Raw genomic sequence first — 121,896 nt, 5'->3', positions numbered from 1 at the left:
CATTCCGGACTGGTCGGCCACCTGTGAAGAGCTCCTGTCTTTTGATAATAAAAGCCTTGGTTTGGATCAACAAGTCTTTGGTTCTTTCGACGAGCTCTACACAGTGTACTTATTGTTGAGGGGAATGGCCATAGGGTACTCAAGCACTGTGTCTGCCCCTTCCCTCTCCAAACAGTCACTCATCTACCTGCCTCCTGACATTTGGGGGTGACTATCACCCCAAAGCTCTTCCCTATGCCTCCCGAATGATCTGGAGTTCATCCAGTTCGCTAACTTAGTCTTCCAGGAGCTGCAGCTGGATGCACCTCTTACAGGTGTAGTCATTAGGGACATTGTGCTGTCACATGCTGCATTTGGAGCATTCCACTGCCCGAGCAGTTGTCTCTATTAATTATTCCTCATTTAAATACAAAGATCTTACCTTGCAGGAAATATATTTTATAATAATCCCTATTTAAATTATTTTGTTTACCTGTGCAGTAAAATGACTTTGTATTTATCACATTATAAAGCCAGCCTTCACCTGGATAAATGACTTTTCCTGTCTACAATAAAACACCAAATCTGTGTTTTAGGGTAAATCTGTTCACTATTAGAAAACCCTTTTGGTTCCTTTTCTACTCACTGGATGGTCTTTGATTCAGTCATTTCGTCAAGCTTGTTCAATGGGAATTCCAAATGTGTTAGATTAATGGAAATAACATGTATGTTAGAGAAATCTGCTGGTATGACATCACAAGTCCTGAACATGCTGGTTTAAGGTTTACTGCACTTCGTGATGCTTTTGAAATAAAACTTTCTATAAAATATGAAAATATGTGTATTGCTGAAGATGTCATTCCAAGATCTGACAGCAAGAGCAGTGCTTTTATATGATGAATGGCTCAAAGATGCAGGTGACATTTCAAATGAGAAACCAAGCTTGTACATTGTGTTAAATATTGCAATATTTTTATAAAGTGTCCGTCATTCCTTAAAATTATAAAAGATCAAAAGTTATCTTGAATTGAAGATTTTTCATTTTGTTATAATTTGCTCCGATTAGTTATTATTTTAACAAATTAACAGAGGGTACATTTCAAAAGGGAGTGAAGTTTGACAATTTTTCTTAGATACAATTTTATGAAGCAGAATTTACAAAGCTTTTGGAACCTTTTTTTGGTGCCGCACTGTAGTGCCAGTTGATGAAGTAGTCAAAGACGATGTGGTCAAACAATATTCATGACTTTTATATGCAGAAACTTATGGCATAATAATGAAAAACAATGGGTGCATACACAGTTATACCCAAGGGTAGTGTCTTTAACAGTAGAGATAATGCACAGCCAATGTTAGTACAGCAAGGCTTGCCAGAGGGGAAGACGGGCAGCTTAGCAGAGATTCACCACATGCACCCACTTATTAATCTTGGTGTGAGGCATTAATTGGGGAGATAGAACATCTGATCAAACTGATCTTCCTATTTTCAGATATGACTGAGTTTTTCTGTTCCATTAATTTAACAACCAGAAAATCAGGAATGCCAACAATAGAAAGACTGAACCTTGGATCAAATTCTCCAAACTAAACGAGACCATTCTGATGCCAGGAGAAATGCCCAAGCCCTCCACTCGGTCCTGGCCCTCCACTCGGTCCTGGCCCTCCACTCGGTCCTGGCCCTCCACTCGGTCCTGGCCCTCCACTCGGTCCTGGCCCTCCACTCGGTCCTGGCCCTCCACTCGGTCCTGGCCCTCCACTCGGTCCTGGCCCCCCACTCGGTCCTGGCCCTCCACTCGGTCCTGGCCCCCCCTGCTCGCTCCTGGCCCCCCCTGCTCGCTCCTGGCCCCCCCTGCTCGCTCCTGGCCCCCCCTGCTCGCTCCTGGCCCCCCCTGCTCGCTCCTGGCCCCCCCTGCTCGCTCCTGGCCCCCCCTGCTCGCTCCTGGCCCCCCCTGCTCGCTCCTGGCCCCCCCTGCTCGCTCCTGGCCCCCCCTGCTCGCTCCTGGCCCCCCCTGCTCGCTCCTGGCCCCCCCTGCTCGCTCCTGGCCCCCCCTGCTCGCTCCTGGCCCCCCCTGCTCGCTCCTGGCCCCCCCTGCTCGCTCCTGGCCCCCCCTGCTCGCTCCTGGCCCCCCCTGCTCGCTCCTGGCCCCCCCTGCTCGCTCCTGGCCCCCCCTGCTCGCTCCTGGCCCCCCCTGCTCGCTCCTGGCCCCCCCTGCTCGCTCCTGGCCCCCCCTGCTCGCTCCTGGCCCCCCCTGCTCGCTCCTGGCCCCCCCTGCTCGCTCCTGGCCCCCCCTGCTCGCTCCTGGCCCCCCCTGCTCGCTCCTGGCCCCCCCTGCTCGCTCCTGGCCCCCCCTGCTCGCTCCTGGCCCCCCCTGCTCGCTCCTGGCCCCCCCTGCTCGCTCCTGGCCCCCCCTGCTCGCTCCTGGCCCCCCCTGCTCGCTCCTGGCCCCCCCTGCTCGCTCCTGGCCCCCCCTGCTCGCTCCTGGCCCCCCCTGCTCGCTCCTGGCCCCCCCTGCTCGCTCCTGGCCCCCCCTGCTCGCTCCTGGCCCCCCCTGCTCGCTCCTGGCCCCCCCTGCTCGCTCCTGGCCCCCCCTGCTCGCTCCTGGCCCCCCCTGCTCGCTCCTGGCCCCCCCTGCTCGCTCCTGGCCCCCCCTGCTCGCTCCTGGCCCCCCCTGCTCGCTCCTGGCCCCCCCTGCTCGCTCCTGGCCCCCCCTGCTCGCTCCTGGCCCCCCCTGCTCGCTCCTGGCCCCCCCTGCTCGCTCCTGGCCCCCCCTGCTCGCTCCTGGCCCCCCCTGCTCGCTCCTGGCCCCCCCTGCTCGCTCCTGGCCCCCCCTGCTCGCTCCTGGCCCCCCCTGCTCGCTCCTGGCCCCCCCTGCTCGCTCCTGGCCCCCCCTGCTCGCTCCTGGCCCCCCCTGCTCGCTCCTGGCCCCCCCTGCTCGCTCCTGGCCCCCCCTGCTCGCTCCTGGCCCCCCCTGCTCGCTCCTGGCCCCCCCTGCTCGCTCCTGGCCCCCCCCTGCTCGCTCCTGGCCCCCCCTGCTCGCTCCTGGCCCCCCCTGCTCGCTCCTGGCCCCCCCTGCTCGCTCCTGGCCCCCCCTGCTCGCTCCTGGCCCCCCCTGCTCGCTCCTGGCCCCCCCTGCTCGCTCCTGGCCCCCCCTGCCCGCTCCTGGCCCCCCCTGCCCGCTCCTGGCCCCCCCTGCCCGCTCCTGGCCCCCCCTGCCCGCTCCTGGCCCCCCCTGCCCGCTCCTGGCCCCCCCTGCCCGCTCCTGGCCCCCCCTGCCCGCTCCTGGCCCCCCCTGCCCGCTCCTGGCCCCCCCTGCCCGCTCCTGGCCCCCCCTGCCCGCTCCTGGCCCCCCCTGCCCGCTCCTGGCCCCCCCTGCCCGCTCCTGGCCCCCCCTGCCCGCTCCTGGCCCCCCCTGCCCGCTCCTGGCCCCCCCTGCCCGCTCCTGGCCCCCCCTGCCCGCTCCTGGCCCCCCCTGCCCGCTCCTGGCCCCCCCTGCCCGCTCCTGGCCCCCCCTGCCCGCTCCTGGCCCCCCCTGCCCGCTCCTGGCCCCCCCTGCCCGCTCCTGGCCCCCCCTGCCCGCTCCTGGCCCCCCCTGCCCGCTCCTGGCCCCCCCTGCCCGCTCCTGGCCCCCCCTGCCCGCTCCTGGCCCCCCCTGCCCGCTCCTGGCCCCCCCTGCCCGCTCCTGGCCCCCCCTGCCCGCTCCTGGCCCCCCCTGCCCGCTCCTGGCCCCCCCTGCCCGCTCCTGGCCCCCCCTGCCCGCTCCTGGCCCCCCCTGCCCGCTCCTGGCCCCCCCTGCCCGCTCCTGGCCCCCCCTGCCCGCTCCTGGCCCCCCCTGCCCGCTCCTGGCCCCCCCTGCCCGCTCCTGGCCCCCCCTGCCCGCTCCTGGCCCCCCCTGCCCGCTCCTGGCCCCCCCTGCCCGCTCCTGGCCCCCCCTGCCCGCTCCTGGCCCCCCCTGCCCGCTCCTGGCCCCCCCTGCCCGCTCCTGGCCCCCCCTGCCCGCTCCTGGCCCCCCCTGCCCGCTCCTGGCCCCCCCTGCCCGCTCCTGGCCCCCCCTGCCCGCTCCTGGCCCCCCCTGCCCGCTCCTGGCCCCCCCTGCCCGCTCCTGGCCCCCCCTGCCCGCTCCTGGCCCCCCCTGCCCGCTCCTGGCCCCCCCTGCCCGCTCCTGGCCCCCCCTGCCCGCTCCTGGCCCCCCCTGCCCGCTCCTGGCCCCCCCTGCCCGCTCCTGGCCCCCCCTGCCCGCTCCTGGCCCCCCCTGCCCGCTCCTGGCCCCCCCTGCCCGCTCCTGGCCCCCCCTGCCCGCTCCTGGCCCCCCCTGCCCGCTCCTGGCCCCCCCTGCCCGCTCCTGGCCCCCCCTGCCCGCTCCTGGCCCCCCCTGCCCGCTCCTGGCCCCCCCTGCCCGCTCCTGGCCCCCCCTGCCCGCTCCTGGCCCCCCCTGCCCGCTCCTGGCCCCCCCTGCCCGCTCCTGGCCCCCCCTGCCCGCTCCTGGCCCCCCCTGCCCGCTCCTGGCCCCCCCTGCCCGCTCCTGGCCCCCCCTGCCCGCTCCTGGCCCCCCCTGCCCGCTCCTGGCCCCCCCTGCCCGCTCCTGGCCCCCCCTGCCCGCTCCTGGCCCCCCCTGCCCGCTCCTGGCCCCCCCTGCCCGCTCCTGGCCCCCCCTGCCCGCTCCTGGCCCCCCCTGCCCGCTCCTGGCCCCCCCTGCCCGCTCCTGGCCCCCCCTGCCCGCTCCTGGCCCCCCCTGCCCGCTCCTGGCCCCCCCTGCCCGCTCCTGGCCCCCCCTGCCCGCTCCTGGCCCCCCCTGCCCGCTCCTGGCCCCCCCTGCCCGCTCCTGGCCCCCCCTGCCCGCTCCTGGCCCCCCCTGCCCGCTCCTGGCCCCCCCTGCCCGCTCCTGGCCCCCCCTGCCCGCTCCTGGCCCCCCCTGCCCGCTCCTGGCCCCCCCTGCCCGCTCCTGGCCCCCCCTGCCCGCTCCTGGCCCCCCCTGCCCGCTCCTGGCCCCCCCTGCCCGCTCCTGGCCCCCCCTGCCCGCTCCTGGCCCCCCCTGCCCGCTCCTGGCCCCCCCTGCCCGCTCCTGGCCCCCCCTGCCCGCTCCTGGCCCCCCCTGCCCGCTCCTGGCCCCCCCTGCCCGCTCCTGGCCCCCCCTGCCCGCTCCTGGCCCCCCCTGCCCGCTCCTGGCCCCCCCTGCCCGCTCCTGGCCCCCCCTGCCCGCTCCTGGCCCCCCCTGCCCGCTCCTGGCCCCCCCTGCCCGCTCCTGGCCCCCCCTGCCCGCTCCTGGCCCCCCCTGCCCGCTCCTGGCCCCCCCTGCCCGCTCCTGGCCCCCCCTGCCCGCTCCTGGCCCCCCCTGCCCGCTCCTGGCCCCCCCTGCCCGCTCCTGGCCCCCCCTGCCCGCTCCTGGCCCCCCCCCGCTCGCTCCTGGCCCCCCCCCGCTCGCTCCTGGCCCCCCCCCGCTCGCTCCTGGCCCCCCCCCGCTCGCTCCTGGCCCCCCCCCGCTCGCTCCTGGCCCCCCCCCGCTCGCTCCTGGCCCCCCCCCCGCTCGCTCCTGGCCCCCCCCCGCTCGCTCCTGGCCCCCCCCCGCTCGCTCCTGGCCCCCCCCCGCTCGCTCCTGGCCCCCCCCCGCTCGCTCCTGGCCCCCCCCCGCTCGCTCCTGGCCCCCCCCCCGCTCGCTCCTGGCCCCCCCCCGCTCGCTCCTGGCCCCCCCCCGCTCGCTCCTGGTCCTCCCCCGCTCGCTCCTGGCCCCCCCCCGCTCGCTCCTGGCCCCCCCCCGCTCGCTCCTGGCCCCCCCCCGCTCGCTCCTGGCCCCCCCCGCTCGCTCCTGGCCCCCCCCCGCTCGCTCCTGGCCCCCCCCCGCTCGCTCCTGGCCCCCCCCCGCTCGCTCCTGGCCCCCCCCCGCTCGCTCCTGGCCCCCCCCCCGCTCGCTCCTGGCCCCCCCCCGCTCGCTCCTGGCCCCCCCCCGCTCGCTCCTGGCCCCCCCCCCGCTCGCACCTGGCCCCCCCCCACTCGCTCCTGGCATTATTGTCTGAAGTCTGTGTTAGTCCTTCAACTGCTGGTGATACCTTGGCATTCAGCAAGATCTTACTTTGGAGGCTGGTGGATAAACTGGGACTCTATACCCCTCTCTACAACTGGATTCTGGACTTCTTGATGGAAAGTCCACAGTCTGGTTTGGTTGTAAAACAAAGCCCCATCATGCGGCATACTGGTGCATCTCAGGTGTATGCACAGGCCTCTGCTGTTCTTGTTGCTGATTCTCGACTGCATCGCCAGATTCAGTTCTAACAAAATCATCTAACATGTGGATGATGGAACAGTAGGTGGCCTCCTCAATAACAATGAACGTGGTTGTTGGGAGGCTGTAAAATGGTGGAAGAACAACAACCCGAGTCTCAATGTAGACGAGATAAAGGAGATGATTGTGCACTTGAGGAAAATGAAGATGTACCATTCTCCACTAGACATCAATGGTTCCATCATGGAGAGTGTAAATTTCCTTGGCATGCACCTATTCTGGACCTACAATACTTCCTCATTCATCAGGAAGGTACAGCAGCTTCGTATGGAGCCTGAGGAGAGCAAGGAAACAAGCTCCCACCTTGACAGACTTTTATAGGAGCACAATAGAGTGTCCTTCGTGGCTGCATCATTATGTGTTATGATAGCTGTAAGACCAGAAGTCCCGACAGAGGTTCATTAAAAGACCTGAGAGGATCACTGTGCTTTCCCTTTCCTCTATCGATGATATTTACTGGAGTTCATCCAGTGCACAGTATTGTCAACCTATTATCATATGTTTTTGTGTCTGCACCTTGGTCCAGAGAAGTGCTGTTGGGTTGTGTGTGTGTACAATCAGATGATAATAAACTTAAATTGGCAGGTTCAATAGGATCAATTGGTAGAAATGGTTGGTCAATGTTTAGGGTCTGAACCCTTTATCAGGTCTAAGATTCTGAAATTGTATGTATAAAGGAGGAATGAAGCTAAGTGAGGGGATCAGATGTGGTAGAGTGCAGGTCCAAAGGAGTAAGGAGGGAAGAGGGAGAAGCTATTGAGTGGGGATGGGGGAGGGGTGGGTGGGTGGGTGGGGGCTGGTTGTTTGAAGCAAAGTTAGAGGGTGAAAGAAAATAAGTACAGGCATAGATTGAATGAGATCTGGGTAGGGTTACCTAAAATTAGAAAAATCAATATTCATGCCATTGGGTTTCACGCTGTCCAGGAGAAATGTGGTGCACTGATTAAAATTGACATTTGGCCTCACCCAGGTAATGGATGAGGTCAAGGACAGACTTGTCATTGTGACAATAGTTGGAGAGAGTTAAAATGGTTGGCTGCAGAAAGCTCTAGTTTTGGAGGTGTCTGGGGAAGGTGCTGAAAGAGCCGATTTAATGCCCTGATCTGTATTGTCACACAACCTTTAGTCAATTTAGGAGCAGGTTATTGACTTTCTCGACTAAATTAGTTCCCTTTTATTTTGTAGATCCTAGAGTTGAAGACTGGCCATTAATGTCTTCACCCTTACCACAAACAATAATCCTTGGTGCTTATATCTACTTTGTTACATCATTTGGACCAAGGTTAATGGAGAACAGGAAGCCTTTGAACTTGAAGCAAGTAATGATTGTGTACAATTTTTCAATGGTGATCTTTTCCATGTATATGTGTTATGAAGTAAGTATTTTGACTGACTTTTTTTTTAAACATTGGAAGTAAATTGTACTCATTCACTTTTCATAACCTGTGGAATTGGGTTGCAAGTTGCTGTCCTTTTCCTCATTTGTTCCTCTCCAACTCCAATTAGAATTATGTGCATAACAGAACATATTTGCATTTCAGTAAATATGAAAGATTGAAGATTGGGCTGTTTGGTTTTGTCATCTGATGCCCCTCAATCCTGCTGCACTATTCAAAAATGCATGCAGGTTTGATCTTGGCTTCACTACCTTTCTAGAATTTTAATTAATGTAATTTTTCCCATCTTGGTTTCATTGTTTGATTTGCAAACTTGCTTAACACAGTCCCTACATTTGAATACAAACCTTTATTGTGCGTTGAATTAAGAAACTGCAACTGATGGGAGTTGTATACAGGCATTTGAAGAGTACCCAGGATTTAGGGTTCAAATTATAATGGGAGTTGGAGAAGACCTGTGAGAAAGGCATCATGGGGACTTCAATGTGCAGATAGACTGGGAAAATCAAGTTAGTGCTTTAACTCATGGAATTTGTACAGTGCTTTTTGGAGCAGCTTGTGGTTGAGCATAGTAGGGAAAAGGCAATGAACCAGATTTGATGAGGAAGTTTGAGGTAAAGGAACTCTTTGAAGGGAGTGATCACAATGTGATACAATTCACTCTGCAGTTTGATGGGGATAAATTCAAATCAGATGTCTTATATCTTGAGTAAAGATAACGAGGGGAGCATGAGAGGAGCTGGCCAGATTTGGTGCCTTGTCAGAAAATGATGTTCAAGCAGCAATGGCAGGAGTTGCTGACAATTTCTCAAAGAAAATTATACAAGGAGGATGAGGCAAATGTGGCTGACAAGTCAAAGATGGCATTAAAGCAACAGTACTGAAAAAAAAGCAGGAAGCTGGAGGATTGAGTTGCTTTTAAAATTCAAAAGAGCCACAAGGGGAGAAAACATAAAGTATGAAGGTAAACTAGCCAATAACAAGAGTTTACCAAAATTTTTCAGATGTATGAAGAGTGAAAGAGGCAAAAGTGGACATGGGACTAGAAAATGATGCAACAGAAATGGTAATGTGGAACAAAAAAATGGCAAATAAACTGAATTGAATAGGTATTTTGCATCATTCTTCACGCTGGAAGACCTGAGTGATGTGCCAGAAATTCAAGAGTCGGGGCAGAAGTGAGTGTGTGCCCATTACTAAGGTACAGGTGCTTGGGAAGCTTAAGGTGGATAAGTCACCAGGACCGGATGGACAACACCCCAGGGTCTGAAAGAGGAAGCTGAAGAGATACTCAGTGCAATAGAAGTGATCTTTTAGGAATCAGCAGAGAACAGGGAAAATTGCAAAAAATGTCTTTGTTCTTTGGAAGAGGCAAAAGCAAGGACATTGCAGTCCATTTCGCCTGACTTTAGTGGTTGGAAAGATTTGAAAATCTATTGTTCAGATAAAGTTTTGGGGTATTTGAAAATGTGATTTATAGAAGGCTGAAGTCAGCATGGTTTCCTTGAGGAGAGATCTTGCCTGACAAATCAGAAGTTCTTTGAAAAAGTAACAAATAGGATGAATGAAAGAGTGAGTGGATGTTTACTTGGATTTTCTGAAGGTCTTTAGCAAAGTGTCGCACATGTGTCTGCTGAACAAAGGGGGGCCCATTATATTACAGGAAAGACAGAAGATTGGCTAACTAGAAGGTAAAGAGTGGGATTAAAGGGGGCTTTTTTTCTGGATGGCTGTTGGTGACCAGTGTATTCTGCGGGTATTGTTTTGTCTGATATTTTTCACGTTGTATGTTATTGATCTGGATGAAGGAATTGATGGCTTTTCAGCCAAATTTGTGGATGAAACAAAGAGTGGCAGATAATGTTGAGGAAGCAGGGAGTTTGCAGAGGGACTTGGACAGGTTGGGTGAATATGCAAAGAAGTACCAAATGGACTGCAGTGTAGGGAAAGCTATGGTAGAAAGAATCCTAGCATCGATTCATTTATAAATGAATAAATAATTTTGAAAATGGAGGCCCAAAGGGAATTGGAAGTCCTAATACAAAATACCCTGAAGGTTGAGTTGTGAGTAAGGATGGCAAATACAATGTTGTAATTCATTTTGACAGGATGATAATCTATAAACAAGAATGTAATGCTGAGATTTCAGACCACATTTGGAGTATTGTTAGCAGTTTTGGCCCCCATATCCAAGGCAGGATGTGCTAGTGTTGGAGAGAGTCCAGAGGAATGATCCTGGGGAGAAGAGAGTTAACATGAGGATGGAAGGGGGATGTGGATATATGTGCAACATATTGAATACTGATAGGGCTGCGTGGAGTGGATGTGGAGAGGAAGTTTCCAGTAGAAGGCCATTTCACGTTGGGCCTCCACCTTGAGACCAGCTATGGAGCAGATGGAAAAATGGGAACTTACTTTTCAGACTCTAGCCCTAAAAGGCTGCTCCAGCATCCCATTCATATTCAGAGGCGCCTTGTAGCGCCCTCCAGATCCGAAGGAAGTGGGGTGACTGGTGCCATAGTGCCACCTGTCATAAATATGTGACTGAACAATGGCAGTCTTCCCTACGCATAATCCCCCACACAGTTGAAACCGCTCTATGGTTCCCAGAACAGTTCCAGCTGCGTGGAGGATTATGGATTAGGGAAGACTGTCATTGCTCTGCCACATTTTGGGCCACAGAGAGCGGCCCCGAAGGCTGAAGCGGCCCCATTTGGCTGTCCCAGCTCGCAACGGCCACACATGAGGGTACCCACTGCCCTGCCGCCCCTGACTCGGAGGGAGAGGGGTGAATGGGTCTATTTGGGGCTATTTTTCTATTTTCATTTTTTCTATTCTTTATAAAACCTGTTTGATCAATATGAATCAACTTTGGTAAAAATTTAGCCAATCTATTCACTAATACTTTAGCTATTATTTTATAATCTACATTTAACAACGAAATTGGTCTATATGAAGATATTTTCAAAGGATCTCTATCTTTTTTTAGGTATTACTGTAATTAAAGCACTAGAACAAAACTCAGGTAAATCATAATGTTCTCCAACTTGACGTAATACATCCCCAAACACTGTAGATAAATCATCATAAAAAATTTTATAAAATTCAACCGAAAATCCATCATCACCAGGCGATTTGGCATTTCCAGCATAGCCATTTTAATTTCCGAATCAGTAAATGGTTTTTCTAACTCCTGTGTATCTCCATCCTCTAATATTGGTAAATTCAACTGTGATTAAAAAAAAATCAATCGATCCAGTTTCCTGTTTTCCTTCAGATGTATATAACTTTTTATAAAATGAATAAAATTCATAATTAATCTCACGAGGTTTATAAGTAATAAGAAAATTCCATCTAACAGCATTAATAGTCCTCGATATCTGTTCTTTCTTTAATTGCCACCCCAATACCTTGTGCGCTTTCTCTCCTCATTCGTAATACCGTTGTTTAGTCCTATTAATCACACATTCAAATTGATAAGATTGCAAGGTATTATATTTCAGTTTCAACCTAGATAATTCTATTTTCTGATCTTCTATAGCATTTTTCTGAAATTCCTTTTCTAACTCATCGATCTGTTTCTCTAATTCAAGTCTCTGATTTAATCGATTATTTTTTATTTTAGAACTATAACTAATTATTTGTCCTCTCAAATAGGCTTTCATAGCATCCCATAAATACAAACTTACTTTGAACAGATTTAGAATTTTCTTTAAAAAAAAATTAATTTGTTTTTTCAAAAAATCAATAAATTCCATATTTTTTAACAACATTGTATTAAATCTCCAACGATAAGCTATTTGAATTTTCTCAGAAGTTTCATATGTAAAATATAACAGAGAATGATCTGAAATCACCTTACTTTTTAATTCCGGTTGTTGTATTTTCCCTTGTAAATGTGCCGATACTAAAAAGAAGTCAATCCTTTAAAACGATTCATGTCTAGATGAATAAAAGGAAAACTTTTTCTCTGTTGGATTAAGACATCTCCAAATATCTACTAAATTAAGATCTTTCATCAATGCTTGGACCTGGATTGCCATCTTGGATTTTTTAACTTTCTTTGGAGATTTATCTAATAAAGGTTTCAAAACACAATTAAAATCACCACCTACTTGGGGCTATTTTATCAGAACATTAACTTTTGGGGAGACAGGGTTGCGGGCTGATGGCATCATCTGCCCACTCCTAAACAGCCCCTTAGCGTGGCTGCGCTGCGGAGATTATCCCTCTCTGAGAGGGGTTGGAATATGCGGCTCGGATACAGCCTCCACACATTCAGAAAGGTAGGTTATTATGCGTTTTGGCGGAGTTTCTCTGCCTTTACATCTCCACTTTTGGGCAGTCTGAAATGGCCTATCGAGAGCCTTTGATTTGGGGATACAACTTTGAAATAAAAGGATGACCCTTTAGGACAGATGAGAAGTTTCTTCAGCTGTTAAATTTCAGAATTTGTTGCCACAAGCCAAGCCATTGGGTATATTCAAAGCAGAGTTTGATACTTTATTGATTAGTAAAGGTCTCGAGGGTTGTGGGGAGAAGGCAGGATTGGCCTGCAAGGGGGAAAAATAAAAAAGCCACGATTTAATGGCAGAGCAGGCTCAAAGGGATGAATGGCTTAATTCTGCTCCTAGTTTTGAAGTCTGAAAAATACTGAGATCCATCCCTATGTTACATGATTTAACACACACTTGGCTAAGACAATATCATTTTGTACAGGAAAGTTTCAACAAGTTCCGTCACTTTGAAATGGCAAACTTGGATGATGAAGCAATATTGAGTTTTTTTTATGAAAAATAAATGCTTGAAACAGCATGTTGTTCAAGCCTTGACTGTGGAAAGATAAATAAAGTTTATTTCAGATCCAAAATCCTTTGTCCAAAATTTGAATGGCTGTTGTACTAAAGGATTACATGAGCAAAACCTCCCCAATGGGTGCTGGCATAGCAGCTGTGTGCACCAGATAACACGTACTGCAGGTTTTCAAGGATGAATATTTTAAAGGTTCTTCACTTGTATGGTTTCTAAATTGAGATTGGAGGATGCCAGTATTTAATTTAAAACAACTTGCTCTTGATCATTATATCTGTTTGGCATGGGATGCTTTGTCTCATAGAATAAAGAAAAACCATCAGTTTTATTGTGCACGAGTTTAAAAACATTTGCATCACAAGGATATTTGGTGTAAAACTAAGTATAGACATTAAGCTAACCAATTTTAAAATAATAATTATTAACATTTAGATTGCTTTTCTAATCAACAGTTTCTGATGTCTGGCTGGGCCACAGGATACTCCTTTCGGTGTGACATTGTGGATTATTCTAGGTCACCCCAAGCCCTCAGGGTATGTACATGTTCAACTGCCCCTTTCTTCAAACTGAAGGTAATTTGAATAGCATTTTGTAGCTCATTTTGGTTTTTGGGCTGAGATTGGTGGAGGGAGATTTCCGATTTATTGTCAAGAGTACATTCATGACATCACATACAACCCTGAGATTCTTTTTTTTCCTCTGTGGGTGCAGCAGAATTACCACTAACTGGTAGGTGCAAATAAAAAACTCAACACAGTGTAAACATGTAAACAAAGAACTGTAAACAGATAATGAATGTAAATAAACTGCAATGCAGAGAGAACAAGAAGAAAATCAATAAAGTGCACAAGTAAGAGTCCTTAAATGAGTCTTTGATTGAGTTTGAGGAGTCTGATGGTGGAGGGGTTGCAGCTGTTCCTGAACTTGGTGATACGAGTCTTGTGGCACCTTCCCTGATGGCAGCAGCGAGAACAGTGTGTGTGCTGGGTGGTGTGGGTCTTGGATGATTGTTGCTGCCTTGATGGCAGCGTTCCCTGTAGGTGTATTCAGTATTTGGGAGGATTTTGCCTGGGATATATCCACTACCTTTGGATATCTTTATGCTCGGGGGTATTGGTGTTACCAGACCGTGATGCAGCTGGTCAGCACACTTTCCACACACCTCCAAACCTTCACAAACTCCTGAGGATAAATGAGGATTTTGGAGAATCTATTTCAGATAATTGGAGTTGTACTGTACCTTCCTGGTTGCCATGCCAAAAGTAAATGTTGGCATTGAAAAAGGTGGAGGGGAGATTCACCAGGGATGTTGTTTGGGGTGGAGCTTTCCATTGGGCCACCAGAAAAAGGAAGAGCCACTGTGCATTCCCACGTCCCCTGATGATTCTCTACTGTCAATATCAGAGGATGACGTGCGGCTGCCTTCAGGAGAGTGAATCCAAGGAAAGCATCTGGTGTGGACAGACTACCTGGCTGAGTACTGAAAAACATATACTGACCAATTTACCAATGTATTCACTGAAATCTTCAACCTGTTTCAAACAGGCCTCTATGTTACCTGCGCACAAGGAGAGTGAGGTAACCTGCCTAAATGACTATTGACCAGTGGCACTCACATCTACAATGATGAAATGTTTTGAGAGGCTGGTGTTAAAACATTATCAGCTCCTATCTGAGTGGATCCGTTACAATTTTCCTGCTACAGCAATGGGTCCAGAACAAATGGCATCTCACTTGTTCTACACAAAGCACGTGAACTCCAAGACTATAGCTGAAATAGGCTATTCAGCCCATTGAGTCTACCCCACAGTTTAAAAAAGAGCAGATCCTTTTTCCCACTCAGCCCCACTGCTTGGCCTTCTCCCTGTAATCTTGAATACCCTGGCTATTACAGCACAATTGACTCAGCTTTGAATTCGGTGCTGTTTGTATGTTCTCACCATTTAGGGTGGCACAGTTGGTGTAGCAGTTTGCACAATGCCTTGACAGCACCAGCAATTGGGACCAGGATTTGAATCTCATGCTGTCTGTAAGGAGTTTGTATGTTCTCCCCATGTCAAAACATACAAGGGGTGTAGGTAAATTGGGCAGAACAGAATCATGGGCTGAAATGGATTATTACCGTGCTGTCTAAGTTAAAAAAAAAAAATTATGTCTGCATGAGCTTTGTCTTGTTACTCCAGTTTCCTCCCATCCAAAATGTACAGGGTTGTCACTTAATTTGAGTGTAATTGGGCAGTACAGGTTTAAATGGCTGGAATTGGCTTCTACTGTGCCATTTATATAAAAAAAAAATGCCTTAAATATACCCAATGACCTGGCATCTGCCTGTGGCAACAAATTCAACATATTAACCACCTTCTGGTAAAAGAAATTCTTATGCATCTTCGCACCTCTGTTCTAAACAGACATCCTTCAATCCTAAAGTTGTGCCCTCTTGTCCTAGATTTGCTTACCTTTCTACATCTACTCTGTCCCTGCCTTTCAACATTTGAAATCTTTCTATGAGATTTGTCTTAATTCCAACTATTAAGGGCCAAGACCTGTTAAAAGCTCCTCGTATGAAAACCCTTTTATTTCCAGAATCAACCACCTTTGAACTCCCTCCAACATCAACACAAAACTGCTCACCACTCTTGTAAAGGGTCAAGTTCACATCCCTGCTTTGCTATTCTGTTCCTCTTGAAATGAATGCCAGCATTGCATTTGCTGCCTTTTCTACCAACACAACATGCAAATCTACCTTCAGACTGTCCTGAATGAGGACTCTCAGGACCCTTTACATCTGGGTATTTTCAATTTTCTTCCCATTTAGAAAATAGTCTGTCTATTTTTTCCACCAAAGTGTATGACTGTACCCTTCCTGACATTCCCTTCTCTGCCCATTTTCCTAATCTGTCTAAACCCTTCTTTAGCCTCCCTGTTTCCTCAACATTTCCTGCTCCTCTTCCTTCCTTCATATCATCTGCAAACCATCTCCAGTAGGCTTTTCAGCCAAGATATACCCTTGTTGATCTTGTTGTGTACCTCCAAGAATCCCATAACCTGATCCTATTCAATCAACTCCAACATCTTCCTGACGAAGCTAACTGGTCTATAATTTTTCTGCGGCCTCCTTGAATCGTGGGATGACATTTGTGATTTTTTTTTTCTTCCATCTTCTTCTGGGACCATGCCACAATCTTTTGATTCCTGAAAGATTATTACCAATGCCTTCACAATTTATACTACTACTTCTTTCAGGACCTAAGGGTGAAATCCATCTGGTCAAGGAGACGTGTCCACCTTTTGACCATTCAGCTTTCTGAACTGTCTCCTTTGGAATGGTAACTGTACTCACTTCCCTTCCCTGATGTCTTTTGACAACTGGCACACTGCTAATGTCTTCCACTGTGAAGATTGATGCAAAACACTCATTTAGTTCTACTGCCATCTCCTTGTCTCCCATTATTATTTCTCCAGCACCATTTTCTAGTGGTCCTATATCTATATTCACCTCTCTTTTACTTTTTATCTACTTGAAGCTTCTTTTAAAATTTTATTGAATTGTTTGCATTATTACAGGAAAAAATGAATAGAGCATTAATCAAATATCCATAGGCAAAGATACAAAAAATACTTTTATATATTTTCTCCCCAAGCCCCTCCCACCCAAATTTCCAAATACTATAAAAAATTTTCAACTCCATTCCTTAAACTATATGTAATTTTTTCCAAGGGTATACAATTTTGCATCTCATTAAACCATCTATTTAGTAACACTTCTCTATCATATTTCTATGATATTGCTATACGTTTATTTGCAGTTGCTGTTGCAATACTTTAAAAAAATTCTTGTTATTTATGAAAAAGATATAAAATTGAAATTGTACTTGAAGCTTTTTATATCCTTTTGATATTATTTATGAGCCAACTTTCATACTTAATTTTTTCCCTCTTGAGTTTTTTTAGTTCCATCTGTCAAATTTTAAACAAAACATTCAAATCCTTTATCATTCATCTAATTTTTTGCTTCCTTGTCTGACCTCTCTTTGGCTTTGGCGTTGGTTTTGATTTCCCTTGTCAACCATTGTTGTGACTTTTTTCATATTTTAATATTTCCTCCTTTGTGTTCTGTATTTATTCTGCACCTTTCTCATTTCTCACAGAAACTCCATCCATTTCTGCTCTGCTATCTTCTCTACTTGTGCCCCTTCCAATCTGGCCATTTCTGCTCTCCTGCCACTGTAATTCTCTTTACTCCACTGACAAACTGGCATTTTGGACTTCAGTTTCCCCTTGTTAAATCTCAAATGGAAATGACTACTGCCTCATTGTGGTTCCTTTACTCAAAACTCTCTAGTCATCGCCGGTGCATTTTCCAATCCCCAATCCAGAACAGTCAATCCCCTAGTAGGGTCATCTACATGCTGCTCTAAAAAGCTATTTCATGGGCATTCTACAAATTATTTCTCTGGCGATCTAAACGCAACCTGGTTTTCCCAATCTGCTTGCATGCTAAAATCCCCTTGACTGCAATTACATTGCCCTTCTGACACAACTTTTCTCCATCCTGGTTACTGTTTGGAAGTCTGTTTGCCATTTCTTAACCCACAATGAATTTGTATCTTCTGATCCTATTCCTCCTCTTTCTCATAATTTCATGTTATTCCTTACCAACAGAGCCATGCCAACCCCCCTTTGCTTAATTGCCTATCCTTTCAATCCACTTTGTGTCCTTGAACATTTGGCTTCCGATGACATGCATCTTTTTGCCATAACTCTGTGTTGGCCACAACACTGTTCCTGCCAATCTGCTGCTGTACTACAAGGTCAACCTCTTTATTTCTTGTCATGCATGGATTTAAATACAAAATGTTTAGCCCTGTATTTGTTGCTTTTTTTTAAATTCTGTGTCTCTGTTGCATTCCAACACATCCCCTTGGCTGCAATTTTGTCCTATTTACCTGTGCTTCAACAAAATTACTCTATCAGCTGTCTCTACTTGTGCAACAACCGCCACTTCATCTGCTTCTTCACCTTGTTTCCTACCCCTCTGCCAATATAGTTTAAACCCCCTCAACAGCATTGGAAAATCCCTGACGACAGTTCAACACCATCATCCACTCAAAACTGATCAGCAAATATCAAGAATAGGGCCTCAAAAAAAAAGTGACACACAACGTTACAGTGGCCACTTCGGCTCTTCAAAATGGTGAAATTCCCAACCCATTATGGACTGTCTACAATTGGGAAATACTCGGCAAACTAAGAAATACAAACATGACTTTGAAACTTATGAATCAGATTGGTAAGATACTGAGCAGTTTTAACCAACTGAAACATGGAACACAGACTGCAGCAAACCACAGAACAGATTCCTGGAGAAGTGTGGGAGGCCATTGGAAGCTCTGTTGGAGAAGGCAGAAGAGCAGACTGAGAGCTAACCCCTTCAGACCTGCACTCCCAATGATCTTAGTTGCAAATGTAAGATCGCTGAGAAGAAAATGGATTTTCTGAGGTTGCATCTGAATCAGAAAGAATTGCAGTTGCTGTGCTCTGGTGATTACAGAAACATGCCTTCAGGACTCCATTCCAGACTCGGTGATCCAACTTGATGGCCTTATCTCCTCCTGGGTAGATAGAGATGCTGCTGCTTCTGGCAAGACTCGAGGAGGTGGGGGTTGGGGAATCTGTGCATTTACATCAGTGAAAGTACCCCACTGTGTAATTGGATCCTGGATTTTGTCACCTCCAGACGAAAAAATCAATCAATTGCAAAGAACATTTCCTCCACAATCTCCATCAGTACTGAAGCTCCACAAGGTTGCATTCTTGGCCTCCTGCTCCACTTGCTTTACACCTATGACTGTGTGGCTTGGAACTACAACACAATCTACAAACTTGCTGATGATGCCACTGTAGTGGGTTGTACAAAAAAGGTGATAATTCAGCTCACAGAAGGGAGTCTGAAATCTTGGCTGAATGAACTCACACTCAATGTCACCAAAACCAAGGAGTTCATTGTGAACTTCAGGAGGTGAGAAAACCAGAAGTGTATGATCCATTGACCACTGGGGGATCAGAGGTGGAGGTGGTGAGCAAATTTTAATTCCTGGGACCCAACACATGAATGCATCATGAAGAAACTTTGTCGCACCTCTCCTTCCTCAGGAGTTTGTGGAGGTTTGGAATGACATCTTAAACTCATTTAAGACTCTAACTTTGTACATGATTTATTATTGAATATTTATTTTGTGTAATGACATTTTGTTTGCATTTCCACCTTTAACATTTTTTGTTTGTATACTTGTAGATTTTTTGCATTACCAATAAGTAGAAATTCTGCCTGTCCTGCTAGAAAAAGAATCTGTGTTGAATGTGGTTGTCATGTATATACTCTGACAATAAATCTGAATTTTGAACTTGTCATATTGAGGAGGAGAGACTGGAAAGACTGGGTCTGTTGTCATTAACGCAGAGGAGACTTGAAGTGATCCTGTTGGAGAAGTACAAAATTGAGGGTGGGTGTGAAGTGTCAAAACAGACATTGATTCAGCATTGAGGATAAAGGGTTTAGAAGAGATCTGAAGACGATTTGTTTGATGGAGGGTTTTGAATTCTGGAAGCTGATACCTGTAATTTTCAAGCATCTTGTTGAGCTCTTGAATTGCTAAAGACCAGGGGTGGCGGCAGTGCTGACTGGGGGTAGGGGGGTGTGTGGTTGGAGGTGGTAGCACTGATTGGGGGGGGGTTTGAGGCGGCGGCACTGACAAAGTTGGGGGAGAGTGGCGCTGTGTGAGGAGGGGTGGTGCAGACGAAACCACATGGTTCACTTTGGTGTCAGCCCCTCTGATGGTATCTTCTGGTGCGGTCCACACCCCCCACACCTGCCTAGTGATGCTGGTGAGTGCTGGTATGCAGTTTAGTAATATTACATGGTTTGGGGCCTTTCCAGCCTGTGAGCCCACATAGTCCAGATACACCCATGTGATTAATTAACTGTAGAGCTCGTCGAAAGAACCAAAGACTTGTTGATCCAAACCAAGGCTTTTATTAGCAAAAGACAGGAGCTCTTCACAGGTGGCTGACCAGTCCGGAATGATCCGACCTGGCTAGGGACAGTAGGCGTGGCTTAGCTCTCAGCCAATCGCTGTAAGCACAGTCTAGATACTGTTCTTTGGCTTGGCTTCACGGACGAAGATTTATGGAGGGGTAAATGTCCACGTCAGCTGCAGGCTCGTTTGTGGCTGACAAGTCCGATGCGGGACAGGCAGACACAGTTGCAGCGGTTGCAGGGGAAAATTTGTTGGTTGGTGTTGGGTTTTTCCTCCTTTGTCTTTTGTCAGTGAGGTGGGCTCTGCGGTCTTCTTCAAAGGAGGTTGCTGCCTGCCGAACTGTGAGGCGCCAAGATACACGGTTTGAGGCGATATCAGCCCACTGGCGGTGGGTACTGTAACTATATACACTATATACATTGATGATAGATCTGTACTATCACATTAACCCATATCTTGGAGGAAACTGGAGCACTTGGAGAAAACCCTTGCAGACATGGGGAGAACTTGCAGCCTCCTTACAGACAGTGGTGGATTGAACCTTGTCTGCTGTTGTTGGAGTAGCATTGCATGAACCACTATGCTAACCAAGCCTGTTTATATATGGAAATATAGATGGAGATTCTATGCTTGGCATGACTGTTAGGAGGGACATGTGTATGTACTTTGGCTTTGTAGTTGGAAAATGCCTTCATCTTTCTTGCATGTTCATTTTAACAGGCAAATTAGGAATTTTAAGAAGCCAATTGTAGGAAGTTGTGAATCAAATTATTACCATATTTGTGTGCACAAATTCACAACAAGGAGTAGCAACAGAAATTTAATGCATAAATTATGAAGATGTATTCAAATTAAACTAGAAATTGAAATAAATTCTTTATTTAATGTGCTGCTTCTTTTGTTTTAGATGGCCTGGACCTGCTGGCTTTTCTACCTCTCCAAGTTTATTGAATTGTTAGACACCGTAAGTATCAGGGGACATGGGAATTTTTTTTTGTGCATCCTAACATTTGAAACATCTATCTTGTGAAAATATTCACTGCATAGAATTGAGTTCAGGTTTAGGGTGCAGTCGTGCATAAAGTTAGGTTCAAGAATTTGAGGTACACTTTTACTTTTATATTTATGGTGTATCAATGTATTTTAACAAAGTAGGTTTTTAAACCTGTCAGATCTTGTGCCATTTTGGTGTTTGACAGCATTTAGCAATGTGGCTCTGTTCTGCATTTGGGTGCTAATTGTGTGGAATAAGTATGATTTCCCTGTAGTGACGTGGGCTTCATCCATGTGCTCCTCCTTCCTTCTGAGAGCTGGGTTGGTAGAGAAATTGTCAACTGGAAATTCTTTGTGTGTAGGTGAGACAAAGATGGCATTTATGTTAGATTAGTATAAATAAGTGGTTGGTAGGGCACAGAACCTGCTCATACCCTTTTCATGAAGGTATCTGAGGTTCTCGTACACATGTATTTTGTGCTTATTTTCTTTATGTCCTTCCCACCCCAGTTACAATAATACAACAAAGTCTCGCACTGAATTTTGCAATGTTCCTCAGTATTTTCAATTTGTGTTCCATGAACCTGCTCCAAAATGAAACCTTTATTAATCCCAACACTCAGGGGGACCGGGTAAAACAAATATTCATAGAATTGTCCAGAAAAGAAATGAGTCTCTTTAGCCCATTATGCTGAACATAACCTCCATCCCCGCAAATCCATTTTACCTGTGTTAAACCCCTCTTGGGACTTGGTGAGTTTCACTGAACAGGTAGCAGGAGTATAAAGGAGGTAGGTCTCAGGACTTGTTGGTGATTTTTCACTGAATAGGTCTGCAGAAGGGGCATATCTGTGAACTCTAAGTAAATCAATGGTTAGAACATAAAGCATTACAACATAATACAGGCCCTTTGGCCCACAGTGTTGTGCCAACCTATACCAAAAAATACTCAACCTTTCTTTCATTCATGTGCCTATCGTGTATATCTTAAATGTCCCTGTGTTCCAAACTCCACTACCACCCTTGTCAATGGATTCTAGGCACCCAGAACTCACAAACTTACCCCTGATGTCCTCTAAACTTTTCTCCCATCACTTGGTACAGAAAGTTAATTAGCTAATGGGCAGTAGCATAGAATGTAAGAGTAAAGCAGGGTGGCCATTGCTGTGATTGTAGTAAACACATCAAAATGCTGGAGGGACTCAGCTGGTCTATTCAGCATCTATAGGAGACAAAGATATGTTGCCCATGTTTCAGACTAGAGTCCATCTTCAAGGAAAAAAATCAGAAGAGGCAGAAGCAGGATATATCAGAAAGTCTCAGAATTCAAACAATGGGGGAGGAATCCAGACCAACAAAAGGTGTTAATTAGATGTGATAAGGGACTAGTAGAATTTATCATGACTGTAAGAAAGGAGACAGGGAATGGAGAGATGGTGGGGGAAACAAAGGGGTTGGGGGGTTTAAATTAAGTCTATATTAATGGCATCCAGTTGGAAGATGAGGTGTTGTTCTTCCAATTTATGGGTGGTTTCAATGTGGCAGTACATGAAACCGTGGAAAGGGAATGGAATGGGATGGTGAATTGAAATGGGAGGTCCATGTTATTGTGGCGGACAGAGCCAAGGTGCACGACAAAGTGATCTCGCAGTTTGCGTCCAGTCTCTCAGATATAGAGGAGACCACAGCAGGATCACCAGATGCAGTAGATGACCCCTGCAGATTCACAAGTGAAATGTTGCTTCAGTTGGAAGGTCTGTTTGGGGCCCTGGATGGTGGTGAGGGAGGAGGTGTGGGCACAGGGTTAGATGCCAAGGGAAGCGATGAGTGGACAAAGGAGTCACGGAGGGAGTGGTCCCTGCAGAAGGACGAGAGGGGAATATGTGTATGGTGATGGGATCATGTAATAAGTGGCGGAAATGGGAGAGGAGGATGTGTTGGATGAGGAGGCTTGTGGGGTGTTAGGTGAGGACAAGAGGAATCTTGTCCTTGTTGCGTGTGGGGGAAGAGGGGGCCAGGGCAGATATGCAGGTAATGGAGGATAAGTGGGTGATTCCCAAGTTGATGGTGGTAGAGGGAAAGCTACATTGTTTGAAGAAGGAGGATATCTCTGATGATCTGGCATGCAAGTCCTCTTCCTGGGTGCAGATGAGCTGGAGGAATTGCAAGAGTGGAATGGAATCCTTACAAAGGACAGGGTGGGAAGAGGTCCAACATCAGGCATTTTGAAGGGACTGGACTCTCTAACTTTGTTCTCTCTTGCTGCACGGGGTGCCTGGAAATACTAAAAGCGAAAGTTAAAATGTGCTACTTATTAATGTATTATTGTGTGACAATAAAAGGAACCTTGAACCTTGTTCTAGGTTGTATTCCTCTGTGCTTTTCCTATCTTAGTGCCTGTCCAAATGCCTTTAAACATTGTACATGAACTTGAGCAATTTTGTTTAGGTCTCTGTAGTTATGGTGACGTGTAAGCTAAGCCTGTAGTATAATTTCGGAGCAGCTTTACTATTTCCTTGAAGGAAACTGCAGTACATGGAAAGTCCTGAGGTGGTAGTAGATCATATGCTATAAGAGAAACCGATAAGGGTTAGTAATCTTTGCTCCAAACAAAAGGCTGCTGAAACGGTTAAAAAGTTGTCTATTTTGAATGAAAAGTTTATGTGTTCTATAGCCTGTCAAACTCAGTCGGTGGAACATGAGACTCTTAATCTCAGGAACGTGGGTTGGAGACCCAAATTGGGTGCATCTTTAAAGATCGTGGTAGTTGTGACAGTGGTTAAGGCCATTGACAAGAAATCCATTTGGGTATCACGTGCAGGTTTGAACCCTTGCTACTGCGGGAGCAGCAGGTCCACATGGTGTATCCAGTGTGAGTGATTTCTGGGATATTTTTTGTCATCATTTTGTGCTGTCAGCCCCTGAGACACTGCTTTGCTAAAGCAGGAATGGTGCGATTGTATGCTCCCAGGCTGGATGTTAAAGATGTAAAACACTAAAGTCTGCAGACACTGTGATTGAAGTAAAAACACGATGCTTAAGAAACTCAGCATGTTAAGCAGTGTACTTTATGTAGCAAAGATAAAGAGACAAAACCAATTTTATTTGCTGAGATTCTCCAGCATTTAGTCTTTACTGCTTGTTTATTGCAAAGCCCGCTGTGCAGCTCAGACGGCAAAGTCCTCCTCAGCGACAAGATCTCCATCCTTAACCGATGGTCAGAACACTTCCAATCTCTTTTCAGTGCCAACCACTCAGTCCAAGATTCCGCCCTGCTCCAGCTCCCTCAACGCCCCTAAGGCTAGAGCTGGATGAGGTCCTCACCTGGGAAGAGACATATAAGGCAATTGAACAACTGAAAAGTGGCAAAGCAGCAGGTATGGATGGAATCCCCCCCAGAGGTCTGGAAGGCTGGCGGCAAAACCCTGCATGTCAAACTGCATGAGTTTTTCAAGCTTTGCTGGTACCAAGGAAAACTGCCTCAGGACCTTCGTGATGCCATCATCATCACCCTGTACGAAAACAAAGGCGAGAAATCAGACTGCTCAAACTACTGGCGAATCACGCTGCTCTCCATTGCAGGCAAAATCTTCGCTAGGATTCTCCTAAATAGAATAATACCTAGTCTCACCGAGAATGTTCTCCCAGAATCACAGTGCGGCTTTCGCGCAAACAGAGGATCTACTGACATGGTCTTTGCCCTCAGACAGCTCCAAGAAAAGTGCAGAGAACAAAACAAAGGACTCTACATCACCTTTGTTGACCTCACCAAAGCCTTCGACACCGTGAGCAGGAAAGGGCTTTGGCAAATACTAGAGCGCATCGGATGCCCTCCAAAGTTCCTCAACATGGTTATCCAACTCACGAAAACCAACAAGGTCGGGTCAGATACAGCAATGAGCTCTCTGAACCCTTCTCCATTAACAATGGCGTGAAGCAAGGCTGCGTTCTCTCATCAACCTTCTTTTCAATCTTCTTCAGCATGATGCTGAACCAAGCCATGAAAAACCTCAACAATGAAGACGCTGCTTACATCCGGTACCGCACGGATGGCAGTCTCTTCAATCTGAGGCGCCTGCAAGCTCACACCAAGACACAAGAGCAACTTGTCCGTGAACTACTCTTTGCAGACGATGCTGCTTAGTTGCCCATTCAGAGCCAGCTCTTCAGCGCTTGACGTCCTGTTTTGCGGAAACTGCCAAAATGTTTGGCCTGGAAGTCTGCCTGAAGAAAACTGAGGTCCTCCATCAGCCAGCTCCCCACCATGACTACCAGCCCCCCCACATCTCCATCGGGCACACAAAACTCAAAACGGTCAACCAGTTTACCTATTTGAAATGGCTGCACCATTTCATCAGATGCAAGGATCGACAACGAGATAGACATCAGACTCGCCAAGGCAAATAGCGCCTTTGGAAGACTACACAAAAGAGTCTGGAAAAACAACCAACTGAAAAACCTCACAAAGATAAGCGTATACAGAGCCGTTGTCATACCCACACTCCTGTTTGGCTCCGAATCATGGGTCCTCTACCGACATCACCTATGGCTCCTAGAAGGCTTCCACCAGCGTTGTCTCTGCTCCATCCTCAACATTCATTGGAGCGACTTCATCCCTAACATCGAAGTACTCAAGATGGCAGAGGCCGACAGCATCGAGTCCACGCTGCTGAAGATCCAACTGCGCTGGGTAGGTCACGTCTCCAGAATGGAGGACCATCGCCTTCCCAAGATTGTGTTAAATGGCGAGCTCTCCACTGGCCACCGTGACAGAGGTGCACCAAAGAAGAGGTACAAGGACTGCCTAAAGAAATCTCTTGGTGCCTGCCACATTGACCACCGCCAGTGGGCTGATATCGCCTCAAACCGTGCATCTTGGCGCCTCACAGTTCGGGGGGCAGCAACCTCCTTTGAAGAAGACCGCAGAGCCCACCTCACTGACAAAAGACAAAGGAGGAAAAACCCAACACCCAACCCCAACCAACCAATTTTCCCCTGCAACCGCTGCAACCGTGTCTGCCTGTCCCGCATCGTACTTGTCAGCCACAAACGAGCCTGCAGCTGACGTGGACATTTACCCCCTCCATAAATCTTCGTCCGCGAAGCCAAGCCAAAGAAAGAAAGATTGTAGCACTGTATGCAGCATGTAAATAGGTGACTTCAACCCATTTCATCCCTGTTATGGTGACTATCTTCCTTTATAATTGCTTGGAAAGACTAGTGTGTCGTTGTTTATGGCTCATTCAAAGAAAAGTCTGTACTAAAATAGCAGTTAAGTTTTTCACGGTTTTAAGGCAAAGAGCCAAATCTCAAACCCCAGTGATGACTCCATTACACAGAGATGGAAGCCAAATACAGGCTCACGGTAATCTTAGCAGTTGCTACATTACTACTACTCCTTGAATGGTATATGAAAAAAACTATGATAAAACAATTAAGCAATGCTTAAAATGTTGATTAAAACAATTGTGATAACGATCCATAAAAGTATTCAGACCAACTCCATTCTTCTTCACAAAGGAAAATTCAAAACTAATTGTTTATCTTTAACACACAGAATGTTAGCCACAACCTTGAAGCTTTGCTCATTCAAAGAATGTCAACAATATCTGCTGGCTTCTTGCACAATACGCTGGCAAGTCATTTTAATGCTTACAATACAGGCCCCTAATTATTACAGCAAAAAAAAAATACCATTACAAAGAAAAAAATCAAACATAGTAATATGTTTGTTAAATATCCAAAAGAAAATGAAAGTCAATTATCAAAACTTTCTGCTTCTTGTAAAAGTTATTTGTAATTGGCCTGTTCAGAAAGCCAGTTTTAGTCTTAATCCAAACTTGACATAGAAATGATTTTTTTTTGTCCTTGATGGTATCAACACAGGCCATATCAAAAGTTTGCAATTGTTTTCCTTTGTCAATACCAAGGCTTTAGTACTGTTTTCACCTGCTTTTTTTCTTGTCCTTTCTTGGAAGATGTGTCGCATTTTGGGATGTTTTCGACTACATGTCACAGCTGAGTCACTTTTTGCAGTTTTTGCTAATGTGCCCTTTACATAGACAGCCAAAACATACTCCATTTTCCTTTTTAAAAAAAAGTGATTTTTTTTTCTATGCGTCTTTTCCATCTGTGCACACTTTTCCAAATCGTGCTTATCATTACAGAACAAATAATTCTTCACAACAGACAAACTTTCTTTTTCATTAATTTCTTTATCTGACTGTCAGTGAGGTGGCAAATGTACTTCTTTTAAAATTTTGGTTGAGAATATGATTTGGACTTCTTTACTTTTTTAATACCTTTGATTATTCCATACACTGGATGTGTAACAATGTCCACTTGCCCTTCAATGAACTCCACCCCCAAATCCTTAAGTAGTCGTTTCATTACATTTTTTCTGGCTTTCAACAACTTGGCTTCTCCATAGTTCTCTCACCTGCAAGGGATAATTTATTTATAATGATTCCCATATTATTAGGTATGTCAAGCTGTCAAAGATGGCTGATGTCCGTCATGATGTTGTAACAGTTCAGTTCAGTGTGCCCGATGGAGATGTGGGGGGGCTGGTAGTCATGGTGGGGAGCTGGCTGATGGAGGACCTCAGTTTTCTTCAGGCTGACTTCCAGGCCAAACATTTTGGCAGTTTCCGCAAAACAGGACATCAAGCGCTGAAGAGCTGGCTCTGAATGGGCAACTAAAGTGGCATCGTCTGCAAAGAGTAGTTCACGGACAAGTTGCTCTTGTGTCTTGGTGTGAGCTTGAAGGCGCCTCAGATTGAAGAGACTGCCATCCGTGCGGTACCGGATGTAAGCAGCGTCTTCATTGTTGGGGTCTTTCATGGCTTGGTTCAGCATCATGCTGAAGAAGATTGAAAAGAGGGTTGGTGCGAGAACACAGCCTTGCTTCACGCCATTGTTAATGGAGAAGGGTTCAGAGAGCTCATTGCTGTATCTGACCCGACCTTGTTTGTTTTCGTGAGTTGGATAACCATGTGGAGGAACTTTGGGGGGCATCCGAGGCTCTCCTCTTAAAAAAGGGCATAAGCTTGTAAATTCTTTGTGTCGTCTGGCCTTAGACCATAGAAGAGTCTTCTGTAAATACAATATTTTTATGCATATAATGCACATATTATATTCATATTTTACAATCCAGGAACAACCGCCCCCCCCCCCAGCACATTATATGCATGTTTGTGCTATAGAAGAATATTTTTACACGTTGAAAGAAGGTGCACAATAATAGCAGGCGTGGGAAAAACATGCTGTCAATTTATAATGTCCATGGGAATATAATAGCAGCATTGAAAGGACACACAATTAATAGCAACCTTGGAAATGATGTGCCGGCAATTTAGACCAAGTATGGGAATATTATAGCGAGTATGAGAATATAATTGCAGCAATGAAAGAATGGGCACAATTCATAGCAGCCATGGTTGGTAATTTCTCTTAATACTGAATGTCATGGTATTCCTATAACAAGGACATTGTGACTAGGGCACTGCACCATATCAATATTAATTGCCCAGACCCCATCCCTAAGGGAGGAGATTAACATATCAAGTGCTTCTGATTTGATCAACATTAGAATTATTTAACCCTGAAGCCTGTCTTCAATCTATTGATTCCTCTCCTAAGCATATTAATATGTTGCAGTAGGATCTCATTTATATAATGGGTGATTGACACCTCAGGGGGAAGTTGATTAGGTGTTAATTGCAGGAGATTAACTGGCAGATATGGGTATGTGCTTTGTCTCATTTAAATGCCAGATGCGCGTTATATGCGTGTGTGCGTTATATGGTAAGCTGTAGAAATTCTATACCTGTCGCCAAAATGCTTCTTCAGTAATAACGAAGCCTGTTTGAATCCTTCAGTTGGAGCCATATGTTGGCAACCCTTTTAAAGATCTTGTAGTGGTCCACTCGTGAACTACTGCAAATAATATAAACAATCCTCCAGGCTCTGACACTTAATTTCAAGACTACATTCAAAGCTTTTCATGTATGCTTGGAATTCAAGAGGATCACCATCAAAAACTGGTATCTCTCACATGGGCAAAGAGAGAGTCTGTAACTACATTAATGATGCAGCTATCTCATCTGGTCTTGTGCTTGGGCAAAAATTACTTTGTTCACCTAGATTTCTTATACCTGCTGAGAGTGAGCCTATATTTGGCTTCCATCTCTGTGTAATGGAGTCATCTTTGAGGTTTGAGATCTGGCTCTTTGCTTTTACCTGATTAGTTTGGGATCTTGCAGTTCTCATAACTGCGGCACTGGCTCAGCCAATAACCTTAAACTGTCTACTTCAGGACCAATTCCAGGACATATTGTGATTGTTGCACTGGCTCAGCCTTGGTATTGAATACTTTGTTTTTCTATTGTCCTTCCTCAAAGTGTGATGCTTCAGATGATTTAATTAGAGCACTGGATAATCACTGAGCCTCGGACCTGTCCTGTTTAACAGCAATTTCTGTTTCTGTCCAATAGTTCCTGTTGCCTCCGTAACAGCTCCTCCTGCTGTTCAAAAGCATATCTCTCATGAAGCAATTGCTGTTCCCTTTGCTTCTTTAACTGTCTCTTCCATTCTTTTGTCAAATTTAATGTGAAGGAATTATTTTTCTTGATTCAAGATCTGCCACATTAGCCTGAATCTTTACACATGTAGATGCTGTATTTGTAATAGAGGCTGATCTAGAACTCCTCTTACTTGCTTTCAGCATTTGACACACTATCCTTCAGTCCTATTGGGCCCTATACATCAGATCTTGCCTTAATATTTGACCTTGTCTTCATTTTATATTGTTTATCATCCTCAACCCCATCTTGTGGCACAGCTTCAACCATTCCCTTGTGGCTGATCTTAGTTTCTATTTTTTTTGTGTAATTCTCTGGATCTATATCCCCAGAAACTGTAACCTTATCTATATCCTCACTCAGTATTGCTTGAAGAGTTGCTTTGTTTCCACTTGTCTCTAATTGCTGACTTTGCAGTTCTTCTACAAGTTCTTTTTTCTTAATCTTCTCAACATCTAGCTCCATGGGTGCAGCAGCTGCCATCTTATCCATCCAGTTGACCATTGCACTCGGACAGATATCAAATCTGCACAATAATATTCCTCCTATGACAAGCAGCAGTTTCTCCAAACTGTTCTAACTTGCAATTAACACACAGAAGGAACCTTTAGTAAGGCTCACCGCTTCTTCAGTGGTGGTCTTAATGTTTGTGGCTCCTCCTTCAATATGCTCTAAAAGGAGCTCAATCGATCCAGCCTGAATTGCAAATCCATTTTCCAACTTCCTATGTCTTCAATTTTGTCTTTTATTGACTAATGAGTCAATAATCCATTTTATTGATTAAATATTGTGACTATCTTCCTTTATAATCGCTTGGAAATCGCTGGTGTTGTTTGACTCATTCAAAGAAAAGTCCGTACTAAAATTGCAGCTTAGATTTTCATGGCTTATTAAACCTTATCAGTTATGACATTACTACTAATTTCTTGAACAGTACATAAAACTATGATAAAACAATTAAACAATGGTTATAAATGATCAATAGAAGTATTCGGACCACCTCCATTCTTTCCATCTTCACAGAACAAAGGAAAATTCAAAACTGATTGTTTTTCTTAAACATGCAGAAAGTTAGCCACATCCTTGAAGATGGCTGTTTCTAGAAGACGCTCAGTGAATGTCAACAATATACACCTGTTAACCAGATTATATTCCCTGGTTCTGTGTCCAAATGTCTTTTGAGGGGCGTGGTTAGCGCAACACTGTTACATTGCTGGTGACCCAGGTTCGAATCTGGTCCTGTCTGTAAGGAGTTTGTATGTTCTATCCACGTCTGTGTGGGTTTCCTCTGGGTGCTCCAGTTTCTTACCACCCTGCAAAACATTGGTTGTAGGTTAATTGGGGAATTTGGGTGGCATGGGTTTGTGGGCATGCTGTATGTTTAAATTTGAATTCATATGCAACATCCATGGAAAACAATTTATCAGTGAATTAATTTGAAGGCTAGAGACTGGAAGGGTATGCTTTGAATGTAAATAGCTCATTGCCTAGATTGGTTTCCAAATCCAAGCACTCGCATGTACTGCTGAGTATCTCCAGCATTGTTTTTATACTCTCATCTAAACCTAGATTACAAAGACAAGGTCTTCCTTCAGTGTGCCTCAAATTAATATGATAACCTGAAGACTAACTTGCTAAATAATTTAAGGAAATTAGAAGATTTCTAGACATAAAAAGGCATCAAGGGGAAGTGGGGGTGGGGGGGGGGGTGGGTGGGGGAGAAGAAATGGGAACATGCTATTGAGAAATTGTGTGTGTAATGATTGCATTGAATGGCAGCGGTCTCTTGAGTAATTGACCCTCTCTCTGTCTCCAAAATAAATGCATACCATGGTGAAAGCAGTTTACAGCTGTCAATTTCTTTAACTAGTACATGTTAATTTTTAAATGCATTATTAGAAACTGCTTACCTTCAAAGTTTTTTGCATCAGAATCAATGAGTTTGGGTTACTATGACTTCAAATTCATGAGCAAAAAAAAATTACTTTTAAACTACTGAAGCAATATTTTGGATGGTTGGAAACATTGAATTTTGAGACATTTCTCCTGTCAATTCCCTCACCAACCCGCCCTCCCCGGCCCTCATACAGGTTTTCTTTGTGGTTCGAAAGAAGAATGGTCAAGTGACATTTCTTCATGTCTATCATCATACGATCATGTCTTTCACATGGTGGTTTGGAGTTAAATTTGCTCCAGGTAATGTTCACTGAATGTTCTTCGTATTGAGTTGGTTGCTCAATCGTTCACCAATTATAGCCATTGGATTTTAAGATTAGGTTTTAAATGATCTATTTAGCTGTGCATTTTGATTTGTGTAATCTTCTGATCACTACCTTGTTCAGTAAGAAAATATGCCTACTTGAGTTTTTAATTGTTATTTCAGTTCAAGTGCTCTTGATCCAGAAAATTGAAAATACAATGCACTTGGCAACATCCTTCAGGCTAAACGATGAAATATGAACAATAAACAAACTTGGTTAATAAGCAGATATACATATTCTGTCATATAATGTACTTTGATCCTTTCTTGTATATGTACATTCTTTTTTTAAAAACTTTATTTATTCGTTCAAAAAACAAATAATATATGACATACAGCAATTAAACATGAATGTGAACCCCCCTTCAGCCAATAAAAAAGAATATTAAAAAAAGTTAAATATACATATTAAAATCTAATCAATATAAATTGAAATGTAAATATTCTGAGTATAACAACCACTTATTAATAAAAAATTATAATTATCATGCGAAGCATGTGTAATTTTTTCCATTAGTAAACAATATTTCATCTCATTATGCCATCTATTAATATCAATCATATTTGTATTTTTCAATACTAGCAATACATTTTTTCACTACGGATAAAGCTAAATATACAAAAACAAGCTGAAACTTATCTAATCCCAAACCTTTAAGGTTGCAAACTAACCAATAAAAATACTGTTGGATCTAAAACTATTTTAATCTTATACAGATATTCTAAAAACGATTGAATTTTCTTCCAAAAAGATTGTATTCGTATACATGACCAAAGAGCATGAAAAAAAGTTCCAACTGTATTACCACATCTAAAACACAAATCTGATTCATTAAAACCATATTATTTTAATTTTTCAGGTGTCAAATATAATTAATGTAAAAAATTGTAATTAATCATTGCATAATGTGCATTTATCAATCTAGTTACTCTATTATAACAGATATCTAACCAATCCTCTTCAGAAAAAGTAAAACCAATATCCGCTTCCCATTTAATTTTTGATCTATCCCAACCCTTTTTATCCATACCATCCTGTAATATTTGATACATAAATGAAATATAACCCTTCTCTGGTACCTTCATAAGAGAAGTCTCAAATTTAGTCATTTTAGGTAAAATCATATCTCTACCAAACATACATTTTACCAAAGATCGAATTTGATAATAAAGAAATTAAGAATTCTTATCAATACCAAAATCTTCCCTCATCTGATTAAAAGATTAAAAACTTACCCTCTTTAAAACAATCTCCCAAATTTTTCACACCTTTAAATCTTCAATGCAATAAACTTTGATTATGTATTGAAAAAGAAATGTTGATTATTATACAATGGAGTCAAAGCCAATAATTTACCCCTAGAACCTATCATTTTATTTTTCTTTATCCACAACTTCATTAAATGTTTTAGTATAGGCACATTATATTGCTGTAACAAATTTATATTCCACCTAAACAAAAATTGATGTATTTCAAATTCAGAAATATTTGCCATCTCAATTTTAGCCCAACTTGGAGGCAGTACCAAATCCATCAATGAACTAATAAATTTAAGTAGGGCTGCCTCATAATAATTTTGAAAATGTGGTAAACGTAGTCCCTTAACTTATATTTCCAAGTTAATTTATTCAAAGTTACTCTCGAAAATTTACCCCTCCATAAAAACTCCCTAACCATTTTATTTAAATCTCTAAAAAAAATTTATCAAATAAATACGGAATAGATTGAAACAAATATTGTATACGCGGAAAGATATTCATCTTAATTGTATTTATCATTCCCATTAAATTAATAGGTAAATCTTTCTATTTAATCAAATCAGTTTTAATTTTTTTCATTAATGGAACATAATTTAATTTATATAATGATTGATAATTAACATTCAAAATTAAACCCAGATATTTAATTCGATCAGTCCACTTCAAATTAATAATATTCTTATAAACTGTATAAACTCCTTCACTTACCGGTAATATTTCACTTTTTTCCCAATTAACTTTATATTCAGAAAGACATCCATATTAAACATTCCTTCAAATGCAAAAGTGATTGAGCTGGATTTGTCAAGAACACCAATACATCATCAGCAAATAAATTAATTTTATACTCTTCATCTAAAACTTTCATACCTTGTATCTGTGTATTTTGTCTTATCAACTGTGCTAAAGCTTCAATTACTAATGCAAACAAATCTGGTGATAAAGGACAACCTTGACTAGTTGATCGAGTTAACTTAAAAGATTCTGAAATCAAACCATTCGTCAATACTCTAGCTACCGGTTTACTATATAGAACCCTAATTCAACCAAATTAAAGGACCAAACTTAAATTTCTCCAAAACTTTAAACAAAAAATTCCATTCAACTCTATCAAATGTTTTGTCTGCATCTAAGGATAACACCATCAGATGATCTAAAGATTGTCGAAATCTATTAATTAAACTAATCACATGCAAAATGTTATCTGAAGCATATCTATTCTTTATAAAACCTGTTTGATCAATGTGAATCAACTTTGGTAAAAATTTAGCCAATCTATTTGCTAATATTTTAGCTATTATTTTATAATCTACATTTAACAATGAAATTGGTCTATATGAAGATACTTTCAAAGGATCTCTCTTTAGGAATTTCTGTAATTAAAGCACTAGAACAAGACTCAGGTAAATCATAATGTTCTCCAACTTGATGTAATACATCCCCAAACACTGTAGATAAATCATCATAAAAACTTTTATAAAATTCAACCGAAAATCCATCATCACCAGGAGATTTACCGTTCGGCATTTCCAGCATAGCCATTTTAATTTCCGAATCCGTAAATGGTTCATCTAACTCCTGTGTATCTCCATCCTCTAATATTGGTAAATTCAACTGTGATTTTTAAAAAAATCAATCGATCCAGTTTCCTGTTTTCCTTCAGATGTATATAACTTTTTATAAAATGAATAAAATTCATCATTAATCTCACGAGGTTTATAAGTAATAAGAGAATTCCGTCTAACAGCATTAATAGTCCTCGATATCTGTTCTTTCTTTAATTGCCACGCCAATACCTTATGTGCTTTCTCTCCCTATTTGTAATATCGTTGTTTAGTCCTATTAATCACACATTCAAATTGATAAGATTGCAGCATATGTACATTCTAATATATTTTGCATTTGATATTTTTGGCCATTTGCACTCCTTTTTAGGGAACAAATGGTATGGCTGCATACAGTGTCCACCTAAGAATCAAGATACCTTGAGTATGGTGTGTATGTGTAGTCATGAACATTTTTGGGAACTGCAGGTTTATCATTGCTGACAACACTACTTCACATCCAGTGGCAGGTCTTTGTTACATATTCTATCCAATTCAAAATTTTAGAAACAGTTCTGCCCCAGTCAGACCTCCCTGCCATCTGTCAAAAGCATCACTGATGAGATGGGCAGGACATGTTACAGCATCTGATGGAACATTAAAGCAGCTACTTTGTTGAGAAATGACTGAGAGCAAACAGCCATATGATGGACAGAAGAAGAAATTTAAAAACTCTTAAGAACATCCCTGAAGAGCTACAAAAAAAAGACTTTCAAAACAAGCGTTGATCGATAAGTCCTGATTGGTGTACCTGTGAGATTAAGAGGTACTTGTTCATGTGGGGAGGCCAGAATGGAGACAGCAAAGAGAGTGTCAATCAGAACCTTTAATACTACAGGCTCCCCAAATCTATCCATATACTCTTGTCACTTGTATTGCAACTTTCTTCCTTTATAATTACTTGGACAGTCTTGAATATTGTTATTTATGATTCACTCAAACATGGTTTATTAAATCTTATATCAGTTACTACATTATTACAACTTTTATAGAAGGTAAAACAATAAATGATAAAAAGGGTCAATAAAAGTTCTCAGACCATGTCAAGTCTTTCCATCTTTGCAGAACATCGAAAAACTAAAACTGAACTGCTTTATCTTAAACATGCAGAGAGAGACCTTGGGTAAGAATACATTTCTCTGGAGATAGTCAAAGAATGTCAACAATGTCTTCACAGACTTCTTACAGAATCTGCATTTTTACCCTTACAATACTGGCCCCTTATTATTATCTAAATAAAAATTACTATTACAAAGAAAAAAAAATCAGACATAATAGTATATATCATTTACATTTCAAACTAAAGTGAATATCAATTATCAAATCTTTCGGCTTCTTGTAAAAAGACAGGTTTTGTTAATTGGTCTGTTCAGAAAGCCAGTTTTAGATTTAATTTGCTGGGCAAGTTTGCCCCAGCTCATTCCAGTACTTGAACACAATTTATTACCTTTTGCACATCTTCTTTATCCAACATTGGTTGGTCAAGTGTGACATCTGATACTCTTGATTCCAATGGACAAGCCTCTGAAACCTTCACAACGACAGACTTGTTCATCCTTTTCTTTCTCTGGGCCTTCATGGTACATTCTTGATTGTTTTCCATAGTCAGTTGTCTTGTGTAATTAAACAATGATGTTCTCTTTCAAAATGAATATCCTCGTCCAACTATGCATCTTGACAAGGCTAAATCCTTTTCTTCAATAACTGCATGCATTTCTTTAGCAGTTATTCTTCCACTTGGCTTTACACATTCTATTTGCAATTAACTCTCCATTCTTGTCAACTGCTCTCTGGTCTTTTCTCTTGGTCACTTTCAAAACTGAAGAATTATCAGATTCATTCCCATTTTTCTGAAAATCAGTTTTGTTTCCAAGTACAAAGTTAAAAAATCTTTTGGTCATTGTTTTCTGGAATATCCAATATTTCCAAGACCTTTTTCAACATTTTGCACTCTGAAGGCAGTTGCACCATATTGTCAATTAAATGCTCCTTTTATACCATCAGCACAATTTTCTGCATTCACTCATTTTAAAACATGCTGCAAGATTTCTTTATTGATCTTGTTTGCTGGTGCATCTGAGCTACAAAATCTACTTTCAAATTTGTTTCATTCCTGCCCCTGATTTAGCTTTGCAGGAATAATTACTAGCAGTATTTGCAGCATCTTCTCATACTTCATTTTCATCCATTTTTGATGAAAACAATTCCTTCAGTGCTGGTTTAGATATTCTTGATTTATTTTTGTCAGCAAGAACTGTTCATATTCTTTTTAGGGTTTTTGGTCAGTATCGAGGCATTCAGGAAATGTGTCTTGATTGGTTGTTTTAATGGCTCAATGTGTTTCACAATAGAGGAGTATCATTCTTTCTTTCTAATGGCCATTGATTGTCCATCCAAGCATAATTTTGATAGCATAAGGTCCATCTCTCTCACTCAGTTTTACTTCTATTGCTTCCAGACCTTTTGAGATTGAGATGCTGATTGATTTAGATGTATCAGAGATATCTTCTAGTATATAAATTTTCCTCAGATATGACCACCAATCCACATCATTTTGATGTGGGATGTTTCCTTTATACACAGGCATAGTCTTTGTTTTTATGCCTGGGAGATTACAAAAATTGCTGCAACCTCTAACCCTGAAACAATGTTAGTTTTAACAACCTTTTCTTGTCCCATGGTATTCAATAGAATCCTTGAACTTCTTCCTTCAAGATTAAGCTTATTCATAAGTTTCATTGTGCAAAATGATGCAGTACTACCTGGGTCAAGAATGTATGTGTACACACTGTTGTATTCCTTTTTTTGGCCTTAACTTGTATAAGCACTTTTTGTAAATATTATTTAAAAGTTTTCAATACATGTAATCATAGCCGAACATAAAATATAATAATCAAATATTAATGTCAAATCCATTACATGATATAAACCCCAGTCTTCCCCCCCCCACCCACACAACTAACCCCAAAGAGAAAGAAAAAGGAAAAGAAATGAATTGAATTAAGAAAAAGCATAGAAAAAAATAAAGAAAAGTAGGAAAGCAAGAATAGAAACTTGGTTACCGGAGGGTCCCCCTCACCTCAAGACGTTAGTCATTTGTATCTTTTAATACGTTCAAGGAGGTTAATTAGGTTTGAAGCTTCAGGAAAAGGTCTATAAATTAATTTCCTCAATTTTTAAATATGGTGCCAAGTTTTCAAAAATGCATCATACTATAAGTAATTTTCTCCAAAGGAGAAAATTTTGTGTTCCATTGCTCCATGCCCAGGTTTCCACATTACTGCTATATCATTTTCTTGCCACTGCTAAGGAAAACTTTAGAACTTCTTATTAATATATAAAGATAATTTCAATTTAGGTCCTATCCCTTCAATAATACCTAATAACATGGGATTTTGTGGAAATTTAATTCCTATAACCCATTCTAAATAAATGGCCAAGTTTGACCAAAAAGATTTCACATTGGGGCAAGGCCAAGCAGAATGTTTACATATATATAAAAAAAACAAGTGCCTATCTCCTGACCACATCTTAAAACACTGATCAGATAGATCTGACTTCAATTTAACTTTTGTGGTTTAAGGTATAATTGATGTTTTAAAAAAAAATTATATTGAACATATATAGTATTTGTCATACTATTTCGGCACAATTCTGACCAATTTATTTCATCAATATTTGTATTTTGATCTGTCTCCCAACGTTGTCTGGACCTTTGTGTCCCCTGTTTAAAAGTCCCCTTCTGGGGGAAAAAAAAGTATACATAGCTGAAATAAATTTATTGATATAGTTAGTACTTATCAACATCACATTTTGATAATAGCATTGTTGGATCCAATTTACTTCTTAAATAAGCCAATAATTAATAATAACAAAAAAGGGTATTATTTTGTATTCCATATTTATTTTTTAATTGTTCAAATGACATTAAATTTTTTCCTTCGTAACAATCTTCTATATATCTAATTCCTTTCCGAGATCAAATGTTTAAAAATTGATTGTCCATTGAGAATGAAATAAGTCGATTTTCTATCAAGGGCATTTTAGGCCAGACAACACTCCTCATTCCAATTTTGTCATTTACCTTATTCCAAATATTAATCAAATGTTTCAGCAAGGGTGCCTTCCCCCTCATCCCAGATAATAATCTCAATTCCCATTTATATATAAAATCTTCAGATTTCCTCTCTCCAATTTTATCAATTTCTATTTTAATCCATGCTGGTTTTGCTTCCTCAAAAAAAAAGTCAAAAATCTCAATTGAGCTGCCTTATAATGAGTTTTAAAATTTGGTAATTGTAAACCTCCTAACTCAAATTTCCATGTCAATTTGTCTAAAGAAACTCCCGACATCTTTCCCTTCCAAAGAAAAGTTCTAATGTATGTATTTAATTCCTCAAAAAACTTCTGTGGTATCAATATTGGTAATATTTGAAATAAATACTGTGCACTAGGAAATCATTAACACAATTAACCCTACCTAATCATGTTACTGCCAATATCTTCCATATTCAAATCCTCACCAATTTTCTTAAATAAAGCTACATAAATTTAATTTATATACATTCTCTATCTTATTATCGATTCATATGCCTAAATATTATTCCATTCACAGTCCATTTAAATTGGGTATCTTGTTGACGCTGAGTGTAATCCCCTATAGTGAGGGGCATAATTTCACTTTTATCTCAATTTATGTTATAACCTGATACCTTGCCGTACTCCTCCCATTTTTTTAATATGTTGGTCAAACAAGTATCCAGAATGAAAAGGAATAATTGATGCAAGTTATCCAAATTTCAAAACAACCCCATCCCTTCCTCCCCCCCCAACAAAAACCCCTTGATAAGAAAAGGAAAAGACAGAAAATGAGAGTGAATAAGAAAATAGAATGAAGAAGAAGAAAAAGAACGATAGAAGAAAGAGGAACTGTCAGGATCTGGAATCCAATTCAGAAAATCCAATTTTTTTTTTCCTTACCTGGATCTCAAATATGGAGGGGAAAAAAGATAGAAAATTCAAAAATAGAATAGGTGTCTTAAATATTCAACTCTGCATTGTGAAAATATGGCTGCCATACCTGCAAAAACATATTATACATCTTCCTTAAATTATAAGTAATTTTATCCAGGGGAACACAACAATGTATTTCTAATTTACATCGGGCTACGGCCAGAAGGAAATCAGACTTCCCTGTAACCGCAATATATTTCCTGGCCACTGCCAATGCAATTTTAAGAAATTCAAATTGGTACTTAGCTTCATTTTGGGTCTTATGTCCACAATATTTCCTAGGAGAAACAATTCTGGACTTGGTGGCAATTGCTGCCCAATAATCTGGTTTAATAAAATTCTTAAATTTTCCCAAAAGGGTTTCAGTTTAGAGCATGACCAAGTGGAATGTAAAAAGGAACCCGTTTCTTCCCCACATGTAAAACATGCATCAGGTATATTAGTATTTAATTGATGCAGCTTCTGCATGGTAAGATATAATTCATCTAATAAGTTATATTGCACCATTTTACATCTTATATTAATTGTATAAATCATACAATCATGACAAATTGGTCCAGGTCTCACCATTAGAACTAATATTCAATTCTGATTCCCCTCTCCGTTTTGATTTATATAACTCCAGCTTAGGAGTGCCTGATTAAAGTAAAAAAAAACATTATTGATGTAAAATTCTTTGTAATCTAGGACTAGTAGACAAGGATGTCCACTATCCCTGGCTCTCTTTGGCGGAAACTATTTGATGGGATCCAAATGTTAAGGGGTTCAGAGTTGTCTAAGCCGAACATAAGATTAGTCTTTTTGCAGATGATGTATGAATATACCTGAGAGAGCCTGTAACTTCTCTACAAAGACTGCACTTGTAATTGGATTATAGGAGGATCTCTGGGTACAAAATAAATTGGAATAAAAGTGAAATTATGTCTTTAATGGACAAGGATTATTCGGATTGTGAAAGAAATACACAATTTAGAAGGCTGATAAATGGGATCAAATATTTGGGGTTAAAGTAGATAATGATTTTAAAAAATTGTATAATTTGAACTACCTCCCCTTGCTTCAGAAAGTTGAAGAAGATTTAAATAAATGGGTATTTTTTTTCCAATAACATTGATCGGAAGAGTGACCTGTATCAAAATGAATATATTCCCACATTTACAATACCTTTTCCAGACTCTTCCAATCCATTTCTACAGGATTTTTTTCAAAACTTGAAAGTTCATTAGGAACTTTCTATGGAAAGGTAAGCCAGCCAGAATCTCCATGGAAAAATTAACTTGGAAATATCATATGGGAGGTTTATAACTTCCGAATTTTAAATATTACAGTTGGGTGGCCCAGATTAAATTTGTCACTTCCTTCTTTAACAGAGAGACCAGCCTTCATGAGTGGAAACTGAACTGCACAAAGTTGGAGAGAGAGTAGCAGAAGATTTTGTATACAAAATCTATTTCTGCTGGAAAGGAGGCACCATTAATGAAGGATATTCTGAATATTTGGCACAAATTGAATAATTTGGATAAAAAAATTCCAAAAATGCCCTTTATTGATACCTTTAACAACAGATAATTTAATTGTACATGCCTGGTCCTGCAAAGGGATTAGATATGTAGAAGATTGTTATGTACAAGGGCCATTAATGGCATTTCAACACTTAAAAAAATAAATAAATACAATATTCATAATAATACAAACTTCAACTTTCAATTAAGAGCTTTTTTCAGAGACTAATTAGGACCGACCATGATTCGACCAGAGTGAAGTGAAATGGAGATTCTGATTCAAAAGGGGATCACAAAGAAATATTCTCCTCTAATCTTAAATATAATTTGTGTAGAGAACCAATTGGTTCCATCAAATAGATCAAAACATCATCAGCATATAAATTAATGTTATATACTTCTTGATTAAACCCTTTAATGTTCGGAGCAGACCGTATCAATTCTGCAAGAAGTTGAATCGCTAAAATAAAAAAAGCAGGTGATAAAGGTCAACCTTGCCTACTAGATTCTAGTTAATGGAAACGATGTCAAAACTTGCCCATTTGTAACTACTTTAGCCTTAGGATTATTATATAAAGCTTTAACCCAATTTATAAATACCCGTCCCATCCCAAATATTTTATACACCTTAAACAAAAAAAATCCCATTCTAATCTATCAAATGCTTTTTCTGCATTCAAAGCCATTGCCGCACTTAAATCTCCCTTCTACTGCTAAATGTATTATACTAAATAATATAGTTACATTATCTACAGATTTTCTCTTTTTCACAAACATGGTCTGGTCCATATTTATCAACTTTGGTAAAAACTTAGTTAAGATTTTGACAATTTTGCTATTGTCTACATTTAACAAGGAAATTTGTCTAAAGGTCAATGGCTTTAAAAGGTCTCTTTAAATTTTTTTTGGATACTACCGTTATTATCGCAGTATAGAAAGTTTCCAGGAGTGTATGTGTAACCATCGCATGTCTTAATAGATCCATAAAAGGAGGAATCAATAAGTCTTTAAATTATTTATAAAATTTAGATGGGAAGCCATCCTCTCCCAGAGATTTATTACATTGAAATGAGCTCATTGCTTTCCCCACCTCTATTGATGTGAAAAGGGCATCCAACTCCATTTCCTCTTGTAAAGTTAAAATCAGTAACCTTATTTGTGATTTAAAAAAATATATATTTTATTATCAACTCTCTGCAACTTGGATTTATATAACTGAGAGTAAAATTGTTTAAAAGCTTCATTAATTTCATGAGGTTTATAAGTAATTGCATTTGACTTTGTTTTAATTGCATTGTTCTGTTTTCAGTTGTTATGCAAGAACCTTATGAGCCCTTTCACGTAACCCGTACTACCTCTGCTTAGTTCTCATTATTGCTTTCTATTCTGTGTTTGCAATGTATTCTACTGAAGTTTCTTATTTATAAGCCTTCTACATTTTTCCTCAGAGGCTTGTCTTTCCAATTGATCCAATTCAGTTTGAAGATGTGCTGATATTAAAAATAGATCTATCCTTGAATAAGAATCATGTCTATTTGAATAGAAAAAGTAATGTCTCTCTTGGGTGAATTCTTCTCCATACATCTATTAAATTCAAATTTTTCATTCCTGTTAAGGTGGCTTTTGCTGCCTTTTCTCTTGTTACTGTTCTAGATGATCTATCTAAAACTAGATCTAGACAAATTAAAATCCCCAGCTATTTGGCAATTGCCAAATTAAGAAATGTATAATTTTTTTGTTGTCCACAGTTGGCACTTATACATGACAATGTACAATAATACATCTTCCTACAGGATCAATCACTACATTTTGTATCATAACTGGAAGAGTCTTTATTAGAATTTTGACTCCCCTTTGAATTAAATGAAGAGGCTGTAACATATACCACCCAGTCTCTTTAATTTTTGATGTTCTGTTTTGGTTAAATGAGTCTATTAAAAAAAAAATTGAAGGTAGATGGAGCTTTTTTTAATGTGTGTCAAAATTTTCTTCCTCTTCACATGTCCATTCAGCCTATTAACATTAAAACTAAGAAAACAATATATAACATTTAGTTAACCCCCCCTTTAGTCCAAATCCAGTAACCGTGCCCCTTCACCTCTCTCCCTGCACCTCCTCAGTCATCTGAGTATTCATTGCATACTGTGTTAAGGGTCATCCTCCTCGACAATCCATGTGGAAAAAGAAAAAAAGAATTATACATAAGTAATTTAACTTTATATTTAAAGTTTTTTTTTTAAAAAGTAAAAACAAAAATCTCTCTTCTTCCCACCCCCCACCCCCCCCCCCAACCATTTAATGTTGTTTAAATAATATACAACATTACCGCCCTCCATTTTACGGGTTGCGGTCTCTGCTACATATGCTTATAAGTCAACAGTAGTCAGTCCATAAAACCTTCAAACACCCCTCGGGATGTTTACCATTATCAATCTCATCTATGCAGAAAGCAAAAGTTTTAAAAAAAGGCTTTGTACTTATCAAAACATTTTCAGACTTGCTCTTGCTGCCGAGCTGGAAGCATTTCAACAAATTCTTCTGCATGAACCTGATCTGTAAAGAACTTGTTCTGTTCTTTTTGCAGGAAAATCTTTAAAGTAGCAGGATGACGCAGAATAAACTAGTAATCCTTTTGCCATAAGGCATGTTTCACTGTGTTAAATGCTTTTCTTCAATTCAGCAACTCCAAACTTGTATCAGGGGAGAAAAATATCTTCCTTCCATGAAATCCAACAGACCTTGTCTCTCTTTAGCACCTTGTGCTGCTAGAGGCAATATTTTCTCTCTATCTTGATATCGCTGTAGGCGCACAACTCGCCTTGAGATGAGCTCTCAACTCACATCCCGGATCCAGGGAAATGGTAGGCCTTTTTTCTTGTCGTTGTACTGTCTGTGTTCACAACAGGCCAGTGACAGTCTTCCCTCTTTTGGGTTGTGATAGTACAGATCTATCACCAATGTACATAGTGTATATAGTTACTGTATCTAGACTGTGCTTACAGCGATTGGCTGAGAGCTAAGCCACACCTATTGTCTGGGCCTTAAAGGGTTTTGTCCCTAGCCAGGTCGGATCATTCCGGACTGGTCGGCCACCTGTGAAGAGCTCCGGTCTTTTGCTAATAAAAGCCTTGGTTTGGATCAACAAGTCTTTGGTTCTTTCGACGAACTCTACAATTTTATTAGCAAAAGAGGGTTCTGAAGCAGTTTTTAATAAATTTAGTTAACTGTACTTCATTTATTTAGCACTTTTTAAAACGAATTTCCAGGAGACTCGGATTTCCACGTCCTGACTCTACCACCTCACTTGATGTCCCCATACAGGCACTATTGAGAGTTTGCAATTATCTGCACTGGCTCACTTGTCAATACTGAGACTTCAGTACTCTTTTCATCTGCTTTTCTTGTCGCTTGTTTCTTTTTCTGGAAGATATGTAGCATTTTGGGATGTTTTTGATTACATATGTTGCAGCTGAGTCGCTTTTTGCTGATGTGTCCTTTACACAGATAGCCAACATACTCCACTTTCCTTTTTTTGTTAAAAAAGTGATTTTTCTCACTGTGTCTTCTATCTGTGCACACTTTTCTAAATGTTTATTATTACAGAACAAACATTTCTTCACACCAGGCAGATATTCCTTGCCTGCATTTAAGACATTGGTGGGAAAGGCATTTCCCTTTATCTTTAGTTGAGGCTGTGACTTGAACTTCTCAACTTTATTTACTGTTTGAGTACCTTTGATAATTCCATATACTGTGATGTGCTGTGGTGCAGCAAGCAAACACAAACACGAGAAGACTGTACCTGTTCTACAGGTTTTAATCAGCTCCAACTCTGTTCACACCAGTTTAATATCTTTGCTAGCTCTACATGTGCCTGACTGTCTTTTGCTGGTTCCATGTGTCCGACTGACTCTGGGAGGGGATGACTGAAGTCTATATACAGTGCAGGTGGGGCCAGCCTCCCAGGTTGCCTACCTGCAGGTACGTACAGTGATTTCCCCCTGCAGGAGTGCGGCCAATGTAGTGGTTTTATCACCACACCGTCAATCCACTAAAGTTGTTTTCAGCAACTTGACTTCTCCATTATTCTTACATCTGGTGGGTAATTTATTTACTACGATAAGCATATGAGCTCTTGAAGATGTCCAATGTCTGTCATGATGTTGTAACATCCTCTTAGAAAGAGGCCATGAGCTTGTAAACCCTTGTGTCATCCAGTGTTATTAATGACCATGAAAGAGCTTTCTGTACATAAGCTGTAGAAATGCTATACTTGTTGCCAAATGCTTCTTCAGTCACAACGTAGCCTGTTTAAATCCTTCATTCGAAGCCATATTTTGGCAACTCTTGACAAGATCTTGTGGTGTTCCACTTGTGAACTGCTGCAAATTAATATAAACAATCCTGAGTTTTGACACTTAATTTCAATGCTATGTTCAAAGCTTTTCATAAATGCTTGGTATTCAAGTGGATCACCATCAAAAACTGGAATCTTTCTCTTGGGCACAGAAGAGAGGGTCTGTAACTGTTGCAGCTATATCATGTCATGTCTGAGCTAAAGTTGCTTTATTCACCAAGATTTCTAATATTTGCTGGGAGCAGGTGGCATTCAGTTTCACGTGATGGCATGAGGGTCTCGTCTCTGTCCAATGCAGCCATTATTGGGGTTTGAAGTCTAGCGCCACTGTGCCCTAACCTGGTTAGGTCAGGACCAAGCATGTATTGTGGTTGTAGCACTGGCTCAGCTTTGGTATTCAAAACTTTCTTTTTCTGTTGTCCTTCCTCAAAGCGTGATGCTTTAGATCAGGGGTTCCCCACCTTTTTGTTCCTCTATACCCCTTGGGCATTTTTATAGGTTCCCATATACCCCTAAAAATTAAGGATTTAAAAAACACAACATGACATCGTGCAATCTAACTGCAGATTACGACACCATGTATTGTACAGTAGTGGTTATTCTCTCAGACCCAATGTACCCCCTGAAAAGTGCAAATGTACCACTGGGGGTACATGTACCCCAGGTTGGGAACCCCTGCTTTAGATAATTTACTTTGAACTCCAGATACCACTGAACCTCCTAGTGTTTTCGACCTGATCTAATTAACAGCAATTCCTGCTGCCTCTTTAATTGCTCCACCTGCTCTTCAAAGGCATATCTCTCTTGAAGCTGTTGTTCTTCCTGTTGCCTCGTTAACTGCCTCATTTGCCCTTCAAAGTTGAATTTATTTAGAGGGATTTTTTTTTGCTTCAAGAGCTGCCATTATCAGCCTGAATCTTTACACATGTAGATCCAGTACTTGAAATACTGGAGCCTGATCTATGACTCCTCTTACTTCTGCTTCCAGCATTTGACGCAGTATCTTTAGATCCAATTTGGTCCTGTATGTCAGATGTTGCCTTAATATCTCTCTGTTTTGGATTGCCCATCCTCCTCACCAACCTCAATGACTTAGCTTCAGCCATTTCCTTGTGGCTGATCTTTGTTTCTATTTTTTTTTTTGCAGTAAATCTGTGGGATCTGTGTACCCAGCAACTTTCTATTGACTTAAATCCATCCTTTCATTGACGTTCCTCTTTTTAAATATTGTAACTATCTTCCTTTTATAATCGTCTGGAGAGACTTGAATGTCATTGTTTATGAATCGTTCAAGCAATAGTCCATACTAAAGTTGAGTTTTTCATGGTTTATTAAACCTTATATCGTTATTACATTATTACAACTTTGTTATACCATTCTAAAACTATGATTTAAAAAAAACAATTAAACGATGATTTATGTGATGATTAAAATGGTCAATAAAAGTTTTCAGACCATCTCAAGTCTTTCCATCTTTGCAGAACAAAGGAAAAACTAAAACTCAACTGCTTTATCTTAAACATACAGAGAATGAGAGAGATCTTGGCTAAGAATAAATTTCTACGGAGACAGTCAAAGAATGTCAACAAAGTCTTCACAGTCTCGCAGAATCTACATTTTAAGCCTTACAATTTTCATGAAAGGAATTTGAGCCTTGATTGTTCTACTCAGTCACCTACATGTACTAAAAACAAAATATGTCTTACAACTGTATAATAGTAGCAAGTACAACTGCAATGCTGAAGAAACTCAGCAGGCCAAACAGTGTACATTACTTACGCAATGGATGTGTTGATAATATTTGAAGTTAACATGGAATTATATATCTTTAGCTTATGTAGTGGGCTTGGTTACAGGGGTACACATATCACAGCACATTTGACTGACACTAAGAGAAAACAATAGAAGATTTGATGGGCTGAATGACCTTCTTCTGTTCCTCTATCTTATGAAGATGTTAGTTTGGAAATGCTGAGTATGGCAGACAAGCCAATAATGGAATTAAAATAGATCACAATGGATGTCAGGACAATGTGTGCTTAAAGGGAACAGTATTAGATACATTCAGCCTTGTACTGGCAGTGCTACAAACCGCAGATCCATTTGAGTGACAGGTGCCACACTTTGCAAAATTAAATGTTGGAACAGAAGAGGTTTTGCAAGACAGACTGAAGCTGGTAAGGTCCAATCACATCAGAAGGGAGACATTGTTTTGAGCACATAGAGCTGAATAAAACCTGTCCCTTGTGAAATGGCAGGATAAAAAGCAGTGATATTTGAACCGACCTGAATAAAACCTGACCTTTGTAAAGAGCAGGGTGGAAGCAGCAATCTCTGAGAAGGAAGGGCTGCTGTTCTATCATGAAGAAAATCAGTTCTTTAACCCTGGAAAACGTGAATATACCAGCGAGAAGGATTCTCTCTAAAAGCCGACTCATCAAAAGACGAGTGAGTTTGTAAGAAAGCTGCTCTATAAAAACTTGCGGTACATCTTTTAAAGAAAAGATCCTGGAGTTAGACAAGAGATATGAAACGGGACTTTAAAATTGATGTTTCCAGAATCAAGCCCTTGTAATGTTGTGGACTCTGAAAGTGTGTGCACCCACACCCACACACTAGCATTAACTTTAGAGTTATTGAGACATGAGGAATAGTTTAATTAAAATACCAATTTATCATTGTCAGGTGACTCTTCCTTTGCTGTTCCTAGGTTAGAGCTAGTTCATAACATAGCAAAGACAAAGATACATAATCAGTGTTTCAAGCTTGAACCCTTCAAGGTATGAGCAAAATGGTGGTGGGGGGGGGGGCGGGGCAGGAGGAGGAGCAAAGTCCCACAGGCAGGAGGTAATAGGTGGATACGTGAGAGAGGGCACATTAGCAAATAGGAGGAGGGGTATGGCTCTGTGAATGAAGAGGGAAAGGGTTGAAGAGTTGGAAGAAAGGATACAGGGATGGGGAAGAGAGAGAATGTGAAGTAGGCTAGCAGAAACTGGAAAAATCAATGTTAACGTCATCCAGTTGGAGAGTGTCCTATGGATTATTAGTTGTTTCTCCTCCACTTTCCAGGTAGTCTTGGATTGTATTTTTATCTTTGCTCAATATTGTCTGTCCTGCTGAGTTTCTCCAGCATTGTGTTTTTACTTCAACCATAGTGTCTGCAAATTTTTGTGATTTACATGAATAATTGTAGCAATTATTCAATATTGAAACTCAATTCCAGGTTGCAACTATTAATAGATTTTTGGGTCTTGAGGGAATTTGTGATCTGAAATTTGGTGTTGAGACATGGTATTCAACCATGATTACATTTTGTGGCAAAGCAGGTACGAGGAGCTGGATAATTTTCAAATTTGTATGTTTTACAAGACATCTAACTGTTTTCAAATTCAAATAGTACCAGGCTGCCTTCTCCAAAACTTGTTGGTCCTCAGATGCTGATGCCCGTGTACTTCTGACCTGACCTGGCTTTAATGATACAATGACATCTGATGCATTTATAATCCAACATTTAGATAACCCATTCTCAACCTTTTTTTTTGGTAGGCCCCCTTAGGACTCAGCTCAGTTAATGGGCCCCTTTCCCTGTGAATCAGTCAAGTTTAGTTGATTTCTTCCATACTTCTCTCCTACTGACTACAGTAGAATCCCTATTATCCAGCACTGACGAATTGTGAATGCCGCATAGATGAATTTTGTAGTTCACTGAGACATCAAGACATCCTGCTACAATGCCTAACTAAAACCTGCACTAAAAATACACTTTTTAAAAGACAAAAGACAGTGCAAAATGTAAAATAATTTTAAAAACCCTGAATTTTCTAGTATTTAATTATGTAAAGTTTGCTTTAATTGGGTACTTCCTGTAATTTACAAAATTTAAGTTCAAACCCTGGTTGCTTGCACTGTAACAGCACTACACCAACCTTGCCGCCGTCATCCTTAACCCATCCTCTCCAAGTTTATAGATCAAGCCTTACTAATACACCTAATATGAATAAAGATAGATTCTTACTAGGCAGGGGTGGGGAGACATTTTGGGAGAGTCGCCCCAGCAGCAAGCACCATCAGATGACTCTTCAGCCTGGATGCCACCATTTTATTCAAACAGTTCGAGACACTACTGGGGTGGTCCACTGGCTGAATGCTTGCTCCCATTTTCATCAAGGGGTTGTGTTGCTTTGGAGAATATTTACTTTTACAATTTTAAACTTTTATTCAAAATGTTATTTATTTACTTGCTCACTTTTTTTTGCGGGTGGTTTGGGTTTCCAGTTGATTGAATTTATATAATGAGATTCCACTATTTGTATCAAACTTGTTTCATAAGGAGAAAAGAAAACAAGGCTTTTACTATTAGTATAACAACTGTGGCTTGTGATTCCAGAACAAACTGACAAATGGGAAATCGTTCTCAGTGAACATTTAGGAAAGAAGAAAACACAAATTAAAAGAAAATTCTTCGAGTGCAATGGTTTGTACTCAATAAGGGAACTTTGAGCATAAACGGATGTGAAAACAATAAAAAGAACTTTTTTAAAAATTCCTATAAAATGAAGAGATCCTCAAACTTGATGTTCCTGTTCAAGTTTTTTGATGTCAGGCTCCAAATTAGATAATAATAGTCAATGATCATCTCTTGTTTGTCAAGAAAACTACCTTGCTGAATCCACATCCAATGCATAATGTTGAGGGATAGGCAATGAAAAATATTTCAGCCTTTTTCCATAGTTTTGGAAATTCAGCAGATCACTCAACCCAAAAATTGTTTGAACTTGCAACGTGCAATTATATCACTCTGAGGATCAATCAAACTTGAATTTCTGCATCAACTTTGGTGCGTTGTTCCTCAAATGGATCTAATATCCAATACGTGATATTGATTGAGGTTTAACAGGTCATTAAATCTTTCCTTCAGATATATGTGTATTTGCTTTTGGTGGTTAACATAAACAATAATGCCATCGTCCTTCAGTGTGTTTGTGTTCAGATTTGGAAATTTTAATATTCCAGGCATTTGATATTGTTCCAATGGACTTCAAGCTTTTTAAGGGAAAAAAATTATGGCTTTGTTACTATTAATGAGGTTATTGTATTTAACCTGTATGGCCTTGTTCATAGATATCTGCCAGATAATACAGGTCTGTCTTTGCATAGAGTTTTTCTCCATGCTTGTTATGAGAAAGGAAACAATAGTGTCTCAGAGTGCATCAAAACAATGAAGACAACTTCCTTTGAACAGGTGCCTTACCTTGGTAAGCAGCAGCATCTGGAAGTGTTCATAATTTCTCATGGCTACTGGAATAGATGGTCTTGAAGGGGATGTGATTTTATAAAGTTTACAGTATTTATGATAATTGAAAGTGAAAGCATTTCACTACATGGCCCCATTTCAATGTGCTGTGCCCCACTAACTCAATACCTGACACTGCTTCACACTCTGTAGTGCTGAAACTATTGAGCACATTCTTCTGAGTAGTAAGATCCTTTTAACAGTTCCTTGCATTATTTGCTGTATTAACCCTATCCACTGTTATTTATCCCAAACCTGAAAAAACTACTGCTAAATCCAAAATGCTACTTTTCCCATCCTGCTACATTTTCAACTATTTGCCCTTGAATGGGGTACATGAATTGATAACGGTATGTAAAGTCATGGTTGGGTTTTGCAGCAAATTTTAAGGTGGTGTTGACTATATCGTCACCCTGAATCAAAGGTCCAATAACTCCATACATAAATGAAATTTATACTTGTCATAAGCTGCCTGTAGCAAATCCTTGAAGATTTCTAGTTGAATACCCGTTACATAAGCCAGTAAACTCTATTACAGATAAACTTTTGAATACGAGGCTTGATTACTGCTAAACAACCTCAGAACACAAATTGCCACAAATGGCTTTTTAACTCCTTTTGGATTTTAAATGATCTTTCAAGAACTTGTTTTGGAAACAATCAAGCTATTGCAGTTAATGGCAAGATTTGTTATCTTTAGTGACAAACAAATCCTTGAGAAAAGTCTAATTTTATTAGATAACATTGCCTTTAGTCATTGAAGGTAAATTCAATAGGTAAATGAAGAGGAAACAACAAAACTATTTCTGTTGTCCATTTTTTGATCAAGTTGCACATGCTGATTTGCAGTTTTTAAAGCAAAGATGTATTGTTTTACTGTGTATGAAAAATGTCTTTCTGCTTGTCTTGCTGTAAAATAGATATTTCTTTTAAGAAACTGGAGGGTTTTTTTTGTTACCTTTCATGAGATTTGTGTAATAATATAATCCCAGTCCAGTTTATTTCTAATTCTATGAATTTTTCTCTTTGCCCAACTCCATCCCTATGCAGGTGGTCTGGGAACATTTCACGCTCTTGTAAACTGCATTGTGCACATTTTCATGTATTCATATTATGGTTTATGTGCATTGGGACCAAATTACCAGAAGTATTTATGGTGGAAAAAGTACATGACTGCAATACAGTTGGTAAGTTTTTTAAAAATTTTTTTAATTTGTGAACGATATTGGAAAGGTTGATTTTTATTGGCCAACCTAATCTTCCCTGAGAACTGTGTTTTCAGGGATTAGTGGTTTAGAATGTTTCTAAAAGATGATAGATTTTTGAAAATTAACTTGTATCATTAATTATGAGGAATCTCTACTTGTAACTGCCAGGATGTAGTACTGAACTTGCATGGATCTTGTTTTCCTTTGGCAAAATGAAGTGCAGCATTTTCATCTGGTTTTAATTCCTTAATAAACAATATTTAGTACTTTTTGTTAATTATGGAAATAGCGAGTTGAGAATAACAACTGGAGGCACAGAATTTAAAATGAAGCGGCTTAATTTGAAATGCTCCAAGCTGTGTAGAAAATTGGATTTATTTTTACTAAGTTTTGAACTAAAAATACTTTGTATCAAATGGAATAAAATATTGTGTACACAGTGGTCAATGTAATGTGCAGTAAACTTTTTTAAAAAGACCATATTATTAATTAATTTGTCAGTGCAGTTATTTAATCTAATCGTTAAATTGAAAAATCATATTGGATCATTTTAAAACCAGGGAAGTTTTATTTTGAAGGAGCATAAATGATTACTAGTTGTTGGATTATGATCCCAAAATGGCTCAATTCTTTGCTTTTAAATCTATAGCAAGGTTGCTTAATTTAAGGAAAATTCCCTTTTGTCTTTCTTCTTTTCCAACCAGACCTCTCCCTTTCTGCTTGCTTCCCTCCCCGCAACCCCCCACCCCCCCAAAAGGTGGCAATTTATGACCACATTTTAAATTCTGTAATTTTACTTGATTTTAAAAATAGCATCAACTTTTAAAACAACAACCAAAAATGAAACTGACTATTTTTTAATTCCTCTTTCAGATCCAGTTTGTGGTCATTACAGTTCACATTGGGCAGTTCTTCTTAATGAAAAACTGCCAGTACCAGTATCCAATCTTCCTCTATGTAATATGGTCATATGGAGTTAGTTTCATGATATTATTTCTGAACTTTTGGTACTATGCATACACACGGGGTCAAAGATTGCCAAAGAACACAATAAATAAATCGAAGGAGGAGTAAAATCATCTGGAATAAAATTGTCATGTACTGTATTTGGTTTAAATGAAAATGTATTACAAGGCATACTTTTTTTTAAAAAGAAGAATTGGATAATATGCATTTTTGTTGTGATTTATGTCCATGAAATTGATTTGTCTCAATGCATGCTACCATGTAGCTGCAAATTTGTAATAAATCAAGCCTCCAATTAACAGGCTCCTTTGTATGTTAAACATTTATTTGTAGTGTGGATGTCCAGCTTGTTATATCCTTTCCTCATTTTACCTGATTATGTTTCAGTAAAATTATGCAAATAAATCTTGTAGGATGTTGAACTGCACTTTTGACCTTGAAGCTAAACCAGTGGTAACAAAACCATTTAGTCCAGGTTGTCTCATTTTGGCAACACTGGTGCAGTTACACAACTCTGATTTTTGTATTTATTTCTTTTGTATAATCACAATATAACTGATTTTACTACAATATTCTCTTTACTAACATTGGATGGAATTAGCAGACCAACTTTCTACAATTATCCACTTTTGGTCTAAATAGAGCAAGATCCTCAGAAGCTGTGACTTTCAGTCCCTCACACTTCATAGTTTTAAATGGGTTGAAAATTAATACTGTATTGTTCTTGTGTCCTTTGAAAATAACACGAAGCAGAGACACCTTTAGACTTTTTTTGGGAGTACTTTCTGGGAACACAGTATTCAACTTGCTGTCCATCTTTACACAACTGTCTTAGTTGATTGCAACTCTATGCCTTCAAGGAGCACATAGGCATGCTTTGCTTTTAAACAATTTTAATATCTTTCCCTCCTACCTCGCACCTCCCTCAGGGATAAACATTTTTGCTTGGCTACTCTTTTTATAAAGGGCAAGAGGTGGTCTTTGGGAATATTAAGGAGAGGATTAAGCCTACTTCAGGACTCATCTCGTCAATAGGATACTTTTTAAAAATAATGTATATTGGGTCACAGAATGAATGTTTCTGTTTCAACTTCTGGTTCAGATTTGGATCCTGGTGAAATTCTCTAATATGGTATTTCTATACTAAGTCAAATAACATCATCTCTGCTTTTTTTAATCATGTGCATAAAAACGAGATAGGCAATCAAAACATTCTACATGAGAAAGTGGATATTCCTCAGCACTTTGTTTGCCTAATATTTTTTTAAAAGTTTAATAAATTGTCAAAATTTTTATTTATAAATACCACTGGAGTGAATGTAACTAATTTCAAAGTATAATGATGAATGTAGTTTTTTGGATTTCAGAGTACTTAAATGTAAAATGATCCATCTCTGATCTAATCACTAAAGAACTGAACAGTTTCATTTAAGGGGAGCTATGGTATCACAAGCTGGATATTCATAATGCAAGGACTGAAATGGTTCATTAAAAAGTGAAACAGTAAACAGGAAATCATTAACATTCCAAAGAGGGTTGAATTTTGCCCGATTTATTTCAAATGTACTGTTATCTACAGTTAAAACTTGGAAAATTGAAGTTTTTGAATATGAAACCATAATTGGTGGAAGGACTGATGCATGTGCAAATATTGTGAAGAGAAAAAATGACAGGTTCATTAAGTTGAACCTTGAAGTTTCTTAGAATTTTTGCACAAGAACCATGTTTTCCAATTTTGGTATGTTTCTAAATTGTAATTTTATGAATGGCAATCCTTGCAATGTCTTCCCCTTGTGTACATAAAATATTTGCTATTAAAAATGTGATAATAATGACATCTGATGCTCGTGTTCATCTGAAATGTACAATTTGAACAATTTTACTCCCAAAGAACATGGAAAATGGATGTTCAGTCTTTGAAGTGGCTTTGGGAGAGAGGAAGTCAAGGAAGGGTGGGAATAGACAGAAAACCATAAGGTGCCTCTCCCTGCCTGCATTCAATTTGGAAGTCTTTCTTTCCATTATGATGCATATCCTGTCAACACTTCCTGCGATCATGGAAATAACTTCTGCTATAATTTGTCTCCCTGCAATAATTGGTGTTTGAATAATTCTACTTGTGATAGAAATTCCTAAGGTTCATGCGATTGCTTCCAATAGAATTTTCTTGAATAAAAATAATGGCACATATGAAGAAAATTAGATTTTAAAATGTGGATATTTCTGATTTTTTTTTAAAAGGTTTGTGTTGCTGCAAAGATCTTTATTGTCTCATGAATTTAATTGCACTTGGTTTTCATTTGTTATTAACAGTCAATAGAAAAATTGGTTCCTTGAACATTTGGTAACAAAACTAGCAATTCATAATATTTCCAATCTTTACATTTCTGATTCTTTTGGGAAAAGTGATTAATCAAATAATTTCATTGATATATGCTGGATTTGATCTTTTTTTATGTAAAGGTTTAACTGATCCTGTTAATGAACCCTTCAGTTACAGTTTCTGTGGGCATCATATGCAGATTTATCTCCACTAGTTCTTTCTTCTTGCACTCAACCTGCAGCTTTCTATGCTGTTTTCAAATACTTATCTGAATACAGTATTTGAGTAGCTGCCTTTACACTCCCTCAGGATTTGAAATCCTAAATACAGCCACTGTCTTGTTGGGATGTTCTACAAATCCCCTCTGAATCTCCTACCCCTTGAATGTCCTTGGGTTGCAGATATCTTTTCTGTTAAGTTGTTTTCCAATATCTATGCATTCTAGGTCCTTAGTAATTGTGTCTAGATCAAAGTTTTCCTCCAGGCACAGTGTATCAAGTGGTAAATACAGTCTACAAATGTTGGAAAACTGGAGCAACACAGTGCTTGAGGAGCTCAGCAGGTCAAGCAGCATCCATGGCGAGCAATAGACAGTTGATGTCTCAGGTGAGAAACCTGAAGAAGTTTTGCTTGAGTTCAATTCAAATGTACAAGATCTTCAATAAAGATTTAAATTCTTGGAATAAAATGGAAATCACCTTGACAAATACAAATGTTGACCCTTCTCCATCCTTGGTGAATTATAATCTCAAGTTTTCAGTGCAAGAATTAGTCATATGGGCAAGAGAGAAAGACTTTAAAAAAACTTATCCATTCCTGATGATGGTCTCTCCTAAAAGTCCCATGAATGTTTTAAGATGGAAGTGTGACCGAGTATTTGGAGGTGGTTTGGGAGGAATTGCTGGAGCAGCTTGCACACACACATTTCAAAACACAGAATTTTGCACAACTTTTGCAGAAAGCAACAAAGTTGCAGAATATAGCTTGCCTGGGAGAGAATGTGCTTTTTGAGGCAGAAGGAGAACAGTTTTGCTCTCAGAGAGAGGGAGGGTGTGAAAAGAGTGATAAAGAAGGAGTCATAGAAATCAATTCCAGAGAGACAAACTTTGGAAGGCTGCCTGGTCAAAGGAGAAGACTGGCAGCCTGAAAGATGACCTGGAAGAATGAGGATCAACTGGAGAACCCTGGGGTGGGGGGGAAAGTTTTGTCAGCAAGACTGATTGAGAAGGAATCTCTTTCTGAAAACCAGCAAGAACCCTCCTGAGTGGTAACCATTTGCTTTTTAAGCACCAAAGACTGGTGAACTTTGTTAATGCTAACTTGTGTGCACAGTACAAGAATTGCCTGCAACCAGTGACTGTGATCCAAAGAACTTTTCTAATCTTAAATATACATTACACACACTTGCGCTTAGTAATAGAGGGGGGGGGGGGATTAAGTAGGTTAAGTAATAATTAAAGTTTAATTCTGTTTTCTTGTTCAATTATCACTAAAAACTACTTTTGTTTAAGTAACCCTGTGTTGTGGTGCATATCTATTGCTGGTGGTTTTGGGGGTCCTCTGGACTCCGTAACAGTATATGTACATATCTTAGTAAAAAAATGTGCTATTTGATGCAGGCATTGAACCCTTGCTTATGTGCATCCCAGATGTAATGTAGAATATAATTAATCATTTGCAACTGTTGCCCAAGTAATCCATTGAATGGAAAGGAAAATATTCAGTGTAGTTTTGAACTCTGAATAGCACTGTTGCTGTGACCTGACCTAAATATCTATAAATGCATTTGATTATAGTTTTCTACTTTTAATTCTTAATGCAACAGACATGAAAAGTGAAGGCTCGGTGTGGATGATTGCTGCTTAAATTTCCACATACCAATATTGATCAGTTTCTTTTGCTCTCAGCAAGTCCAATTTATAATATCCTTTTGAGAGTGGGAATTGAATCTGAAGCATCAGCCTGCTGCTTATGGAAGAGGAAGTCATCATTCCTTTAGCTTTCCAACTTCATCGTATTTATGATTGCAACCAAACGTGGTCAAGCAGAATCGGAATTTATTGTTGTGACAGAATTACAGTGAAAATATTGCAATTACATTTAAAATAAATAGTGCAATAAAATAGGAGAAAGTGACGTAGTTTTCATTGTCCATTCAGAAATTTGATGGCAGAGGGGAATAAACTGTTTTGCACCAAGGGGTTGGCCTTGTGCAATCAGATGACAATAAACTTGACTTGAAGAAAGGAGTGGACGTTAACGAGAGTTTGAGAATCTTTAGAGATCAAACATGGCTTATATCAGCAGTTGCAGGCTGGAATAATCTTTTAAGAGTTGAGCATGATAGAAAGTTAACATTCTTTTCTTTCTTTGGCTTGGCTTCGCGGACGAAGATTTATGGAGGGGTATGTCCACGTCTGCTGCAGGCTCGTTGGTGACTGACAAGTTGGATGTGGGACAGGCAGGCACGGTTGCAGCGGTTGCCCATCTAGACTTGCCCCCTTTTCTGTCACTAGCTCCATGAGTAATGATGCCTTGCTGATTCACCTGCTCATCTTGATACTTTCACTATCCCCTCACTTTGTAAGGTGGTTGTTTATGTAGGCATTAATCTCTTGAGAATCATTGTAAAGAATGCAATTCCCAGAAATTCCTGGCTGGATGGTTTTTGGTTATGAGCTCTCCTATGTAACTGCTGCATAGTTCCCTTGGGAGCTTGGTGCAGGGGACTGTTTGAATAAAGTAATTTGTGACCACGTAGTGGGTCAGCAGCTCTAGATCATCTAGAAAACAGCAATTCATACATACGGCTGCTCTTGACTACAGCTCGGCCTTCAATATCATTATGCCCTCAGTGCTCAAAGCCTCTATACCCCACACTGCAATTGGATCCTTGACTTTATCATTGGAAGACCATAGTTGGTGCAAATTGGGAACATCGTCTCCTCCTCACTGATTATCAACACAAGTGCATCCCAAGGATGCATGCTTAACCCACTGCTCTACTCACGACTGTGGCCAGGCACAATTCCAATGCCATCTACAAGTTTACTGAAGACATTATAGCTGCCCACAGAATCACAAACAGCAATGAGGAAGTGTACAGGAGGGAGATAGATCAGCTCATTGAATGGTGTAATGACAAACTTGTGTTTGATGTCAGCAAACTAAGGAGATGATTGTAGACTTCAGGAGGAAGTCAGGGGAACATGACCCATTCCTTATTGAGGCTCAGTCGTGGAGAGGATCAAGAAGTTCACATTCCTGGGTGACCACATCTCTGAGAATCTGTCCTGGATCTGCCATGTTGATGCAATTACAAAGAAGGCTCGCCAGCAGCTATACTTTGAGGTGGTTTGGTATATCACTGAAGACTCATAAACTTCTATGGGTATACTGTGGAGAGTATTGTGGCTGGTTGCATCACTGCCTGGTACGTTGACGCCAAATTGCAGGACAAGAATAAACTGCAGAAGGTTGTTAACTTGGCCTGTGATATCACGGGCACCAGACTTCACTCCATCGAGGACATCTACATGAGGCGATGTCTTAAAAAGCATCCTCGATCCTCAAAGGCACCCCCCCCCCCCAACCCAGGCCATGCCCTCTTCACTCTGCTACCATAGGGAAAAGGGTACAGGAGCCTAAAGCCAAGCACTCAACGGCACAAGGACAGCTTCTGCCCTGCTGCCATCAGATTCCCGAGTAATCAATGAACCAGACAACGCCTTATCGTGTAAGATGGTTATAATATGAATGTTTGCAAAATACCGAATTTCATGACTTGTTAAACGCAATAAATTCTGATTCCTGTTTCATGTTGTTTGATTGTCTGATGCCTCTATACCCCACATTGCAATTGGATCCTTGACTTTATTATTGGAAGACCATAGTTGGTGCAAATTGGGAACATCGTCTCCTCCTCACTGATTATCAACACAAGTGCATCCCAAGGATGCATGCTTAACCCACTGCTCTACTCACGACTGTGGCCAGGCACAATTCCAATGCCATCTAAAAGTTTACTGAAGACATTATGTCCGGCTGAAGAACATGTTGAAAATCTTGTCGTGGGCGTTCTGTTTATTTTGGTATGATTTGGGCAAATTCTCCGATACCAACGCACCCGGAAATGTGCACAAGGTTACACCACGGTACTTTATTTTTGACAGAATTTCACGCTGGAAATCTCAACTTGAAATGCACAAGCAATTAATTTAATGCACAAAAGTGCTGGAGAAACTCAGCCGGTCCCCCAACGTACGAAGGAGGCCAAGAGAACAGGGTCTCCAGCACTTTTGCGCACCAATTGCCAGCCTTTCTTGTTTCCCTCTCCCTCAACTTCCGAATCAAACGGGTATCGAACTTACGCTGAAGTGTGGCTGAATTCCCTGATACTTCAAGAAAGTAGGCTTAAAAATCGCCAATAATTTCTTTTTGGTCTTGCAAGGAAGTGGCAAAGCTGTCCGTTTGCACTTAATCCTCCCGAGAGCCTTTGGGTGCACAGGCAGGTCTCCGCCCGCCCGCCAATCACTTCACCTGTTCTCCAAATGGACGAACCCTGAGCACGAGTCCCCGCACCAACCGGTTGCCCCGGTTACCACTTCCCTAGAAGGGCGTGTCACGGGACTGCTGTCCTCACCCAATCGGAGCGCGGCTTCCCTTTGTTCCTCTTGATTTAAACTGATTCGAGCTCAGTGCGCGAGGTGTCGAAACGGCATGGAGGACAACGTCAAAGGAGAGCGAGGCGCGCGGGATCGGGGACAGTGAGCCCCACCGCCCGGGGGTTCGGGGACCGGGGGGACGGTGAGCCCCACCGCCCGGGGGTTCGGGGACCGGGGGGACGGTGAGCCCCACCGCCCGGGGGTTCGGGGGACCGGGGGGGTCGGTGAGCCCCACCGCCCGGGGGTTCGGGGACCGCTGGAGCGGGGACGGTGAGCCTCCCGTCACCGAGGTCACTCCCTCCGTTGGAAGTTGGGGCACTGCGGACGTGAGGATCATGGAGAGTAGGATAACGCCGGGTCCCTATCGGGCGACCAAGTTGGTGAGTTCCTCTAAAAGCCTTGATGTCTGTGGAAAGGTGGAGTTGGAATATTGCAGGCAAGGTGCAAGGTTATATTTGCAAAGACAGCAATCCCACTTTTTCCTATCTAGTCACAGCAATTGAGTTTTTCATCAGTTTGAGTTGATTTCTACTGTCTTGTGATATTTGAGTAACAAATTCATTTTAGGAGAACTGGAAGGCAAAACAAATCTTTGCATTGAATGAAGTCTATGTACCGGAAAGGGGTCAAGACGAGGAAATGAAATAAACTGCATTTCAGAGTTTCATGCACACTTGCATTTGAAGTGGCTGTGAACTGTTACAAGACTAAATGATGAGCTCTTTTTGATCAGTTTGAAGAATCTTCAGCGAAAGTTCGAGCCACGGGTGAAGGAGAAGTTTACAAGGATCTTGTGATTTTTTTCTCTTTGCAATTTGGGAAATTTGAACACGTGGTGTTTTGGATCAAAGGTATCTGAAGGAGGAATTAGTCGAATCGGGATTGTTTGGATGAGAAGCAAAAGTGTTGGATTGATAAAACAAGAGAACTAATTACTGATAGTCTAGACTAGAGGGATGATGAGGAAGGGCAAATGTGAAAAGGCTGGCAACTAACCCAAGGTGTATGGCTAAATGAAAAAAAAACCTCATTCATGAAATAAAATGGCAAATATTAAAATTCAAAAATAATAAGCTTGGAGGTTATGAAAGTATTTCAGGAATGGTCTCCAGGAGGATCTTTCCTGGACCCAAAACACTAATGACATTGTGAAGAAAGCATGCCAGCACCTCCACTTCCTCAGGAGTTTGTGAAACCCTGGCAAATCCCTGCAGGTGTGTGGTGGGAAGTGTGCTGACCGGTTGCATCACGTACAGGAGGGAGATCAGTTTGTTGAATGGTGTAATGAAATAATCTTGCGCTCAACATCAACAAAACCAAGGAAATGATTGTGGACTTCAGGACGAAGTTAGGGGAACATGACCCAGTCCAGGATGTAGATGGTGTTACGAGCCCAGGTGACCCATAAACCCAGCAGCAATATTCACCAAGACATATGATTACTTCAACAAAACTTGCTTTTAATTATCTTTAAACATGAAAACTGGATCAAACTTTAACTTATTACTATTAACTTAACCCCTTTCTAATTCTAAGCACACGTGTATGTAATGGCTGTATCAGTTCAGAAATGTTCTTTGATTCACAGTCCAATCTCACTTCTCATTTCTCCAAGTTCACTGGTTGCAGGCAATTCTTATACTGTGCACAGAATTTAACATTTATAAAGTTCACCAGGTTTTGATGTTTGAAAGGTAATTGGTTACTGCTCAGGAAGGTTCTTGTTGGTTTTCAGAGAGTGATTTGTTGTACGATGGACATACACAACTGATTCCTTTTTTTAATCAGCCACTTTAGTGTCTTGCCAAAGAAACTTTCCCTCTCGGGGTTCTTTCAGGTCACCACAGAGTTCCTTTTTGTTTCACTTATTCCAAGTGAAACATTAGACAGCCAGTCCTCTCCTCTTGCATGAACTACAAGGGGTTTGACCAGGCTGTCTTTCAAATGGGATTTTCCACAAGCTTGCCAGCTTGTCCTGTTCTAGTCCCAGTTGCTGTTGCTAGCTGTAACACTATAGAAGTGATCTCTCTCTCTCTCTCTCTCTCTCTCTCTCTCTCTCTCTCTCTCTCTCACACAGATAGCCTGTTTGACCCTCTGCTTGCAAAACCACATGATGCTTTTTGTTCTCTTCCAAACAGAAGGCAGTTCTGACAAGATCTTTCATCTGTTGCCTTTTTGTAAACAACAATCCATTAGTGAAGTCTCTTGGGCACTCTCCAAAGCTCTTGCAAAGATTGTTGGCCCTGACATGTCTAGCATGGGGCAGAGCTCTAGTATTTTAAATAAAAACTGTTTTAAAGTGTTTGTATGTGACCTACTCTAAATAAACCTTTCTTAATTTATCTCCCAAAAACATATCTATACACTCTGTCATAATGGGAAGGGCAAGGGTAGGGGGAGGATACCAAGATGATCTCAAGATGTGAGGAAACCAGTTAAATGGGACAGGAGCAGCAGAAACAATGGTGTAAGAACACAAAAATGCTGGAGGAACTCCGCAGGTATTGCAGAGTCTATAGGAGGTAAAGATTTCTAACCAGTGTTTCAGGCCTGAGCCCTTTGTCAAGGTATGAACAAAAACTGGCAGGTTTTTTAATATAAAGGCTGAGGGAAGAGGAGCACAGATCAACTCGCAAAAGAAAAGGTAAGGATTGATCAGGGGAGTGGTGTGGCTCTGAATGCTGAGCTAGAGGAAAGGAGATGGGGAAAGAGAAACAGAAGGAAGAAGATATGGGAATAGGGAAAGAGCGATGGGAAACTGGAGAAGTCTTTGTTAATGCCATCTGGTTGGAGGGCGCCCTGATAGAATATGGGGTGTGGTTCCTCCTGGTCAGAGCTGTCAACATGGGATTGGGGCAAGAAATTGAAATGCGTTGCCACTAGGAGATTCCTGCTATTGTGTGCCAGAACAGTTCTGTCTGTGGATTTTGGCTAGGAGACTTGGGGTTGTAAAATTATCAGATTGAAGTGGAGGTGGAGAGATCCTCTGAAGAGATGATATCCTGCAGATCTTGGGCAAGGGGTAGATTTGATGATACAGAAAATACATGTGTGTATACTTGAAAAGTTATGATCTGCAAGGCGATGGAAAGTACTGGAAGGTGGTATTGGGCTGGCTTGTTTTCAGTGCCTAAAAACCTGTTCAAATATTTAACTAGGTTGCTGACTAAGCATTGTAGCCTTCAAGAGCTGTGAAATCCAAAAATGTTCATTTGTGAAGAAGTTTCTGCTCCAGGTCATAAAAGGCAGATTTATTCAAACTTGCTCCTAACACCATTCTGCTCCTTCTGGGGAACTGGCGATTCTGAAAGACTCCTATCAAGAGCTGGTGAAATCTTGAATATTAAAAATATTGAATAGTTGATGTCTTCAATTTTAAATGTCACTAGTATTCCAAGGAAGGAATTTGGGAGAAATTGTAGTAACTGGGAGCGAGTAAATTGTGGAGCTTGCTTTGTGATGCTTGGGGTGTTGGTATGATATTGCATTTGTATAAATTATGATGGATGACATTGAAATCTGTCTTGAGATTCATAGATTGAGGTGCAGTGTACTAAGCACATAGTTGTCTATTTGTGACTCTTAGCTGGGTAAATAATTGAGAGAAATGGTGCAAATGCACAGTAGGTCAGGAACCATGAGCCATGAGGAAAAAGTGAGTTTCAGGTCAATGATCTTTCCTTTGAAAAATTAATAATGCCAGTCAGTGAACTTTCATTTAACTGTTGCTACCTCCACCTTTGGTGTTGAGCTCAGCACTTTTAGCATCCATTGTACTTCAATTATGCAACTGAATTTCTCATTGTTTGTTCCTGTTTCAAAGTTGTTGAAGCTAGATTTGTTTTTTTTTAAATGTAACTTTAGACGTACAAAATGGTAACCGGCCCTTCCGGCCCATGAGCCTGTGCTGCCTTTAATAACATCCATAGACCTATAACCCCAGTAAATTTTGAAGTGTGGTGGGAGGAAACTTGAGCACCCAGAGCAAACCCATGCAAACACAGGGAGACCGTACGAACTCCTTACAGACAGTGGAGGTTTCAAAGCCCGGTCGCTGGTGCTGCAACAGCGTTGCACTAACTGTGCTGCTCATGATTGTGCTTGGGGAATGCAAGATTAAACATTTTTTTAAAATATTGAGTGGATTTTGGAGCTACAAATGATTGTGTGGAAGAAAGTTGAGATTTGTAGCTGAGGGGAGTGTCATATATTTGGAAGAAATGGGAGTACAGCCTGTTCAAGTCTGTTCTGCTTTTGAGATATGTAAATTACTTCACTTGTATTGGTAGATTTCTGTGGGGTAAATTGGTAGATTTCTGTGGGGTAAATTGGTAGATTTCTGTGGGGTAAATTGGTAGATTTCTGTGGGGTAAATTGGTAGATTTCTGTGGGGTAAATTTGTATAATCTATCACTTGTATTTTGAAGTATAAGGGGTAGGGGAAGGAACATTAAATCAGGAGAGCGTTTGTGTCTCACAGAAACACCAAGTTTGGTTGGCTTTCCCTGCAGCTAAATATTCTAGAACATTACAAATTTGTTGGTTAGTGACCCTGCCAATACTTTAACTCTTTTTTTAATGAAGAAAATATTGTATCAGGAGATTAAAGGGTAATTTTTGCTGAATCAACTGTCGAAGCCTGTGGTGGTAAGGTCAAGGTAAGCCAGAATAAAAACAGTTTTGGTTTTGGGCTTATTTTGGAAAAGTGAAAGAATTGTAGGATCAAGAGATGGGGTTGGGTGTGGGGGGAAGAAACATAGTAATTCCTGAAGATCGCTTTGTCTGTAAATTGTATTTTGAGAATGAGGTCAAGGACATTTGAGGTTAAAACTCACTTTTAATTTAAGATTTTCTATAGATATTGTAATTGGCTTGTAAGGAGACAAACAAGGGGATGGGAAAGTTATGATTGGGAAGAAAGTAAGCAAGTGAAGATGGTTTGTGGCAATGCGTAAAACATTTGGGAGATAGGGTGTGCTTTGGTGGCATATAACATTTTATCATGATCCAATTGCAACTTGATGCTTTCATCCTTTGTGGTTTTTAGACTGCAGGCATGCAATGGCACAATCAAGGAATTTTGCCACGAGATGGGGAGCCAAAAAGGGAAAGAGCAGGAATTTTGAGTCCATTCCTGCACCGTGATTTATCCTGCAGGACCCCTACAACTTTTTGGAGTAAGCCTACAGTGTAAATTGTACTGGAAAAATTAATTGACAGTCATGCACTCTGCTGCACGTCCAGCCACCAGGACTGATGCACTCAGGTGCTTGCAGTCTAAAAGGGCGCCCAGTGTGAATGACCACACAAGCAGTGATTGTTCATTTTTTTTCCCGAAACTGCAGTCTAAAAACCATACTTGCTTCCCTGTACAGGTTGACTGCAATCAATTAATTCATTTCAACCAGAACTGAAATGAGTGTCTTCCATCTGAGCAATTGGAATCAATTTCCTTTTTTTAAAAAAAAAATTGCTGGAGGAACTCAGCAGGTCAGACTGCATCCATGGGTAGAAATTGTCAGTCAATGTTTTGGGTCTTGAGCCTTTATCGAAACTAAAGAGAAAAAGGGGTGAAAATACAATACTAAATGGGGAAAGATTTTGGGAGATCGATTGAGGTGATGGTGAATATGACAGAAGGTGTGACAGGTGGAGAGACCCCTAGGAAGTGGGGGAGGGGGGGAGGTGGAGAGGAAACATTAGTGAGGGGTAAATAAGATGGAGAGAAGCAGTAGAGTCAGATGGGGGTGGGGTGGACAAAGTTGGAAAAATTGATGTTCATGACATTTGGTTTAAGGCTGTCCAGGAAGAATATGATGTTCCTCATTACATTTGGCTTGTGTATGAGAGTGCGAACAGACATCGTTGATTGGGGAATTTCAAAGTGCTGGCAACAGGAAACTTGATCTTGGACCCACAAATGGAACATAGATGTTTAATAAAGCAGTCACCCAAGGCTACAAGAAGGTTGAGTCGCAGTTATTTGAGTTTATCAAAACAGAAAGTGATGTTACTGTATTTTTTGCCCATTGTGCCATTCTAATGTGAATTTTCTCATTTTATCAGCTAATGTTCCTTGGATAAACCGCTTTAAATAATTTCTCTATACATTACTGACACTTGTTCAAAATTTCGTATTGAAATTTGCCCCATCGAAGATGTAAACAATTGAAATTTAAGGCTCAGGACAATATTTTATATGGAGCAAGAGTAGTGAGTAAAGTGGAGTTAGGTTTAGCTTGTCTGTTATCTAATTGAATGGGCTTGGAGAGTTCACCAGCCTTTTGTTGGAGATTATTCAAAATTTAATTAATTTTAGTTTTCAGTCTGCAATTTCCAGAGGAAGAAATATAGCAAAAGGGTTTGGGTAAGGTGCATTGTAAAAGGCATCAGCTGATCTCTGCTCTTAAACATTAGCAGAAGACTAGAAAAATAACATGCAGTTAATTTTTCAATCTTTCTTATTTCTGCCTCTCTCAGTGGAATGAAATTATTGAACTTTTTCGAGCTGGAATGCCTCTGAAGAAGCATCGTCTTCATTTCCGCACTCATGATCGCTGCTTCACTGCAACACAAGGAATTGATTGGTTACATGAATTACTTAGAAGTAATCAGAATTTTGGACCTGAAGTTACTCGTTACCAAACTGTACAGTTACTCAAAAAATTCTTAAAAAATCATGTGATTGAAGATGTAAAAGGAAGGTGGGGGAAAGAAGATTTTGAAGATAATAATCGATTGTACAGGTATGCAAAATTGTTTAGTGTAGTGATTTCACTCACTTTTTAAAAAATAATTTTTACTTTTGTTTCATCGTCTTACAGGAAGAAAGAAGATCTTTGACCCAAAGGTTCACATTGACCATCAAGAACTCGTATGCTAATCCCATTTTTATTTTCCTCTTGCTTCCCTATCAATTTCTCTATCCAGCTGCATGAGGGACAATTTAAAATAGTCAATTGACCTATCCATTAGCACATGTTGGTTTGTAGGAGAAAACTGGACCATTATGGCCACAAGAAGAATGTGCAAATTCACATGGGACCCTGGCCAGAATCAAACCACTTTGAAGTTCACAGTAGTGGAGCTCTGAGGCACCAGCAACAGCGAGCTACTGTGCCACAGTCCCACATCTTCATTTAGGCAATGGTCCTTTTTTTGTGTTGCTTCCTATGGCTATTTTATGGGAATGCTTTTTTTCCCAATTTTTTTTTTTCATTTTGCAAGATGACTTGATGAATCTCTTGGCAAATGAATATTCTGATCTCGTCTGTTGCATCAAATGTTACATTTAAACTTAAAATAAGAGGTACCTTCTCATGATTAATATCTTTCTGTTCTTAATGAAAGCCTTGTTTTTTCTGATCAGGACAGTGCGTTTATGTTACATGAAGCTGCACTTGTTTCTTTAAAGATGTTGATTTGTATTCTCACTCTTGTACTAAACATGGGCATTTCAAACATATTTTGATGCTATTTGCAGCACAAGGCATTCTGTGCAATTGCTACTGATAGGCTGAAGGTATTTTGCAAATTACACACCAGCAAGTTCCAGTTTCTAAAGGCTTCAATGGTAGGCAGAAGTAACAGCTCAGAAACCACATTCATGCTTTTGATTTTTCTTTCTCTTTTCCCACACTCTCTGATTGCACATCATTGTGTAATCAATAACCCCTTTCACACTTGCAAGTGATCCCAAGAATTAATTGCCCATTGGCCTTTAAAGTGCCTAGTGTGAAAGCAAAATCAACTCAACGCTGTCGTCTGATGACGTCAACTCATGCAGGGGATTGACGGCCTTGACTCCTAGTACAATCCCCAGCGTTTGCAGATGCTAGTGTTGCAATCGTGCAAGTGTGAAATGGGTCATTTCAATCCCAAATGAAATTACCTAAGTTTTTACGTGAGTGCTCGAACTTGCAAGAAAAGATTAAAATGAAGGTATAAACTGCTGTGGGAAAGTCGAAGTGAGGGGGTCGTGGGGAGAGAGGAAATAAATAGCAATAGCGGACAATTTTTAAACAGCGTGGGAAAGTTGGTAGCACTCTAGTGCACAATTTATAAAGACTGGGGTGGAGGGGGGGAAGCAATGGCAGACCTGACTTCCCAGAGTGTCATGTGGCAGAGAGCCCCCTCCATCAATGCTCTGGACATACAGCCCTTTCTCTGCCACATGGAATTCTGGGAAGGCAGGTCTGCCATTGCTTCTCCCCCTTCCCCCCCCCCCCCCACAGTATTTATAAATTGTACACTATAGTGCTACCAACTTTCCCACCCTGTTTCAAAGTTGTCCACCTTTGCTATTTATTGCTAGCACTTTCCTATGGTCCCTTATGAAGGTTTATATAGGTCAGCACAACAACTGAAGGGCTCAAATTGTGCTGTACATAAAGCTTATAATTGGGCATGATTAATTTTGTTCAAATATAAGATCATAATACCTTGATCAGGATTTACGGCAGGTCAACCATCACTTGATGCGTCATGATGTCACCAGTAGAAGGTAGAACAGCCCTAACCCCGGGGATGGCTTCTTGCAAGTGTTTGTGTTCAGTGTCCCAGTCAGGAGTGGTCAAGTGTGAAAAGCCAAACCCCCATTCCTATCCCAGAACACTGAATGGCCAATTTAGTGGGATGCAATTGTGAAAGGGGCTAATGTCTTGTTGCAATGACTTATCTGGATATGTCATGTTGCCCAGCTTTGTTTTGGATTGGATCTTTCCAGAACAATTTAATTCAAAGTTCTGTTTGTATCTTCTTATTTATGTAATATATGTAAGATGGGATACAATTTCACTTTGTTAATGTTCAATTCCAAGGTGAACTGGCATTATTTATATTTTGGCTGAAGACCTATGTATGTAAAATTTATTGGCCCAAGATTACTATAAAGCAGAGTAGTGCTAACTTTTTCAAGGTATGTTGATACTTCACTGTCAGATTAGATTGTTTCTGAATACAAAATGTTTGGGCAAATTAAAGCTTGGAACAATTTTATCAACTTTCACTCTGAACTCAAATTCACTTGGTTCATCTCTGGTGACACACTTTTCTTGATCTGTCTCTACCTCAGGAATCAAACCATCTACAGACATTTTCTATAAATCCACTAGCACCTACAATTACCTTGACTACACCTTTTGCTACTATGTCCTATGTAAGGATTCTATTCCTCTTTCAATTCTTCCGTTTCCACAGCATCTTCTCCCAGGATGAGGTCTTCCATTCTAGGAGATCTGAGATATCCTCCTTCAGAAAATGACTTTCCTTCTACTTCTGTTAACAGCCCTCATCTCATCTCTATTTTCCACATATCTGTCTTGGCTCCTTCCTGCCCCCCCCTTCCTCCACCAACCAGAATCAACAGGATGGGTTCCCATTCTCTTCACTTACCATCACAGGAGCCTCTGCATCCTGCATGTTTGCAATTTTTCACCACCTCCAATGGGATCTCTCCACCAGACACATCTTCTCTCCACCTTCCATTAGGACTGCTCCTTCCAAGATGTCCCACTTACTGTTGCCATAGCAGTCTGTTCAACACGTGTGAATCTATCTGTCATTTACTGGATTCAATGCCTCCTCTTTTGGAGAGACTGGATGCAGAATGGAAGTACCTTTGTTTGCTCTCTCTACTGTATTGGCAAGAACCTCCCAGTGGCCCACCATTTGAATTCCACACATAATTGTCACACTGACATGTCTGTCCTTGGTCTCATACTGCCAAACAAAGGCCAGCTGCAAATTAGAGGAACATCATCTTGTGTTCTGTCTTTGCAGTCTCCAACCAGACTGCATTAACATCAACAAGTCCTATTTCCATAACCCCCTCTCCCATGTCTCTCTTTACCTCTGCCTCCCTTCCTCCAAATCCCCACCCATTTCCCTTCCTTTGGCTATCAGGGCTACCCTTCTTAGCCATTTGCCCTCTACACCTATCACTTCTCAACCTCTTCTACTCTCCCTCCTGTATCCTGCAGGTAAGATGTCACACTGTTGGCCTGTGCTTTTCACCTTGCCCCTTCCTCCATCTTCTATCCTCTCATCTTTATTCAGACACCTGCTTGCTTTTCCGTATTCCTTACAAAGGGGTCGGGTCTGTAATGTTGGTTACTCTTTACTTCCTATAGATGCTACATGACTTTAGTGGTTTCTATGGGGCAAACTAATTTTTCTCAAGGTTTAGATTTGTAGTATAAATTCTGAGCAGATGATTTTAATTTCAATAGCTCACTGTTATGAATGCACAACTATTAATAGTGGCATAAGTAAACTAATTGTATGATTTTTATTTTGCAGATTTCCTGCATCATCTCCTCTTAAGCCATATCCAAAAAAGTCACGTCTTTTAAATTCTAATTTACCAAACTGGAGTGAATATGACACTTCAAGACCAGGTCCTGTCCTAGTAAGGCCTATAATTTTGGTAAGTATGTAGGAAATTTATTGCAGTTCACATTTGTCCTGCAACAGATTCTGTGCTTATTTATTTCAGCAACTTATTATTAAGTGCTGAAGCTGACAACCCAATGGTATGAACATACAATTTTCCAAATCTCCTTCATTTGGTTCCATCTACTCATCACTTACTGTTTTGTCATAGACCAGCAGCAATAGAAATTCACCAAGATGATGGTATCTTCAAAGCAATAATTATATTAATGACAATAGCATAACACCTCTTACTTAATTCTAACTTCACCCCACTATGTGCAAATATATGTATGGGGGTGTGGAAAACCAAAACCAATATAGCTCAGGCACGATTGTAAAAAGAATCAATTTTTAAAGTTCAGTCTGTTTTGTATTGAAACTCAGATTAAAGAATCATTGTTGCTCAAATGTAATTATGGAGTAGGTGTGAGGAATTAGACTTCTCAAAACTCACAAAATTCTTGTAGAGTTTTTCAGAGAATTCTTTCTTCATGTGAATGGTTTTCCTCTTGCATGGAGATTTCAGAACTTGTGTTTTCTTCCACATGACTTCACAAACTTGGGTATGAGATTGACGAAGTAATCCTCACATTGGTTATTGTCAGAAACACAAATTCTCACAAATGAGTCTCTTTAAGATCGGTGATACGACAAGCTTTATTCTCAAGTCTGCAGAGTTGGACTCAACCGGCTTCTTGCCAAGTCAAGCCCTGATACATACAGTGCATTGTTTTTTATACAATTTGCTTGTCCTTCGGCATCTCCACTACACTGCTTTAATTGGTTAGTTTTTGCAAAATCATCCTGATTACTGTTAGTCACGCACACCACGATCATTCATGACCTCTGCTCACACCCAATTCTGTTTTTCACTCTTTATCAATCTTTGGCTCCTGCATGTCTCTCTGTAGTTAAATCTGTTTTAGTCTGTTGTAACATTTTCCAGCTAAACTCTAGTGGTTAGCCCCCTTTTATGACTAATCATCACATTTTAACTTAAACCCTTTTTAACCCAAATTCTCTATCTATAACAGTTATGATCCAGAAACAAGAATGATCTTGCTTTCTTTCACCCAGAATTGGGTCAGTCACAAGTGGCTATTTAAAATGCCACCACAGCACTGGTCTCTCTCTTGAACAAGAGAGCCTGCAAAATGGCCATCCTTTCTGAATCCACTGCAATTCTGTGTTCCTCCCTTGACAAAGTGGTTCTTTCCTCACAGAATGTTATTGCATTTCTGACCTCTGATGACAACTAGCGTCTCCTTGAAGTGTCTTTAATGGCTGATTTTGTTTGAAGTTCTTCTCTTCCAAAAGCATTTTATGAGCTGATGCCTCCTGATCTGTCTGCACAGGTCATTGAAGCAAAAGCCTGTTCTGAGTAAACAGCATCGTCTTCAACATTTCAATAAAGGATCACTCCAGGTTTTATGGCTATTTACACAGCTTCAGCCAACAATGAACCAGTAGACATTTCATCTCTCCGAATGGTTTCTGTGTGTCCCTGTACACCCACAGTCTTAGAAATATATAATTTTCCTAAAGGTTAATAATAACATAATTTTGTCACATTTGTACACCGAGCACATTGAGTGGCTTCTTCCTTTGCTCGCCCTTCCAATTCTATCCCTCACTTGGATCCACCTAGAGCGACCAGCCCATGTCTCTGCCCTCCCTTTTGCCTCTTTATATTGGCTCTCTTTACACCATCCTGTTGCACAGTCTCAACCCGGAGTTCCTCCAGGTTTATTTTTACTTTAGATTCCAACAAATGTTCTTTCTAATCCCACCAATTCAATTGACTACTTTGTTTTGCATGGCTCTGCTCAAACATCTCTTCAGCTTTTTTTAATTCTGGAAAATAGACACTATTCCACAGCCTATCTGGTAGCAATTGAGAAGATTGGGAGGTCAGGTACACTCCTGAATTTCAGCTTTCACTTGCTATAGCACTCTATAGACCTGTTCCATTTAGTTTTTATTGTTGATGATGACCTTCCCTGTTAAGTAATTGACAGGATATGACTTTTTTTTAGTGAAACAGGAAGGTCTGCAGACACTGATTTTAGTCAATACACAAAAGTGCTAGAGAACCTCAGTAGGCCATGCAGCATCTGGGGTACATTGACCTCCAGTGGTACATTTGCACTTTTCAGGGGGTCCATTGGGTCTGAGAGAATAACCACTACTGTACAATACATGGTGTCGTAATCTGCAGGCAAATTGCGCAATGTCGTGTTTTTTTAAAATTTTTAATTTTTAGGGGTACACGGGAATCAATAAAAATGCCCAAGGGGTACAGAGGAACAAAAAGGTTGGGAACCCCTGACCTAAAAGAATTAAAGGGTGACCAACATCTTGAGCCCGAGCCATTTACTAATGGGAGTTCTAGTTCAGGGCTGAGTAGATTCCAGTAGAGAGGAAGCCACAATTTTTGAAGGAGAATATTTCATGTTCTGGAGTGCAAGACCTTATTCTTATGTGACAGGTAGGGGAATTGAGAGCAGGGAATAGAATCCTTGCAAGGGACAGGGTGTGAGGACTTGTAAATTTGCAGGGGTCATCTGCTGCTACCATTGTGGCCTCATCTATGTTGGAGAGACAGGACACAGATTGGGAGCACCTTTGCTCTATCTGCTGTAATAACAGTGATTTCCCAGTGGCCAACCATTTTAATTTCAAGCACCATCCCCACACCATCACTTTTATGTATTGCATGATTATTTTTGGATTCACTTACTCGACAGGTCAGCTCAAACCTGATTATTGTTAGTCTTGCTGTGTTCAAGCATCTCCTGCCTTAATATTTGAGAAATTGCAAATGGCACCATGATTACTAATGTCAATAACAAAAACCATGTCCTAGTAGGAAGTGAGAAGGTTTGGGGGTAGTGATGAAAGACATCTATTGATGAATTATCTGAAAATGATTTGGTCTCAAGCACCGACCGGTCAGGAACTTCTGAAGCAATTTTGTGGCAACAAAGACGTTGGTCTGCAGCAAGTGCATTGCAACCAGTGAAGAGTTTTCTTTGTCATACTCATTAATCTGGGGATTACTGGGGCTGTTCATGCAGAATCTGTGTACTTTCTATACATTTTTTTTGCTTTGGCCTTGGATTTGGTTAGTTGGAGAGTTGGTGGTGGACCTAATTTGGGGATTAGAATGTGGTACTGGTCAGCAGAATCGGCCAATGCCATCAGCAATTCTTTGTTAATTAGGTAATCTCTGACATTACTTCTTTTTACTCTATTTTGAAAACTGGGCAGTTGGGAAATTTGCCACTTTGTAGGTACTATGGTTATGATTCTAGTTATTTCTTCTGTATCAGATATAGTGAAAATGGATCCACTTCCTTTTTGTATTAGTTGTTTAAGACAATAGGTGCTGGAGTAGGTCATTTGGCTGATCTTCCATTATCAGTACCCTATCCCTGCCTTCTCCCATAACCCTTAATTCCCCTGTCCACAAAAATCATAGCTAATTCCCTCTTGAACTTATCCAGAGAACCTGCCTCTACCACCCTTTGTGGCAAAGCATTCCACAGACCAACAACCCTCTGGGTAAAATAAATAAATAAATTCTCATCTCTGTCCTAAAGGGCCTTCCCTGTATTCTTAAACTATGGCCTCTAGTCTCCCTCAACATTGCGAACATGTAATCAGTTTCTATCATGTCCAATCCCTTAATAATCTTGTGTACCTCAATCATATCTCCCCTTAATCTTCTGTTCTCCCAGCCAGGGTATCCTTCCATTGTATTTCAGTGATCTCCTCCCTCATGGTTCCCTAATCTCCTTTATTCAACTGTTATACTGATACTTCTGGCTTTGTTTCCTTCTCCCTTTCAAATGGCAAATTAAAACTTACCATATTATGGTAAGGTGAACAAAATGATATGAAAGTTGACATCATTGGTAATCTTGGGAGAAAGTGGAAAAAATAGATTATCCACACCTGACATAAGATAATTATTAACATTTTACTGGTGAAGTTGGCTCTTATCTTTGGGAACATTTTATTTGCTGCTGTGATGGTCTTCCCCTCATTTGTTGGTTCTGGCACAATGATAATGGTAGATTGAGAGAAAAATCTTGGCCTTGTCCATGTAGCGTGATGAAGATGGTCGATTTACCCTCGTATTGGGCATTGCTAGTAGAGTCTGGCAACTGTCTTTCAGGGTATCAGTGACAGTGATGTCAAAAGTGAAGCTGGAGTAGCACAAATGGTTAGTGTGTGGTACTTATTCAGTAGTACCCAGTGGAGGATTACAGAGGCTGTAAGTTTGATCCTCACCTAGAACACAGTTTTTTGTGCTAGCTCCAAGTACAACTGGTAATCTCGCTCTGGTCCACCTTGGAGCATTGCATGCAGTTTTAGTCGCCCAGGTATAGGAAAAATTCCATCAAACTGGAAAGGGTGCAGAAAATATTCACAAGATTGTTGCCTGGACTGGTGGCCTTGAATAACAGGGAGAGGCTGAAACTGTTCTCTCTATTTTAAAGGGGGAAATCCTTTGAGGCTTAAAAAATCATAAATAAGATGGAGGGTATAGATTTAAGGTGAGAGGAACCAGCTCGGCATGGATAAATTGGACAGAAGAACCTGTTTCTGTGCACTTGAGCTCTGACTCTAATGAATTGCTTGCGTCAGGAGAAATTCTTGTTCGCAGAATATATGCTGTCCTCTTGCTGCCCAAGGTGCTTTTTTTTCATGATGGTCTAGTTGTGTTATTGAAGTAGAGTAGAATGTGGTGATCAGGCCTTGGCCTTTTTATCTCATGATTTTTGTGTGGGTTCAGAGTTGATTTTAAAAAAAAATAAAAATAAAAAAAATTCATGCATTTCTGATCATAGATGACCACATTTACTGAGACTTTTGAAAAGATGCCCAGAAATGGGCATTGCCAATTTTCAAGTTGTTTAATTTTATGCTTTATTGAATCTTCAAGTTTTATTATTTAATCAATTATAACAGTTATAATTCAATCTTTTGCAGAATTCAGAATTATGGAACAAACGCCACAGCATTGCAATTGGGGAAGTATCAGAATGCAGAATTGTACATCGGAAAGAGGTTTCCCAGGGAACTGTAGAAGAAATCTGGAAATCAATGACATTAGCACAGTATGTATAATATCTCTTTCCTTAATATTGCGTTTCTTTTCTTAGCATCCCCTTCTACCTTTTCAAGCAATAGAAAATTGACACCGCCTCTCTTCAAAATGTTGTAAATCTTTGGTTCAGAATTTGTTGGGAAACATTGGTATTTCTATGCCAATTACTGGGTATTACACACTACAACTATTTCTAAGTTCAGGATTTTCCATAAATGAGGTAGTCCCAAATTGCTGTATGTTCCAACTACGCTCTTGGACTTATCAACTGCACTCCATTGGAGTACAGCAATGGAACATGAATTTCCAAAGCAATTGTTCTTGAGAAGTTTGCTGACTAAATACAGCACAGGTTGGACCTGACAGGAGCAATTAGCCATAAAATGAAAAATCGTGGCTTCAGGGGTTGTGGGTAAGTAAAGTCAATTCATTTTCTTTTTGATTAATTATGGTTCAAATGTTTTCAATTTGTCTGCTTTTTTAAGTGTTAATTAATTTTGTTATTTTTCATTTTGTTTTTGATTGTCCTTGCCATTCAATATCATAAATATTTTGAACATTTATGAAAGCTGTTAATGCCTGTGGTGAGGCTCGGCCATCACTGTCCTGTCCCTTGGTTGTTTTGTGACAATGCTTATTCTGGCATGCTGACACACCATTGCATCAAAATAAGACCCTGCGACAACTTTTGCGACAGTTGAATTTCAAACAGCAAGTTGTTATGGGGGGGAAAAAAAAGCTTGTTTGTTGGATGCAGACAACTCATTGCTGGCTGCAAATCTGGGTCTTGAATATTAAAACTTGCCCTGAACTGTTATTGAAAGATATTGTTGGATTGATGTATGCCTTTAAATCTCACATGCCTGGACAGCAAGCAGAGAGAGGCTTTGTTTAAAATATGGTTTTGGTGGTAGTCATGAGAATTAAGTTGGGAAAGTGACAAAATGTGATCCAGTTGAAATGATTGAGGAGAGAAATGATTAGGTTGAAGCAGGTCGTTTACACTCCAATAGAAGCTATTGTCAACCAAAGTATTAGAGTAAACTTTTAATACAATAAACACACAAATGCTGGAGAAACTCAGCAGGTCAAAGAGTGCCTTTATGTAGCAAAGGTAAAGATACATCACCAACGTGCCTAACCTTTTAACTAGAATTTCAAAAACCGGCACTTTTTCTGGTTGATGACATCTGCTCATCAAAGATGGAGTTTGGCACCAAACATGACCTGACGTGACGCTCACTCAATTCCCGTGTATCCCATCACATTCCGCTACTTTACAAATGCCACCAAATCGCCTATACTGACGTCTGTCCAGTGTCGTGGCGCCTTTAGTCAGTTCAGCAGCGGCTCAATGGCTATAGTCACTACCCATAATCCCCATGCAGCTGAAACCACTGTACCAGTATGGGAAATGAGAAGGGGGTGGTTCTCCTGGCACTGGTACAGCAGGAGGCGAGGGAGAGAGAGATGGCAGTGCGGCTCAGGCAGGTGAGGGGGGGGAGGGGAAGAGAGAGAGACGGCAGCACAGCTCAGGCGGGCAAGGGGGGGGAAGAGGCAGCAGCGCGGCTTGGGCACACTTAAAGGGATGGAAATGATTCCGAAATCTGGAAGATTCTGAACAGCGGCAGATGTCTGGTCCAGACGATCCCGGATAAAAGGTTAGGTACCTGTGATGTGAACTGTAATTTCTCTGAAGCAGGATAACTTGACCAAATTACCAAAACAACAAGATTTTTAAATGCTCTTTGATTGAATTCGCAAGCCATTTCATTATTTCAAGCTATTGGACTTCATTGGTTACAGGTAAACTATTCTGCCCCCTTGAAGTGGTCTCGAATGATGATCACATTCAGGATATCAATGTCTTGAGCTAGAATAGTTTTTTTTTTAAAAACTGGTGCACCAAGGAATAAATATGTTCTAAAAATTTTCCTGTTTAATGAAATTAATGTAGTAATTGTAAAATGCTTATGGTATTGATTTTAAGGTGTAAACAATAGTTGATATGATGCATCTCTAAGAGAAAAATAAATTTTGTATTTACCTGTTATCAAGTTTGCAGAAAATCCTTGGGCTAACTTCTCTGGAAGGAGTGCTGGATCCGAAACAACTGAATCCCAAATACATCATTTATAATGTTCAGCATGTTAATAAACAAGGAGTAGTAATTCTAGAAAATAAATTGGGTGTGTACTTTTAATATTTGAAACATTTACATTAAATTTTTTCAATCATTAGACATTTAATTGTTTTCATTTTTGGTTGAGTTACTCCCCCACCCCAAGTTTCTTGATTATTGTTTGTTTGGATTCTGCAACTGCTAGTTCCTGATTGCTTGCCCAAGTCTTGTTTTTGGTAAATCAGTTTAATTCAAGATGAATCCAAAAATTAAATTTCATACTTGAGTTTTCTTTGTGCTACTTTAGTTCAAATCCTAGAGGTCAGCACAGAAACAAGCCCTTCGGCCCCACACCCCTGCCAGTCAAGATGGTCCCATTTGCCTGCTTTTTGCCCATACCCTACAAAAACTTTCTATCCATGCACCTGTCTTCATTTCTTTTAAAGAACATAATTGATATGGTTATTGTAAGTGTTTATGGTATTGATTTTAAGGCATTAATGAAAGGGTGAATATCTAAATACCATTCCAACTCCCATCTTCAAATTTGTTGACAACACCATACTAGTGGGTCAGGTAACAGTGAACATTTGATCAGAATACAAGAAAGACATTGTCTTGTAGTTCAAAGATAACAACCTCTTTCTCAACAAGACTATCATTGACTTCAGTAGAGGGATAGAAAGAGGAGGTGGTTTCAAGTTGTTAGGAATAAATGTTACCTGACCTGGGACAACCATATCAATGCAATGATAAAGAAAGCACACCAATGTATATACTTTCTGAGAAAACTAGGGAAATTTGTCATCTTCCTCAATAACTTATACGGGTGCACCATTGACAGTATACTTACTGGGTGCATGACATTGTGCTTTGGGAGCTGCTCAGCTGAAGTTCATAAGAAACTAGAGAAGGTAATGAATGCAGCTCAGAACATTATGAAAACTTCCCTCCCCTACGTGGATTCCACCTACCTTTCCCACTGCCTAGAAAAAGTAGCCAGTATACTGAAAGATCCATCACCTCCTGGATACGCACTCTTTCCCCCCCCCCCCTCCCCCCTCCAATAGGAAGAAGACTGAAGAATAGGAAAGCACATACTGACAAACAAGCAAAAACACAAATGCTGCAAGATCTCAGTAGGTCTCACTGGGCCCATTGAAGGTAAAGACATATAATCAGATGCCTGACTGCTTTTTGCTCAAACCTTGAAAAAGGGCTCAGCCCTTTCTGTGGACACTGCCAAACCTGCTGAGTTCCTCCAGCATTTCTATTTTTACTTCAATCAGTGTGTTCAGACTTCATTGTTGCACACCCACAGATTTAAAGACAGTTTCTTCCCTGCACCCATCAGGCTCCTGAATTAACCTCATAACAGTATTAGGATACTGTCCTTGCTTGGTGATGATTGATCTTCCTTTACTTTGTAATCCCATACTCTGTAAATTCTGTTGTGTTCAGGGCTATATGTAATGCTAGAAATAACCTGTTATTATTTTTTCCCACAAAAGAACCCTTCTCTACTGGGTAATTTGTGACAAACAAATTATCCCAACTTCTACCGCTTCCTTTGGCAACTCGGTCCACAAAGCCGCCGCCCTCTGTGTGATACCCCTCATGGCCCTTTTGAATTCTTTCCCCTCTTGCCTTAAATCAATGCCCTCCGGTTTTAATTTCCTTACCATGGGAAAATGGGGATAATTATTGGCCTTATCATTGCATCACATGATTTTATAAACCTTAATGTGGCCTCCCAAGCTCCAGGGAGAAAGGTCTCAGACTATCCAGTCTCCTTGTAATTCTACTTAATGATGTAGATATCTCTGCCAGTATTTGTACAATTTCTTCCCTAGCTTCCCACAATGTCCCAAGAGAAAACTATTTTCAAAGGAACAGTAAAATTGTTTAAAAGGTGATGTTAAATGTTATGAAAATGTTCTTGGAATTGATAGAAATGTTGTAAACAGTGCTTAAAAATAACCTGAAAATATTTATTTCTTAAACAGAAGAGCTTCCGCATTGGGTTCTGTCAGCTATGAGGTGTCTGGCAAATTGTAAGTATAACTGTAGTTATCTATAGTATGCAACATGGTTCCTTTGGATGAATTTGACATGTAAATTACTTTTTATTGCAGAAACTTAAAACTCTTTTGTGCTTGCAACTATAATATGTACCTAGGCATAATTTGTTTGGTCCCATGTGACTTTCCATATTTTAAGTGGGCTTGCAAGTAATTATCATGGTTTACTTCCTACTGTGTAAATGATTCTCTCCTTTGGAGATGGGTGCTCATAAAAATATTTGAATAATAGCCCTTTTAGATACAGAATTTTGTAAATTGAACTGAAGCTCCAAATCCATACTTAAAATTCCTTTTTAAGTGCAAATTTATATAGTGCGAATGCTTTCCTTGATGTTCCTGCAACATTTAAAAATGCAGATTCCATTCACCTTTTCAGATGTGTTGTAAAGATTAACTGATTCTTTCAGATGTATGGAGAAACTACCTATCCCCTCATGCAAGTGAGCTCCTTTAAATGTGCGAAGGAAATTGAAGCAATTTAGTAACAGTGAAATTTGCAAATTGTACTCTATTGTGCTGGTTTGTGCCAGATTTTATTTGATGAAATAATTGGTTGGGAACTTGCCTTGGAGTCAGGTGCTGTGTATGCAGCATTTGCACATCCTTTTTGTAGTGTGTGTTTCCTCTCCCAAGAACATGGGAGTTGATCATTTGCTTGGCTGCTGTAAATTGACCTTTATCAGTGAGTGGTAGAATCTGAGGGCAGATGTTCAGGATGTGGGGAGAATAAAATGTGATTAATGCAAAGGGTAATTGGTGGGCTGAGGGACAGTTTCCAGGTGATGTGCATGACTTTGAAGGAGCATGAAGATTTTTTTTTTACATTGTTAATTCAATGGTTATTTTCATAATCTCAGGGGCATCCCTGCAGTCCTGGAATATGCCATGATCTAGTTTCAGGCAGAATGTGGTGTGCTTTTCACCAAGTTAATGATCTTCAAGTTGCAGTTGATGTTTGTCTCTGTATGTCTCCTTGGGACCAGCCTGTTAGTCAAATAATCCTCTGGTGCATCTGCTTGAGGTGAACTTTGACAAAGGTTATCACATTTTTTCAGGCTCTCTTTTCAAATTGACAATCCTCAGAAGTGAAATCGTCTCATCCTCATTGCTACTGTCCATTGCATTGTGGCAGCATTAATTAGGAATGAGACCAATCATGTTGGAAGTATCTGATGGGGAGGGCCTTGCTTTCCTTACTGCCAGCAAGGTGAAGTCTTGGTACTTGGGTTCTGGAAATGAGGCATTCCTCTGAATGGCTTTGACAGTCTGCTCTTAAACTTTCCCACAGGATCTGTTGTGTAGTTTTTCTCCTTTCTCTGAACTATAGTATGTGCTGCCCTAATGCAGGCAATGGTGGAAGGGTTAGGCTAATTGCCAAAGAGCATGGTCTCACTCTTCCTGCACTTTACTCTGGTGCCTGATGCCAATTCAAACTAGTCATGGATACTGATCAAACTGAATTGAGCAGAATATAAATATGTTGATACATTCAGTGAGGTTCTGATCTGTGTGCCTCCACTCCCTAGTAGCATTATCATCACTCTTGTGTCCAGGTCTTTTGAGTCCAGTGAAGTTGAGTTTATTGTCATCTGATCGTACAAGAACAACCCAATGAAAAAGCATTCTTTGGTCCTTGGTGCAAAACATGTAGATATAAAATCAGGGTCCCTTCTGTCATTTAAGAGAAGGTTGGATGTGTACATGGAGGTGAGGGAATTGGAGGGTTCTTGGCAGTGAGCGGGAGGTTTGAACTAGTGGAGTTGTTCTAGTGAACCGGTACGGACTCGAAAGGCTGACATGGCCTTTTTCCACTCCGTAAATGTTTATATGGTTTATATGGTTATACAATCAGATATAATGTGCATACAGTCAAATAATGCATATGGAGGACATAAATATATACACCCACAAATAAATATTGTTTTGTTAAAAGCAGAGCCTTAAATGATTATTGGGAGCAATTCCTTTGGTCATTCAGCATTCTCACTGCCTGTGGGAAGAAGCTGTTCCTCAGCTTAGTGGTGCTGGGTCTGATACTTCTCTCTTTTTCCTGACAAGAGCAGCTGAAAGACGCTGTGTGCATAGTGTAAAGGGTCCTCATTGATTTTGCATGCCCTTTTCCTGATGGATTCAGCAAAGTGTTCTATGCAATGTAGTCAGTGAGGTTTAGAGCATGGAAATAGGCCCTTTGGCTTGACCTGTCCATGTTCACCGTTATCTACCGAAGCATCCCACTTGACTGCTTTCAGCCTGGATCCCTCTAAATCTTTCCTCGACATGTACTTTTCTAAATGTCTTTTAAACAAGAAATTATACCTGGTTCTACCATTTCCTTTGGCAGTTTGTTTCCTCTGTGGTTTTTTAAAAAAAAAAACCCCTCTGGACCTTTTTTTAAATCTTATTGCTCTCACCTGAAATTTATGCCCTCCAGTCTTTGACTACTATGGAGGAAACAGCTGATGATTGTTCACCTTGCCAATTCCCCTCATGTTTTTATAAAAAAAAAAAAATACGATGACCTTCCCTGCCTCCTATGCTTGAGGAAGAGCAATCCCATCTTATAATTTAAACCTTCCACAAGATGGGAAACTGGCTGCACTGATGATTTTATGAGGAAGGTATCTATATTCTCGCAGGTCCTGATGTTGGAGAGCAGTTAAAGTTCTGATTTCCTCTACAAAATCCATTTTTGAGAGGACATCCATCATGTATGTGTGCAATATCACGTCAAATATAAGGCAAGCATCCAGCCTACCACCTCTCCCATGTCCCACAAGTTTTAAAAGTATAAATAGGGAGAGAACAAGTTTCCTGAAAGATGCTTGCATCATCTTTAATCACAGATGAGGTGCCTTAGAAAGTTGGAGGGTGGCTAATGAAACCTCTCTTAAATAAAAGGCACTACAAGTAAATGGCAGGGAATTACTGGCCAGTGAGACTATAACCTCTGGGATGGGATAGTTACTGGAGAGGATTCTGAGGGGTGGAATCTATTAGCATTTGTAAAGGAAATGATGAGGAACCATTGTACAGAAGAAATTCTCTCACAAATTTCGAGTATTTTGAAATATTTATTGTCATACACATTGTATATGCCTGAAATTCTTGGTGCAGTAGACCAGGTACTTGTAAAGAAAAGCTATATAGTAAACTAATTGAATTAAATTAGAGGCAATAAATATACAAGATAGATAATAAATATTCACACTAATCTGAGTGATTACTGTGATGCAACCAGTTAGTGGTGACTAAGAAGATTTGATGGATATAATAGATGTCATCTTTATTGCACTTTCACAAGATCTCCAAAGTCCTGCATGATTGGTTCAACTAGAACAGTGGTTTTCAAACTTTTTCTTTCCACTCACATACCATAAGTAATCCCTATGCTATAGGTGTTCCTGAAAGTAGTGCAACTGAGTCATCAATGGATCTGTCTTTGATATTGAGGAGGAAGTTAAGACGGCAGTCTTTTCTGGGAGAATCGCTGCTGTGCTCTACCCTGGAGACTGCAGAATTTTACATGTTTTCTATCAAGTTTCTGGAGGTGCTGTCTTGTCTACTGCCACATCAACCAGCTGTATCAATGATGTAGCTGAAATCTCCAGCCAGAGCAACTGTGTAGGACATTGTCAGTTACATTGGGAGCTGCTGAGGACAGCCAGCTTCTGCATCTGCAGGGGTGAGGTGTGAATATTGATGAGCCTGGGCAGAGTACATTACGTTCATGGCAAGAAGACAGCCAACAACCACTTTTTGACTTCAGTATTTGAGAGGTTGCCCCCATCAGGCTACCCAGGCTGTAAGTGTGACATGCTGTACAAGAAGTACTGCGGTGCAGTAGCTCATGGAAAGAAGGAAGATTTTTTTTCCCTGTAAAATCTTGTTGATGCACTTGGCAATGTTTAACTTTTGTGGGGGAGCTGGGGTTGTCAAGTTTCCTTCATTTGAGGCAATTAATCTGACATTCTCTTCCACATGTGACATATTTTGTGTGACTTTTTTTTCTTTCTCAGGGCCAAATGGAAGTGAATTGAACCGACCAATGTACCCAGGGTTTGAAAGAGATGTGTTCAAAACAATAGCAGACTATTTTCAAAAACCAAAGGAACCTTTGTTGACTTTTGAGTTCTATGAACTTTTTATTAACACTTTAGGTGGGTAGCTAATAATATACACAATCTAATAAAAGAACTACAACATTCTTATTTCATTTTGAGTAACATTATTTCCAAGTTAAGGTTCAAATAATTGAAGATACGAGGTCAAATTTTTTATGCGTTAATATTTTTTCCAACTTTAGATGACACCACCCCCATCTGGGTGCACTGTTTCTATCCCTTCTTTACTTGTATATTTTTCCCCTTCTCTAACTTCTTCCTTCCACCCCACCCCCCCCCCCTTGTTGGGTTCTCCCTTAATCTGTCTCTCCACCTCTTACACCTTTTGTATGCTATCACCAATGTGCTTCTCCCCATTTATGTAATTTTGCCTTTATAAAAAAAAAAATCTTAGTCTTGATAAAGGGTCCTGATCTTGAACATTAACTGGCCATTTCTACCTGTGAATGCTGTCTAGCATTTCCAATAACACTGAAACCTAATGCAGGGAAAAGCTTGTCATGAAACCTGTTTTGTAGTGGTAATCTGCACTTCTGCAACTTTTGTTAAAATTGAAAATATTCAGTACTGCATGCATGCCTCCCAGGAGTTGTCAACACCCTAAACCAGACAGAACTTCATCCTTTTATTCAAAAAGGTATCTTTTTTTTCTTCAATAGGTGGCTGTGTTGCTATGTAATGTTCATGCCCATAACATGTTCCATTCTAATTCAAAGATGATAAGCTGAGAAACATCTTGTATGAGCATGAATTCAATGAATTGCCTCCCATGTTAAATTGCTTAGCATGTGTTTAGAGACTATAAATTTGAGATCACCTGCACGCTAGGTTAACATCTTGGTTAATTGCCATTGAGTCATGTGCAACTTTAGGAAAGCGCTTTCAAAGATCCACTGCACAAAATTCATAATTCCTGCCCCTTGATTTGAAATGGTGAACCATACTGTTGTGAAAACTAAAAATTGTTGATGGCAAACATGTAAATGAAAACAAAGGACTTGAGGCTCATTTCCTTTTCTCCATTACAAGTTCTCCCAGCTCTCTCGAATGAACTAGTTTGTTCCTGCTCAGTTTTATCTGTTAATCAATTCTTAATTGAAGCTGGCATATCACCCCCAATTCCTGGTACTTTTTTTTCTCAACTGCCTCCATTTGAGGACTTGACCTGAGAATTCAAACATACTACATTGACTAACTCTACTTTTCATTCCTAATATACACCCTCAATTGATTGTATAATACCCTTTTCATAAAATCATATCAACTTGCTCACAAATATTTCTGTCTTGATATTGCATCCCTTTATAGATGCCAGCATTTTATTCATCTATTGCTGTCAGGTTTATGGATCAATCGATCTCCATTTTCTCTCTTGTATAAATGAGCAGAAGAACAAAGATAATACAGTCTAAACAGAAACCATAAGAAATGCTCAGCAGGAGAAATCATTGAAAGGATCTTGGACCTGGAATGTTAACTGTTTCTCTTTTCACAGATATGTTCTGACCTTTTGAATGCTGTCAGCATCCAAAGTTTTATTCATGAACAAGAATAATTGTGTAAAGTTCCTGATGGTGTTTGTGGTGAACTCTTTCCTGTAGTACAGTACGACTCCAATGATCCGTAATTGGATTCTCCAAAAATCCTCATTTAGCTGAAATTTTTTCGGAGTCTAACTGACCTCACAGGTTGGGGGGAGAATTCACTCGATGTATAATGATGATTGTCCACATTTCCGGTAACTCCCTCCCCTCTCTCTTTTCATTTCTTCATTACCTACTCCTATTGACTTTTCTCTCCAACTCTCCCTGTCAAACTGTGTGCCACTGTCTCCCAGCTGCAAGCGATTGGAAGAATCTCTTGTCCCGGCATCCTCACAGAGAGCGGCCTCCCGAGCAGGAGTGGGACTTCTGGCTCAGTGGCATTTCCTCCCCTTCCCTCCCTCCCTATTTGGCACAATGATGCTCCCGATACCAAACCGTCCTCTCGGCCTACTACCACATATGCACACTGGACTTTAGTGTGGGTGGGGGGAGGCCTAGGGGAGGATTCGAGGTCTGGGGTTGGGAACTCCAGTGACCGGGAGACAGGAACCCGCCAATTCACCAGTGAGTGTTCCACTGGTCCAGGGTTCATGTCAGTGATTGGGACATATTGGGGATCAGCCGCAGCCAACATTTTGGTGAGAATTAAACATTATTTTAATGCTTAAAAGGCCTTTCCTTGTTTGTTGAGTTTAAACATTGATACAAGTGATTTGCTGTTGTTATGGGTTTTTATAAAAAAAATTTAAAAAAAAAATTCTCTGGGGGTGGAAAAAACGTTTATCTGACTAGGCCTGGACCCGACCATTTCAGATAATGTACTCGATAATGAACCAAATTAAATAATGAAAATCTGCTGATGAAACTTGTTGCATTACAGAAATTGCCCAAAACTGATGTTTGTGTGCATAACAATGTGGTTTAATTACCTGGTGTCATTTAAATGTTTCATAGCAAATTCAATTTAATTTTAATTGTAGTGGACCAGTTTAACTGTACTTTTTTGAAAGCTAGGTCTTCTGCACCAACAGCCAGTTGGTATTGAAACACTTCAAGTTTGTTGTCTTCTGTTGCCTCCGGAAAATCGGAGAAGGCTTCAATTGTTAATGCGGATGATGGCCAGGATTGCACTTAATGTTGAAATGCCCTCACTTCATGATGCTATTGCAAGCAGAACATTGGTGAGCCTTACAACACTGATTCAGTTGATAGAAATCCTTTGTCACTCACAAGAATAATATTTAGAATCAAATTGTTGTGAACTTTCAGCTTGGGTTTTTTAATAGTCTAACTTTTGTATTTTTCCATGATGTGTCATTGGTATGTATACATTTATGAAAAATGCATTTAAATAATTCAGTTAAGAGCCAATTAAAATTAATTGTATGTCATTTAACATGCAAAGAGTGTACTAATTGTGACACAAGTTGACTGGGGCTGGCCTGCTATCATTTCCCTTTTGTAGGAACATAGGAAGTAGGAACAGGAGTAGGCCAAAAATGGCCCATCGAGCCTGCTCCGCCATTCAATACGATCATGGCTGATGATTTTATGCTTCAAACATTTTACTTATTCCTCTTGAATGTTCTTATGAGCTTAGCTTCCACTGGCAATCTTTGAAGGCCACTCAGAAAGTTAAAAGCATGCTTCAACCTTGAATGAAAGCTAAGAGAATAGTGCAAGACAAAAATGGAATAAAATAGTGTTGGTTGCACCATTTAAGTGAAAAAATTTTAATTGATTTCAAGCTCATTTAAACTGAGCATCTTTTTCCTCTCAGTTTCTCTTGGGTAGACTTATTGAATTCTGAAACAAATTTAGTTTTCGATCTTTGACCATGCGTGGTTTGTTGATTTGTATGCTGGACTCCTTAACATGCTGTTTTTGGGCCATGTCAATCACAAAATACTTGAATTGTCACAGAATTAAATCACCCATTTTAAATGACAATCACTGGGGAATTTCTTTGAGCTTTGTATTTGTCCTCTCCTGGAGTGTTTTTATATTTTTTTAAAATAACATTACAAAAAGTGGGAATGGTGCATCATTGACACTGGGTGTCATATTCTATCTGACTCCAATTTAGATTTTGTGAAGTGAGAGTAGGGTAGAAATTGGCAGCAAAGGAAATTTTCAGTGGACCTATCATTTTACAAAAAAATGTTTCTTTTAAATTTGAAGATGATTCAAACCTTCTCTCGCTGTATCCTACACTCAGAGGATGAAGTTGATCTAGATGAATTACTTGCTACAAGACTTGTCAGTTTTATGATGGATCATTACCAAGATGTATTGGGAGTTCCTGACCACCTACAAAGTGCAGTAGAGGAACACTTGGCTCACCTCCGAAGAGTTCAGGTACTTGAAAGAAGTCCTTAAACAAACTTGCTGCCAAACAATCAAAGTTTTATATTTGGAAGGAATAATGTGACAAAATATTTCTCCCCCCACCCCCCCCCCCCTCTAATTCAGATGCATAGCCTCAGATTAAAAATTTACAGTTCTTGGTTGCATCAATATATGCTTTGTTCCCTAGATAAAGTATGCAGGTGCTGACGCTGATGCTACACTGGTTTCCTGCAGTTTTTGTCATCAGATGAGTTCTGAAGATTTTACAGAACCTCAGAGAAACCCTCAAACTGCTTTAACAACACAGCTTGAGGAAATTGTAATGGATAAAAGCATGTCTTTTAAAGAGAAGAAGAAGAAATTAAAGCAGGTAAACAAGAACAAATCTGCCATCTTTTGGAGTTTTAGTGAATATTTAATTTTGAATACTTTTGAGGCTTTTGGTTTGGATGCTTTTCTTCAAGTACTTGATGGGCTGAATAGGTTATTTCTGCTCCAGTGTCTTATGGTCTTGTGCTCAGCATCTGCCTTAAAATTGAAACTTGTGGAAAAGCCTTTTTCGTACTTGCATATGAAAATAAATTCTAGCTGTTAGATCCTGCATGTGATTTGCTCTGTGTATGAATAAACAGCTGTGTTGTGTGTCAAAACATATGGTTTTGTACCAGTAAAAAGTTCTTATTTCTCTTCTCATAGTGCACTCTTTTCCACATGTCGAAATATGAACAAACATAATTATGCATTCCCTGTGATTATGGTAGTTTGTAACTGAGTTGTAGAAAATGATACAGTAAAATCTTCATTATCTGACACCTAAGGGGATCGTGGATGCCGGAAATGCAATTTTTCTGGTTGACTGAGACTCACTCTTACAATGCCTAACTAATACACCTGCATTAAGAATACACAAGTTAAAAGATGGTGCAAAATGTAATTTGAAAAAAAAAATCAGTATTGTAGACTAATTATGTAAATTCACATTATTCAAATAATTCCTGTAATTTACAAAATTTAAATTTGATCCCCAGTTGCTGGTGCTGTAACAGTATTGCACCAACTGTGCCATCATAATTAACCCACCTCCTTCTCCCTCCCCACCCCCTCCCTCCCCAAAGTTTACAGTTAAAGCTAATACTAATTATATGGACTCTTGCTAGGCAGGGATAGGGTGACACTTTGGGAGACTTGCCCCAGTGATGAGCGACATCAACTGGCTCTTCGTCTTGGTTTCCCGATGAGGCCCTCAGTGCAACCTGACTAATCTCCACGCAAGTGTCCTGGTTTGGCCCTCTGTACTTGTGTGTTGCTTTGGAGAACATTTACGATCTTAAACATTTATTGACCCCGTGAATTATTTATTTCCTTTTTTTGTTGATTGAATGCTGAATAATGGGGATTTTACTGTAATTGGTAAAGGGAGAAATTAATTCAGCCCTTTGAGAGCCATTTTGATGACTGTTCATCCAAATTTCAGGACCCTGGTTTCTATTTTCTTCTCGTATCCTTATCTTTCTGGCTGTTTGTACTACCTATAATTCCATGCATTTATTTAATGATTTGACATTGGTTACCTTTTGTGAAAGGGGAATTCACAGGTTCACTATCTTCATCCACAGGTTCACTATCTTCATCTACAGGTTCACTATCTTCATCCACAGGTTCACTATCTTCATCCACAGGTTCACTATCTTCATCCACAGGTTCACTATCTTCATTCTGTTCCTAAGTGGCATTCCTCATATCCCTAGTTAGAATTTATCTTGGGACATCCTTCTTCTAGTCTGTGCAGATCCTCACATTTTGTGAAGCTAAAACAAACACCAATCCAATCATCCAATCCTATTATCATAGAAATCTGTCTGGTGAACTTTCATTGCATTCATCCTTTTTCATACAAAGACTAAAACTGCACCCATTATTTGCTGTCACATCTTGGTCCTATTAGGGAATATAAAAATCATAAGGACCATAGATTATAGGGTAAATAGTCTTACTTTATTCCCCATGGTAAAGAATATTGCAAAATGACCTCCAATGCATCCACTATTTGTTGAAGGTAGGCCCTGATGAGCTATTGGCTTTCAGTCTCACCGATTTCCCTTGCTAAACTCCAGGATCCCAGTGTTTCTATAGATAATTTGTTTTCTGTGAAGAGAGAACAAAAACATTGGTTAATTGGTTTGCTTCTTTTCCAATGTCAATTTCCTATTTAATTGTCAGGGACTTGCATTAATCTTCACCTTTTCTCCCTTCCCAAATTTATAGAAGCATTGTTGTGCTCTTGTAAGCTTACTCCCATACTTTATTTTTCTCCCTTTTCAGTAAACATTTGGTCCTCTTTTGCAAAGTTCTAAATTGTTCCCAGTTTTTGAGTTGGTTGCTGTTTCAGGCCAGTTTATTTGTTTTTCTCATTAGTTATGGTTGTTATCCTTTTTATCTTTGTACTTCAATTAGCCAGTTCATTATCTGTATTTTACCCAACTGCAATATGTACCAAGTTCTGGATGCAGAACCCTTCCCCTAAGACAAAATGCAGAACCTATTTGCACCTCACAATATTGAAGAATTGCATCACTACCTATTTGACTTCCAAATTTGCTGACAGACCAAATATCATGTGACAATTTGATTACATTATTCTCTGGAAAGGTGCAGGTTGCTTGTGATATAGAACCATAGAACATTACAGCACTGTGCCGAACCTTTTTTTGCCTAGTCCCACTGACCTGCACCCAGTCCACAGCCCTCCATACCTCTTTTATCCATTATGTTTATGAACATACTATTCTTTATGCTTGTCAAATTATGCATCGTGGATCTTGAAAACTATTTCACATTTTCTCAGTTTCAGAAGGCTTATCCTGAAATTTACAAAAATCGCTTTCCAACAATTGAGAGTGAGGCGATGTTTTGCCCTGAAAAATCAAAACTGAAAACTCAACTTATGTTCTTCACAATGAAGAAATCATTCCAGCCATTTCGTAGAACCCGGAGTGTCAGGATGTAAAATCCTTAACTGCAGTCGAGAGGATTTCTTGATTTCTCTGGAGTTTGTTCATGGGTGCGAAGAACATTTTTGTATAACCTCTGAGTTTAGTGGAAGTCTCTAGATTTTTTTTGTAATCTGTAACTGATGTTTAAAATTTAGAAGATGTTTACTCTGTGTGTGTATTTCCAGAAAATAAGTAGATAAAGTTTCAGTTTGATAACTGAACATTTGTGTTGGGTATAAGTTATTATTTAAAGAGTGTTGTGAATTTAGCCATTGACAACTATCAATTTTGGCACATTTTGGACCACATTTTCAGTGTTAATATTAGTTAGAATTGGAAATTGGAAGATAGGTCAACACTTCAGGCGCACAGCATCAAATATTTCAGGTACGGATTGGCATTAGAGTGGCTCTGATCAAATATCACTCAGCTGAATTCTGAACACGACTTTAGGAATTTTGTAATTTGTGCTCTGACAAAGGAGTTGCATGGAAACTGTTGGATTCCCATTTCTTAAAAATAACCCTTGTGGAAGAGAATTTTTGTGTGATTCTAGTTTCTTGGAGATCGGGTACCTGACGTTTAACTTGCGGACTTGAGGATGGCAGTTTTGCACAGAATTAAAAATATTATTAATGCAAGTTTACTTTTCCAGAGATTGTTGACATTTTCAAAGCACTGATGTAATTGTTACTTGGTCGGTAGTCGTCACTGGAATTGTATCATTTAGCTTATCCTTGTTGGAAGTCTGATTTGACTGGTTTGCTTATTCCTTTATTACACTGCATATTTCAGGTCTTTTTTTTCTTCCTCCTGGTGGCAATTTACTGTATTAGCACAAGTATCTTTAGTTTTAGTTCCTAACAAAATAATTCAAATTATTCAGTACTTGGCACTGGTGGCCTTTCTGTTCATGTAATTCACCCTCTAGACAATGTCAACTTTTACCCTCCCCTACCTGGCTTATTTTACCTTTTCCCCTTCTGTACTTCTACCGATCACACTGTCCCAACTCTTCCTTCCCCACCCCCCCCCCACTTGCCCATTATCCCGCACCCATGTTTGGTGCACCCATGTTTGGTCCACCCATGACTAATAGACCCTTGATTCACCTATCCCCTTCTCTTTATATTGGCTATCTTCCCTCTCCAATTTCAATTCTGATGGATGGTCTTGATCTGAACTGTTGACAATTTTTCTTCTCTCCTCTTCCCCATCTCCCCACCCCCAGATATCGCTCAACCTGCTGAGTATTTCTAGCAGTTTGGGTTTTGTTACATCTGCAGACTTGTCTCCAAGGATTCCAATTAATTTGCTAGACCTGCTTCAAATCTTAAAAAAAATATATAAAATGCTGTGGATTTTGAAAATCTGAAATAAAGGCACAAAATGCTGGTAAATAGTTAGGACTTCAGAAAGCATCTGCAACGTGAAACAGAATAAAAAATTTTGAATCAATTAAATTTCCATCTAAGCAGATTTGATGAAACTTGTCCTTGTGCTATTGTTTCTCTTAATTTACTATCAAGTGGTCACAAATGCACAATGAATGACATTTTAAATCCTCTTCTATGCTTTTCTCCATTGGAGAGCTATCTACTTGTCGTTGAATGCAATAAATTTAAGAGGGAAAATTACAATATTAAGATCTTTCAGTTCTGTGCCATTTTGTTTTGACACAATAATGGAACTAACAGTGAAATGCTCATCTTCACTTACACAGACTTTGGACAGCAACTTCAGAAGATAGGTATTAAACTGAAACTTGAAGTTGCATCTTGCTTTCCACACAAAACATTGATTGTTTTGACATTGACTATTAGTGGGGCAAATACAGCAAAGAGAAGTGCAGTATAGAATCAGTCTATGCCAAAATATAAACTGAACTAAACTGGATAAGATGGGGCTTTTTTTTAATTCTAGGTGCCCTTTCAATAATGTGGGATGAACATCAACTTTAAGTACACCAGCTTGTTCAGGATGTAGAGTTAAAAAAAAAAGTTATCTAGAATGCAAGCAAATTGCAGAAAATCATTAGGTTTTTTTAAAAAAAAAGGTTTAAAATTGGTGTGCCTCAGTTAGTTCACCAACCACGCAAGACGCAATCTCAAGCAACTGGCAAAAATACTTATCTGGCATCTACCAATGCTCCTAGGTGCTGGATACCTAGGGGTTTAACTGTTGTTTCTAGAAACTTAAAGTAAATTATTCTAATTTTTTTCCCTTTTTAACCCTTTTCATGTAATTTTTAAAATGTAAGTATTTGCATTGAATTCAATATTTTCATGACTTTCAGATTCTGTACTTTAAATTTGAGCATGCAGCATGGTAACAGACCCTTCTGTCTTGGGTAAACTTATACCTCTCATTTTGTTCATTTTAGATTGGTCACAGTGTTTGAGCTACCGAAAGAAAATAGACACACACACCGAGAGCAGTTCAGTTTATACAAAAGTTTATTACTAATTTAAAAGCTGATTTCACACTACAATATGCAAGCCCTTTCCAACTATACTTATCAACGCTTGGACTGGTCCCAACTGCCAAAGCGAGGCAACGACTGCACACTTGTAGTAGGTTGTCAGGGCGCCGGTAGCAGCTTCTCCACCTCCCCCGACCGGGACGTTGCTCGGACTCTGGCTGTTCTTCCTTCTTGACAAGGGGTGTTCCCACCCCTCGGAGAGTCTAAACTTCAGCAGCAGGACCACAGGCTTATATACCCCAAAAACAATTAATCATGCGCCTACTCCTTCTAATATTTGTCAGTCAAAATCAAAACTGAACATTACATTCTACAATTTAGAAGATTAATTATTATGGAACCAGGATGTTATAATTTCCTGGTTTATCTCGTAGATACAAATACTTATTAAAACTTCTTGAGCAAGACAGGTTGTGACCAATTCGTCAATATCAGAGTGTTGCATTTGACAACTGCTTTCCCTGGGCCTCACAGTGGAATTCCATTTCAAAGTGTATCTTCAGATAAGTCCCCATGGCTGAGTTTAATTACATCTGCTAGTTCTGAAAGTAAGGTGACCTGCATGTGGACCCAGTGTCGTCAGTTCCACATAAGCAAAAAGCATCTGGGTACATGGTTTTAATCCTCCATTACATCCCACCCCTTGGTCACAATCTGTCATTTGCGAGGCCTAACCAGTATTTGAGTACAGAGGGAGCGAAAAAAGAGAAATCAAAACAACAATTACAAAGATAAGCAATGACGCGAGCAACCAACGGAGGATAGTGTGGCCCACCCCCCCAAATGTAGCAGTTAGCCATGAGAAAGGATTCCAACCAAGGCTCAAATTATCCTTGTTGGCCACAATACTCAGGTACTGGAGCTCACGAACAGATTTTGAAACATGCTGAACAATAACATATTTATATAAGCTGCACTTGAGGCTGATGACCGAGGACTTCCTTGGTGTAATGCATCGGACCGTGTTTCCCACGGGGAACTCCCTTGGAACGTCCTCGACATTACAAATCCAATTGCTGGCATCAAAGCAGCTGTTAAGCCAGATCACCAGGAGTGTAAAATGGAGAACCTGGAACAAAGAAGCCTGACACATGTCACTCACGATACCATAAGCGTTCAGTGTTTAAACAGACTAAATCATCCTGTCCCTCAATAGCTACCCACCGAGTGTTACCCTGGGCAGGTGTCACTATTTCCCCTTTTACAGGAGGGCCACTACCTGGTGGTGCCACCCATACCTTTTGTCCAGCATTCTCTAGTTCGGGGATGGGGGGCAATGACTGTTTTTCCTCTGGAATAGGCTGTAATTCAGGAGCGTGAAGAAGTCGGTGGAAAGGTGTACCTCCTTTTAAAGGGCGATGATTCAAATTGTCGACTGCCTGCTGCAGCACATGGCACCATCCCTTCTGGGTCCCCAGTGATGTTTCCAAACGAATTTGTTCCTTCAGTAAGCCGTTCATTTGTTCAACTAACCCGGCAGCCTGCGGGTAATAAGGAATATGGTGGACCCATAAAATACCGTTGTCATTTGCCCAATCACAGATTGCTTTCCCGGAGAAGTGCGAGCCATTATCAGAGTGAATCTCCTCTGGAACATCATAACGATAAATCAAATGGTTTAGTCCTTGGATAGTGCTAGCTTGGTCAGCCGTCTTGGTGGGAAAAGTAAAAACCAGGCCCGAAAAGGTGTCAACCATTACTAGGATGTAATATTTACCCATACAGTCTAGCATGGGGCCTATGTAATCAATTTGCCAGACCACAGCTGAGTGAGCACCCCGTTTTATTCGGCCATGTGGACCAGGTGGAATGGTATGGAACTTCACAAGCTGACATTCTGGGCATGTACGTACGACCATGCGGACATCATCCTGATGGACGGATAAAGCATGTGTACGGGACCACATAGCTGATCCCTTCTCCCCCAAATGACCACTCTGTTCATGTGCCCATCGAGCCAGGGGGACGGTATCAGCACAGCTGATAGTGGCAAGCTGATCTGCTACTGCATTATGTTGAGCCATGTTAGTCGCCATATTGGTATGGGCATCAACGTGATAAACGGTTATCTCACGATGGTGGGAAGCATCCCACAACAGCTGCCACAACTCTTTGCCCCATACTGGGCGGTCATGTATCATCCAGTTGTTCTTTTGCAAATCAGGCATCCATACCACAAGTCCATTAGCCAAAGCCCAGGAATCAGTAAACAGGCGAAGAGGGTGATCATGGGGATCTAGTGGTAAAGTGACTGCCTTCAACTCAGCATACTGACTGGAGCCACCATCCCCCTCCTCCGATAAGTGAGTTCCTGACCTGGGATGGTAAGCCACCTGTTCGTGTTCGCGGCCCACCCCTTCAGGCCCTCTGGTTGCACGACTCTGAATATACCACTTCCATTTAACAATAGAAGACTGCTGAGCCCGCCCGATCTTTAGATTAGCATTATTAGCCAGAACCCAATTCATTATAGGAAGTGCAGGTCGCAATTGAACATCTGCATCACCTGTCATTCTTTCAGTCTCTAGCAGGGCCCAGTAACAGGCTAGTAACTGTTGTTCAAAAACAGAATAACGAGTGGCAGCCTCAGGCATGGTACGTGACCAGAATCCCAGTGGGACTCGGCGACCCTCTTGTTTCTGCCAGAGGCTCCAGGAGGCCACATCATCAATATAATGGTGAATTGAGAGGGAAGGCGATACTGGAAGGTGGGTGAAGGTATACTGGTGTCCCTTCCAGGTAAAGGCGATCTGATCCTGTGAGTCCTCAGCTATAAGAATACTGAAGAAGGCGTTAGCAAGAATAATGACAGCATACCATGTTCCTGAGTTCCCAGTAGCAATGTTTTCAATAAGGGTGACAATGTCCGGAACTGCTGAAGCAAGTGGTGGGGCATGTTTGTTCAAAAAACGATAATCAACTGTCATTCTCCAGGAGCCGTCCGGCTTCTGGACCGGCCAAACAGGGCTATTAAAGGGCGACGTTGCGGGCCTCACTACCCCTTCTTCTTGCAGAGCATCGATGGTGGCAGTAATCTCTTCCTGCCCCCCAGGGAGACGATATTGTGGAATGCACACTGGTTTCATGGGGGCTGGCACCATCACAGGATCCCACTTAACCTGACCCACTACTAGTTTTTTTGTAATAGTTCGAATTCCAAATTCAAATCCCCCTTGGCTAGTATTAAGGGCCATACCGGCCAACATATTAATACCCAGGATACACTCGTCAGTAGCAGCCACCAGGGCATGTAACCAGACAGGGGAAGGGCTATCACCCACCATGGCACAGACTTTTATTTCCTTTGCCAGGGTGACCGCTCCTCCCAACTCCTCTATTCGAAAGGCCGGTCCAGTCCAGAGGTCGGGATTACCAGGAATCACCGAGTGCTCTGCACCGGTGTCGACCAAAGCCAAGTATTGGCGATCATTACCCCCACCCCAGTGGATTGTTAACGGTATGTAGGGCCGCGGATCCCCGTGTGTGCGCCGTGTCTCGATGGAGTAGACACGGGAATCCTGCCCACACCTTCAGGCTTCAGAAGGGTTCGGGGGCTTCCAGGACCACATGCTATTGTTATCTTTAAGAGCCTGTTTAACCCATTGTTTTATCTCATCATGAGTAACTGGAGCAGGAGAAGCCAGCTCGATAGAAGCAGCAGTGGGAGCAGAAAGCACAGCTGGGCCAGGAGGACTCAGCAGCTGGGGATGATGTTCCCCTGCTTTTTGCCTAAATCGATCTCCAATAGCAGCCAGCTCTTTTACAGAGAAATCACGGATCATTGACTCCTTCCGACCCCTGTTCCCATTTTGGCTCACAGGGTCCTCTACCCAGTCGAGGGGAGGAGGTGGAGGCCATCCAACAGAGGGAGTAGGCCATAGAGCATAAGCAGGGGTTTGGGTATTTTCCCCTGGGTCCACATGGGAAACCGGGGTATCTATCCCTTCCATCTCTACCCTTACATCATCCCCCCTTCTGTCTGTTTGGGAAATCTGCTGCCTTATAGGGCGGGCGTGAACAGCAGATGGAGAGGGTAGTATGTTAGACACATGCTGAGGAGTATCTGCATTATTACCATTGTCATTCCAGATATTCCCATCCCAATCCTCAATTACATCAGGATCGTCACCATTCCTTATCATGGCATGAATACGATATGGATCGGGTTCTACTCCATGCCTTTCCTTACCTGCACAGAGCTGCTGCCGGAGTTTAATATTACGGCAAATCATTTGGACATGCTTATCTTCCCATTCTTTGGCTCTGTCCTGACTGGTGCGAACAATCTCGCTCATCATGGAACAGCATTGTCGCAGGACTTCTAGCTCCTCCTCTAATTGCTTTCTTTTGCACTGAGATTCTACTTCTCTTTGAATTAATTCTGCTTCACGCTGAACGGAGTGGCGTAATGCTGTGGCCAGCAACCAAAAACCATTCGTCAGCGTTCCCTTTTTATCAGGAAATTTACTTTCTCGAAGGAGAGTGGCAACCCGCTCTCCCAGAGGTGCACTTGATGAGTCTAACTTCTCATCCCAACTAATGGGTGGTCCCAACAAAGACAGGGTATTGGCCAACATGCCAAACCCATCGTCTTTGGAAGTCCATCCAGGAATCAAGAACTGCTCAGGGCTCACCTCTTTCTTTCGGCGAAACATCTTGAGACCAATCCTGCTCGCAGCGCCAATTGTCTTGGGTAAACTTATACCTCTCATTTTGTTCATTTTAGATTGGTCACAGTGTTTGAGCTACCGAAAGAAAATAGACACACACACCGAGAGCAGTTCAGTTTATACAAAAGTTTATTACTAATTTAAAAGCTGATTTCACACTACAATATGCAAGCCCTTTCCAACTATACTTATCAACGCTTGGACTGGTCCCAACTGCCAAAGCGAGGCAACGACTGCACACTTGTAGTAGGTTGTCAGGGCGCCGGTAGCAGCTTCTCCACCTCCCCCGACCGGGACGTTGCTCGGACTCTGGCTGTTCTTCCTTCTTGACAAGGGGTGTTCCCACCCCTCGGAGAGTCTAAACTTCAGCAGCAGGACCACAGGCTTATATACCCCAAAAACAATTAATCATGCGCCTACTCCTTCTAATATTTGTCAGTCAAAATCAAAACTGAACATTACATTCTACAATTTAGAAGATTAATTATTATGGAACCAGGATGTTATAATTTCCTGGTTTATCTCGTAGATACAAATACTTATTAAAACTTCTTGAGCAAGACAGGTTGTGACCAATTCGTCAATATCAGAGTGTTGCATTTGACAACTGCTTTCCCTGGGCCTCACAGTGGAATTCCATTTCAAAGTGTATCTTCAGATAAGTCCCCATGGCTGAGTTTAATTACATCTGCTAGTTCTGAAAGTAAGGTGACCTGCATGTGGACCCAGTGTCGTCAGTTCCACATAAGCAAAAAGCATCTGGGTACATGGTTTTAATCCTCCATTACACCTTCCAGCCCACAAGCCCATGTTGCCTAATTAACCTACAACCCCCATAAGTTTTGGAGGGTGGGAGAAAACCAGAGGAAACTCACGCAGACATGGGGAGAACATACAAGCTCCTTACAGAGAGCATGGGATTGGATCACTGGTGCTATGTGTGTTGATCTAACTGTATCATTTGCCACCAACAATTCTTCAATCTAATTGAGATGACTATTTTTTAAAATTGTCATTCTTCAGGCCCTATGCTGTACTTTTTTTGGCAGTAATTTAAGTGAACACTTCACAGAAAGGCTTAATTGGAAAGGGGCTACAAGAAAAATCTGACTTGATATATTTGTTTACCTCCTTGTCATAGGAACTTGGATGTGACAATGTATAGACCAGTCCATAACAGTTTGCTCTTGGTCTAGGAGCTTCTTTTAAAAATATTTGAAAACTAAAATCCATTTCCATACAAATGAGATTCTGTAGAGAAAAAGATTGCAGTTGCCAATAAGAGTGAACAAACCTGAAAATTCTGCAGAATTGGTAAAATTTATTGTATGAGCATGACTTTCAAAAGTTTGATCTGATTTGATGGGAACGTTCAAAAGTGCTGCTTAAGTTCTGTATCCACTGTTGCAATTCTTGGTCACTGAATATGCTTTGCTTTAATGTTTTTTAAATTTGATGAAATGTTACATTTATTGTTGCTTCAAAGCCTACATTCACTTTGTAAATTGCAAAGATTGGTTTCATTTTTTTTCTGGGAATGTTCTTTAGCCATAAGGTGGCGCCGTGACTTGCTTCAAGTGGTCTGCTAACTCTGGTTGCTGCTGCTGGTTGGTAAGCAAGTGGTGGGAAGATGTTTTCCTTGGAGTTTGCAAATTTACTTCTGCCGCTTGATGTTACCAGTCATTATAGTTAGTCTCTGTGGTAAAAATCAATGCCAATTAAAAATACTATGTAATGTAAAATGGTGTATCATAAACTAATGTTGCCTTTCTGACTTTTAAACGACTGAATTCTGTATTACCTCCAATAAAGTATTAACAATATTTTATTTACAAATTTCTGCACAAGTTGTGAACCTAATTATTATGAAATTGATAACCATGTACCTGAGGCTTATTTTGGTTTCTGAAAGTATATGCTGTGTTTTTTTAAATTAACCAATGGGAGAAAATGACAACTTTCTTCTACCACCTTGGTAGCTGTTCACTTGATTTAATAGGCTGTCTCTGAAACAGTTTAGCAACCCACTCAGTTTCAGAGCTGTTGAAGATGGGTAATAAAGTTTCAGGTTTAAGACTATTAGTAAATGTTCATATTTTTTGTGGGGGCGTGATGTAAAAGATCGTTCACCATACAATATTTTGTCAGCTGCGATCCCACTACACACCTACTGATAGGCTACTGTGTTTTTTTTTTTTTTGCAGTGTTCCCAATTTTCCATTTGGTGTTGTTACCAACTCACTGCTCCAATTGGCAGAGTTTAATCTGGACAAGTATGAAGTGGTGCATATTGAGAGACCAAATAAAGTATGCAGAAAATGGCAGGACTCTTGCGAGCATTAAAGTTTAAAGGGATTTTTGAGTGCAAGTGTATTTGTCCCTGTAATTTCCAACACAGTGGATAGGTTGGTAAAGAAGGGATGTGGAATGCTTGTCTTCATTTGTTGGGGTATTAAGTTTAAAAGTTGAAGTCGTGTTGCAACTGTATAAAGCTTTTGTTAGGTCAGATTTGGAGTATTGTGTGCACTTCTGGTTACTGCATTGTAGGAAAGGTTTGGAGAAAGTGCAGAAGAGATTCATCATGATGCAGGAATGGAGAGTATTAATTACAGGAGAAGGTTGGACAAACTTGGATTGTTTTTGTTGTGGCTTTGGAGCCTGGGTGGTGACATGAGTGAAGTATATAAAATTGAGATTCATAGATAGGGTAGATAGTTACAATATTTCCATGTGGATATATCAAATGCTCAATAATTCTGCTTCATTTTTCTCCTATGTCTTATGGCCTTGTAGGAAATCTGTTTAAGGTGGGAGGTGGAAAGAGAAAAATAAATGTGCAAGGCAAGTTTATTTCCCACACAAGTGTCTGAAATGTGCTTTCAAGAGAACTGGCAGAAGTAGATATGATAACAATGTTCAAGAAGCATTTAGACAGACACATGAACAGGAATATGGCATACTCTTAGACTTGGATCATGGTTGGCCAAGACATTGTGGGCTGAAGAGCCTGTTTCTGTTCTGAACTGTTTTATAAGGCCCCATCATGGGTCCCTGTGGTGCACTACTTATTATATCATGCCAAACCAAAAAATACTATGAAATCCTGTCTCTATTGCTTGCTTCCCAACCAATATTCTACTTATGTCAGTACCTTGTATATCTTGGGCTTTTATTTTATGCAAAATATTTGATCTTACTAGATGCTCAATAGAAAGATGAGTATAATCATCAAGAAGCTCAACACCATCTAGGTCATAGAAGACAGGATGCCTATTAAACTATCTGCAACCATTCATTCACTTCACCACCAATGCAGAGTAGCAGCAGTTTATACCACCTAAAGAATGCACTGCAGTAACTTGCCATGACTCCTTAGACAGCACCTTCCAATCCTTAGAGGAGGGGCATAGATTTATGGTGAGAGGGAAAAGATTTAAAGGGACCTGGGGTTACTTTTGCACACACTTGGTGAATAGTATTTGGAATGAGCTATGGCTTAAAATTGTGTTCGAGGCAATTATGTTTAAAATGTATTTAGGCAGGTACATGGATAAGGAAAATTTAGTGATGCTTGCTAAATGAGGACAAATGGGATTCACTAAGGCAGACATCTTGGTTGGGATAGAGGGGTTGGGACACAGGGCTGTTTCCATGCTTGAAAACTAACTTTTTTGTAACACTCCAGGATCATAATTCATAAGATCCTGGAGTTTTACAAAATGGCTAGAGAAAACCGTGAAATTCTAATGCGAGCCGCAGAATGAATCTGAGATGCGTCTTGTAGAGGCTGGGAAGAACAGGGTGCTGAGGACAGTGTGGTTAGTGTAACATTCTTGCATTGCCAGCATTTGGGACTGGGGTTCACATCTTGCATTTTCTGTCAGGGGTTTACACATTACCTCATTTCTGGGTTTCCTCCCACCATTCAAAACGTACCAGGGGTGTAGGTTAATTGGGCAAGACAGGCTCGTGGGCCAAAACAGCCTGTGACCATGCTGTATGTCTAAATTTTTTTAAAATTAAAATGTTGCATTGCATACCATTCACAATTATTGCATTCACAATCCTTTCATTTACCCGTACTTTGCAACTTCAAAAAAATTGCTAAACTTTGAATATAGTAAATTAAATCCACTGTTTCTAAAACATTTGTTATTAAATGGTTTTAATTGTTTTGGTATGGAGTAATGAGTAAGTCATGTGGAAAGATCATGGGTGGAGGCTAATTCTCAATTGACTGCTAAAGGAAAATTTGAATAATAGATCTAAAATGTTTGTCACAAATTATCAGTTGTAATTTAGAATTAACTCTTGTGTAGCATATCGGCCTCTATTCTGTCAGCATCTTAACATTTGCACAAATATTTCAATTCACAGTGATTACACTGGACAACATTTCCCCCCCCCCCCCCCCCAAAGGTTTGCTTCCGGGGAATAAAAAGGGGATTATGATAGACAATTTCAAGATGAACACAAAATAATTTCAGATTGCTATATCACGTAGAAAGTTAGAGAAACTTTAAATTTAACTTTTATTGAATTTAGTATGTTTAATTGCAAAATGTTGACACATTATTTCAACTGACCTAAAATTTATTGTCCTCAGCATCTGACACCTCTCATTTTGATAAACAGAATATAATTTTAAGCCATAGAACACTGCAGCACAGAAACAGGGCCCTTTGGCCCTTCTAGTTTGTGCCAAACCATTTTTTTTTGCCTAGTCTGACTGATCTGCCCAGAACCCTCCATAACTCTCCTATCCATGTGCCTGTCCAAATTCATCTTAAATGTTAAAATTGAGCCCATATTTACCATCTCAACTGGCAGCTTGTTCCATACTCCCACCCCTCTGAAGAAGTTACCCCTCATGCTCCCCCTAAACTTTTCCCCTTTCACTCTTAACCCATGTTCTTTGGCTTGTATCTCACCCACCCTCAGTGGGGGAAAAAAAGCCTATCTGCATTTACTCTTGTATATACTCATAATTTTAAGTACCTCCATCAAATCTCCCCTTGTTCTCCTATGCTCCATGGAACTATGTCCTATTTAACCTTTCCCTTCAATTCAGTTTCTGAAGTCCAGGCATTATTCTTGTAAATCTTCTCAGCACTCCTATTTTATTGATAACCTGTGGTGACCCAAAACTGCACACAATACTCCAAATTTGGCCTCATCAATGTTTTATTCAACTTTAACATAACATCCCAACTCCTGTACTCCATACTTTGAATTATGAAGGCTAATATGCCAAAAAGCTCTCTTTATTACCCTGTGATGGCACTTTCAGGGAATTATGTATCTGTATTCCCAGGTCCCTCTATTCTACTGGACTCCTCAGTGCCCTATCATTCATAATGTATATAATTTCTTGGTTTGTTCTTCCAAAATGCAACACCTCACACTTGTCTGCATTAAATTCTATAATTTTTCAGCCTATTTTTCAAGGTGGTCCAAATCCCTCTGTAAGCTTTGCAAACTTTCACATTTCACCACACCTCTAATCTTAGTGTCATCTGCAAATTTACTAATCCAATTTGTCACATTATCATCCAGATCATTGATATAGACAAACCACAATGGTCCCAGCACTAATCCCTGAGGCACATCACTAGTCACAGTCCTCCAGTCTGAGAAGCAATCATCCACCACTACTTTCTGGCTTCTGTCCAGCCATTGTCAAATCCAGTTCACCAGTTCACCACTTCACCATGAATACCCAGCATCTGAACCTTTCTGACTAAACTCTCATGTGGGACCTTGTCAAAGGCCATGTAGACAACGTCCACAGCATTTCCTTGAGAAAAAAAAACTAAGATTGGTTAAAAGCAACCAATCACACACAATTCCATGTTAACTATCCCCAATTAGTCTCTGGCTATCTAAATAATTGTATATCAGATCTCTTGGAACACCTTCCAATAATGTACCTACTACTGACATCAGGCTCACCAGCCTATAATTTCCAGGGTTACTTTTGGAACCTTTTTATAAACAATGGGGCAACATGAGCTACCCTTCATTCCTCTGGCACCAGACCTGGGCTAAAGACATTTTAAATATTTATGAGCCAGAAACTCTGGGCTTTCTACACTAGTCTCCCTCAAGATTTGAGGGAATATCTTGTCAGGCCCTGGAGATTTATCTACCCTTATTTGTTTTGAGGTAGCAAGCACTTCCTCCTCTTTAATTTGTAAGGTTTCCATGACCTTGCTGCTTGCTTACCTTATTTCCCATGACTGTGCCTGTTTCCTGAGTGAATACTGGTGGGGTGGGAAAAGACCCATTTAAGATCTTCCCATCTCTTTTAGCATCATACAGAGCTGACCACTCTTCAAGGGGAGCAATTTTGTCCATTTCTATCCTTTTGCTATTAATATACCTGTAGAAATCCTTTAAGATTTTCCTTCACGTTGTCTGCCAAAACAACCTCATGGACTAGTCATGGATACTGATCAAACTGAACTGAGCAGAATATAAATATGTTGATACATTCAGTGAGGTTCTGATCTGTGTGCCTCCACTCCCTAGTAGCATTATCATCACTCTTGTGTCCAGGTCTTTCGAGTCCAGTGAAGTTGAGTTTATTGTCATCTGATTGGACAAGAACAACCCAATGAAAAAAGCATGCTTTGGTCCTTGATGCAAAACGTGTAGATATAAAATCAGGGTCCCTTCTGTCATTTAAGAGAAGGTTGGATGTGTACATGAAGGTGAGGGAGTTGGAGGGTTCTTGGCAGTGAGCGGGAGGTTTGAGCTAGTGGAGTTGTTCTAGTGAACCGGGCGGACTCGAAAGGCCGACATGGCCTGTTTCCACTCCGTAAATGTTTATATGGTTTATTTATATGGTCTTCTTTTAGCCTTGTATCGTTCTTGCCGATATCTGTTATATACCTCTCTTCCAAACCAGATCCCCAATATCCTCCGAAATCCAAGGTTCCCTGTGCCAGTTAACCCTGGCTTAAATCTTGAAAGGAACATACAAATTTTTTACTCTCAAAATTTCACCTTTTGAAGGTTCTCCATTTACTTCGCATATCCTCTGAATACAACTTATCCCAAATCACACATTCTAGAGCCTTTCTCATTACCTTAAAATTGGCCTTTTTCCAATTTAGAATCTCAACTCGAGGCCCAGACCTATCTTCCATAATTAACTTGAAGCTAATGATATTATGATCACTGGACTCAAAATGTTCCCCTACACATAACTTCTGTCACTTGTCCTATATCATTCCCTAAAAGGATATCCAGTATTGCATTCTCTCTAGTTGGTATCTCTATATTGATTTATAAAATTTTCCTGAACATGTTTGACAAACTCCAAATCATCCAACCCTTTTACAGGATGGGAGTCCTGGTCAATATGTGGAAAATTAAAATCGCGTACTATCACAACTTTGTTTCCTGCAGCTGTCTGCTATCTCTTCACAGATTTGCTTCTCCAATTCCTGTTGACTATTGGGAAGTCAATACAACCCCATGAGTGTGGTCATAACTTTTCCTGTTCCTCAGCTCCACCCATATAGCCTCAGTAGATGAGCCCTCTGGTCTGTCCTGCCTGAGCACAGCTGTGATATTTTCCCGAACGAGCAATGTCACTCCTCCCCCTTTCATTTCACCCTGCCCCCACCCCCAACTGTTCTATTGCTTCTAAAGCAATGGAAGCCTGGAACATTGAGCTGCCAGTCCTACAATTCACTAATGGCCTCAATGTCATAATTCCATGTCCAATTCCACACTCTTAAGATCTTCTGCCTTTCCTACAATACTCCTTCCATTGAAATAGATGCACTTTAGAAAATTTCCACTACATACAACCTGTTGACTTTTAACGATGCATGCAATTTTCATATCATCCTTTCCCCTCCTCTATCTGCCCTGGCATTCTGGTTCCCATCCCCCGAAAATCTAGTTTAAACCCACTGGAGCAGCACTAGCAAACCTACCTGCAAGGATATTAGTCCCCCTCCAGTTCGGATGCAAATCATCCTGTCTGAACAGGTCCCACCTTCCCTGGAAGGGAGCACAATAATCCTGAAGCCCTCCTGTGCAATGTCTAACCTCACTAGCATGTAGCAGGGGTAGCAATCCTGAGATCACAACCCTGAAAGTGCCATGTTATCTCAGTCCCTGCACCAGGGAGGCAACATACCATCTGGGATCCTTGATCTCTTCTATAGAGCCTCTTCTCTGCACCCCCCTAATCGGTCTGGCCCCTCCCCCCTATCAGTCTGGCCCCTCCCCCCATCGGTCTGGCCCCCCCCTCCCCATCGGTCTGGCCCCCCCTCCCCATCGGTCTGGCCCCCCCTCCCCATCGGTCTGGCCCCCCCCTCCCCATCGGTCTGGCCCCCCCCTCCCCATCGGTCTGGCCCCCCCCTCCCCATCGGTCTGGCCCCCCCCTCCCCATCGGTCTGGCCCCCCCCTCCCCATCGGTCTGGCCCCCCCCTCCCCATCGGTCTGGCCCCCCCCTCCCCATCGGTCTGGCCCCCCCCTCCCCATCGGTCTGGCCCCCCCCTCCCCATCGGTCTGGCAACCCCCTCCCCATCGGTCTGGTCCCCCCCTCCCCATCGGTCTGGCCCCCCCCTCCCCATCGGTCTGGCCCCCCTCCCCATCGGTCTGGCCCCCCCCTCCCCATCGGTCTGGCCCCCCCCTCCCCATCGGTCTGGCCCCCCCCTCCCCATCGGTCTGGCCCCCCCCTCCCCATCGGTCTGGCCCCCCCCTCCCCATCGGTCTGGCCCCCCCCTCCCCATCGGTCTGGCCCCCCCCTCCCCATCGGTCTGGCCCCCCCCTCCCCATCGGTCTGGCCCCCCCCTCCCCATCGGTCTGGCCCCCCCCTCCCCATCGGTCTGGCCTCCCCTTTTCTGTCGTCTCCCCCCAAAATAAAACTATGGAATCCCCTAATACTATAGCTCGTCTCTTCTCCCTTTCTTAGCCACAGAACCTGATTCAGTGCCAGATACCTAATCATCTTGCCTTGTCCCTGGTAGGTTATCTTCCCCCACCGACCCCCTTTCCCCACCCCCCAACAGTATTTTAGGGGAAATGGCTATAGGTGCCTTGTACTACCCTTTTCTGACTGTCACCCATCTACTCTGCTCCTGTCCCAAGTGTGATAGTGTCCTTGTAACTCCTGTCTATCACACCCTCAGCCTCCAGAATGATCAGGGGTTCATCTGTCTATAAAGAATTCATTTCACAGTTCTTGCATGTACTTTGCAACTTAAAAAAAAAATTGCTAAGCTTTGAATATAGTGAATTAAATTCACTGATTCATTTGGGTAATAAATGGTCTTAATTTATTTGTTTCAATCTGGAGAGGTTATTAAGTCATGTGGAAAGATCACGGGTGGAGGCTAATTCTCGGTTGAATGCTCAAGGAAAATTTATATAATAGATCTCAAATGTTTGTCATGAATTAACTCTTATGTAGCATATCAGCCTCTATTTTGTTAGCATTTTAACATTTGCACAAATATTTCAATTCTCAGTGATCACACTAGACAACATGTTTTTTCCCCAGAGGTTTGCTTCCGGATAAAAAATTGGGGATTATGATAGACAACTTCAAACTAAATACAAAGATTATTTTAGATTTGCTGTATCACGTAGGAAGTTAGAGAAACTTTAAATTAACTTTTATTGAATTTGGTATGCTTAATTGCATTGCATTAGTTCAACTGACCCAAAAATGTTTTGCTGTTGATTTTTGTTTGTATTCAGCATCTCATGTCAGTGTTCAATAATAGTCGGCCAGCATTGATGGATTCTATTTACTCTGATACTGCTTTTCTATGGTTGCCATGTACTGGGAAACCCTTCACCATGTTCATCGCTGACTGCACGAAGATCAGCAGGGAGGAAGTGCAAATGCAGAAAATTAATTTTCAAGATTTTTCTCCTTGAAGCATTGTAAAAATGTCAGGAAATCACAAAAATAGGTTGTATCTAAAAATTAGCACATGATAGGAAAGTTTTACGGTGATTTTTGTGATCAGTAGCCCAAAATCCATAAAATACATCCAAGACTGTTCACAAAGCAGAATCGTCATTGTTCAATGTTATTTGCTGGCTCTCTCTTGAAATACTTGTAATTTCTGTGCCTCTTAAAGCTTTCCTTGTTCTGCTTTACCTGCTATTTTTAATCAATATTATAACAAAAATAGGTTACATTGTTCCCCTCCCAACAAACTGAAATAAAATTGGAACTTTGCACAAATTTAGTACATAAGCACATCAGCTGTAATAAGGAGGGGAACTAATGGCTGCTTTTATCCCATCAACAGTCAGTTCCTGTTTGCTCTCTGATTTGGTTTCCTACAGTTATACAAATTTACTTTTAAAATTAAAATCTTGAAGATCTAACATTTGTGTTTATTTTGCTATCGCCACTTTCTCAGCAAGACTGAAGTAGATAAGCTGCTGGAAATAGATGACTGAAGCAATTTCAATGAACAGAATATATTTCCTATAATGTGTTTAAGTTTGGTAATGGAGGCTGCAGTTTAACTGCTGGGATTGATCAAACACAGTTAATGCAAATTTGATGGGTAAATTCACCTTCTAACAAAATATTGAGCCATTTTGCAATAGCAAATTTAACCTGATCTGTTAGGAAAACGTAGGCAGATAGTTAATTACCATATTTCCAAATCATTACTTTTCTGATTGTAGTTTAGCAAACAAGTGGATACAAATCTTGGCAAAATATTCAAGTTTCATTATTTATTTAATGGAATTTGAATTCAAAATTGTCTGAATCTCACCCTCATATCCAAGGTGCTAAAAAAAACCCCAATGAGATTAATGTTTTAGAGCCACGAGGTGAAGGTGACTGTTCTGAATCATCTGAGGATACAAGAAAATGCTTAAAACAAAGCTAACATCTTGAAAAAGGCCCTATGTGATACAAGAGTAAAGAATGAAAGTCTGAAGACATCGTGATGAAGTTAAAAAAAAAAATGCTGGGGAAACTCAGCAGTTTAAATAGTGTACTTCACAAAGCAAAGATAAAGATGTGCAACCAATATTTTGGCTTGAGCTGTTCATCAAAGTATGAGCAAAATGTTGGGGGAAGGGGCATATTATTGAATCATGTATTTGAGGAGCTTGCAAAGAGATTTTGCTAAATTAACAGGGGACCAAATCTGTAGAAGATGAAGTACAGAAAGAGAAATGTGAGGTAGGATGAAGAGGAGAGTATTACTTCAATAGAGAAAGCCTACAGATTCAGGAGTATGGATGGGTCAGGAGATCCTTGCATGTGAAAATTAACATGAAATACAACATAAGTAGGAAGAAAAATTAAGTGTTGAGCCCCATTTCAAAGGGGATGGAGTACAACAGTGGGGCAGTTGCTGCAAAGTACAGAATGTTACTGAGTTCATGCCTTTGAATGGTTTTATTGTCTCACCTGAGAGGGATATATTTGCATTGGAGATTAAAAAAAAGGGGTTCACGAGGAATGAGTTTCTGAGCCCACAGCCTTGCAGTCTTCCACAGTTAGCTTGATTGCAATGAACCTTTCACTGATGACTGCAGCCCATTTACCAAGTTACTTTATCAATTCTGAAATGATGACAGAACTTTCTACACCAATGTTTCTAAATGTCTGGAGATCCAGAATACTGCATGAGGAGCAGGCACGACCTACAAAAAGCCATCTCCTGGGTGAAGTGGAGATTCTGACCAAGAATGGAAACAACTTTGGTTAGCTGACAGCTGTGGCAGGGCCTAAATGATGTGGCATGCTACAAACCCAAATCGGTGCAGGAGGAGACAAAAGCTTCACTCCCAGATGAACTCGATGCCTTGTATGCCTGATTTGGCCATCAGAACAAGGAAGAACCACTGTGGATGACATACTGTCTGCCTTCAAGAAAGTGAATCCAAGGAAAGCATCCATTCTGGATGGAGAACATGACCAAGTACGGAAAACCTGTGGTGACCAACTTACCAATATATCTTCAACATGTTGCTCAGGCAGGCATGGTACCTACCTATTTCAAAGAGGCCTCAATCATATCTGTGTCAAAGAAGAGTTTGATACCCTGCCTAAATGACTGTTGACCAGTGGCATTCACATCCACAGTGATGAAGTGTTTTGAGTGATCAGTATTGAAACAGATCAGCTTCTGGCTGAAAGGTGACATGAATCTTCCAATTTGCCTACTGCAGCAACAGGTCTAGGGTAGGTGCCATCTTAAAGCCCTAGAACACCTAGTCAGCAAATACTTATCCATCAACATGCTCTTCATTGAATGCAGTTTGGCATTCAACACCAATTTCCCTTAAAACAGATCAGCAAACTCAAAGACCTGAGCCTCAATACCCTACTGTGTAATTGAATCCTGGATTATCTCATCTCCATCCAACAATCAGTGAACATTTCCACTATCTCTATCAGTACTGGAGGACCAATGGCTGTGTTCTTAGCTTCCTACTCTACTCATCTTACATCTAAGATAAATTGTGTAGGATTTTTAGATAGGTCACACACAGATACAAACACTTCAAAACAGATCTCATTTAAAATGCTGAAGCTCTGCCCAAGCCAGACAGTCCAGGCTCCGGGTACCTTTGCAAAAACTTTGAAGAATCCCTCTAAGGACTTCACAAGCAGGTGTTAATTGGACATGCTGTGGAGTAATGGATTATTGTTTTGGAAAGCAACAGATGAACAAACTCAGAAGATTGTGTCCGGTGCTGCAGTCTGAGTGCAGTTTGCTGCTCTAAGAGGGTCATGTGGTTTTCTCTGAGCAGCAACTGGGACTGGAACATGACAAGCTGGCAAGCTTGTGGAAAAACACCATTTTGAAGATGGGTTGCGAGTTCTTAGTTCAGCCTGGTCAAAGCCCTTGTGGTCCATACAAGAGGAGATGGCTTGAAATAAGGGAAGCAAAAAGGAACTCAGTGGTGACTTGAAAGAAAGAGATTATCTGGAAAACCCTGGGGCAGGTTTCTTCAACAAGACAGTGTAGTGGCTGATCAGAATGAATCAATTGTGCGGGTCCAACGAGCAACAAATCTCTCTCTGAAAACTGACAAGAACCTTCCTGAGTGGTAACCATTTACCTTTCAAGCACCAAAGCCTGGTGAAATTCATAAATGTTAAATTCTGTGCACAGAATAAGAACTGCCTACAACCAGTGAACTTGGAGGAGTGTGAAGTGAGATTGGACTGTGAATCAAGGAACTCTTCTGAACTTACACACACATTATGTGCACGTGCACTTAGAATTAGAAGGGGATTAAGTTACATTGTAATAAATTAAAGTTTGATCCTGTTTAAAGATAAAACAACTTTTGTTTAAGTAACCATTTGTCTTGGTGAATTTCTATGGCTGCTGGGTTTTGGGGACCTCTGGGCCCATAACAGGTGTACCAACAACAACCTTGCACGCAATGCCACCAAAACCAAGGAGCAGTTTGTGGACTTTAGGAGGGAAAATCTGAGGTGTAGAATCCAGTGATCATAGACAATTGAGAGTAGAGAGGTAAGCATGTTTAAATTCCTGGGAGTCATTATCTATGAACCCAATACATGTAAGCCATGAAGAAAGCATGTCAGCGGCTCTACATCTTTAGGAATTTGTGGAGGTTTGGTATGACATTGAAAATTATCTTTTATAAATTAAATTTACACATACACCCTGACAACAGGCATTTCAGCCTCAAGTCTGTGCCACCCAATTACATCCAATTGACCTACAACCCCCAGTATGTTTTGCACCATGGAAGGAAATGGGTGTCACTGGGAAAAACCCATGCAGGTATAGGGAGAATGTACAAACTCCTTATGGACAGCATGGGAATCGACGCCCCATAATGATCGCTGGCTCTGAAATAGCGTTGCAGGATGTGCCACCCGAAAACATTGCTAAACCTTTATAGATAGAAAGTATGCTGATCAGCTACACCATATCCTAGTAAGGCCACCAATACGTCTGAGAGGAAAGCAGCACAAGCAAAACTCTCCCCACCATTGAGAAAATCTATAGGCAACATTGCCATTGGAGAATTGCCGCAATCATCAAGGATCCACATTATCCAGGACATGCCCTGTTCTCATTGCTGCCATTGGGAAAGAGGTATAGGTGCCACAAGACTCGCACCACCAGGTTTAGGAACAGTTGCTACTCCTCCACCATCAGACTTCTCAACAACAAACTCAATCAGGGACTCATTTAAAGATGCTTGATATTTATTTTCTGTATTTCACATTCAATTTGTTTATCTTTCTTTTTTTACATATCTTTCTTTCCTGACTGCAGTTTTCTGCACTATAGCTAATTAGAAATTCTGCCTGGCTTGCAGGAAAATGAATCTCAGGGTGGTATGTGATGCCATGTATATACTCTGACAATAAATTTGAACTTTGAAATTCCTTAACTGTATTTTTCTCTCTAAAGTTGTTGACACATCTCTCAAAATCTCCTCTCTTTTCCACATGTCTAATCTCAGTGGCTTTTCCTCCCATCCAGAATAAGGATGAGGTTCCCTCTGTCCTGAACTTCCAGTCCACATTCAAGAGACCATCCAATGAAATTTTTGCCACCTTCTATGAGATAGCCACCAGACAGGTTTTTCCTTCCCTTCATCTTCCATTGAAGGGAACATTTCTTCCATCTCCATTCCCCTTCTCAGGGCACCTTCCCATGTAACTGTGGGAAATATAACATCTTTTTTTTACTTCTTTTCCCACCATCTATGTGCCCAAATGATTCCTTCAGGTGAAGCGACCATTCCTTTCTATTTCTTCCAATGTAGTGAATTTTGCATTTTGTGATTACCATGTGTGGGTTTCTTCTGTGTGCTCCGGTTTCCTCCCATATCCCAAAGATGTATGGGATTAGAAGCTTTATTGATCACATGGGTGCATTTGGGTGGCTTTCTCAAGAGTCGGAAGTGCCTGGTAATAAATTAAATACAATATGCTCTAAATTAAATTAATTGCAACATTGTTTCTTTCATAGTGAGGAACCCAAAGCAGTCTGAATGATGATTCTGCAGACCACCTGTGCTCAGCCCGCAAAGATAAGCTTCCAGACACCTGTACTTTCATATTCCATCCATTCCCGCTCTGACCTGATGCAAGCTCAAGGAACAGCATCGCATCTTCCAACCAGGCCCAATACAGCCCTCAGGGTTCACTGAATTCAGCAATTTTAGACAACCAACCTTTCTATTTTGTTTAAGAATTGGCCAGTTCTGCTTCAAGTACATCGGCCAACATTAACCCTATTTTTTTATTCTCTACAGCTACTGCATGATCTGCTGGACATAACCAGCATTCCCTTTCATTATTTTTTTAAGGAGTTGCTGTATTTCTTATCTCACAACTCCAACATACGTTTTCCTTATGCCCTCCTTTAACACTTCTCTGGACAGATCCGCTCAAATTAATCTTGGACAAAAACAACTGTGTCATGTGGACAACTTTTGTGTCCACCTTATCCAAATATTCCTTCTGTCCACTCCACTGTGCATACACTTGCTGGCTCATTTTTCCATTTCTGATGAACAATCAGTATATTTCTTTCATCATTGATTTGGCCTAACCCCAATAAGCAATCAGCAATCTCTGATTTTTATATTTCAGATTTCCCATATCTGCAGTTGTTCGCTTTTCACAAATCAGGGGGCTTGGTAGGATAATGCTAAGAAAATATTTCCCCAGCTAGGAATATCAAGGACGGGAGAAAATCAACAAACTGCAGATGCTGGAACTTTGAAATTAAAACAGAAAAAGCTGGAAGCATTCATCTGTTGAATGTTTTGTGGAAAGAGAATTAGAGCAAACTTTTTAGCTCCAAATACCAGTTTTGCTTTGATTTTCTTTCTGCAGGCTCTGCTGATCTGTTGAGTGTTCCGCATTATTTTGTTGTTGTTATTATTTTAGAATGAGAAGATTAACTTAAAGAAAACATTTCTACCCCAGTGAAAATTGGAGTTATTAAAGAATGCCAAGTTATAAGAACCAGATTATTTCCATCCTGATGTTTGAAAGGAACCAGGTGGGAGCATTGATGATGGCTCATGAACAAACAGGGTCAGATATGTTTGGGACTTTCCACTTGAGAGTGCAGTGAAGCCGAATCATTGAATGTATTCAAGGCTGAAAGCATTGACTTTTTGGGGAGGTTTATAGACAATTGAAGAATAATAGAGGAGTCAGAAATATGAAAGATAATTTCACCATGCTCATGTTAAATGTCAGAGCAGCCTTGAAGGGGCTTATTCCACTTATTATGTGCTATTCTGCAAGATTTAACCTCCCAGTGGGGCATGGGAATATTTCAGTGGGGTTTATAAATATTTTGGTGCAGCGTAGGAATATTTTGGTGGGGTTTAGAAATATTTTGGTTTCTAACTGTCAATTAAAATTTCTTCTCCTTTGCCTTGGTCTCTCTGACTAACTTTTGTTCTGAACATCAGTAATGATACTTCCCACTAGAGGTCCCCTGTGTGATGTGATACAATTATGTTTTTAGCAAGACTTAAAATGCACAGATGAAAATGGTTCAAAAATAATAATAAATAAATATAACCAACTCAAAATAGACTTGTTAAGAAATTGAATCCATTACTAGTCACCTTTATGCTCAAAACAATGAATTAGACCAAGGACTTCCAAGCATAATTCACTTAAATGCACTTGATATATTTCCAGTATCAGCCACTTATCTGATGACATCACTGGTCATGCTTTCTTTCGATAGTAGCCTTTAGGTACAACCTTAAACCTTCATTGATCACTCACAACCAGGAACATGCATTATTTATTTAAAATGACACTGTATTGATATCAGGAGATTTCAGTGGGGAAGTCAGGAAAGCAGATAATATTTTATGATATGCTAACTCTTGAATAACATATTGAATCTTTACTGAACTCTCCCTGTGGCAAGCATATTTTGGGGTTAGAGAATTTCTGTACAAAGTTCACCTGGTGTCACCAAGGCCTCACATAATTGGAGTAAGGCATTTTAAATCCTGTGTTTAAATCCTCCTGTAATAAAGATGAACCCACCAAATGTCCTTCTCTTTACTCCCTGTCCATTTGGAATCAGCATTTCCCAATATATCATCCTTAGAATATGCTAGGCTTTTCCATTTTGTGAAACACATTTGTTAAGAACTAACCGACCTCTGATAATACCAGGATAGGAACAGCAATGGAAGATTTATCAGACTGTGGTAAATTCAAAATAATAGTTTTTATTAAACTATTAATCACATAACAGTTCTCACTTAACTCTAAACTTTCTTAACACTAAGCTTAAACACCACTATGTGCAAATATAATTGTATAAATGTGTGTGTGTATTTCAGTTTAAACTTGAGTCTGAAAAGTTATTTTTAAGGCCCAATTTTGTTGAACTTGAAGATCTATTAAATAGTAATACAGAAGTGATTATGAAACATCATGTTCTTTAAGTTGTTGCTTAAATCTGTAATAAAGAACATAATACTTAGACTGTTCAAACTCACAAACCTTGTTGAGATATTTTCCCAGGAAGAACTTTCTTGTTAATAGGTCACACTAGTGATCTTCAACTCTCTCTTTGCTTCTAAAGTTTCTTTGTACCATGAGGCTGCCCTCTTCTTCTTTTGATTTTTTTCTGTCTAAAGATGGCTCTTCCTTTGGATATATATATATATATATATATATATATACACACACATTTAAAATTAAATGAAATTAAATCACCAATGAGGTCAGTCTTAATTCCTGGAAAACATGTGATCAATTATTGGAATTTCAAGCAGTTGCCTAACCCCAGTTACTTGTAAGCCATGTGATCATCTAACTCTGGCTTACAGACCACACAACACCAAATGATCACCTCACTTCTGTTTTAAGAAGTTTAAGTGTATCACTCAGATGGCTCTGAGTTTCATTGCTCTTTTTCAAGAGGCCTTAAGTGGATTGGTTTAAAAACAGATGGCTTAACTGTAATGGAATATTTGGGAGATAAAATGGTAAAATTAGAGTAGGTTACATACATAAAACAGATCTTATTTGAAATATTGAAGAATTCATATTCAGTGACTTCACAGAAACTATGGAGAATGCTGTGCATATTTCACAATTGTGCTAATTGAAATGACATCATTAAGGCAACAAGCAGCAGACTCTCTGGCTGTTGAAAGCTCTTTGCAAGGGTTTTGACAGACTACACAGAAAGGTCACTCCTGGGTTTTTGTTTACCTAAAGACAACAGCTTGACCAAGAAGACTAACTCCTATTGTTTGCTGGAGAAGGTCAGCGGTTTTGCAAATGAGAGAGTCACATGGGCTTTATGTCAGTTGGGGGAGAGAGAGAGAGAGAGAGAAACTGAACAGACAGCTGAAACAAGCCAGGAGAAGCTTGTTGGAATTGAAACAAACTCCAGAGTGGCAGATGCTATCTCACTGATGTTTCTCTTAGAATAGGCAGAACAGAAAGGAACTCTGTGGTAGCCTGAAAGAAAGAGGTTATCATCTGGACAACCCTGATGGGGCAAGTTTCATCAGTAAGACATTGAGGTGACTAATGGTGGTACCTCAGTTGTGGGAATCCTGAAACAACAAATCTCTCTCTGCAAATTGTAAGGTAAAACATCATGAGATGGGAATGTGTAAGGAGTTACCCTGTGCAGGGCTGTAACAAGAAGGGGAGGTGTCCTTGTACTCCTGTTAGGTAAAACATCATGAGATGGGAATGTGTCCTTGTACTTACAAGATAAGAGAGACATTGATGGATTGAGACGCAGGAAGCTAGCAGGGAAAGGATAGCAACAGTTTTAGTCATTGGACAAGTAATGATATGATGATGTTCTAAGCACGTATCCAAGGGTATAAAAAATCACCATTTTGCTGATAACGGCAGAATGCATTCTCCGACTAACATGGTTAGTCGCAAGTGTTACAATCCGGTAATAAAGAACAAAGAACCCTGATTTCGACTCAGTCTGGTGTTTGTCTCACTCATTCATGAACAAAGCAGACCTAACAAAACCTAATGAGAACTTTCCTGAGCGATAAACATTTACCTTCCGAGCACCAAAGCCTGGTGAACTTTATACATGTTAAATTCTGTGCACAGTATAAGAATTGCCTGCAACCAGAGAACTTGCAAGAATGAGAAGTGAGATTGAACTGTGAACCAAAGAACTTTTCTTAAATTTACACATACATTGCATACACATGCGCTTAGAATTAGAAGGGGGTTAAGTTGGGTTAGTTAAGTTAATAGAGATAAGTTAAAGCTTGATTCTGTTTTCATGTTTAAAGATATTTAAAAACAATTTTGTGTAAGTAACCATTTGTCTTGGTGACTGTCTATTGCTGCTGGGTCTTGGGGTCCTATGGGCTTGTAACATAAGACCCACTTCAGATCCATTAGCTCTGTCTTTCTAGATGCTGTGACTCCAAACTGACACTTTGCTCTGAGTGTAATGATGTCTTTGCAAACATGCTGTGACCTGTGTGTAACCCTGTTCCAAACCCAATAATTACAAGGCATATTTATAAGAAATATAGCTTTAACCTTAACCTAAATATTACTATTAACACAGATCCATTACACATTCAAATGAGCTCAACTTTGACAACCTGTATGAATTTGCTTAAATTGCAAAATAAGTGTAAATGATAGTTTAGTTAGGTGCACAATGTCATTTTTTTATTGAAATGAAGTCATGAATTGCACATCTGAAATTAATCCTTGTTAAAAAGTATTTCATTTTCTTAGATATACCTTTAGTCAGTGATTATTCTGAAGACCATTGTTTATAAAATACACTGAGGTTCCATACACTCAGTGTGACAGATTTTGTTCCCAGCAGATATTGGGTGAATCCTGCCTACTTGAATTCTTTTTTAAAAAAAAACTTTATTTATTCGTTCAAAATACAGATAGTAAATAACATAAACAACAATGAACCAGAAACATGAACGTTATATTTTATAGAAAAAAAAAGAAAAGAAAAGACCCCCCCCCCCCCTTCAGCCAGCTCTCCTAAGGAGAGCCATGAAAAAAGGAAAAAAAAATTAAGGAAAAATTAAACATACATATTAAGATCTAATCAACGTAAATCAAAATGTAAATATTCTGAATATAACAACCATTTACTAATAAAAAAACTATAGTTATCACGTGAAACATATGTAATTTTTTCCATTATTAAACAATATTTCATCTCATTATGCCATCTATTAATATCAATCATATTTGTATCTTTCCACGTACTAGCAATACATTTTTTCACTACAAATAATGCTAAATATACAAAAGCAAGTTGAAATTTATCTAATACCAAACCTTTCAGAGGTTACAAACTGCCCAATAAAGATACTATCAGATCTAAAGATATTTTAATCTTATACAGGTATTCTAAAAACAATTGAATTTTCTTCCAAAAAGATTATATATACATATATATATATATATACATGACCAGACAGCATGAAAAAAATGTTCCAACAGAATTACCACATCTAAAACACAAATCTGATTCACGAAAATCATACTTTTTTAGTTTTTGAGGTGTTAAGTATATAATTAATAAAAAAATTATAATTAATCATTGCATAGCATGCATTTATCAGTCTAATTACGCTATCATAATAAATATCTAACCAATCATCTTCAGAAAAAATAAATCCAATATCCACTTCCCATTTACCTTTGGATTTATCCCAACCCTTTTTATCCATACCATCCTGTAATATTTAATACATAAATGAAATATAACCCTTCTCTGGTACCTTCATAAGAAAAGTCTCAAATTTAGTCATTTCAGGTAAAATCATATCTCTACCAAACACGTGTTACCAAAGATCAAATTTAATAATATAGAAACAAAGAGTTCTTATCAATACCATGGCTGTCCCTCATCTTTACGCTTAATCGAACTGTTTAAACCTCAAACATTAAAAGTAGCAAACCTCAACTTTGATATATCTACTAATATTACTAAAGACCAATAATATCTTTATATGAAAACTCAAATCAATGTATATAGGCCCTCCAATAGTAGAAAAAAAATCACAAATTAAAAGCTAAATAAAATAAAAATAAAAAAAATAAGAAAAAAAATTAACAAAGAACTCCCACCCCCCCCCCCAAAAAAAAACTACAAAAAGGTAGTAATCCCTAAACAAAATTTGGGTATGGATCACCCACCAGTGGCTGATAACTAATAGAATCTAGAACAAATCTCTCCCTCCCCAGCCGAACAAAAAATAATCTCAAAATATCATAATAACTAAGAAGATTCTTCTATTCATTCAAGAGGTTCCAAACTCGCAGGTCCCATTTCAAAAGAAGTTGGACTCTTTCCATTCCTGTTTTCCCATTTCTGCCATTTCTTCCATTTCCAGAACAACCAGATTTTTCTTTAGGAGACAATAGTGGACTGCATCTTTGTCCTCTTATATCTGGCAATGAATCAGCAAAAATCATTGCTTCACAATCATTCTCAAAAAACTGAAATTGATAGTCTCTATGAAACACCTTCAGCACTGCCGGATAGCGAAAAGTAGACTTATAACCTTTACGCCACAAAACTTCTTTAACTGGATTAAATCGACGTCGACGTTGAATGACCTCTTGACTCAAATCAGGATTAAAAAAGACTCTACTATTCTAAATCAATAACGGAGTTTGTCGTTTTCTCGCATTTTGCACTGCTAGCCGAAGTATTGCTTCACTATCCAAATAATTCAAACATCGAACAGGTCTCGGTGGCTGACCAGGTCAAGGTGTTTTCCTTAAAGCTCTAGGAGCTCTTTCCAGTACCAAGCCTTCAGAAAAAAAATATTGCTCTAGTACTTGTGGGATCCAGTCTTTAAAAAAACGAAGAGGATCTTGTCCTTCCATACCTTCTGGCAAACCAACAATGTTCACATTATTCCTTCTACTTTGATTCTCCAAATAATCTATTTTCCTCTCTAACTCCTTCTCACGTTCTCGCAATTCTATAACGGATTTTTCAACCTTCAACACTTTTTCTGTATTAGAAGCCACTTGCTGTTTACATTCCAAAAAAGCAGACTGAAATTTTTAAAAATCTTCACAAGATGCTTCCACACATGCTTTAACTGTATTGAATTCTGAACTTATACTAACATTCATTTGAGCCAGCTCTTGTATTTATAGACTGAATGACAGCATTTAACTGCTTATATTGTAGTTCAGAAAAGCTCAGCCCTGCTTTCTCTAATGTAGTGGCAGAACCAGGTAACTGCAGCTCCTGCTGCAACTCAACAAAAGGCATTTTAACGGTTTTACTGCGGGTCTGGACTCCCAGCGATGGCACCCCGACTTCCTCAGGGGGTCGACGCCGGGCTCCCCCCGCAGCTTGTTGTTTTTCCAGAAAATCACAGATAAGATCGAAATCTTCAGGTTGGAGTGGTGCCTGAAGCATTTCAGACAATGGAGTCGTCTTCCTGCGTGCTCCCTCCGTTAAAATCGGCAGGCTGCCAGAATCAGGATCCACTTCTTGGGAACATGCACCTTCCTCCAGAGAACGGGTAATTCCAGCACTATCCTTCACTTGGTGAGTAGTAGACATTTTTTTCAGCTCCCACAGGCAGTCTTTGTGGTTTAGGCTTTAAACTAAAATTTAAAAAGTTTAAACTTGGAAACAAAGGGTTAAAAATGGGTACTCAAAAGTCTGGCCAGAGAGGTCGAGATCTCATGTCTGGACTCTATGCCATCTTGCCACGTCCCCCCACCCCCCCTACTTGAATTCTTCACCTACTTTGACTGTCAGATCTGGTGTATCTGATTGGTAAGATACAAACATTGACCATAAGCCATTTCAATAAAGTAGGAAATCCAGCAGCTCCTCTGTATGTTTTGGTTTAACACTTGAAGAGCATGATCGAATATGAATAGAGTGAGAAAATGCCCATTCCAGTTTGGCTTACTGTTATTTCATTCAGGAATGAGCAATAAAACAAGCTACTTTGGTTTTAAAGGAATATTCACTTAATTTGATCCATTTCCTTCAAGCTTGACCTTTATACTAATTTTCACAGCTAATTAATTTTTATTCATCTTTTCTTCCCCTGTAGAGAATTGCAGGAATTTTCAGTGAGAGATGCATTTGTCATACCCCAATCTGTAAGATCCATACTTGCATGAGCTAGGTAAAAAGACATAAGCCTTTGACCTTCCATTTCCTTAGTAAAGTTCAGTATCAGTATTGTGCTGTAAACAAAATTGCTGGCAAATCCCAGAAGATCAAGCAGCAACGAGAGGAGGTAATGTTGCGGTCATGTACCTACCTGCATTGGGAATAGTGCCAATTGCTGTTGGTGATGTATCCAGGGCTACATGCAAGAGTAGTAGCACACATATGCAGGTCAGAATGGGGCAGAGGGGGCAATACATTGTGATGTATCGTGCGATCAGGAGGGGGAGATTAAGAGCATCACAACCACCTGTGTGGTGGAGAGCCAATGACAAGGTCATGGGGGTTTGGCTGGGTGGTGTTTTACGGGTTGAAGAAGGAGGTGTACTGGCTGAGAAGAACAAAAAAGATTGACTCAATTTTGTACTGAAGAATGAGTGAGTGTGTTCTTTTGATTGTGTATACCATGTAGCTTAGTCAATACAAGTGGGGTCACTGAGAGTTCACGGTCCTTTTAAGCAGGGATGCAGTGCTAATTTTTTAGGTGCCGGTGCTCACCAAAAATGGCGATAAGGAGGTCTTGCAAGACCTGACCTTGGTGGCTGCCATGTTGTATTTGGTGTTGTATAATTGACAACGAACTGCAGGGCTATGAAGTAGGATGACTGGTCGTGGAAGAAACAGTTATGACTAGAATAGAGAATAGTGCTCAGCATAGTCTCTTAATAAATTCGGAGAAGTCTGTTGTTTTGAGTAACATGGCATTGAGAAGCTATCTATACATTTTCTTGCTTTTCCATTATTGCAATTGTGATGGATTATGTTATATTTTATTGTATATAGATATGTTTTAAAGGAGATAAATTGTGGGTTTTTTTTTAGTGTAGGTCACAAACAAATATAAACACTTCAAAACAGATCTCATTTAAAATGCAAGAGCTCTGCTCAAGCCAGACAGTCCAGGCTCCGAGTGCCTTTGAAAAAACTTTGAAGAATGCCTATAGAGTCTTCAGAAGTAGGTGTAAATTGGAAATGCTGTGGAGTAATGGATTATTGTTTTGGAAAGCAACAGATGAACAGACTCGGAAGATTTGGTCCGGTGCCACAGTCTCTCTGAATGCAGGTTGCTGTTCTAAGAGGGTCATGTGGTTTTCTCTGAATGAGAGAGAGAGAGAGAGAGAGAGAGAGAGAGAGAGAGAGAGAGGAAAAATTCAGTTCTACAGTTCAGCAGCAGCAGTTGGGACTAGAACATAACAAGCTGGCAAGCTTGTGGAAAAACCCCATTTTGAAGATGGGTTGTGAGCCTGGTCAAAGCCCTTGTAGTCCATACA

General features: G+C 40.7%; 2 protein-coding genes and 1 long non-coding RNA gene across 5 annotated transcripts; 2 read left to right on the top strand and 1 right to left on the bottom strand.

Moving 5' to 3' along the window:
• Nucleotides 1-819: 819 nt before the first annotated feature.
• Nucleotides 820-54,772, top strand: elovl7a (ELOVL fatty acid elongase 7a). Of its 2 annotated transcripts, none has more exons than XM_069924463.1 (7): nucleotides 820-896; nucleotides 7,440-7,630; nucleotides 12,916-12,996; nucleotides 20,408-20,464; nucleotides 31,165-31,270; nucleotides 51,414-51,550; nucleotides 52,445-54,772. In XM_069924463.1, exons 1-7 carry the CDS (start codon nucleotides 833-835, stop codon nucleotides 52,643-52,645), a joined length of 837 nt encoding a protein of 278 aa, XP_069780564.1. In that variant the 5' UTR covers nucleotides 820-832; the 3' UTR covers nucleotides 52,646-54,772. The 2 variants fall into 2 exon arrangements, with proteins under 2 accessions (XP_069780564.1, XP_069780565.1); XM_069924464.1 differs by lacking the exon at nucleotides 820-896 and adding an exon at nucleotides 8,656-8,717 and having other exon boundaries at nucleotides 7,549-7,630.
• A 4,796-nt stretch (nucleotides 54,773-59,568) lies between these two features.
• Nucleotides 59,569-91,777, top strand: LOC138757323 (DEP domain-containing protein 1B-like). 2 transcript variants are annotated; one of them, XM_069924462.1, is made up of 11 exons: nucleotides 59,569-59,666; nucleotides 66,005-66,270; nucleotides 69,824-69,950; nucleotides 74,957-75,084; nucleotides 77,133-77,263; nucleotides 79,203-79,250; nucleotides 83,297-83,437; nucleotides 85,960-86,126; nucleotides 87,127-87,303; nucleotides 87,482-87,664; nucleotides 90,140-91,777. In XM_069924462.1, exons 2-11 carry the CDS (start codon nucleotides 66,038-66,040, stop codon nucleotides 90,299-90,301), a joined length of 1,497 nt encoding a protein of 498 aa, XP_069780563.1. In that variant the 5' UTR covers nucleotides 59,569-59,666; nucleotides 66,005-66,037; the 3' UTR covers nucleotides 90,302-91,777. The 2 variants fall into 2 exon arrangements, with proteins under 2 accessions (XP_069780563.1, XP_069780561.1); XM_069924460.1 differs by lacking the exon at nucleotides 59,569-59,666 and adding an exon at nucleotides 59,731-59,904.
• A 948-nt stretch (nucleotides 91,778-92,725) lies between these two features.
• On the bottom strand, nucleotides 92,726-94,202 carry LOC138756156 (uncharacterized). Its single transcript, XR_011352811.1, has 2 exons — nucleotides 94,008-94,202; nucleotides 92,726-93,838 (listed from the first exon to the last, which is right to left on the bottom strand). It is a non-coding gene; the product is annotated as an uncharacterized lncRNA (long non-coding RNA).
• Between the last annotated feature and the right edge of the window lie 27,694 nt (nucleotides 94,203-121,896).

Source organism: Narcine bancroftii, chromosome 3 (genome assembly GCF_036971445.1).
Source record: "Narcine bancroftii isolate sNarBan1 chromosome 3, sNarBan1.hap1, whole genome shotgun sequence".
NCBI lineage: Eukaryota > Metazoa > Chordata > Chondrichthyes > Torpediniformes > Narcinidae > Narcine > Narcine bancroftii.
The sequence above is the reverse complement of the archived record's forward strand: the minus strand, read 5'-3'. Positions and strand labels throughout refer to the sequence as shown.

Excerpts from the sequence above, each read along its gene's own strand:
- elovl7a (XM_069924463.1), top strand. The coding sequence starts at position 833 with ATGTCATTCCAAGATCTGACAGCAAGAGCAGTGCTTTTATATGATGAA. Across the intron at positions 20,465-31,164 it reads TTATTGAATTGTTAGACACC|GTTTTCTTTGTGGTTCGAAA; the intron begins GTAAGTATCAGG and ends GCCCTCATACAG. Across the intron at positions 51,551-52,444 it reads ACATGACTGCAATACAGTTG|ATCCAGTTTGTGGTCATTAC; the intron begins GTAAGTTTTTTA and ends TTCCTCTTTCAG.
- LOC138757323 (XM_069924460.1), top strand. The coding sequence starts at position 59,860 with ATGGAGAGTAGGATAACGCCGGGTCCCTATCGGGCGACCAAGTTG. Across the intron at positions 83,438-85,959 it reads ACTTTTTATTAACACTTTAG|GTCTTCTGCACCAACAGCCA; the intron begins GTGGGTAGCTAA and ends TTTGAAAGCTAG. Across the intron at positions 87,665-90,139 it reads AGAAGAAGAAATTAAAGCAG|TTTCAGAAGGCTTATCCTGA; the intron begins GTAAACAAGAAC and ends ACATTTTCTCAG.